The sequence below is a fragment of the Canis lupus genome, chromosome 24, assembly GCF_003254725.2.
Source record: "Canis lupus dingo isolate Sandy chromosome 24, ASM325472v2, whole genome shotgun sequence".
Lineage (NCBI taxonomy): Eukaryota > Metazoa > Chordata > Mammalia > Carnivora > Canidae > Canis > Canis lupus.
Genome location: NC_064266.1, coordinates 35,942,713 through 36,075,949, shown reverse-complemented (window position 1 = coordinate 36,075,949; position 133,237 = coordinate 35,942,713). Strand labels below are relative to the sequence as shown.

Sequence of the window (133,237 nt, the reverse complement as noted above, 5' to 3'; positions counted from 1 at the left end):
AATGCATAGGTTTACAAAAGAAAGCTATTCTACTGAAATGCAATTATCAAAATGTTCTATGTGATATAGTAATACATGTGCTTCTTTATTAATAAATAACAAGATCTCGCAGTGGGTCTAGTAATTACCAAAACACTGAGGAAGGGAAGGGCATAAATGCTGTATTTGAGGAATACAAAATAATCTATGACCTGTATTAGTGAGAATGTCACAAGAACTGCTAATACTACCATGATTTGTTGCCTGTATTTGTAACGGAAGGAAATGTTACATGTCAGCTGGAGGTCAGTGCAAATAAAGATACAGAGTTTTGTCTCATGCAAGTTCACAGACCCAGATCAGGAACCTGTATTCAAGGGGACTTTGGACTATTTCATGGGTCATGACTAGTACTTTTTTTAATGAAAGAACAATTTGACTGGAATAGAATAGAATGCATTGCTCACAATGTGAGTCCAGATTCATGAAATTTCCATTTCAATTGTATGTGTTACAGGTCATGATGCAAAATGTACTTCTTCCTCCAATTCAGAAATAGCTGAGCAGCAATGACATGGGAGAAAGCAGGCCCAGCACAGCCACTACCACATTGCAGGTGCAAACATCCTTGTCCCTCCCTCCAGACCCCATCTGCCCTCCTGCCCACACACAAGTACACACACAGGCTCCGAAAAAGGCTGTTGTCAGGGGTTACACAATTGTTTCCTCCACCCTCCTCGGGGAGAGGAGCAGGTGTGGCGATGCCCATGTCCTGAGCTCATCGCCTGTCTGGGGACATGCCCCTCCTGATGGCCACATGTCCCCATAGCAAATATTAGGCGAGCTTTTGTGAGGAGCCAGCTGGCGGCATGTCTGGAGGTGCCAGGCTGCAAAGGTTCAGGGCTAAATAAACTGTCCCAGAGGAGACACCACAGGAGAGGAAGGCTGGGCAGGTAGTTTCGTGCTTTTCTGGATGTGTGTGTTCTTCTTATTCCCAGTCCTGGATATGGAAGGAAAGAGTTTGAGAGAAGACATGGCAATTAGAAAAAGAAAAATTTCTAAGGGAAGCTACTCTCTGGTCTCCCAAGCAGAAGGGAGTCTGACACTCGCAGAAGTGCGATGAAGGAAGAAATTATTTGTTTGTCAGATGTGTTGGCAATTTCCCCGCCCCCACCCCCGTGCTAATAAGCAGGAACTGGCCAAAGGAGAAAAATGGGCTTGTGGTGGGGAGTACATCAAGCTGCAGCTCAGTCTTGTGGTGCTGAAGAGAAAACTTGGATCTGAAGTATCTGAGTTCAAATTCTAGCAACAGCACTTCGTTGCTGTGTGACCTAGGGCCAGTCCTTTTCCATCTCTGGGCCTAGGTTTTCAGATCCGTAAAATGGGAAAATTATAGCCACCACTTCAAGGGCTTCAAGGAAAAGACATAAATTGCTTGGCCCAAAGCTCAGCATACAGTGGGCACTCAATAATGGTAGCTGTTACTATTACTGTAAGTTATATTGCTACTGCAACCTGCAGCCTACATCCATTCCTTAATGGAAATCTATTGTCTAGCTGAGCTCCTACCAATGCCAGAAATCACAGAGAACATGAAATCATACTACTTAACCCTTACTGAGCATTTACTGCACGTCAGGCACTCTTCCCATCCCTTTACATGATTTGCTAATTAATTCTTAGCAACAACCCTATAAAATACAACCTATGAAATTATCATTATGGATATCATCATAAAATTATCATCACCAACAACTCTGTGAAATGATCATCATCCCTATTTTATAGATGAGGAAATATGTTGGTTATCTACTGCTAAGTAACAAATTATCCCAACGCTCAGTGGCTTAAAACAACCATAATATTTATTATCTCACACAGTTTCTGTGGCTCAGGAATTTGGAAGTGGCTTAGCTGTATGGCTCTGGAACAGACTCTCTGATGAGGTTGCAGTGAAGATGTTAGCCAGGACAACCATCATCTGAAGGCTTGACTGGGCTGGAGGGCCAACTTCCAAGATGGCGCCCTCACATGGTTGGCAAGTTGATGCAGAGCTGTTGGCAGGAAGCCTCAGCAATTCACTGCCTGAATTTGTCCATAGGGTTCCTTGAGTGTCCTCACATACCACTGAGGGCTTCCCCAGAGTGAATGATCCAACAGAAAGACAGAAGCTACAATGTTTCTCCCCACTTATGTTATTGTGACAAAATACACATCAAATAAATTTTACCCTCCCCAGACATTTTTTTGGAAAGATTTTATTTTTATTTTTATTTTTTATTTTTGGAAATATTTTATTTTTAAATGATCCCTACACCCAACATGAGGCTGGAACTCATGACCCCGAGCTCATGAGCCATATGGTCCTCCAACTGAGCCAACCAGGCAGGCACCCTCCTAACCATTCTTAAGTGCATAGTTCAGTTGCATTAATTATACTCACACTGTTGTGCAACCATCACTATATCCATCCCCAGAACTCTTTCATCTTGCAAAACTGAAACCCTTGCAAAACTCCAAACCCTTTAGACAACAAATCCCCACTCTCTTTCCCCCAGCTCCTGGCAACCACCATTGTACTTCCTGTCTCTATGAGTTTGATGACTCTAGGGACCTCATATAAGTAGAATCATACAGCATTTGTTTTCTTGTGGCTGACTTATTTCACTCACCATCACGTCCTCAAGTTTCATCTACGTTGTTGCCCGTGTCAGAATTCCCTTCATTTTTAAGGCTAAATAATACTCCACCATCATGTCTTTTTTTTTTATCCAGATGTGGAAGTCATGCACACTGGCACTTCTGCAATATCTCCTAGGCCACACAGGTCAGCCCTATTCACTGTGGAAGGGGATGACCTGAATGAGTGACCACGAGGCCATGAGAATCACTGGAGGCCATCGTGCAGGCTAGCCACTGTAGAACTAAGGCCCCAGGGGTTTTGAGATTTACCTAAGGTCACAGAACAGGCAAGTGACAGACCCTGGATTTGAACCCTGATCCCATGAGACACACTGATGTATAATTATGTATTAGCACTCCCCAATCTACACCTCAAAGTGGCTTCCACTGGGGAAGGAAAGAAAGGTCCTTGGTGGGGTAAAGACTGCCCTAGCTGAAGGTCAGAAGGCCTGGCCTGGAGTCTCAGTTCTGGCACTAATTCACCAAGTGACCCCAGGTGAGGCCCTGCCCCTCTCGAGGGCTCAGTTTTCTGGGGTGTCAGGCAGGGGCATAATAACTACTTCCCAGGTTGCTGAGGTGAATAAAGAAAATGAGTATACTCTATAAAGCTTAATCCACAGAGATATGTGAAAATAATACTTTCCCTTCTTTTTAAGTTTTTTTTTTTAATGTTTACTTATTTACTAGGTAATAATTTCACATGGTGTCAATTGGAAAGGTATGAAAGGATATGCAAGGAAAATCTCTCTCTCACCCCATCTGGTCACCACCCAGGTTCCCTTTCCAGAGACAGCTACTCTTACTAGTTTCTTGTTGAAATGTCACATTGCTTTATTTTCTTAAACCAACCTAATTTCCAAGGACCTGCTAAGCAGGGGAGAAGGTTGTCTGGGCGCCCCTGAGTCTCACCTGGAACCAAGGCCTAGATGGTGGATTGGTGCAGCGCCTTCTAGTTATCGATGATCTAACCACCTCAGTGACTTTGGAGATGTCCCTGTCCCAGGCATGCGGAGCTGGGATTTGAACCCAAGTCTGGAGCCCAAGCTCTTTTTTTTTTTTTTTGACTGAGAGAGAGAAAGAGTAATACAAGCAGGGGAAGTTATAGAAGGAGAAGCAGACTCCCCACTGAGCAGGGAGCCTGATGTGGGACTTGATTCCAGGACCCAGAAATCATGACCTGAGCCAAAGGCAGACGCTTAACCAACTGAGCCACCCAGGCACCCCTGGAGCCCAACTCTTAAGCCCTTCATTACCTCACTAAATTCAGGGAGTTGGTCCTTTGTAGCATTTGGGAAAATATCAAAATTGCGAGCACATAACTGCCCAAAAATGACGAATAGCACTGTCTGTCCCTGGAATAATATGCATTACTTAAAAATTTAACTGTGGACAGTGTGGAGACATTAAAAATTCTTCGGCTATAAGGTAAAGTTAAAACTAAACAAATTCTAGACACGGCTATGGCACTACATCTTTTAGGAAGTTTTGTTGATCCTTCAAAGGCAGGATGGGCAGGAGGGGGAGTGGTTTCCTGGCTTCCCACAGCCTCCTGAACCTACACCATTGCAGCCCTTGTGGCAGTTAAGCTCTAACTTCCTGTGACTTCAGTGCTGGTGAACCCAGAAAATTGGGAGCAAGTTGGCCTGGGTTCAAATCCTGATTCCCCTACTTCTGGCTGTGTAACCTACAGCATGAACTGATACTAGCAACAGCTAGTTCCAAGGGCTGTGGTGTGGATTAAATGTGTTGTATCTTTGTAAAGTCCTTGTCATAGTCAATCATGTGTGTTTGTTACTGCAGCTTGTCCCTTGCCCAGATTGCAAGCTATAAGATACAGGATGACTGAGGAATACTACTCTAGATGGGCAATCAGGGAAGGCCTCCCAGAGATGGTGATCATGAGACAAGATCTGATTGACAGGAAAAAGCCAACCACACAAAAAGCTGGGAGAACAACGTTTTAGGCAGAGGGCGGAGCAAGTGCAAAGGCCCTGAGGCAAGAATATTCTCCAGAGACCAGCTTCACTGGAGAGGGATGTATGAGAAGAGGGGTAGGCAAGAGGTGGGAGAGGTCAGCTGGGACCCATCACGCAGCACCTTGTCAAGCAGGGTTACTTTGAGCAGTGGGCAGCCACTGAGGGGTGATCAAACCAGGCATAACACAGTCCTTGCATCCAGGAGCCTCCCACATAATAGGAGTGGTCCCAGCCTAAATCTATAGGCATCTGCTTATCCAAGGTTCAACCTGGAGCAGCTCGGCCTGGGAGCCCTACCATCCATCCTTGTCTCGGCCTCCCTGCAAGCTAGACTCAAGGCTCCATTAATATAAATGAGGTCCTCTGCAGACTCGATTTCCGAATGAATCCAGCCATTCAAGATCTCTATTCCAGGAAATGTGAAATTTATGTAACGAAAATTAAAAGAGAAACTGGGGAAGTGACTCCTTAAGTGCCTACTTCCCGGCTAAGTGAGCCGGGTCTGCGCATCTGGCTGGAGGTGGGTGAAGGCACCACCTGAGGGCTGCTGGGAGCCTGTGACCAAGCGGAAGGCAGGGAACATGTTGGCTACGGGCAAGGGGTGAAGCCCCAAGACCCACTTCCTTCCATCAAAAAAAAAAAAAAAAAAAAAAGAGCCACAGTAATAATAGCTCATGTTCACTGCTTCATGCCCAGCCCTGTTCTAAGAGCTTTACTCACATCGGTTATCACATTTAACCCTCATGACAACCTAATGGGATGGGCACTACTATTCTCCCCATCTTACAGATGGAAAGACTGAGGCTTATATTGGAGAAAGACCTCATCGAGGTCACACAGAGAAATGGTAGCTAATTTGGGACTCAGGCCTTTTGTCTATTACCCCCACAGACCCTCTTGTCTGGAGCTTAGACAATGTGCAATGGAAGAAAAGTTCAGGAGTCAGAAAGGCCTGGGTTCAAGTCCAAGCTCCACCTACTAAATTGCTGTGTGACCCTGGACAAGCCACTTATCTCCCTGAGGCTGTTTCTTTATGATCATAACCCTTTTCCCACAGAGTTCATCTCTGAATTAAAGGAGATAATAAATGAAGATGCCAAGCACAGCATTTCAGGTGCCATCTCAAATCGGCTTAATTAAGAATTTTTAAAAAGTAAACTTTTAGGAACCCCTGGGTGGCTCAGCGGTTGGGCATCTGCCTTGGCTCAGGGCATGATCCTGGAGTCCCGGGATCGAGTCCCACATCGGGCTCCCTGCATGGAGCCTGCTTCTCCCTCTGCCTGTGTCTCTGCCTCTCTGTGTCTCTCATGAATAAATAAATAAAATCTTTTTTTTTTTTAAAGTAAACTTTTAGAACTGGAAAGTCTTAAGGTAATGGCTTCAGGTATGGCTGGATTTAGGGGCTCTAAAAATGTCATAAGCCTCAGTTTTGTTTTGTTTTTTTCACCTCTCTGCATGCAGTGGATCCTCACCAGGAGCTCCAGGGTTATATCATTCTTACATCTAAATATTTTTCTTGGAAGAGAGCTCTTTCTTCCCCCCAAAAAGCAGCAAACGAGCCAGAATTCACTCAGGAACAATGTGGATCATACACGTATCCCATAATCAATCTCTATAGCCAGATGGATAGACTGTGCTGATTGGGTCACCCGAGTCACACGCCCAACCCTGAGATGAGGGAGGGGCACAGAAAGCCCAGGTTGAACCGTGCGGGGGAGAGACCAGGTACCCTAGAGAAAAACTGGGAAAGACAAGGAATAGATGCTGGACCAGAAGGAATACCAGATGGTACTCCTGGCACATAGTAGGCCCTAAATAAAAATATATTCCATCAAATGAACAAATATCTACACCAGAGGACAGTTGTAAGGATAAAACTAAATAACATATACAAGCCCCTCACATGCAGTCAGCACTTAGCAGATCTTATCTCCAAGGAACAAGAAGTGCTGGGACTGGGTTTGGATTCTGGTTACGTGCTGATGAGCACAGACACTGGAAGAAACTGGAAGGAAAGGCTTCCTTTGCCTCAGCCAGGCCTCCCTCACATTCATTTTCCGTCCCGGGGCAGAGGAGGGCCAGGACCAGGGTGAGGAGAGTGAGGCACTCACTGTGGCATAAAATGGGAGGAGGGGAGCACCAGATAAATAAATCATATTTTTTTATTAGTTTCAGAGGTAGAATTTAGTGATTCATCAGTTGCATATAACTCCCAGGGCTCCTGACGTCAAGTGCCTTCCTTAATGCCCATCACCCAATTATCTCATCCCCTCACCCCCCATCCCTCCAGCAACCCCGTTTGTTTCCTGGAGTTCAGTGTCTCTTATGGTTTGCCTTGCACTCAATTAAGATAAATCATATTTTTAAAAAATCAATATTAAAGCAAAAATCCATGATAAAATATTAGCATTTCGGATAAGGATATATTCACATACACACATTTACATATCACTTATATCCAAATGTCCAGACACAGGCACATATAGACATTTTCACAGACACGTTTTTATAACATTTACTTATAAGCATGCACAGGGCCACTACACATCACACCTCTAGGATGTCCCATTCCATTGCAATCTGCATGGACGGCGTCCCCTGAATTACACAGGCACAGCCTCTGTGGCTGAACACAGTGGCCCAGTGCATGAACAAACACGTACAAACATCTCCATCCATAACCACCCATATACCACTAAATGTGTGCCACATAACACCACACATGCAGACTTGCCAAGAGATACAACCACATGATACGGTCTTATACATGCTCACTTTCCTGCCTCAGGGCCTTTGCATTTTCTATATTCTGCACACCTAGGATGCCCTTGCCCCAGTTAACTATGTCGCTCCCTCTTTTGCCTCCTCCAACTAGTGCCCAAAGGCCACTTTCTCAGTGAGGCTCTGATACCCTCACTTCATACTGCTGTCTGACATTGCAACCTCTACTTCACAGTCCACATCCCTCAACCTTGCTTTATTTTTCTCCTGAATATTTACAATCATCTAACCTAGGATGTTTCCTTTTTATCGTACTTAATGTCTATCTACCCTGCTAAAGTGTCAGCTCTGCTCAAGCAGAGATTTTTGTCTGCTTTGTTCCCTGCTGTGTTCCCAGCCTTTAGAACATTGCCTGACACATAGTAGATGCTCAATAAATATTTGCTAAATGAATGAAAAAATCCAGGAAAGTGGAGATCCCTGAGAGTGACTGAAGCCAAATCCCCTACCAGCATGGGAAGAAGGCCACCTAAAGTCACATGTAAGTTGATTTCGAGAACTACATAACAATGCCAGGCACATTCTTTTTTTTTTTTTTTTTTTTTAAGATTTTATTTATTTGTTCACGAGAGACCCTGAGACAGGCAGAGACACAGGCAGAGGGAGAAGCAGGCTCCCTGCGGGCAATCTGATGCAGGATTCAATCCCAGGAGCCCCAGATCACAACCTGAGCCAAAGGCTCAACCACTGCACCATCCAGGCATCCCTGCCAGGTACATTCTAAGAGTATTCTCTCATTTTAAAAAGAAATTTTTATTTACGTAATCTCTACACCCTATGTGGGGCTCAGACTCACGACCCCGAGATCAAGAGTCACACGCTCTTCTGACTCAGCCAACCAGGCGCCTCTTCTCTCATTTAATCATCCCAAGGACCCTATAAGACACTACCTATAAGACACTACTACTGTCTATGCTCACTTTACACTGGGTGGGATTGAGATACCAAAAGGCTAATTTACTTGTACAAAACGTCATAGTACAGAAGTGGCAAAGCCAGGGTTCAAATCCAGGCACCTTGGCTGCACACAGCCCAGACTCTCCCCTACACACACACACACACACACACACACACACGCACACACACAGACACACACACATGCACATACACAAACTTATGTATCACCAGGCTCTTCCAGCCTTTAGGTAACTCTCAGAAACAAGACCTCCTTCCCACATACTGAGTGTTTTGGGTCCCCCCCTCCTCTGCCAGTCCCTGTCCCCATTGTCCTCACTGGATCCCAACCAAGCTACACCTCCGCCCTAGTGAAGCAGGAAGCTGTAGGCTGTCCAGTTGTCATGGAGATGGCCCCAGCTCCTGTAAACAGTCTTGCCTCCTGGCTGCCTGGCTGGCTCACTCTTACCACTCTCAGAGGCTGCTCCCTGGGCTTACTCCTTCCTTGAATGCTTCTGGATGGCAGGGGGGCCCAAAGGTCCACACGTCTATCTTGTTCCCACCTGGGGGCCACAGGAAGCTTGGAAGCAGGGCACCTGGGTCCTCACCTCCCTTCTTATCCTTTCCTGGCAATACGACCCTGAGCAGACACTTCTCCCCACCCCCCGCCCCTGCTTTACAGGATGGTCATGAAGGGTTAACGAGTTTAGTCATTCATTCAACAAATAATTATTGAGCACCTACCATGTGCCAGGCAATAGTCTAGGTGCTGAGGATACAGCGGCGACCGAGAAAGACCAGGTCCTCTGGGAGACAGACTGACAAACAAGTTCTGGGGGGGCAGCCCTGGTGGCGCAGCGGTTTGGCGCTGCCTGCAGCCTGGGGTGTGATCCTGGGGACCCGGGATCGAGTCCCACATCGGGCTCTCTGCATGGAGCCTGCTTTTCCCTCTGCCTGTGTCTCTGCCTCTTTCTCTCTGTGTCTATGAATCAATAAATAAAATCTTTAAAAAAAAAAAAAAAACAAGTTCTGGGAAGAAAGTAATAGAGATGAATGTGTATGACTGGAGGAAACAGGTCAGGCAGTACTTTACTTAAGGTGGTTGGGGAAGGCCTCTCTGAGGAAGTGACATCGGAGCTGGACCAGAATAAGAAGACAGCCATGCAAAGATATAAGGAAAGAGTATGCCAGGAAAAGCCGCATGTGCAAAGGCCCTGAGGCAGAGCTGAGCTGGCCTATTGAAGGAACAGAAGACTTTTTCCTCAAAATGATGTTCATAACTCTAAGAGGGTAGGCCCAAGGTGTGAACCTGGACGTACTAATGCATTTACACTGCACAGCAACACTATATTATCATCCTCATTTTCCAGATGAGGAAATTGGGGCTCAGGGAAGTGAAATCATTTGGTTATTGCTAATATGTGGTGGAACTGATCTGAGCTGGCAGGTGAGAGAGAACAAATGGGAGAAAGGGAAGCATAAGAGAGAAACGGAAAGAAAAGAACAGAAGCCATCTCTGGCCTGTCCCCCAAGCTGGGCTGCACTCGGGTCTCTGACGGAACCAAAGTGGAATCTGGGGAGGCCGCCCCACCCTGGAGAAGGGCCTGTGGCATTTCTGAATCACGGTGCCATCCGCCCCAGCTTGGCTCCTCTCCGGCAATCCAATTACTAAATGCAGCCGCATTCTTTAAAAATGTCTTTCCTCTTATGTAATGCAATAGTGACAAACGCCAAACAGATGGTGCTGTGACAAGCTTTTTCAGAGTTGATTAGGAGCCCATCTTTCAAAATTAATGTATGGGCATTTAAACAAGTTTCAGCTGGCCACAAAACCCCATCAAAAACCCATACAAGATAAATCACTTGATGGACTGGCCACGCTCACCTCCTCCCAAACCAGTGGCTGATGTGACAGGTGGTCGAGTTGACTTGTGAGCAACAGTCAAAAGATACCTGGTTTAGGTGGAGTGGAGAAATGCCTCGAGCTTCTCAGAAGCACCAAAAGCTGGAGGCTCCTCAATGGATTACCAAGACATGTTTTTTCCAAACTTTTACGTCTTCTTCAAGTGAGCAGATCATCTCTCTTTCCGGAGGGAAACGGGTTAGTCACAAATTATGTCAGATGCTGCCAGCGAGCTGTTCCTCCACCACCACCACCACCCTTCTTCCTCAGTGTTCAAGGATGAGATCATTTCATTCGGAGCCAATTATAGATGGAGAACACTGGAGATGTGCAAAGAAACCTCCTTGGAGCCCTTCCCTCCCACCATCACAGGCTGTACCCTGCCGGGATGGGCAGGAACAGGAGGCTGGGTGTCCTGTCCCAAGTTCAATCTCAGGGTTTGTGAAGGCCATGCATTCCTAAGCCACGGCTTGCATCTGTGAAGCTCGGATGCAGGGCCTTTGGCTAAATGAAGTGTTTTGGCCTCAGGAGTTCAGAGCTGGGTTAATCTGTGAAGATAATCACTATATAGATGGGGGAACTGAGACTCAGGAAGGAGAAAGGGCCACACGGAAAGTTGGTGGCAAAGCCAGATAACCAGATAGTAGCCCCTCCACTTCCCATGAGGATGGCTTCTGTTGTCTTGGGATTTGCCCATATCCCATTCCTGCTGCTTCTGATACCAGCACCTTGCACATCCCTTGAGGGAACTATCCATCCTTTCCCCATTCTTGATCTAAATGATTCAGGAAGGACTGATCCGTCTCCTATCTCCAGGGTTGTGACCCTGGCGCAGACCCAGTCGATGAGAGCAATCCATTTCCCACTGCCTGATGGGCAGGTGAGATGAGCCAGGCAAATAAGTAGCAACCCCAGGACTTTAGCTAAGGATAAAGCCATTGGAAGGAGAAGCGCTCTTCCTCTTGGTGATGCTGAACCAGGAAGAAAGTCTAGAGCTCCCGGAAGCCATCTCTGCCACCACAAGACAACTGCCTAAGAATAAAACCAACACAGGAGAGCAGAGCCAAAAGAAAATAATACAAGAGCTTCAGCCTTTGAAACCCCAGATCCAGCCAAAGCTGAAGGCCGACCTATTCTAGATATTTTAATTGCACAAGTCAATAATTTTCCTTTTTTTGCTAAAGTTGGTTGAGTTGAGTTTTGGTCACTCATCCTCCAAAGGCCCTTGACTTGAATTCCTTAGGTGTGGGCCAAGGTTCCAGGAATACTCCCCCACCTCCCTCCTCAACACATTTCTGATCTTTTTTAAGTATTGGCTGGATGGAGATACCTCTCCCTTCCCAGCAGATTCCCCAACACTGCACAAGCTCCAGCAACACTCTCCAGAGGGAGATGTAGGTAAATGTCCCATTTTATGAAACCCAAGAGACGGCTCTGCCTTCTGGGCACCTGTAACCAAGCTGCTCACCACCACAGCTTCTGCTTTCCTGTTCGGTCAAAAGCATGGGCTCGGAGTTCCAGCTCCAGCATCTCCTAACCAGGAGACCTTGTTCTGATGAGACCTTGCCACTTGACTCTCCTGAGCCTCGGTTTCCTCTTCTGAAAAAGGGGGGAAAGAGCACCTAACTTACATGGCCTTTGAGGGTTGAGTAAAACAGGCATCGCTCTTTGGGGGCTGCAAAAATGGTACCTATGAGGGACTCCAAAGTGTATATACTTTTCTGGAGCTTGGGCAATTCAGACACTTACATCTGGCTTGGGAAGACAGCAACTAAACTCACAGAAGGATTTCCACACACTCAAAAATGGCCTCCTGCAGTCAAAGCAAGTGTAGGGGCAGAGGCAGGGAAAGCCTGCTTCTGGGGAGCCCGGCCTGGTTGTAAGTCAAGCCGCGCCGGCTCTCGCCCGCTGGCTAGTCTGTACCTCTCTGGGCTCTGCTGCCCCAGGCTCGCATGCACAGGTGTCACTCAAATATTTGCCCAGTGACTCATTCGCACTCCTGGACAGGGGAACAGACAGTGATTCCCAGGAGTGCCCAGAGTCCTGATTTAGGAACGAGGACATAGCAGTATCAACATGTGGGCCAGTCCCTGGCAGGCCCCAAGGACAGCTGAAAGATATACCCCTCCCCCAACTCCATCCTTGGAGCCTCGGGACCCCAAGGCAGGGAAAGCTGGACCAGCACCACCCCAGCAGGGAGCAAGCAGCAGGAGCAAGCCACAACTCCCACAAATTCACTATCCATTGCAGGAGTGCTTCCCAAAGTGGGACCATCGTTGAGATGATCTTACAGGAACCCCGGATGGGGCATTACATAATTGGCTCTCGTGTGGATACACGCTTCGAGATGGATGAACCTGGAAAACATAATCCTAGGTGAAAGAAATCAGACACAAAAGACTGTTTGTATGACTCTGTTCATATGAAATATCCAGAATAGGCAAATTTGTAGAGACCAAAAGTAGATTAGTAGTTGCTTAGGGCTGGAGGGGTCTGATGAGTGAAGAGTAACTGCTCCTGGTAGGAGATCCGTTGTAAGGAGGGGACCAAAAAATGTTCTAAAATTAGACCGTTGGATGCTTATAGAATCCTTATGAATATACTGAAAAGAGCCGAATAGTACACTTTAAATGAGGGACGGGTATGGCATGTGAGTTTTATCTCAATAAAGATGTTTAAAAATATATTAATATCTGACGACTCCCAAATGGAGAAAATCAGTCCTCTTTCAAGTCCCTTATAATTCTTCCAATTTGTCAAGAATAAATCCCCGTTAGACACGAGTGCGCCTTACCATCTCTCAGAAACATGCTAATTCCTTGTTTGAAGGAGATGAGAACAGGCCTCATGCTCAGCTTCTTGGGCAGGAAGTATCTACCCAGACTTGCTTGGTTTCCATTATATTTATTTTTCTGATTGCCTTTGTGAAATGGCAACTGATCATTCATCTATTCATTCATTCATTTTTTTTATTCAACAAATATGTACTGAGTATTATTCCATGTTCTAAACAACAGGGGTTAAAAAAATAAATAATAAATAAAATAAACAATAGGGGTCACAGCAGGAAGCAAGGAAATACCCTGCCCTCACGTTGTTGATGTATTATTACTCATGCAGGGAATCTTAGCAGGAGATGTTGCTCTTGGGTTCAAATCCCCCTCGCTGCCACTGACTGTGTGACCTTGGACAAGTGACTTAACCTCTCTGTGCCTCAACGTCCTCACATGTAAGGATACTAATTGCACCTAACTCAGGATCCAATGAGTCAATACCTATAAAGGGTCAGGGCAGCGCTTGGCACGTGATAAGTACTTCATAAAAGTTAGCTACTATTATTTATTTTTATTTCTAGCTGTGATAAAACATTTCCTCTTTAAACACATGTATTTAAGAATAAGCTTCCTTTGAAAGCAAATGTATTTCAGCAAAAAGATAGGGATGGGGGCACCTGGCTGACTCAGTCAAAGGAGCACGCATGCAGCTCTTGATCTTGGGGTTGTGAGTTCGAATTCCATGTTGAGGGTAGAGATTGCTTAGAAATAAAAATCTTCTTTTAAAAAAATCTTCTTTAAAAAAGAAAGAAGTAGGGATGGAGAGTAAAAAAAAAAAAAAAAGTAAGATAAAATAAAAAGGAAGCCTGCAGGTAAGGAAAACAGGGGAAAAGCCACGTGAGTATGTTTAGGAGATGAACTTTGGGAAGCCCTGAACTAGTGGGAGATGTCAGTAAGGCTATGACTCAGCTGGCATGGAGGGGAAGCATAAAGCTATTTTCAGTATCAACATAAGGACAAAGCTTGTTCCCCCAGTGTCACATTTGCAGACTTCTCCCCTACTCCCTCATCCCATGGGATCCCAAGCCCTGGGGGTTTCCCTGCCAGCCAGGGAGTCTTTGGAAATAGGGGATCTGGACAGTTAGGGGGTCACAGGTGCTAGATGAAGACGAGGCTGTGGACCGCAGAGCAGGAACAGTCTCGGAGCTGCCTGAGCCTCTCCCAGATCCCTCGGCAACAGGGGTGGCCGGCCGCTTGCCACTGCAACAGCTGGTTCCTGCAAGACATGGGGCAGGCTCAGTGGCATCGGGACTCTCCTGGGCTCCAGGGACATTTGCCTTGTCCCCTCCTTCCACTGTGCAAAAAAAGTTTTAAATTCATAGTTTATGGCTGTATTGTATAAAGGCAAATAGAATCCAAGCTAGATTTATAATTAGATCTTCATCGTCATTATTATTGCTAATCTTTTTTCTTCTGATTTTAAAAGAAATTAAAATTAAATCATTTTCGGGGCACCTGGGGGTGCTCAGTCAGTTGAACATCTGCCTTTGGCTCAGGTCATAATCTCAGGGTCCTGGGATCGAGCCCCACATCAGGCTCCCTGCTCAATAAGGAGTCTGCTTGTCCCTCTCCCTCTCCCCCTCCCCCGTTCATGTGCACACTCTCTCTCAAATAAATAAATAAAATCTTTTAAAAATATAAAATAAAAGAAAAATAAAGAAAAAAGAGAAAACCATAGAATGGATTACCATAAAAGTCAGCACAGTGGTTTCCTTTATGGGAAAGGGAAGGCTTGTGGTTAGGAGGGGCATGAGAGTCGTAGGGGGCTGCCCAGGGTCTGTTCCTTGCCTGGGTGGTGACTATCTCAGGATGTCTCTTCTCCAAACATTTGTTAACCTATTCATATATGTTTAAGCCAAATTCTTTGTAGGTGTAATTCAAATCTTAAAAAAAATGCAACATAATAACTAACAATAATATCAAACACTGATGGAGCGCCTATTACATGCCAGGCACTGTTCTACTGGCCTAAGCACAGTGCTTGGCACATAACAGGTACTTTACAAATGATAGTAGTTGAAGTTACCGTTCTTTTTGCTATTCTCATTACATAAAATGGAGTTCATACCCCTTGTCTCACAAGGCCTCATGAGGTCTGAATGAGTATTCACATGTAAAGCACCTATTTGGCACCCAGCACACAGTAGGTGCATGACTATGGCAGATGTTCCTTCTGCTTGTCCCAAACTCACAGACACTTCTCAGGCTAAATAAACACTCCTGAAATCCCCAACTGACAGGCTAATCCCTCCCCAGGCCCATGCCCTTTGCATGCCCGCCCTCGCCAGCTGCCCATGGAAAGAATCCGGCTGACAGCTTCTCTCCATCCTCGCTTTGATCCCCCCCTGCCCAGTCCTGCCTGGTGAGCTCATGCCCCAATCAGACCTTCCATCACCTGTTCTGTGAGCCTGGCCCTGGGTGGGGTGGGGGCAGGGAGAGATGCCTCTCTCTGGCACAGCCCTGGCTCTGCTTTCCATGCCGCCTGTCCCTGGTGGGGGCAGGAGTTCCTGTGACCTCCATCTCAGCCTCACCAAAACACCATGCTCTTCATCCTGGAGTATTTGCATCCAAAAGAGAAATTGGAGTGTCATCAGAGTTTTAGGGCTAAAAAGGCTTATCCAAGGATGGATGGATGAACTGAGGCTCTAATTAGTGAGCATCTAAGCCAAAGAACAAATATATAATGGGAAAATTGGGGGTCTAAGACAAGAAAGTGGGAGAGAAGCTACAGGAGGGTGAACAGAGAGGGCCTCCCTGGAGTGTAATAATATTGGCTGCCATTTATTTATTGTGTACCTACTGTGTGTCAGGGTCATCATACACATTACACCTAATTTTCACAAAGTACATATTATTATACCCATGTTATAGATTAGATGTGATGATAGCAGCTTCCACTACTAACCATCTACGAGGGGCCAGGTGCTGTACAAAGGGCTTGGGATCCTTCCAACAGTCTCAGCGGGTGGTGGTCAGGAGGAGGGTTTGCCCAGAACCACACTGCTAGTAAGGGCCAAATGCGGAGTTTGAACTCAGATCGTGCAGGCCCAATGCCTCTTGTTCAGATACATCTGTCCCTAACACCCCATCTGGCATCGACATTCCCTACTCTAGGTTTGCAGTGAGCAGGGCCACTCACTTTTAAAACGAAGGAAATTAATGTACCCTTGTAAATGTGAGAACAACTCCCTGGACAGCTCTCATATAATAATTCCCGCACTGGGAAAACACTGTTAGTGGGAAACAGTCTAGTCTCTTGAGCTTGGCTCGCAACAGGTCTAATGAGTTCAGGGTCAAATCCCCTTTCTGCTGCTTGCTGGGTGTGTGACCCTGGGCACCTCTTTGTATCTCCATCTCCCCATCTGGAAAGAGGGGATCCTAAAAGTATTCCAAGTAAAATTAACATTTACTTGGAATGTTTCAATGGTATCATGTGTGTTAATGATGCCACCACTCCACTTCCTTCCACACTCCTCCTTGTTCACTCCCCTCGGGACATGATGGTGAACACTCCCACTTCGGGGCCTTTGCACCTGCGTTCCTTCTGCCTGGGATGCCTGCCCCCAGTTATCCCCACAGCTACCTTCCTCATTTCCTTCAGATTCCTTTTCAAATGTAACCTCCTTAGTGTCACTTTCCTTGAAAAATAACAAAATCCCTCCCCCAATTTTGCTTTCTTTCCCTAAGACTTATCTCACCTCTGACAGATTATAGATTAATTTGCCTAACATCTGTCTCTCCACATAGAAGAATGTTGTTTCCGTAAGAGAAGGAATCACACTGGCTTTGTTGGTTGTATCTCCTCAGTGCTCAGAACTTTGCCTGGCATGTGCTCAATATTAAGTGCTCAACAAATATTTATTGAATGAATGAATTTTTTAAGGATTTTATTTATTTATTCATGAGAGACACACAGAGAGGCAGAGACATAGGCAGAGGGAGAAGCAGGCTCCCCACAGGGAGCCCGATGCAGGACTCGATCCCGGGACCCCGGGATCACACCCTGAGCCAAAGGCAGACGCTCAACCACTGAGTCACCCAGGTCCCCCAAATGAATGAATTTTTAAAAAGGAGCTTAGAATCATGCTCAGCACATAGTAAGCACTCAATAAATATTAGCTATCGTTAAAATTAGCATATTAAGTATTTTGTAAGACACCTGACCTTGAGGGAGGCAGTCTAAGAAGCTTATATAATCCAAACCTGCTGTGTGATCTTGACTAAGTCACACTGCCTCTCTGAACCTTGATTTCTCCATCTGTAAAATAAGGGCAGCCAAAGCTGGCTTTTAAGGGAATTGTAAGGATTCAGTAATAATACCAGCTCCCTTTTCTGTGAGTGCCTTCTGGGTCCCAGCAACTATGCTATCTCTTCAGTTTGCACAATTTCGCTTAACTTTCACCAACACCCCATGGGGAGGCCCTCTTATTAGCTGCATTTTCAGATGAAGAAATGGGAGTTCAGAGAGGCTATGAGATTGCCCAAGGTCACACAGCTGGAAGAGGCAGGAGCTGCTCCTCCCAGGACCCTCGTGGACCCCACCCCAGATAGGAGTCAACATCTCACTCCTACAGCCCCTTTGTCTCTCAGGTAGCAGAGACACCCCAGAGTTTACAATCACATTTCCCCAAGCCCAAGTTCTACTGCTTACCTTCTGGCCCCGCCGCCATCCCCATAGCAGCACCGGCTCCTGGCATTCTGGGCCAGCCACTCACACCTCACACAAACCGTGTGGCCCTGGGTCAGATACCTTGTCCACTGGGCATGGGGTGCCCTCACCTGCCAGCAGCTCCCGGGAATGGGTCCCAGCTGGAACTGAACACAGTACCTGCAGCCACACAGGGAGACATCACCCCAGACACCTGTGAGCATTTATGGCACACCTACTGGGAACCTAGTCTTATGAGAGCCCAGCTTGGTACAACTTCTCCCCAAGAACAGAAACCTTTCGGGCAGCCCACTCTTCATCAACAGGTCACAGAGGACAAGAGACTTAGTTCTACTCCTTGAAACTAACATCATTGAGGACTTCCACGTGTCAAGCCTCTTCTAAGCATCACATCCAAAAGACTATGTGGTTTATTTTTCAATCTGTGTCCCACACTCATGCTTGCCCCAGAAGGGCAGGAACTCCTGTTTGTTCTGGTCACGGTTGTGTCCAGCTCCTAGAATAGTATCCGGTTCCATAAAAATTCCCTGAATGAACCATTTAATACAGAAAGCCGGAGAGGTAGGTGTTGCCCCACTTTACAGATTAGGAAACTAAGCATCAGAGAGAGAACTTGCCTAGAGTCACACAGCTACTAAGTGGCAGTGCCTAAAATGGAACCACCTAAACCCAAAAAAGCCCAAAGTGACACTCTGAAACGCGCCACTGCATTTCACAAAAGATCCTATTTTATAGAAAAGATGTGTCGTGAGAAGTATTTAAAAGGGCAGTTCCCCATTCTGGAGTATCTGAAATAAGAGCCAATTACAATTTTACTTCTACCCAACTTTTTCTACAATTAGCAGTCAATGCCACCCCCGCCCCCATCCTGCCGCAAGAGACGCAGACTGTCAAGGACTCTGGGGAGACTTGGTGTGGGGCTGCTGCCCTCTGGTGGCTGCAGCCTCGGGGAGGCCTGAGGAGCCAGAGCTGCCCCCAACCCCTTCCTCTCTGAGCTGCCCCAGAACCCCCCAGGAATCTGTCCCTTACCAGAAGTCTGTAGAAACTGGAATGTTTGTCTTCCCAACACACTCTCTCTTCACCATTTGGTGGTTTATTTGGAGAATTCTTGACCTCACCCTATGAATACCCTATAAGCATCTATGTCCTTTTTTGCTTTTTGCTGTAGCCCCAAAGCCTAGCCCAGTACCTATCATAAAATGGGCATCTAATAAACATTGAATGAAGCAATGAGTGAATGAATGAATGAAGTTGAATGGAAACCAATTTTTTTGAGATCAATTATTAAAGACTTCAAAATCCATGTTATAGATATAACAGGACAAGAAATGGGGACATGCTGTAAAGTAAAAGAGAGACATGATGGCAGTTTAATCCAAGGAAAAGTGTTCACAAATTTTAGCTTGACTTTGGGTTCATTTGCATTAACTTACCCTTCTGTCTCCTGCTTTATGGGGACACCTCGCTTTTTCCTCTCCTTTCCATAGCTGCCTGTGGTTATCAGAGCAGGGACTGTGGGCCAAGGAGAAAAGAGTTAGGTGGCTCAGCACTCCCCAGACTATGACACCACATGAAGCAGGGTTTTGGTTTTTGAGCTATTTGAGCTGGTGTTTGAGCTGTTTAGATGGCAGCCCAAAGGAGACTGTAGGATCTTGCCCCTGGGTAGGTGGTCCCCACTACTACCCTTATACAATGCTAGAGACAGGGTCAGATTGATTTTTGCCACTCAGGGCTTAGCACAGTGGGTTATATAGTGGGTCTCAATAGAAGTTTTTCAAATGAATTATTTTTTTTTAAGATTTTATTTAGGGATCCCTGGGTGGCGCAGCGGTTTAGCGCCTGCCTTTGGCCCAGGGCACGATCCTGGAGACCTGGGATCGAATCCCACGTTGGGCTCCCAGTGCATGGAGCCTGCTTCTCCCTCTGCCTGTGTCTCTGCCTCTCTCTCTGTGTGTGTGTGTGTGACTATCATAAATAAATAAAAATTTAAAAAAATAAATAAAAAATAAAAAATATTTATTTATTTATTTATTTATTTGGGAGAAAGAAAGTGCATGTGAATGGGGGAGGGGCAGAGGAAGGGAGAGAGGATTTCAAGCAGACTCCCTGCTGAGTGCAGAGTCCAACTTGGGTTTCGATCTCACGACCCTGAGATCATGACCTGAGCTGTAATCAAGTGGTGGATGTTCAATTGACTGAGCCTCCCAGATACCCCTCAAATGAATAATTTTTATGAATGAGTAAGTGAGTAAAAAAGAGGAGATGAAAGTTCATAGCTGAGTGCATGGATGGATGGATGGATGAATGGAAGAAAGAAAGGAAGGAAGAATGGATGGATGGTGGATAAGTAGACAGGGAGGTGGGAGGATGGAGAAAAGAAGAGACAGAAACTATTGGTAGAAGAGCCGATGAATGGAAAGAAGGGTGGATGGAGAGATAATGACATGTGGATGGATAGACAAATGGAAAAAAAGAAATAGATGGACTGAAAGGTGGACAGATGAGTGGATGAATGAATGGATAGGACGTTGGAAGGATAGAAGAAAGGAGGCATAGTGGGATGAAAGGATAAATGAATTAATAAAAGTATTTTGTTGAGCCAACTTCCAATTCTTTTCCTTCCTGGAGCAGACAGGGAACGAAGAGGAGAACAAGGAGTCGCTCCATAACAGAGTAGAGATTCCTCAGGAATATAAAGAAGCCAGAGGACATCCCTTTTGTGTCTTGGTTTCCCCTTCTGTAAAATCAGAATAGTAACATTGGCCTCACAGGGCCAAGTATTGTGGCAAAGTGCCTGGCACCCAGTAGTAAGAGCAGACAGGAAGGTCTTCCCGGAAAACTAATGTCTATGCAGGAAATGAGTCCGGCAAGGTCAGATGTGGTGGCAGGAGAGAGGGAGAAGGACTTCGGTCACTCTCTCCTTCCATCACCCTGTTGCCACCACCTTAGTCCAGCCACCATCCTCCTTTGCCTGCACCTGTGCAGGTACCTCATCCCTGGGCTCCTTGCTGTCCTCTGACCCTTTTCAGCTGTCAGAAGGATCCTTTAAAACTCAGGCAGAGGGAAGGAGATGAGGCCGCAGGAGACTGGAGCTTAGAGACCTGATGAGGAGTCTGGGCTTCACCCCTCTGGTGCTGGGTGGCTATTGGAAAATTTAAAGCAGGAAGGTGGCACCATGGTAAGATTTGTTATAGAACAGCCTCCCCGGGATCCCTGGGTGGCGCAGCGGTTTAGCGCCTGCCTTTGGCCCAGGGCGTGATCCTGGAGACCCGGGATCGAATCCCACATCGGGCTCCCGGTGCATGGAGCCGGCTTCTCCCTCTGCTTGTGCCTCTGCCTCTCTCTCTCTGTGACTATCATAAATAAAAAAAAAAAAAAAAAAAAAAAAAAAAAAAAAAAAAAAAGAACAGCCTCCCCTCCCACCAGGCTGTAATCTGGGGAGAGACTGGAAGGAGGCAATGTGCCCCCCCCCGCCCCCCGCCTGCTCGGCTATCCTCTCAGGAAAACCACTCTCACTTGCCTTGGTCAACTTCTTATGTAAATGGGCATTGCCTAGTCTTTATGCTGCTTCTAAAAACTGTGTGTTAGACAGCCTGGGTGGCTCAGTGGTTTAGCGCTGCCTTCAGCCCAGCGCGTGATCCTGGAGACCCAGGATTGAGTCCCATTTTGGGCTCCCTCCGTGGAGGGAGGGAACAACAAACACCTCTCCCTATTAGCATTCAGGTGGGGCTGACTACACACACCCAGTTTCAAAAGGAGCCCACGTCCTGGGTTGGCCAATCAGAAGAGTCCATCGCTCTGGCCTTACTGATTGGGTCAGCAGTGGATATGTGACCCAGGTCAAGCTAATGAGACTTCATCCTAGGACATTTGCTGAAACTACGGGCAAGGACCTTTTCTGTCAGCTGCTAGGCTAATCGGAGGGAAGCCTAGAGCTATCAAAGGACCATTGGGGGGTGCGGTGCAGGAGCCTGCCTGACAATGAGGCCAACTGGAGGAAAACAGAGCTGAGAGATGAAGAGAGATTTCTGGCACTGGTCCTTGAGTTCCTGGATCCAGCCATGCCTGAAGGCAGGCCCTAGAATTTTAGTTGCTACAAGCCACACCTTTTTGCTCAGGTCAGTTTAAGATGGGTTTCCTACCACTGCATACAAACCAAGGCCTGACTGCTTCACACTGGGAGACGAGGAGAAAAAAAGACATGAGATGCCCAGAGGAAATCAGAGCTTCTGACCTCACTCCTCCGGTGAGGAGGGCGAATGAGGGTAAAGGAAGACAAAATCCTACCCTAAACTCACACCCCATACAGGAACTCGCAGAAGGCTCTCAAGTCCATTCCCCCCTGACACCTGCCCCACCCCGGGGGGCCACTCCAACTCTCTTAAAGACTGTTGGCACTCCACTCCCTGGCGGCTCCGGTAATCCACACAGCCTGCCTGCTCTTCCAGCGGGGGTCAGGGAGCACCCCCGTTCCTCGGCTCCTGTAGGACGTGTCTCCAGCGGACGCGGTAGGAGATCCGACAGGGTTTGACACAGCGACTCCAGCCACTCCACTGGCCACAACGCAGGAGAGCGCTGGAAGAGAAGGCAGGCAATGTCTATGGAATTTGACCAGCAGCCAGGTCTTCACCTTCCCCACAAGTCAAACTCCCCAAAATACCACATAAGCGCTTTAGATCTCTTGCAAACCTGAGTCCGTGCCTTGCTTGAAAGTTTCTCCATGACAATTGTTTATACATCTAAGTAAACTTAGAATTCCATGTTTTATTTACCCATCATCCTGCTGGTGATCATTTGGACTGTTTCCATCACTCATTCCTCCAATAAACATTTCCCAAGCTCTCAACAGCAACTGATGTCACCTCTCCGTGCCTCAGTTTCTTCCTTCATCAAACAGGAAGAAGGACAATATTCATCTGGGAGCGGCCTTGAGGATTCAGTCAGATACGAATATCGAGTGTTTGCTCCCAGCACATAACGAGTGCTCCGTAAACACTAGCTCTTCTATAGCAGTAAATGAACCACAGCACTACCAACAACATGGAGTGGAAAGAAGCCCCTTGCAGAAGCTATTCCTGGTGTGTAGGATTTACACACAGTTTTAGAACCTGCAAAACAGTGCTGTACAGTGTTCAAGAATTCATACAGGGATCATATATATGAGAATATATATGGCCGATCCTCATTAGTCAGAGTCTGCGTTTGCCCACTTGCCTTTTGCTAAAATTTATTTGTAACCCCCCAAATCAATACTTGGGGTGCTTTTGCAGGCATTCGCAGATATGCGCAGAGCAGTAAAAAATTTAAGTCACCCGATGTGCACATTCTCAGCTGAGTTCAAACAAGCCAGGTCTGCCTTCTTGGACAGAGGCTTGCAGGTGATGGTGGGAAGCTCACAGAGCTCCAGCTCCGGGGCCAGTTGCACAAGTTGCAACGGGTTTGAATCCCAACTCTGGCACCTGGTAGTGGGGCGGCTTCAGGCCAGCCACTTAGCACTTCTGAACCTCATTTTTCTCTTTTGTAAAACAAAGAAAATAAAATCTACCAAAATGAGTTGTTTTAGGTTCAGATTACAGTCTATGGTGAGATATGTATGTATTTATTTCCCCTAAGAGTAATGATTCAGTATTCATTAATTCAGTGTTTGCTATGATTTCATAGAACAAAACTACTCTAGGGACACCTATGTGGCTCAGTGGTTGAGTGTCTGCCTTTGGCTCAGGTCCTGATCCTGGGGTCCCGGGATCGAGTCCCACATTGGGCTCCCTGCAGGGAGACTGCTTCTCCCTCTGCCTGTGTGTCTGCCTCTCTCGTGTCTTTCATGAATAAATAAAATCTTTTTTAAAAAAACATAACTACTGTGAATCATGAATAGGCACGCATGCTCTCTCTTTGTATGTGTATGTGTATGTGTATATTTGTACATATATATCAATTGTATATATTTATGTATATAAGCGCATGCATACATATGCATGGGAATTGTAAATACCAAATTCAGCATAGCAGTTACCTCTGAGGAGAGAAGGAAGGAGGGCTACTGAGGTGAGAGGAAAGGAATATAGAAATGCTAGTGGCATTCATCAAGGTTTACTTCTTAGCTTTTCATGAGGGTTTATTATATTATTCTCTCTATATTGGAGTATGTCTGAAATAGCTCATCACAATAAAAGAAGGATGCTGCTGGGTGTCCATGTCCTTGAGATGCTCGATGTGCCTACCACAGTTGGGGGCCTAGTGGGGAGGTATTTTCTGATGATGGAGCCCCCGGGACCTTCAGCATCTTCATCCAAGTCCACGGTCCCGGATCAGGACTGGACCAAGCCAGACAGAGAAGGCCATCAAGCTGAAACACAGGATCTGAGGACTTCACCAAGAAGATCATTTCTACAGATGTGCCAGCAAGCCAACAGCTACACACACACACACACACACACACACACACACAGAGCTGCTACTACTGTCAGAATTCATTCACTCACTCCACAAATATTTACCAAGAGTCTGTTGTGAGACAGGCACTGTCCTGGGTGCTGGAAATACAGGGTGAACAAGAAAGATGAAGTCTGTCCTCATGAAAAGCACTCGTCAGTTATGAGACAGGGCCCAGTTCAGCAACATGAAAATGTAAAAGAAAAAAAAAAGTGTGCATCCTTGAATTGATGGAATGAGGTTATTGTGTTATAAAAACAGACAACGTTGCTTCTGGCACCTCAGGAAGCCACATACTCCTTGCATAGATCTCAACTCTTAGCAGAGTTGAAAAGCTCAGAGGAAGGAAGGAGGGAGTGAGGGAGGGAGGAATAAAGTATGACAACCTAACAATCATTGATTGCGTTCTCCACCCACCTAATAATGACGTCAATTATGTCACCGGTGCTGGACCAGGCAAGTCACATACTGACTTCACGTGTTCCTCACCACAATCTTATGCTCTCCTGGATCCTCTTCTGTCCTGTGCCCTCAAGAAACCTGTGCATCACGGAGGCTCCCTGGCCAGCTGGCTGCCAGTTAAGTTCAGGCAATGGGGGCCCACTGACAGGGAGGAAAGTGTAGCCCAGGTGTTTATTGTGTACCCCCGGTCCCCCCACTCCTTCCTCAGCCTTGCCCCTGGGTGGGGGGAGCCTCAGCCATGGATCCTGCTTTCACCAGGCTCCCGAACACTGTTTCCTCCCACACCCCGACCTCACCTTTGTGAATAGAGCCCTCATCAAATTCTCTTCTATTCAACTGTTCTGGGCATACCATCTGTCACTTGCCAGGACCCGGGCTCCAAATGTATTTGCACTATTGTCAAATCCATATCACAGGGGAGGCAAGTGGGGCTTAAGGGGGTGGAATATCGGAGTCGTGGCAAGGCGTTGGCGTCAGACACACTTGGATTCAGACTGCAATCTCCCAGGATTGGCATAAATGACAAATGAGAAGCCCTGAGCAGATTGTAAATGCTCAATACAACAAGGGTCTTGATGCATTTATTTAACATCTATTGAAGGCCTACTATGCGCTAAGCATTGGCCTGGGTGCTGGGAACACAGATGAGCAAAGCGGAAACAGCCCTGCCCTCAAATAGCTGACACTCTGTGGGGGAAACGGTCAGTAAACAGTAAATCATTAAATTTCAATGACTGATGCTCTGACAACAAAGCAGAATAAGAGCAGCCGTGGTGAGGTGATAAGACACTTTTAGATGGAGGAGTCACAGATGGCCTCCATGACAAAGGACATCGGAGGAGGTGAGGAAAGGGGCTGGGTAGACATCTGGGAGAAAAGCATTCCAGGCAGAGGGAACAGGCAGTGCAAAGACCCTGAGGCAGGGTCAAGGTTGGATGCTGAAGGGACAGTGAGGAATACAATGTGACTGGAGCAGAACAAGCCAAAGGAAAGTGGTAGGAGGTGATGTCACAGAGGGAGGAGCAGTGAGAGCTCATGGAGCTCTGATGACTACTGTAAGGAATTTGGATTTTATTCTAAGTGTGAAGAAGAGCCATTGCCAGTTTTTGAGCAGAGGAGTGACGACATGATCACACGTCAGGTTTTTTTTTCTTTAAGATTTTATTTATGTATTCATGAGAGACACAGAGAGAAAGGCAGAGACACAGGCAGAGGGAGAAGCAGGCTCCATGCAGGGAGCCCGACATGGGACTCGATCCCGAGGCTCCAGGATCACACCCTGGGCTGCATGTGGCGCTAAATCGCTGCCCACATGTCAGGTTTTGACTGGATGTCTCTGGCTGCTGGGGGGGCAGGGGCGGTGAGAGCAGAAACAAGGAGACAAGCAAGACCACTAATGCAATTGTCCAGACAAGAGACTGCTAGAAGAGATGAGTTCTTGTCACCGGGACTGCTCACAGGGTGGCTGGACAACCTGGCAGGGAGACTGCAGATCCCATTCAGGCGCTGGCTTGGCAGCTGGACCAAGGAGAAGCACAAATCCCACCATGATCCCTGGCCCTGCCCTGCCCCGACCCGCCGAGCCAGCCAAGCAGGGGAGCGATTTTGCAGAAAATTAGGCAGATGACACCTTACAAATAATCTTTCCGTGTTGCCAGCGTCTGTGAAGTCACCAAGGAGCATGCACACATGACACTCCCAGGGAAATGTCATCACACTTCACCTAGCTCTAGGGTCATGACCTTGATACATTCATGGGATTATTCAAAACTCTTGCCCCCTCCAGTAGAATGTCAGCTCCATGGAAGCAAGGTCCTTGTTCCCTGCTGAATCCCAGCACCAAGCACAATTCCTGGCACAGAGGGACTCAGTGAGTAGTGAATGAGCGGAGCAAATCTTGCCTTAGTAACAATGAAAGAAATAGGACCACACTGGGACACCTGGGTGGATCAGTGGTTGAGCATCTGCCTTTGGCTCAGTGATCCCCAGATCCTGGGATCAAGTCCCACATCGGGTTCCCCACAGGGAGCCTGCTTCTCTCTCTGCCTGTGTCCCTGCCTCTCTCTCTCTCTCTCTCTCTCCTGAATAAATAAAATCTTAAAAAAAAAAAAAAAAAAAGAAAAAGAAATAGGATCACAGGTTGGCATTGCAAAAGAGACCACCAGATGGCAGTATTTCTCAAAACAAAGGCCATCCCAGTCTTGGGAGTAGAGGAGAAATCCTAGCTTATCGGTGTAGCTTAAAAAGAGGGGTGGGGAGTGGTTTAAGGTTGCTCACCTAGCCCCGGAGACCCCGATAACATCGTGCCATCTGAGCCTGCTGAAGCCGGGCCAAACGTCCCACAGTCCCCTTGGTCCCCCCTTGGACTTCTAAAGACCCAAGCTCCTGGTGAAATGCCTTTCTGCACCATACAAACCCCGCCTTCTTTGCTGAACCTCTGCCCAACCCCCTTCACTGTCCATCCTTCTCACTGCCCATTAAGATTTTTCTGGAATGCAGTTCTGGCTCTAGCCTGTTGCCTGAAATCCTTTGGTGTTTCTTGTCTCCAACTGAGATGGTTCACAAAAGGTCTTTTTTGCTAGTGGATCAGAGAGATCCTCAAGCCTAGTAGCTAAAAGTCTTAAGTGTTTCCCACAACACATCCGCAGTCACTCCCTCTCTCCTCCTCCCATTTCGGATCTCAGCACGCTTTCTCCTTGAATTCCCTGAAATGCACGGTCTCCCACAGCTCAGTTTGGGCTAGCTGTCTGCCCTCCCAGCCTCCCTACCCTCAACTTCTGGTAGAACTATCTCAAGTTTTCTTTTGAGGAACCAACCCTCCCCCACTCTCTGTCTACATGGTCCGAATAGGGCTGTATTCCTACGATGGAGTATGTGACCTAGACACAGTCAATTGCATATTCCTTCTCCCTAAGCTCAGTGATTGATGGGGATGAGCCTGACTGATGGGGATCATCAGGGATGAGCCTGTGACCTGATGGGGCCTAACAGAACCATCCCTAGGGTTTTGGGAAAAGGATGCTCTTGTTTCACTAGGGACATCAGTTTGGAGCTACTGGCTACTGTCTTTGCCACTACTTGGTGACAGTATGCCTGAAAATGAAGCTAACACAAGCAGAGCTGAAGAGTGGAAAGAGAGAATCCTGATGACATCCTTGGAGTCCTTGGATCCAGCCATGCCTGAAGCCAAAATCCATAGATTGTATTTTCAGTTACCTGAGCCAATAAACCCCCTTGTTCATTTATATCAGTATGAACTGTGCTACAACCCTAAAAGCATTGACTGGTACAATGAAGACACAAGTGCATAAACAAGGACATTGATCCTTACAGGATTGAAGTGAGAATGAAAGAGTATAAAATACATGAACACATTTGGTAAACTTGGAAAATGAAAATGGCTTCTATCCTTCACAGCCTTACTAATAGCTCCAGCCCCACCCTCTCCCTGTCTTCACCCCATCTTCACTAATCATTGCTGAGGCTCGTCTTTCTCTGACTGAAATTCTTTATTTCTTTCATAACTACTCTGCCTCCCAAAAATAGACTGTAAGCCTGAGGGGAGCCAGAGCTCCATCTTCCTAGACCCAACTGCTTCTAGCTGGGCGGGGCACACAACAGGTGACCATCTATTATAGTGAACTAGATATAGGAAGCCTCAAGGTCTCTCTTTTTTTTTTTTTAAGATTTTATTTATTTATTCAGCAAAGAAACAGAGAGAGAGGCAGAGACACAGGCAGAGGGAGAACAGGCTCCCTGCGGGGAGCCCAATGAGGGACTCGATCCCAGGACCCAGGGATCACTACCTGAGCCGAAGGCAGAGGCTCAACCACTGAGCCACCCAAGCATCCCAAGGGTTCCTCTTTCACCTACAGGGCCAAGGCTCCCTCTGCCAACATGCCAAAGTCCCTCCCGCCCTTGAGCAGCCGTATAATACTGTGATCTGGAGCCAGACTGCTGGAGTTCAAATCCCAGATCTGCTGCTTAATAGTCGTGCCACTCAGAGCAGGGCACTACCTCTCTGTGCCTCAGTTCTTCATCTGTAAAATAGACACAACAATCCTGTCTATCCTGTCAGATTGTTATGAAGCTTAAAGGAGACAGTTTATTTAAAGCACTTAAAACAGTACTTGCAGGGCACCTGAGTGGCTCAGTCCATTGAGCGTCTGCTTTTGACTCAGGTCATGATCCCGGGGTCCTGGCGCTGGTGGCCGAGGCGTCCCGGGCCCGCGGGTCCCCGCGCTGCTCCTGCGACCAGGTGTCTACGCGCAGGGTTGCCCAGGTGCGCCCCGGGGCAGGAGGAGCGGCCGAGCGCGGGGCGCCCGGGAAGCAGGAAGGGAGCCGCCCACCCGGGGGTCTTGGGGTGCAAGGGCGCGCGAGCAAGGGGGCCTCCTGCGCGCACGGAGAGGGCGCCGGCTGGCACAGGTGCGCGGGGCACGGTCAGGGGCGCGCGTCTGGGGGCAGATTGGAGCAGTAAGCGTGCAGAGTTGAAGTGTGTTTGGGAGGAGAGGGCTCAAGGCTCTCACTCGGGCCCAGGAGGGCGGGCACGAGGGAGGGGGACTTGTGCAAGAAGAACCAGTGCGGGGCGCAGGCACCGAATAGCCATGGGCACCTGGGGGCACAGAGGGGTGTGGGAGGGGACAGGGCGCAGGTGCTCAGAAGGGCAGGGGAAGCATCCAGGGGTGCGAGGGAGGAGAGGGCTTGGGTTGGGGTAGGGTGGCCGGATTTAGAGAATAAAAATACAGAAAGCCCAGATTTGAGATAAATATATTTCAGATAAATAACATATATATTTTTTAGTCTAAGTATATCCTAAATATTGCATGGGTCGTACTTAGGTTAAAAATTGATTACTTTTCTGAAATTCTAATCTATCTGGGTGTCTTGTATTTTATCTGGCAATGCTGGCTAGGGCAGGGATAGGGGCACGGAGGGGTGTGACAGGGGATACCACACTTGTTGCATCACGGGCAGGGAGCTCACAAGGTGCAGGGAGAAGGTGATGAGAATGGAGGGAACTGTTGAAGCCTAGAGTGGCTTGGAGTGGAGGGATGCCCAGAGTGGAGAGGGGATCGGGTGCTGGGTGCTCTGAGAAGGGCAGAGGAACTGGGGGTGTGGGGTGTGGCAGGGCACAGGTTAAAATTTGGGTGCGTGAGTGGAGGCAGAGGGTCCTGATCCAGCCAACTGACCAGGGTCTAAGCAGGCCCCATATTAAAAACCCTGCCAGAGTGGTATCTGCCAGGCTTTAAAATCAGGGCTGTTTTTTCTTTGCTTGCTTTTCTTTCTTTCTTTCTTTCTTTCTTTCTTTCTTTCTTTCTTTCTTTCTTTCCTTTCTTTCTTTCTTTCTTTCTAGTACACTCTATGCCCAGAATGGGGCTTGAACTCACGATCAAGAGTCGCATGCTCCAGTGACTGAGCCAGCCAGGCACCCCACGGGCTGCTTTTGAGTCTGGAAGTGGGAGGACACTGCCCTTTTTATATTCCAGAAGTAAATTTTTCACATTCACTGGAGACAAAAATCTAAATTGTGGCACCCTGTAAAGTGGATGTGATCCAACTTTCCTTTGTCAGGGTGAAAAATGAATGGACTCTTCTACCCCGAGACATCAGTGGGGCTTCCTTCAGGAATTTACATTTAAAAGAGAGGATAATATTTAAAAATTCAAAATTGAAGGGACCTAATATTTATTGATCACCTAGCTACTCTGTGCCCTTGGGCTGCCCTGGGTGTCTCATCAAATCTGACTACTTTCTCCCAGCACACTGGGGTTCAGCAGGGGGGGAAAGCATAGCTCAGAGGAGAGGGTTTTGGCCAGCCAAGGCGATCCAGCAGGTTTTAGATCTGGATCTGAGCCTACCTCTTCTAGCTCCTAGGGCTAGTTCCTACAAGTGTGAGTGGCTAACAGTGGACCTTCAGGTAATAGCGAGAGGAAAAAGTCATTTTGGGTGTAGTGTATTCCTAAATCATAGCAAATGAGATCCTACCCCTCAGATTAAACTTGCTGAAGAACTGTTTTTAGGACATCTTTTGTACTCACCTGCTTTCTATGCAGAGAGCGCATGCAGCCATGGGGTCATTCGGAATTTGGGTCTGACATCACTGGTTTCCCTGCACCCACAGGGGCTCCCCTGCCACAGCCCAGGAGTGAGGGGCCCAGGAAGAGGACCAGGCAGAGGGATCAGTGGCACTTTCCCACAATCTGATCCACACCCACAGAATCACGTGAAGTTATCAGCTCTCCAGCATTTTCCTTTGCATAAAGAGCTTGGGCTCCTGGGCCCTGGAGCCTCAAAACTGCACCTTCCTCTTTGTTGTGCTCCTTTGGGAAGGTGGCAAAAAGACAGCAGGCCTAGGCTCTGCCCTTGCATCTGGGGGCAGAATGACCAAGGGTTGGTGAATGGATCAGGGAGAGGATCATTTTCTTACCGCCCAGGGGAGCAGGGCAGGAGGGGACATGAGGAGTAGTCAGGAGGCAAGAGATGGGAAGGAGAGAAAAGTGTATGTTTTTTCTTTTTAAAAAAGATCTTTTGCAAAAGACACATCTGATAAAGAAATAGTATCTGAAACTGACATTCTTAAAACTCAACACCAGGGGAGAAAGAAAAAAAAAAAAACAACTTGATTTAAAAATGGGCAAAGGGGGATCCCTGGGTGGCGCAGCGGTTTGGCGCCTGCCTTTGGCCCGGGGCGCGATCCTGGAGACCCGGGATCGAATCCCACCCACATCGGGCTCCCGGTGCATGGAGCCTGCTTCTCCCTCTGCCTATGTCTCTGCCTCTCTCTCTCTGTGTGTGACTATCATAAATAAATAAAAAAATTTAAAAAAAAAATGGGCAAAGGGCCCCTGGCTGGCTCAGTGGGTAGAACATGAGACTCTTGAGCTCAGGGTGGTGAGTTCGAGCCTTAAGCTGGGTGTAGAGAATATTTAAATAAACTTAAAAAAAAAAGTATAAAGATGCTCAAAAGATTGAAATAGACACCCACAAAAGAAGATACATGGATTGCAAATAAGCATATGAAAAGATGCTCAATATTTTGTGAGTAAATTGGAAATCGCATTAAGAAATTGCAAATTAGGGATCCCTGGGTGGCGCAGCGGTTTAGCGCCTGCCTTTGGCCCAGCGCGCGATCCTGGAGACCCAGGATCGAATCCCACATCGGGCTCCCAGTGCATTGAGCCTGCTTCTCCCTCTGCCTGTGTCTCTGCCTCTCTCTCTCTGTAACTATCATAAATAAATAAATAAATAAATAAAAAATTAAAAAAAAAAAAAAAAAAAGAAATTGCAAATTAAAACAAGATACCATTATGCTTCTACTAGGATGGCTTAAATTCAAAACACTTGGGATCCCTGGGTGGCGCAGCGGTTTGGCGCCTGCCTTTGGCCCAGGGCGCGATCCTGGAGACCCGGGATCGAATCCCACGTCAGGCTCCCGGTGCATGGAGCCTGCTTCTCCCTCTGCCTGTGTCTCTGCCTCTCTCTCTCTGTGTGTGTGTGACTATCATAAATATGTCATATGACATATCATAAAAAATTTTTTTAAAAATTCAAAACACTGACAACATCAAAGGTGGACAAGGATGTGGAACCATAGGAACTCTCAAACATTTATGATGGAAGCGCAAAATGGCACAGCTACTTTGGAAAACAGGTTAGCAGTTTCTTACAAAACTAAATATAGTCTTAGCACATAATCCAGTAATTGCATTCCCTGGTATTTACCCAAATGAACTGAAAGCTTATGTCCATCCAAAAATCTTCACACAGATGTTTATAGCAGCTTTATTCGTAACTGCTCAAACGGGAAGCAATCAAGATGTCCTTCAGTAGGTGAAGGGTTAAATAATCCAGATAATGGCATATTATTCAGCACTAAAAAGAAATGAGCTATCAGACCATGAACGGACATGGAGGAAACTTAAATGTTGTGCCCAAGATTGCGAATCCGAGAAACCACCAAGGAGCCGACACCGATGCAAACACACGAGGGTTTATTTACAAGCTCGAGCTTGGGTCCAAGTGTACCCGACACAGCGGAGCAGGGACTTGGACCCCGAGACTAAGAAGCGTAGCAGCTTTATAGGGGCCAGTGGCCCATGGGATACGCAGAAAGTTGCACAGTCATGTCGGTCCACACGCAGGTGGCCAATTGAATTACATCTTACCCTATAGTATCCATTTGAGCTGCCCTATTACTTTGGTCAGAATCGGCGCAGTTTTGGCGGGCACAAAGCAGGGTTACATTGTTATGAGCCGATTTCCGATTAGGGTGTGCCCAGCGGCTTGACTAGGGTGGGGCAGCGCCTTAAGCAATAAGCAGGTTATGTGGGGGTCATACAGGAGGTGGCGGGTGTAGCACAAAATGGAATCAGTCCTGCTCTGCTTGTCCAGGGGTAGGGGATTTCTGTTAAATTTCCTGGGTCCCACATTAAAGACATATTACTAAATAAAAGAAGCCAATCTGAAAAGACTACATACTGGGTGGTTCCAACCATATGACATTCTAGAAAAGTCAAAACCGTGGAAACAGTAAAAATATCCGTGGTTCCCAGGGTTGGGGTAAAGGAAGGATGAAGGATCATTAGAACAATAAAACTATTCTGTATGATACTCTAACAGCAGACACATGTCATTATTCACTCTCAAAACCCATAGAATGTACTGTTAACACCAAGAGTGAACCATTATATAAATTATGGACTTGGGGTGATAATGATGTGTCCATGTAGGTTCATGATTGTAACAAATGTACCATTTTGGTGGGCGATGTTGATAGTGGGAGATGCTGAGTATCCTGATGCAGATGGAAGGCTCCATCTCACAACCCTGAGATCATGACCTGAGCCAAAACCAAGAATTGGTCACTTACTTGACTGAGCCATCCAGGCACCTCATTAATAAAGTCTATTTTAAAAGAAAAGATATCACTGCTCTAAGTGGGAAGTCAGGAATATTTTTCATAAATAAAAAGGAAGGAAGGAAGGACACAAAGACAGAGGATATACAGGGATACTATAAGTAAACTAAATCCTCATATACTAGGGCAAAAATCAGTAATGTCCAAAGCTAATAAATCAACAAATGTCCACATAAGTGCATTATTTAGCTTGATAGAAATAAGAACTACTAGAAGAAATAGCTACAAAGTTTAGAAGTGGTTGCCATGCCAACTAAGCATTTGAAGACACCCTCCTAATAAGACATTGCAAATGTCAAAGTACAGAGACACCATTCCTTAACACTTAGCAAAGATCAAAAGGTTTGTTTTTATTTAAGTGGAATTGGGTAGGGCGAGAAGAAATGGACACTTGAGTGTGAAGGTGGTGGACAAATACATCAGTATAATCTCTTTGGAAGGCAATCTGTCAATATCTACAAAAATTATAAAAGCACATCCCTTCTGACTCAGGAATCCTTGCAGGTAGAGGCACACATGTGCAGGAAAACATGAGAACAAGGTTCTTTGCTACTTCACTGTAACATCAAAAAGTTGGCATCAATCTCAATGTCCCTTGGTAGGGGCTGGTTAAATCTATTATGATCCGTCCCCTCAGTGAGATATAGTGCAGTGGGATATTGTACCCCAACCACTGCTTTAAAATAATAAAGCAGTGTTTGAGGTACTTACCTGGAAGATCTTCAAGACACGTTGTTAGGTGAAAAAGCAACGTGCGTAACAGTGTTTGTAGCATGTCACCATTTTGTTTTTTAAGCATATTTATATGCTGACACATGCAAGACATACCTCTGGGAAGAGATGTAATAACTTTTTTTAAAAAGATTTTATATATTTATTCATGAGAGACACAGAGAGAAGGGCAGAGACACAGGCAGGGGGAGAAGCAGACTCTTCGCAGGGAGCCCAGTGAGGGACTCAATTCCAGGACCCTGGGATCACGCCCTGAGCCTACAGTAGACACTCAACCACTGAGCCACCCAGGCGTCCTGAGATGTAATAACTTGGTAAGAGTGGTTGCCTTTAGAGAGAGGACCAAAGTGGTGCCTTTGGAAATTTTTAGCTGTGCCTATATTACCTATTCAAATAAATGTGAAAAAAAAAAAAAAAGTGAAGTGATTGCCTCTAGACAACTGAATGGGAGTGGGAAGGGGTGGTGGATTTTAATTACACATATAATAAAAGAATAATTATACATGAAACATATATATGTAAAGTATTGATTTACAAATGTTTTAACTACCAAGAAAGAAGAAAGGCAGAGAACAGAAACGGAGAAAAAGAAAGGCAGTCTTTATTGATAAGGGTCAAGTGGGGGCAGGCAGCCATTCCCAACCATGGCATGCCCCTGAGCCTGCCCCATGACAAGGACCAGCATAGTTTTCAGACCCCTTTATGTGGCCTCTCTCTGTCCTGCCAGGTTTGAAGCATCCAAGTAACTGGTGACCCAGTTCCCAGGAAATCTCCCTTGCTGTCCTTTTGTGAGGGTCCTGGGGGCTGCGGGGCTCTTGGCAGATGCCACATCTGTGTGCACAAAGAGAAGCTTATTCTCCTTTTAGCAGGGAGAAGGGGACCCATCCGAATGCAGTGAGCTGGCCAGCTGAGGTCTAACACCCCTGTTCCCATGGGTCAGGGCTGCAGGACACTGTGCTCCAGGTGGGGGCAGGAACGATGCCCCCTCTCTCTTCACTCCCACCTGGGTTATCTACTGCTGCATAATGAACCACCCCAGAACTTGCAGGTTTAAAGTAACAATTTATTAATATCCCTCATAGTCCTGCTGGTGGACTGGGCTCCACCGGGTGTTTCTTGCTTGTCTTTCATGCAGTTGCAGCCAGAAAACAGTTGCTACTGACATCATCTCAAGGCCAGATTGGGCTGGACAGCCAAAGTGGCTTCTTTGCTCATCCACTGCCTCAATTGCAGTGGCTGGGAGAGCAGGAACTGGCCATCTTTTTCTCTCCATTAGAGCAGTCATGGCAGTCCCCAGAGTGGTCAAACTTCTTCAGTGGCAACTGGCTTATCCCAGAGCACTATTCCAAAATAGAAGGTGGCCGCTGCAGGGTTTCTTATGAGGTCCTAAGCCTTAGAGGTCAGGCACGTCACTTCTGTTCTATTGGTTGCACAGAATCCACCAGGAACGGAAATGGGTGGAGCCACACAAAAGTGTGAGTAGCAGAGGGTGTGGTTCTCGATGGGCCAGAGTTGGAGGCCAGCCACTGCAATGTCGCATGCCATCGGGCACTTTGTCCTCTTAGCCCATAAGTGGTTCTTACTCATCTTCTGGCTTCAAAGTAATTGAGTGCCCCCAAACTCAGACCTGGGCCACTTCTCCATGCTCTTCCTTTAGTGATCTCATCCCATCCCATGGCTCTAAATACTTACAAGCTGACAATTTCTGAATTAATATCTCCAGCCTCGACCTGTCCTCTGAAGTCGAGACTCCACTCCCCAGGTGCCTGCTGATATCTCTGCTCGGGTGTCTCACAGCAAAGTCAACATTAGCAGCTCTAAAACCACCTTCCACTCCTTGCTCCCAGACACTTCGCTAGTCATGACATGGGACTAGCCAATAATTGCACGTAACACGTTGCTTGATATCATCAATCATTAGGCAAATGCAAGTTAAAATCATAACGAGATACCACTACCAGTTCATGAGAATGTCTAAAACGAGAAAGACTAGTCGTAACATGTGTTGGCCAAGATATGGAGCACTTGGAAGTCTCATATACAGCTGGGGGAATGTAAAATGCGGTAAACCACTTTAGAAAATGTTTGGTAATTTCCAAGAAGTTAAACATGCACCTGCCATGTGATCAACCCAGCCATTCCATTCCTAGGCATTTACCCAAGAGAAACGGAAACATTTGTCCACACAAAAACTTGTACGCAAATGTTCAGGGTAGCTTTATTTGTAATGACTACAAACTGAAAACAATCTACAAAGTCCATCAACAGACAAATGGAGAAACAAATTGTGGTACATCCATACTACTAGGCAGAAAAAAGGAACAAATGGATGGACCTCAAAATCACTATGCTGAATAAAAAGGGCCAGCCCTCTTCCCCCCAAAATGATGATGCGATAATATGATTCCATTTGCATAAATTCTAGAAAATGCAAACTAATTTCTAGTGATAGAAGTAGGTCAGTGGTAGGGGAAGAAGGGAGTGGGGATGGTGGAAGGGCACAAGGGTAGCTGATAGATATGAAGAGTGATGGGTATGTCCACCATCTTAATTGTGGTGATGATCTCATGGGTGTATTCATAGATCAAAACTAATCAAATTATATTGTGATGTGATGAGCACTGGATGTTACTATTTGTTGGCAAATTGAACTTATATTTTAAAAAAATCATTAAAAGTGTAAAAAATAAATATGTGCCATATAGTGTACTTCAAGTATATCTCAAGCAAGTTGAGAAAAAATTGACTCAAAAGAAAAATGAACAAAAGACATCTTTGAAAGAATACCAACCAATTTAACCCTAGTTACTTTCAGGGAGTGGGAAAGAGGGCAAGAAACATCACTTGTTACATTATATAAAGCTTTCTAGTTTTTTTTTTTAAGCTTTCTAGTTTTGTTTACAACAAGCATGCATTACTTCTGATTACTTCTGAGTTTAAGAAAAAGAAATACATCTTTTGACCTCAAGCCTCAGCCCAGGGTTCAGGAGGCCTGCCACTTGTTCCCAAATGGACCAGGTCCTTCTGCCAAACAAAGTCACCTCCTGGATTTGAGCCAAAGGTTTTCAGGGGCAAATTCCCAACCAGAGATAATGAAAAATGTGCTTCTCGGAACAGGGACTTTATTTACACTTTATATCTATATTCCGGACTGGGGCCTGGATAGGATGATTGCCCAGGAAGATAATGGAGTCATTAATCTCTGCCCAAGACTGGGCTCCCCCTGCCAACTTCCCATCTGGATAATTAAACTAACTGGCAGCCCTGTATCAGTCTCTGAGGCGTCTATGGGGCAGAGGGACAGGGCACCTCTGGCTGCTGCACCTGGCTTCTCCAAAGGGATAGGTTCCTGGGTGACTTCAGGACAAGCAAGCTGAGCCCATGCTCAGGGCTCTCAGCCCTGACTTGGCTAGGTCCAGAACTCAGGCAAACATGGACTTCTTGCGGGGCTGGGAACAGCTTTTTGGGTTTCTGTGTTTATGTGGTTGCCCATGTGTGCCCTTCTATTCTTCCTAACTTTACCCTAAACATTGGTTCCCTTAATACCACAAGAGTTCCCTATCCCAGAGCTAGTCTGTCTCTCCCCCTAACCTTCTTCCCTTCTCCATAACTAGCACCAAGATGTTTCAGGGTAATCTCCTCCTTCTATGCCCCCAAATCAAGAAGCTAAATATATTTTTTTAAGTTTTTACTTATTTTTAGTAATCTCTATGCCCAATGTGGGGCTTGAACTCATGACTCCGAGGTCAAGAGTCACATGCTTTTCTGACTCAGCCAGCCAGGCTCCGCAAAAAGGTAAATTTTGATTCAGCTTGGCTTTCATTATCCAGAGCAAGGTCCAGCATCAGCATCACCTGGGAGCTTGTTGGAAATGTAGAGACTCAGGCCCGATCCCAGATTTACGGAGTTGGATTCTTCTTTGTAACAAAATCTCTGGTGATTTGAAAACATTAGCTCTCAACCATAGCTGAACATTAGAAGCACCTGAAGAGTTTTTTCATAACTCCAATACCTAGGATCTTTTTTTAAAAAAGATTATTTATTTATTCATGAGAGACAAACAGAGAGAGGCAGAGACACAGGCAGAGGGAGAAGTAGGCTCCACGCAGGGAGCCCGATGTGGGACTCGATCCCTGGTCTCCAGGATCACACCCTGAGCCGAAGGCAGATGCTCAACCACTGAGCCACCCAGGGATCCCAATACCTAGTATCTTTTGCCGAGATTTTGATTCAGTTGATCTGGAATATGACTTGGATGTCTGTATTTTTTTTTACAGTATAACATACATTTAGTAAACTGCAGTGACTTTAAATGAATAGCTTAGCACTTTTTTACACACACATACACCCATGTAGCCACCACTCAGATAATGGCATAGAACATTTCCAAAAGCACCCCCACAAAGTTCCATTTTTTCCCTTCAGGTAGGGTGATGAACTGTGCCCATTGTCCAGAAGTGAGGGTTTTTTCAGGACATGGGACTCTCAGTACTAAAACCTAGAGTTGTAGAGGGGAGGTGGAAACAGGACAAATTGCTTACACTACTTCCAAGTCTATACCCCAGCCCACCTCCAGAGGGAACCATTCTCCTGATTTCTATCAAGTAGATCATTTTAAGTGTGCCCCCAGATGACTTTACTGTGTAGCCAGGGCTGACCCAGTGTCCATCAGAATCACCTGGAGGCCCTGTGAAACCATTGCTGCGCCTCACCCCTACCCTTGCTAATTCAGGAGGTCTGGAGTGGAGCCAAGAATTTGCATTTCTAACAAGTTCCCCAAGTGTTCCTGATGCTACTGCTCCAGGTACCTTCCTCGGAGGAAGACAGGTCTAAGCCAATCATAGGAATCCTCCCTTTGCCAATGGCAGGTTTAGGCTTGGACACGTGATGTGCCTCTGGGAATGGGTCTGAGGAGATGACTTCCCAGCATTTCCTGGAGAGCAGAGCGATCAATCAGATAGTCTATTAAAATGGTTTCCCTGGGGGGCCTGGCTGACTCTGTTGGTTAAGCGTCTGTTTGGCTCCTGAGATAGAGCCCTGTGGCCTGCCTGCTTAGCAGGGAGTCTGCTTCTTTTTCTGCTCTGGGGTCGAGCTCTCTCTCACTGTCTCTGTTACTATCTCTGTCTCTCTCAAATAAATAAATAAAATATTAAAAAAAAAAAAAAGGCATCCCTGCTTGTGCAAATAAGCAACACTGGGGTAGGGTTGGGGAGACTCGTAGGACAGATTTTCTCACTCATAGAGAGATGCATGGGAGGGGATGCTGTCTTCTTCCTTTGTAAGTCCACTAGTATCTGGGCATTGCCCCTGGAGCTGTCTCAAGACCTTGAGGCGACAAGCCTGAGGACTAAACAGCAAACCACCCAGAGTAACAGAAAGGAAAATAGGAGAAAGCCAGAGTCCTTGAAAGTTGCTGAACTGCTGGATCAACCAACCCTGAACTACCTTCTCAGGAGTGTCTTTCCTTTTGGTTTAAATCATTTAGAATTGGGTTTTCTCCTATTTGTGTTCAAAAGTGTGGAATACCCTGCTATTCAAATTGTGGTCCAAGAACCAGCAGCATTGGAATCCCCTGAAAATTTGCTAGTGTCAAATGATAAACTAAAACAATTAGTCACAGGTCCGATGTCCTTTATTCAAGAGGAAACAATGCAAGGAGTGGAGGAGCACTGCTCCTGAGGGACTTGGGGCAAGAGTATTCTAGAGCTTAAAAGAGGCAAGGGCAACTTGAAACAACATGATGGGCTAAGAGGTCCTATTTCCAGGGTGTGGTAAGCCAGCTAAAGTGGAGTTGGAGGATTGTGGCTGGTGTAGGTTACGCTTCCTTGACAGATGTTTCCTGTAAGGGTTAGACTTGTGACCTGGGCTGGCCCACGAGGGCAGCCTCCGTTTTTGAGGGGAAGGGGGTCCTGATTTACAAATTAACTTTATCCCAAGAAATGTAGAATGTTGGGAGAGATTTGTGCCTGAGTGGCTCAGTTAAGCATCCAACTCTTGATTTCGGTTCTCAGGGTAAGAAGATTGAGCCCTGTGTGGGGCTCCGTGCTTGGTGTCTGCTTCTCCTTCTGCTCCTCCTCCTCCTCTCTCTCTCATAACTAAATAAATCTTTTTAAAAAACAGAGGGGTGCTTGGGTGGCTCAGTCCATTAAGTGTCTGCCTTCTGCTCAGGTCATGATCCCAAGGTCTTGGGATTAAGTCCCACATCAGGGCTCTCTGCTTGAGGAGGAACCTGCTTCTCCCTTTCCCTCTGCTTGCCCCTCTGCCAGCTTGTTGTCTCTCTCTCTCTCTCTCCCTCTCTCTCTCACTCTCTCAATCTCTGTCTCTCTCTCCCCCTCTCAAATAAATAAATAACATCTTTAAAATACATACATACATACATACATACATAAATACTTTCATTTTAGAAAAAGAAAGAAATGCAGAATATCAGGCCCTATCACAGACCTATTGAACCAGAATCTGCATTTTTCTTTTTATTTTATTTATTTATTCATGAGAGACACACACAGAGAGGCAGAGACACAGGCAGAGGGAGAAGCAGGCTCCATGCAGGGAGCCTGATGCAGGACTCGATCCCGGATCCCGGGATCACACTCTGAGCCAAAGGCAGACGCTCAACCCCTGAGCCACCCAGATGTCCCAATATATCATCAACCCTTGAACAATGCAGAGGTTAGGGGCACTGACCCCCTTCACAGTTATAAACTTGTGTATAACTCTTGAGTCCTCCAAAACTTAATTACTAATAGCTTACGTTACCAGAAGCCTTACCAAAGAAAACCAGTTGATTGACACCTATTTTTGTATATGTATTATATGCTGTATTCTTAAAAAAAAGTAAGGTAGAGAAAAGATGTTATTAAGAAAATCATAAAAGGGCACCTGGCTGGTTCAGTTGGTGGAATGTGTGACTCTTGATCTCGGGGTTGTAAGTTTGAGCCCTATGTTGGGTGTAGAGATCACTTTATTTTTTAATTTCTTAAAGATTTTATTTGTTTGACAGAGAGAGAGCACAAGCAGGGGGAGCAGCAGGTAGAGGGCAAGGAAGAAGCAGACTCCCCACTGGGCAGGGAGCCCGATGCAGGGCTCAATCCCAGGACCCTGGGATGATGCCCTGAGCCAAAGGCAGACACTTCACTGACTGAGCCAGCCAGGGGCCCCTAAAATATTTTTTTAAAAGAAGAAAACCAAAAAAAAAAAAAAAAAAGAAGAAGAAAACCATAGGGAAGAGAAAAAAAAATGTACAGTTCCCTACTGTAAAAAATTCATGTATAAGAGGATTCACATAGTTCAAACACATGTTGTTCAGGGGTCAATTGTACGTCATTATACTTTTGTCTAAACCCACAGAATGTACAACACCAAAGAGAACTCTAAGGCAGAAAATAGACTTTGGACGATTATGATGTGTCAATGTAGGTTCATCCTTGGTAAAAAAAAAAAAATAATAATAATAATAAATAAATAAAATATATAGAATATATATTTGTAGCATTCTGATAAGTGAAGGTGATAATGGGAGAAGCTGTGCATGAGAGGGGAAGAGGTATTTTCCTTTCAATTTTGTTATAAACCTAAAACTGCTCTAAAATATCATCTTTTTAAAAATAGCTCCCCCAGAGGTGCCTGGGTGGCTCAATCAGTTAAACAGCTACCTTAGGCTCAGGTCATGATCTCAGGATCCTGGAATCGAGTCCTGCATTGGACTCCCTGCTCAGTCTGCTTCTCCATCTGCCCCTCCTCCTGCTTGTGCTCTCTCGCGCTCTCTCAAATAAATAAATAAAATCTTTTTTAAAAATAGCCCCCTCCAAAATACATATAGTATATACAAGCATACAAAAGATCTAGAAAGATACACTATAAGGTTTGACAGTGTGGTTTCTGAGTTATGTAGTAGGGTCTTATTTAATTTTGTTCTATATTTCTGACTTCCTACAATATACATATTCTGCTTTGGAAATAATGAAAGGTTTTTTAAAACTTTTTATTTTGAAATAATTATAGATTCACAGGAAGCAGCAAAATAGTACACAGAATATCATGCGCCCTTCCTTCACCTAACTTCCCCCAGGAGTGCCATCCTATTTAACTATAGTACAATATAAAAACCAGGGAATAGATTTTGGTACAATATATTTAACTAGACTACAGATCTCATTCTGTTGTTACCATTATTTTCACACATTTATTTGTGTGTGAGCACACACACATATAATTCTATGCATTTTTATTCCATAATAAATAGATTCATATAGTCACCACAAACAAGATACAAAGGAATTCCCTTGTGGTATCCACTTAGGATTATGCTCCTCTTCCCAGTCCCTATACCCAGGCAACCACTAATCTGTTCTCCACCTCTATAGTTTGCTCATATCAAGAATGTAATATAAATGATCACACATACACAACTTTTTGAAATTGGCTTTTATCAATAAACATAAAGCCCTTGAGATCGATCTAGGTTGTTGCATGTTATTATAGTTCATTCTCTATAATAAAAAGCTATTTTTCATAATAATATATTTCAGTATATATCCTACCTGAATTGTAATATATATTCTTACGAGTTTTTAAATTCCAGTTAGTTAATGTACAGTGTTATATTAGATACATGTGTACAATATAGTGATTCAACAATTCTTTTTTTCTTTAAGTAACCTCCACGCGCAACATGGGGCTTGAACTCATGACCCTGAGATCAAGAGTCACACACTCTATTGACTGAGCCAGCCAAATACCCCAATTATTATTATTATGATTGTTATTTTTAAGTAATCTCCATACCTAGGGTGAGGTTTCAGCGTGCAAACCTGAAATCAAGAGGCTGCATTCTCCAATGACTGAGCCAGCCAGGAGCCCCTGATTCAACAATTCTATACAATACTTAGTGCTCACCATGATAAGTACACTCTGTCATCCTCATCACCTATTTCACCCATCCCCCCACCCACCTCCCCTCTGGTAACCATCACTTTGTTTGCTACAATTGAGTCTGTCTCTTGGTTTGTCTCTCTCTTTTCTTTTCCTTTGCCCACTTATTTATTTTGTTTTTAAACTCCACATATAAGTGAAATCATATGGTATTTGTCTTTCTCTGACTTATTTCACTTAGCATTATACTCTAGCTCCATCTATGCTCTTGCAAATGGCAAGGTTGCATTCTTTTTTTATGGCGGAATAATATTCCTTTGCGTATATATACCACATCTTCATCCATTCATCTATCAATGGACACTTGGGCTGCTTCCATAATTTGGGTATTTTTTTGTTTGTTTTGTTTTTTAGAAATCAAATCTTTATTGAATTAATTTCACTGATATTTTTCCTTTTTTTTTTTAAGATTTTATTTATTTATTCATGAGAGACACAGACAGAGAGGCAGAGACACAGGCAGAGGGAGTAGCAGGCTCCATGCAGGGAGCCTGATGTGGGACTTGATCCTGGGACTCCAGGATCATTCCCTAGGCTGAAGGCAGGTGCTAAACCACTGAGCCACCCAGGGATCCCCCATAATTTGGGTATTGTAAATAATGTTGCAATAAAATATAGGGGTGCATGTATCTCTTTGATTTAGTGTTTTTGCATTTCAGGGTAAATACCCAGTAGTGTGATTACTGGATTATAGGATAGTTCTGTTTTTAACTTCTTGAGGAACCTCCATACTGTTTTCCAGAGTGGCTGTACTAGTTTGCATTCCCACCAACAGTGCAAGAGGGTTCCCCTTTCTCCACACCCTCGCCAACACCTGTTGTTTCTTGGGTTGTTGATTTTAGCCATTCTGATACGTATGAGGTGATAACTCATTGTAGTTTTGATTTGCATTTCCCTGACGCTGAGTCATGTTGAATATCTTTACATGTATCTATTGACCTTCCGTATGTCTTCTTTGGAGAGATATCTGTTCATGTCTTCTGCCTATTTTTTAATTGGATTATTTGCTTTCTGAGTGCTGATTAACATATAGATATAGATAGATAGATATAGATATAGATATAGACATAGATATAGATATAGATATCCAAATGTGAGGATAGAGTTTGGAAACCACATGTAGATAAGCTTAGTCTCATCCCCCATGATATTCTAGCCTGAAAAATTAATCAGGGAGTTGGCAACTTGGCTGTGAACTATTTTAGGGCAGAGACTGAGGGATAATTATCCTTCTCATTGCCTCTTTGGCTCAGCTCAATGATTTGCCTCTGAAATGATTCTAATTAAGCACTTGGGGTGGGGGTGCAAGCATTCACAAGGAGCTTGTTTCCTAAGAACAAGTTATGTAAAACTAGCATCAGTTTGCGTGTGTGTGTTTTTTTTAATAGGGTCATTATACTGGCAGGCACAGAAAATACATTTAACAACATTTCCTGCAGTTGTGGGAAAATGCTAGAGAGGAGAGCAGATCATGGTCTGTGTCGGAAGGCAGACACAGTGCCTGGCAGAAGCAATCTGAGCACAGCTCTGGAAGGCCACTTGCAAAGAGGTTATTTTGGAGTCCCTGTGTTCAAATCCCAGCTCTGCCTCTGTACCAGTCACAGCTACTGGAAATAGAACAATTCCAGCAGACTATAATCAGAGAATACCATGAGCTTGTGCACAGAATATAAAGAAACCACAGGGCTAACAAGGAACACTGGAGCTAGAAATAGAAGGGGGCACCCCTTACACTGGAAGATACCGGGGAAGAATCTGCTACCATTGCCTGGAAGGAGGGTCAAGTGGAGGAGCTCCTGGAGAAGCACCCTGCAAGGTAAAGCCAGAGGAATGGTTAGCTCAGCCTCAATTGACATTCCCTCTTACAAACTGCTGCTAAAGCTCCCAGCACAGGGTTTGAGTTGTCTATGCTCCAGGAGCACTGAACAAGGTAGCCTAGGGTGAAGAGCAAGTGAAGACTTTGGCAGAGCCATTTACTCACTTTCCTCATTTGTAAAGTTGGGATAATAATACCACCTCTCTTGTAGAGTAAGGAGTAAATTATAACATGTCAAGTATCTAGCATGGAACCTGGTAGGATATTTCAATAAATGGCAATTACAGATGATGATCATGACAAGGATAACTTGAGTAGAGAGTTAGAGAGAGGGGGCTTAGAGAGAGGTACGCTTGGACTTGACAATGGTGGGACAGGTGAAACGTTTGCGGTAGCCTAGCAAGTACCACTACACTCTGTAGATAGCTGCTCTAGCTGTAAAAACATCAGGTCAACCTGGGCAGATCCAAAAGTGATGTCAGATTTCCAGACTGCCTCTACTGCCACTTTAACATTCAAGAAAAAAAAAGATCTGACCTGCTAGGACCGCCCCCACACAAGCCTTCCCACCTGCAAACTGTGGCCCTGTGGCATAGGTCTGTTTTAGCAAAAGGACCATTTGTTTAAATGAGTCTGCCAAGTGAGAGGATCTAGATTTCTCTTTCTCTCTTTTTTAAAAAAGCCACAGTTATAAATAAGCCCAAGATGGTCTGTTTCTGCCATGACTAACAGATAAAAGAAAAGACAGTTGCTTTCTAAATAGACCTGCAATTAGTGAACATTGGACCTTGGGAGGAATTGATCAGGGGATGAGCCCAAAGGGTGGGCCATACGGCCTGCCAATTCCACCAACCAAGAGTTTGAAGCCTGTTTAGAAACTGTTGGGAAAACCCATAAATTGCAATTCCCCCCCAGATAATCTTAGAGGAAAAAAATCAAAGTTGACAGAGAATATGAAAGTTATTCAGAACAGACAAGGTCCATCAAGGCTTCCTCTCAAAGAGCAGATGCCATTGTCCCAAGCCAAGTCCTTGCAGGAATGAGGCTGCCAGATTTAGCAAATAGAAATAGAGAATGCCCAGTTAAATGAATTTCAGATAAACAACAAATAATTTTAATTGTGTCCTGAATATTGCAGAGGATATACATATGCTAAAAAATTATTTGTGATTTATCTGCAATTCATATTTGCCTGGATGTCATGTGTTTTATCCGGCTCAGGAATGATAAGAAGAGTGGTGCTGAAAAGGATACAGCTCAAATTGCAGAGGTCTCAAACTGGCAGCCTCCAGACCATCTGAGGCCTGCACATGTGCATTTTCTAAGTCTTCACAGTTTATAAAATTGGAATCCGTTGTTAGCAGTGTAAGGATTTCTGGCTTCCTTTAAAAATGGGAAGCTCCAACCATGCTGATAGTAGCCACCCTACTATGATAACATAATGGGGACAGAAGGCAATGTGGGAAAGTGAAATCACCTACGCGTTAGATTGAAAGGATCATGGGTAAATTTGTTTCTGGTTGATTTGTTGCATGAGTCTAGTTAGTGGAGGCACCATTAGCAGCCCATGTTTCAGGCCTGGGGAATTTGCCCTTTCTCAGGCTTCACTGCTGCACTCAACCCCAGAAGTGCTAGCTGCAAGATCTGAAAGCTCACCCATCTGCAAGGCCACTACCAGGCCATCTTCCCCTTTCCCAGCCCAACGGTGGAGGCTTTGCGCCCACCAGTTGGAGAAATGTGTGCGCATAGCGCCCCCTGCAGACACAGACTGGAGCTGCAAGTCCTGGAAGGGATCCCATGTTCCATCTTCCCTGGCAATTGTGCCATCATGAGGATTGAGGCAGCCAAAATCTAGAAGGAAGAAAAAGAAAAAGAAGATTAAAAGAAACTAATAATAATAATAATAATAATAATAAGCATTTGAGAAGCTCTTTCCATGTTCCAAGCAGAGTTATATGAGTTCTTTTACTCCTCAAAATATCCCCAAAGGGCGGATCCATTAAGGTCCTGATTTTTCAGATGATGAAACTGAGGCTCAGAGATGTGAATCACTTTTTGTTTTATTTAAATTTTAGTTAGTTAACATACAGTGCAAGTAGTTATAACCATCCAAGTGCCATTAGTTACAACCTGCCAAATACTACACTAAGCATTTTGACATATCTCATTTGGTCTTCACAGATTCCCAAGAGGAAGGTTAATGTTATACCCGTTCTATAGGTGGGAGATCTGCAGCTAAGAGCTGGCTGTATGCTAGGAGCCAGGGACTAATCCCAGACTCAGAGCCATTTATAAAATGGCTCTGTTCCCAGCTGACAAAAAGTGAGATACTGGGGAAACAATACCACCCCCTGGCTGGAATTCTGGAAGATGATCTGTGGATCCCTTATCTTTCTCCATAGCTTCCCAGAAACACTTGCAATTCTATTCATGCAGCTGGTGTGGGTCTGGAGCAAAGATTCTTGGAGGACAGTAGAGTATAGAAATTAGGGGCCCAGGATGGAGTTCAAACCCCAGCTGTCAGTTCCAAGATGCACGACCTCAAGTAATTTGCTAACCTTGAATTTTAGTTTACCTGCCTTTAAAATGAGATATTAAGGAGGCACCTGTGCCAGTTAAGCATCTGCCTTTGGCTCAGGTCACGATCCCAAGATCCTGGGATTGGGCCTCACATTGTGGGCACCCCCTGAAGCACCTCTGAAGCACCCCCTGCTTGTGCTCTCTCTTTTTCTCTCAAATAAACAAACAAAATCTTTATAAATAAGTAAATAAATAAATAAATAAATAAATAAATAAATAAATAGCAGGATTGGGGTATAGATTAAATGAGATAATAAACCAATAGAATATTACATGCGATAAGCACTCAATGAGCACATGTATTCTGCTCCTAGTTCCCCAACTCAGACCTCCTCCCACCTCACTGTGGCAGAAAGATTTATTTATTACCTCAATAATGAATTGTGTTCCTTCTGTTTTCCAGGCCTTGGGCTGAACGCTTTGCAGACACAAGTTTGTTAAACCTTACAGTTCTCGGAAGTAGATAATGTTATGAACACCATTTCACAAATCACGAATCGGAGGCTTATAGAGCTCAAGTTATTTGCCACATCCCTCAGCTAGGAGGACAAAGAAGTAAAATGAGAGTGAAGCATCAATTGTTTGGTGGGACTGAAGCTAGGGAGACAAGATGCAGAGTTTGGGCATCCGAGACCTGGAGCTCAGGCAATCCGTGACAGCAAAGCCAAGAAACAAGGTGGATGGGAGCCTTCTCAGGAGCTTCTTTGGCCTTCAGCTAGCAGGTATTTGGGGACACTTCTGAGTTCAGAAGTGTCTTACCAACAAAGAACTCCAGCAAAAGCATGTGAACTTTTTTTTTCCATTTGAACTTTAAAAAAAAATTATTTGAGAGAGAGAGAGAGAGAGAACACAAGCCGTGGAGAGAAGCAGAGGTAGAGGGAGAAGCAGACCCTCTGCTAAGCCGGAAACCTGATGTGGGGCTTGATCCGAGGACTCTGGGATCATGACCTGAACTGAAGGCAGATGCATAACTGACTGAGCCACCCAGACACCCCTTTCATTTGAAATTTTAAGAGCCAGAAATTGACTCCTTCCTATGTCTGTTAGATGGCAAAAAAGTGATTGGCTATAATTAAGCCAAAGGTTACAAACTCAAGAGCCAGACTGACAGGGTTCAAGTCCTGGCTCTGCCACTCTTACCAGCTGTATTGACTGTAGGCAAGTTGTTTTACCTCTCTGAGACTGCTGCTTCAATTGTCAAATGAGATTAATAATACAACCTACCTTATATGGCTGTTGGAAGAATGTCTTTTTACATGCTAAGAACTGCAGTTAACACATAGTAAGGGCTCAATATATGTTAGCCATTGTTACTATGATTACTTCCACAGGCACAAGTACATAGAAGAGAGCAGCAGACCAGAGTGGGAACTGGAAAGCCCATCATGCCCTGCCCAAAGGGATGGATGTTATCAGCCATAGTCATTATTACCAGACAGGAAAATAAATCCACTTATGACCAGACCTTTCAATTTTCCACTCAAAGACACACTAGCTTCTTTTCTACTCTAAACACAGCAGCCAACAGGCATGTTTTCACCTCAGAGCCTTTGCACTGGCTTGGAAGGTACTATGCCCCGATACTCACACCACTCACTCCCGGATCTATTTCAGCTCTGTGCTCAACTGTTCACCTTTACCATTTCCAATTCTATTCCCATTCCCCCAGTGTAATGAGTTTTCTCCATAGCATTTAACATTAAATAACATACTATTGTTTTGCTGTTCCTAGCGCTCCACTGGCAAGTTAATCTTCCACACTGACAAAAAAACTTCCCATTATATTCTCAGCACCTAGAACAGAGTCTGGCATACGGTAGGTCCTCAATAAATATTTATGGAATGGATTGTGTCTGCATGCTGCCAGTTTGTGAGTGATAGTTCAAGGAATCATTTGGTCATTTTTGCCTTATTGAACACCTACTGTATGCAAGGAATAGCTCTGGAAACTGCAGAGGATGCAGAGACTCCAGAGAATACTCCTTGTTCTAGTAGAAGGCAGTACGTTGGGAAGGGAAAAGGAGGAGCTTTGGAGTCAAACAGGCCAGAGTTTGTGACCCAATTCATCACATAGAGCTGGGGAACCATGCCTCTCTGAGTGCCACTCCCTCATCTGTGCAACTGGGATAAGAATCATGTTGGTTGGGATGCCTGGGTGACTCAGTGGTTAAGTGTCTACCTTTGGCTCAGGGCGTGATCCTGGGGTCCTCGGGTGGAGTCCCACATCGGGCTCCCTGCATGGAGCCTGCTTCTCCCTCTGCCTAAGTCTCTGCCTCTCTCTCTGTGTCTCTTATGAATAAGTAAATAAAATCTTGGAAAAAAAAAAAAGAATCATGCTGGTTTTCTCCTCATAGGGTGGTTGTGATGAGTAACAAAGTGTGCATGTCAAGTGCCTTAGCTCAGTCCAGCCACAAGGCAAGTGTGTGATTCATTCTTTCATTTAACAAATATTGAGTGGCTTACCACAAGCCAGTGGCCATACTGTGCCACTTGCTGTGGAGGAGCCACAGACAAAGAAGGGAAAGTTGCTATGTACACGGAGTCCTGGTTTAATGAGGGTGGGGGGTAGTGAGAGGGCTTCAACAAATATACTATATACATACAATGTGCGTATATATCTATATCTGTATCTATATCTATATATCACTTAAGCAGTGATAAATAATATGAAAAAAATACAAAGTAAGGGAATAGAAAGTGGTAGGGAAGATTATTTTAGATAGGTTCCCCAGAGAAGGTGACATTTGAATAAACACCTGACTGGGACAAGTGAAGGAAACATGAAAAGATCTGAAGAGGCTAGAATCTGTCACTCCTGGAAGAGGGAACAGCAGGTGCAAAGATTCTGAGGTAGGAGTGATCCTCAAGTGATGGAGGAACAGTTTGGTGAATGAGAGAGATCGAAGGAGACAGAGATAGGTCAGAGATTAAGGGGAAATAATGCAGGCCAGACTCTGGTTTTTACTCCAAATGACGTGGACACACGCTGGGGGGTTTTGAGGATAGTGGCATGATCTTTGATTTTCATGATCATTCCAGCTGCGTAATAGATCATAGAAGGGAGTGGTAGTAGAAAGACCAGTAATCAAAGATTGGATGATGCTTTGGACGGGCAAAGTGGTAGCAATGGAGTGGCAAATTTCAGATGTATTTCGAAGGCAGAACCAATAGGATTTGCTAATCGTTTCATACGTGGCACAAGACCAAAATGTGAAGGATAATTTTTTTTTAAGATTTTGTTTATTTATTCATGAGACAGAGAAAGAGGCAGAGACATAGGCAGAGGGAGAAGCAGGCTCCCTGCAAGGAGCCTGATGTAGGACTTCATCCCAGGACCCCAGGATCGCGACCTGAGCTGAAAGCAGATGCTCAATCACTGAGTCACCCAGGCACCCCTAGTTTTTTTTTTTTTGTTTTTTAGTAGTTAAGAGTTTATTGTGTGCACACTGAAAAGATAGTTTGTAAACAGGAGCCCTCAAACCAAAACATGGAATGACGCTAAGGGGCATGTTGTTATAAAGCAGCTTATGTAGTGAGAAAGCAGTGACTGCTTACTCTTCACATTGACTGGTTGTATTAGGTATTGGTATACATGTAGATATTGGTTATACTAGAGTTTTCTTAAATGATAGGCAGTTGGGCAGTGGTTATTTCATATTAGCCTTGGGCGAAAGTTTGTTTTGCTTATGACTTCAGAGATGTAAGAAATGACCCAGGTCAAGTTAGTCTTACAAAATAAGCACAATTAAGCTTTGTTTATAGGATTACACTGGTTTTGTACACTCGGAGTTTTCAAGGTTTTCATTTGTTTTTTACTTTACCAATCCCCTCCACCCCCGCCCTTTGGTTATTCTTTCAGTAGGCTGAGAGTGTGACCAGCCAGTATAGCCTTTTTCTCATTTACCACCATTGATGTCATCAGGCTAAACAATCACACATTTCGTCTTTCCATTAGTGGAGTCTCTGGCTAAAGGGCCATGTAGTCACCATATTCATCATTTATGTGGTTACTACTGATTGATCCAGTTGTGGGATCCTGATGGATACTATCTGGCATGTGAGTGGCTATGGCAGTCATTTAAATCCCTCAAGAGCAGACAATGCACTAGAGAAGTTACTATAATGACTGTCCGGAGAATAACCAAGGACTGACAAATTCCCTGGAACAAAGATTACCAGGAGTTAAGATTTACCAGTTAAATAACTCAAATGGGTTTTAATTTTTTAATTATTTACATATGCACAGCATGATGTATTAGCAATCATATATTGGCAGGACTACTTAGGACAGGATGAATATGAGGATGTTTTGAGAGGAGAGGCTGCGAGTCAGCTCCATATGATGTGAAAAATCTGGTAATTTAATCAGAGCCATTTCTATGGAAGCAAAAAAAAAAAAAAATCCAAAAGTTGATAGTTCAAGCAAATTATAAATTGTTTCTGGGGATCCCTGGGTGGTTCAGCAGTTTAGCGCCTGCCTTCAGCCCAGGGCGTGATCCGGGAGTCCTGGGATGGAGTCCCAGATCAGGCTCTGCATGAAGCCTTTCTCCCTCTGCCTCTCTCATGAATAAATAAAATCTTAAAAATAATTCAGTTTCTGAGCTTGGGGAAAAGCCAGTTGAGGTTTCTCAACATTGGGTTCAAAATATCTGCAGAGGGACTGGGGTCAGGCAGTGGCAATCTGAGACATCCCTGAGTTGCAGTTTGAAGGTCTCTGATGAGTTGTTTTTTAAATTCAATTAACAAATAACATAGTTTCAGAGATAGAGGTCAATGATTCATCAGTCTTATATAATACCCAGCGCTCCTTACATCACATGTCCTCCTTATATGTCTATCACCCAGTTACCCAACCCCCTCCAGTGACCATTTGTTTCCTGATAAAAGTGTCATGGTTTGTCTCAGATTTCACCTTTTCTGTTCACTTCCCCTCATTTCTTAAAATTCTACAGAAGATAGTTTTTGAAGTTTAAATTGAATGCATGAAGGGGAATACAAGACAAGTCTGGAAATATAGGCTAGGGGCCAGTTTTTGAATGTTCTGACAAATTCAGGAAGGTCACTTGGCTGATGCAGTTAATGGTATTTATGTCAAGACCATTATAGAGCTTTTGACTCGAGCTCTAGATTTATTGCTGCATAAATTACCAAAACTTTTATTTTTTAAATACATTTAACTTTAAATACATGGTCTTATTTTGAAATGCATTTATCTTACTGTTCATCAGTAATCTAGGCAGTTTGAGTGGGTCCTGTTCAGTCTCTTGTACGCATGAAGGTGTCAGCAGGGATTCATCACCAAGGACTCGATTAGGGAAGGATCTGCTTCCAAGTTCAGTCGTTGGCAGGGTTCAGTTCCATACATTGTTCACTGGAGTCTGTCCACCTTGCAATGTGGACATTTCACATCAACTCCTTGCTTCATCAAAGCAAGCACGCCAAGCAACTAGCCAGAAAATAGACCAGTGGTTTCATCTCCCAATAACCTACCCTTTTGTGGTTTTCTATTCACTGGAGGCACTAGGTTCAGCACTGAAGGAGATAGAAGTCAATACCAAAGCTTAGAAAGCATAATGTAACTAGAACAGTGTGAAATCCCAGCTTTCTCAAGTTAAGATGATCTTTAAGCATGTATTAACATTGTTGTGACAGGGGAAAAGAAGTTCAATTAGACCAGACAGGCATTTGTCATTAGACCAGTGTACAATATTCTATGATTAAACATTAATAATATTTAAATATAGCCTTAACCATAATTGCTAATCTCATAAATGACCTACAAAGCACAGAACCTGTGCTTTAGTAGCACTACTGTTTAGAAATGCCTGCAGAGGGCACCTGGGTATTTCAGTTGGTTAAGCTTCTGCCTTTGGTTCAGGTAATGGATTCTGGGGTCCTGGGATTCACTGTTCAGTGGGGAGCCTGCTTGTGCATAGTCTTAAAAAAAAAAAAACAAACCTGCAGAAGGTACAAGAGTGGAGCCTGCCCCCCATTTGCTCTGTCCCAAGAGTTTGACCCCTGCAGATACTTGGTTGTTACTTATTATCGATGGTCCAAATGTTTATCTCCATTAACCAAACACAAGAACATTTTTATTTAAACAATTTTATTTTCTTCAGATAGGAAAGATACAAATTAAAAATTTTACCAAGTTTAACCATAATCCTTAATTCTTCAAAATGGTCAGAGAAATCTAGAGGATTTCAGATTACAAAAAAGCTTTGGGAGACAGATTCAGCAAGATCACCCTTTCTCAGGTAAGCATACAGTCAATCTTTTCCAAGAAGCCTTGTATTCCAAACTCCACAAAGTTGAGAAACTCCTGAAAAAGATTACATTCAGTATTTAATTCTGATGTAAAAAGTTCCTTGTTTGGGATGTGGGAGATTTCCCACTAATTAAGACTTCAGGAACTGGGGGGGGGGGGGGGGAGGGGGGAAATACTATCAACTACCAAAGCAAGGTAAATTCTACAAGCATGCTGCCATTTTAAAGAGTCCCATGTAGCCAAGAAGGCGGACTTTGAACAGTTTGAGGAACTCAATCTTTCAAAAAGAATCCCAACTGTGGAATGCCTGGGTGGCTCAGTGGTTGAGTGTCTGTCTTAGGCTCGGGGCGTGATCCCAGTTCCCGGACCGAATCCCACATCCTTGTGTGGAGCCTGCTGCTTCTCCCTCTGCCTGGGTCTCTGCCTCTCTCTCATTAACAAATAAAATCTTTTTAAAAAACAAAAAAACACAAAAAGAATCCCAGCCAAAATGTGACCTGAAGCTTATTTCTAAGGCAGAATTAACTGTTCATTTTTACCTTTCTTCCAAGACCTAGTAGTACCAATAGGTCAACAATCCTACTGTTCATTCTCCTGTTTTACATACCTATTTGGGAAATGGTTTCCCAGGTTACTCCTGAACAGGTAAACTCAACTCTATGGGGGGGGGGGGGAGGGTGATTTAATCATCTTACATCTACAGGGGCTGACTTAAGATAATGCCACTTGCAAAAACCTCACCTGTAACAGGACAGACTGAACCAAGCACATCAGGCTGCCATCTATTTACTGCCCTGTGGCTTCACAGGGCTCCAGGCCTGTAGGAAGTGAGCAGATAAAAACCAAGATAAGTGACCTGATTCCTGGGGGAGGGTCCCCACAAACCAAGCCCAAATTCCACATAGAAGGTAGCCTTAGTGGTAAGCAGAATACAGTGACAGGGATAAAAGTTCTCTGGGGCCAATGCATCAGACAAAACACTGGCTAATGGTTCAGTTAGATCAACAGGGTCGATCTGATGGGGAAAAAAGTTACGTCATCAGTTGCAATGGCCAAATTTGAGTTACGGCAGAACACAAGCTGTTTAAATCTGTCAGTCCCATATTTAAAAAATAGGGGCACATGGCTGGCTCAGTTGGAAAAGTACGACTTGATCTTGGGAAAATGAATACGAGCCCTACGATGGATATGGATTACTTTTTTAAAAGGATTTACAATCTCATCCATTCTCCAGATCCTGTGTCTATTCAGCCACGTGGACATCACTTACCAACTCCTTCCCACTCCTGGTCCACTCCAAGTCTCTTGCCAACATTAAATCTGGGATAAAAAAACAAACATGAGTTCTGAACAGCTAGATGCCCACAAGAGAGGGACAAAGGAGCTGTACAAGCTGGCATATCAGACAGAAACTGGCTTAGAAAAGTTGGATCAACATGGTCGATCTGTCGGGGAAAAAAGTTCAGTCATCATATATGCCAGTAGGAAGCTAATTCTTAGAGCTGAACGAGTGAGATTTGGTTAGTCTGCTTCTATGCCCACCAACTCCATGCTTGAGCCCATCCTGTTATTGGCAGTAACAGTTAAGATAAATTCTTGCCTTCTGAACTTGTATTTGGGGCCAATGTGGCTGGAAGAGTTCTGGGAAAATGGTTGGCTTATGGAGGCAAGTGTCCACAGGATTTTGACCACCTGTCACCATCTGGTTTTTTTTGGACCTTATATTTTAATGCAAAATGCCATCACCAAAAACCTGACTCACAGGAACACGCTGGCACAGATAGATCTGTTCCCCAGTAAGTCCTGCCCTCAAGGGGCCATCATCCCTGGACTGAAATGAATTTCAAGTGCACACAGTTGGAAATTAATCTGAGTGCCCAAGTCAACCTAAAATACAAATTTAGCTTTCCTTTAGGAAAAAAAAATCCTCAGATGGGGTGCCTGGATGGCTGGGTTGCTAGAGCATGTGACTCTTGATCTCTAGGTTCGGCGTCTGAGTCCCACATTGTGCATAGAGATTAAAAATATATAATGTCCTCACTTGTAGAGGCCACTTTTAGCCAACAGGCTTGAGCAATGGGAACCTGAATAACATAAAAGGGCCCACAACTACCACTGGGCTAAATGCTAACAAACCCATTAGACCACCCACCTTAAAATCTCCATAATCCATAGATCACCAGTGAACTATATAAACATTTCCATACGTCCTGATCTTCCCCTTTAACTACAGCTCCCCACCACTGCTTCCTCAGTCTCTCCCACCTGCAGCTCCTCTGCAGTGTATTCAAACATCTCGTCTCAAGTGAATTCTTTCACCTACCCTCCTGCGCTGCCATCCTCTACCCTACCAAGTCTCCCATCCACTTGGAAAAATGCTCTGAAGAATCGTTTATCAAAAAATACATCACATACCAGGAAATGGGATCCAAAAATGTGATTTAAGAACTAACTAACATCTAGGCATGCCTGGGTGGCTCAGTGCGTGATCCTGGATTCCCGGGTTCGAGTCCCACCTCAAGCTCCTTGCATGGAGCCCACTTCTCCCTCTGCGGGGGTCTCTACTTCTCTCAAGAATAAAATCTTCAAAAAAAAAATTCACATCTGTTTGCTTTAAAGAGATTTTTCCACTTCGGGGAATTTTTTTCCTTAAACTAATTTTTCACTAATGTCTAACGGATACTTTTAAATAACCGATAAGAAGTATCCAGGGCAGCCCCAGTGGCCCAGCGGTTTAGCGCCGCCTTCAGCCCAGGGCGTGATCCTGGGGACCCGGGATCGAGTCCCGCAAAGGGCTCCCTGCATGGAGCCTGCTTCTCCCTCTGCCTGTCTCTGCCTCATAAATAAATAAAATATTAAAGAAATAAAAAGAAGTATCCACCGCACTTTACTTGTTAAGTACAATTAGCTACAGTTACACCTTCACCCCTCCCCCTCCAGGTTTGCCTAGCAAACGAAGAGGCTCCCGGAACACGCGGTTCCTACAATGGGCCAGGTGACAAATGCTTACGCCGGGGATCAGGAGACCGATGGCTCTAGGGATCTACCGCGGGCTCTCTTGAAGGCCCAGCAGCGACGCCCTCCTCCGAGATCCATTCCGTACCCCGTGATCGCGCAGACCTGCGAACCAACAGAGCAAAGGGCATCAGTCGCCATCTTCCCACGGTCGGAAGAACGTGGCCGGGCCTCTTGAGGCCGGTGCATCAGAACTAACTGGCAAGTGTTCAAAGACCTCAGCATTGTCGATCTGATGGGGAAAAAAGCTCAGTCATCATTTACACCAGCCAAGGACTCGGGTCCACACACAGGCACGGGTTTTTCCACTTTTAACCGGCCTCCCCGACGCCTTAAGGCGCCTTTTAGAGTAAATGGAGCTACGGCCAAGGGTGACGGCAAAGAAGGAAAAGACGGTACAGAGACCTCGAAGGGAAAACAGCGGTTATCTCCACTCACCGCACAGAGCAGCAAACCCGGGCTCCCGTGCCCGCACAACATCGAACGCAGCAGAAGGCCACAGAACACCAACAGGAAAGCGCCGAGGACGGAAAAGACCGAAAAGGGATCCAGACCGCTCTTATATAACCAGAGGAAGCTCTCGCGTCTGCGCACTGCACCCGAGGCGCTTCCCCTTCCGTCCCGCGGCACGCGAGGCCCTCTGGGAAATGTAGTTTGCAAGCCGCCCAGCCCGAGGCGATCTAATGGTTGCCAAGGCCGCTCTAGCCCCGCCCCCTTCGCCGTACGTCGGGGCCCCCGGGGCTCGTCGGCCTCGCCGCCATGTCGCGCTTCACACGCACCGAGCCGCCCGCCGGGTTGCCCCTTCTGCGGGGCGGGCTGAGGCCTGCGACGGCTTTGGGCGCTGCTCACCCGCCTCCCGCGGCCGCGTCCCCTCAGCCGCGCGCGCCCGAGCCCGCCGGCCCCGCCGCCGGGGGAAGCTGAGGCGGCGCCAACCGGTCGGCCCGCTCCTGCCGGGCCTGAGGGCGGGGCGGCCGGCGGGGCCACAGGGCCCGGCCCCTCCTCCTCCTCCTCCTCCTCCTCCTCCTCCTCCTCCTCCTCCTCCTCCTCCTCCTCCTCCTCCCGGCCGCCCGCCCGGCCCTTCGCTCCGCCCAGTGTCTGCAGGGAAAGGAAACTGAAACTACGCGGCTCCGGGCGGGGCCACGGACCTGCCAGGGCCCGAGCCCGAGCCCGAGCCCGAGCCCCAGTGTCGGCGGCGGCGGCGGCGGGAGGACGCGCCGGAGCCGGTGAGCGACCCCCGCCGCGCCCCCGCCCCGCGCCCCCGCCCCGCGCCCGCGCCCGCTTCTGTCGGTCGCGACCCCGGCCCCCGCGCCGCCCGCCGCCCGCCGCCCGCCGCCGCCGCCTCTGCTTCTCCCCGTCGCCGTCTTCAGCCCGCGCCGCCCGGTACCCGCCTAGCATCCCCGCCGCCCCCTGGCGCCCCCATCTCCGCGGGTCCCAGGTGCCCCCCGCGGCGCCCTCCTCGCCCTCCTCAGCCAGCTCTGCCCTCACTTTCTGCCCCCGCCGCCGCCTTCCTCTTCCCCAGTCCCCACCTGCCGTTGCCTCCTTCACGCCCAGCCCCAGGAGGCAGCCCCCATCCCTCCTCGCCTGCCATTCCCGCCCCCGCCCTGCACCGCACGGCCCCGACTCCCCCGCGACCCCCTGACGTTTCCGTCGGGACCCCTGGGCTCCTGGGTGCCAGTGGCCCCCATTCTTCACTACCCCCTGGGGGCTCTGGGGGCCAATCTCCCTCACATCCGCCTCTGGCCGCTCAGCCTCCCCCCCCCCCCCCCCCCCCAATGACCATTCTCCTCTGGTTCGACCTCTTTATTAGCTTGGCCATCACTGATTTTCTTCTTCCTGCCCTTTTAGGCCTTGATTCCCAGAGACCCGCTTTAGTCTGCCGCTTTTTTATTTTCATGGCATTTCCTGTTCTCTCTGCCCCTCCCTTTGCTTTCTTTCTTCCCCGTTTCTTTTATCCTAGAAAATTTCTGAGTTTCTATTTTAGTATTTTTCAACAACAGAAAGAAGGCATTCCCCCCCCCCCAGAACTTTTTTTTTTTTAATAGAAAAGAAAAACAAGCCGTGAAATACTGAATGTGCATTTGAGAGCTGGGTTTGATATGATGAGGGAAGAGATTCACCCAAAATATTCCCAGCAGGAAGGAAAAGGACTCCTTTTTTCTGATGAGGATAAAAGCTACTCCTCCTATAATGCCAAATCTATTCAGAGTTTCCAAGTATGAATATTTAAAAACTCAGTGAGACGGACAGTCTCAAAAATCCCTTTGCTGAGGACTCTGAGTCACTCACTGTCCCTAGCCCCAGCTCATAGACGGACGGATGTGTATGAGTTGTACTGAGAAGTTCCCTTAAAGGGACTTCCTCTCGCTCTTAAGAGGATGACTGTTAAAAACCTTCAAGGTAGAAAGAGGAAGCAAGAACTGCGGGTTTCTAACTGGTCCCGGGGAAACAGCGTCCTGTAGAGTCTAAACCTCTGGTTAATGAAACATGTGATTTCTTTCTCTTGATTCAGTAGATCAGAGGGCTTAATCAGTTTGGCTGCATTCCAAGGAATGGGATAAGGGGTAACTGCTCACTATTTATAAACTCTAGAACACCGCATACCGTAAGCTACAGAGTACTGTATAATATAAATGCTGGGTGGGGTGGTGGATACATGGTTTTTGGATAAACAAAAATGTGCTACTTCCTACCCTGGCAGCAACATGTGTCCGCTTTATGAGAGAGGGAAATGAAACCTAGCAACTGATTAACTAACTTGGCTAAAGGCATAAAACCAAACAGTAGTTTTGAATGGGAATTGATGAACTCCCTCTACCCCAGTGAAGTGCAGGGATAAAAGGAATGGGGAATTTGAAAACACCTAAATTGTGAAATTTAACATTTTATATCATATTGGGCATTCACAGAGTTGAACACCTGTGCCCATGATTAAATCTGTTTAACTCTTAAATCACTAAGGTATAGAGACAGAAGGGTTGGCTTGATGCTGTTATAGTTTTTTTTTTTTTCTGTTAAATGCTGTGTTTCAAGGGCCCTCATCTTTCTCAATCTGTGCAGATTTCCAGGTAACTGAAAGTCACGTGAACGTGGAGGAATTTGGGTAACTCACACATGGAGGACAGAAGACCTTGCGTGGAGGCTAGGCCAAGGAATCCCTATACTAACCACAGAGGTGAGCAAGATTTTCTATGAAGTGGGAAAGAAATTGAGTTCTGTATGAATGAGCAGGCCCACCGGAGATTGACAGCATCTCTCAAGTGAAGAATTACTTACTCCTTAGCCTTGGCATGAATGACTCTGAAAAATAAACAGCGCTCTCCTTTCCCTAAGAGGGCTGATTAATGGGTACAGTTCACTTTAACAAAGATAGTCATGAGATGTTTGAATTGGAAATAACACTGGTTTAGAGCAGCACCACCCAATAGACATACGAGCCAAAACTAGAATTTTTGATTTTCGAATAGCATCATTTTAAAAAGCAAAAAGATACAGGTGAAATCTATTTTTGAAATTTAATACTAATCTAATAAATTTTAAAGCATACTTAAATGACTATCCAAGTAATGTTATTTTATTGTAATATTTGAATATCTATCTATATCTGTATTCTATTATCATAGTACTTTAATAATTCTAGTATTTTTACTTATTCCCCCAAATACTTAAAATTATCATTTTAAGGTGTTATCAGTATAAAGAAATTTTAATGAGATATGCACTCTATTTTTGGTATTAAGTCTTCAGAGTTACATGTGTTGTTTTACACATCTTAATCAGACTAGCTACATTTAAGATTCCTAATACCCATACATGGCTAATGGAAATGTGTGTGATAGCGTGTGTCTAGAACCGGATTCACTAAAGCACAGTTAGTTCCAAAAGCATCACTACTGCTATGATGATTGTTTGTTGTTTTAGAAACAAAATCAAATGCATTCTTGCTTTTCCCTAAGTGTGCAACATGTCGTATTTTAGTTTAGCTGTGGAATGAACGAGGAAGAACTGTAGAATTTTATTTTATGGGCTGCATCAACGTTGGAAGAATGAGAAACAGTACGATTTTTCATTCTTTAAAACATTGAGTGTTTCAGTCTGATGAAAATATGAGGACTTTCTTCTGATACTTTGAGAGTTTGGAAAGTAAGAAAATACAAAATTTAGACTTTAGTAATACAGTATTTTTATATTGTGTCAAATGTTCTTTTATGTAGTCACATTAAAATTTTCTCTGCAAAGTGCAACACAAAATATGTACAAAAATGGACTTAGCATCTGATGTCATGAAATGATACAATCACTTTTAATATGATGTGCATTCATAACATTTTTAACTTCGCATCATTGTGTACAATCATATTTTGTTGTTTTTAAAAATCTCAATTCTGGGGCAGCCCTGGTGGCGCAGCGGTTTAGCGCCGCCTGCAGCCCGGGGTGTGATCCTGGAGACCCAGGATTGAGTCCCGCATCGGGCTTCCTGCATGGAGCCTGCTTCTCCCTCTGCCTGTGTCTCTGCCTCTTCGCTCTCTCTGAATAAATAAATAAATAAATATTTAAAAAAAAAAATCTCAATTCTGCTAAGTTGGGTCAGTTCCATCAATTTTATAGGAAAGGAAACTGAAAAACACTGGGCTGGGTACGTTGGCCAAATTCACTTAGGAAGTGTGTGGCAGATTAAGGAAGACAAATATAGCTTCATCTATAGGTGATGTTAACTTTCATGTGTGGACTGGGTATATTTTCCTTCCTCCCCCAACAACTTCTTATGTGAGGGTTGGTAGTAGATAATACTGTATGGGTGAACTTGTGCTTCAGAAGGGAGAAAAACTTAAGTTTCACTTTTGAGTTTCCTAAAATAGAAGTTCAGTTTCATTTCTCAGTTTCTTTTTCAATATATTATTTAGCTCAAAAACTTCTTGGTAAAGGAAACCCCTCTGTCCCCTTTGCCATCTGATGCTGGACAAATTTCAAGAAGCATTTCTCTTGTAATATATCCCATTCTTGATGTCTCTGTCCCTGTGACATAATTGTTTAGTGGTAGAACTAGTGACCAATAGGGTATTCCCAATAGAAAAGTATTATTAGTGCTGCTAGTAATAACATTAATGAGAACTTTTTATGTGTCAGGTATTCTACTAAGCATCTTACAAATATTTAATCTTTTTTTTTTTTAAGATTTTATTTATTTATTCATGAGAGACACAGAGAGAGAAGCAGAGACACTGGCACAGGGAGAAGCAGGCTTCATGCAGGGAGCCTGACGTGGGACTCGATCTGGGGTCTCCAGGATCACACCCTGGGCTGAAGGCGGCGCTAAACCACTGAGCCACCTGGGCTGCCCATATTTAATCTTTGTACCCACAAAAATACTTAGGCTTAGAGAAATTATGCAACTTGGCCAAGGTTATACAGTGAGGAAGTGTTCAGGACAAGATTTGAACCGGATCTGTTTGGCTTTGGAACTCCTGCTTTGGCTGTTACTTGGTACTGGCAAAAAACGAGAAGCAATGAGCTAATCTTTTTTACCCTCTGAAACAATCCCAGCTTATGAGAACTAAAGCATTTTATTCTCTAGCATGTATTAGGCACTCAACAAATGTTTGTTCTCGTTTTTTTTAAGTTTTACTTATTTAAGTAATCTCTATATCCAGTGTGAGATCAAGAGTTGCTTGCTTTTCTAACTGAGCCAGCCATGTGCTCCAACAAATGTTTATTCATTTTCCCTTTAGCACCCTCTGAAAAAAGCAATGTTTTCATAATATATACAGCAACATATAGTAATCTATTTTACATTTATTACATGACTTGATAGGAAACTTTCTCTCCAAAGAAAATATAAGTTCTTTAGTTGGTTTTGAAAATGAGAGTCTTTCTATTGTTGTCCTGTTAGATCTCCTTGCACCTTCATTTTTGCGCTTACCCAATATTCCCATTGTGTTTAGGGTCTGTGGATGGAGAATTACCACCAAGAGCTAGAAATCAGGCCAATAACCCACCAGCCAATGCTCTCAGAGGAGGACCCAACCAGCCTGGAAGGCAGCCTAGAGCTACCAACCGTGCTGTTCCTGTACGGCAAAGAGAAGAGAGGTTTGGGGCTATGGGCCGGAACCCACATCAGGGAAGGAGAAACCATGAGGGTCACACCAGTGATGAACCTAGAGGCCAAAGACGTAGTCAGGAAAATGATGCTAGGCGGAGAAATGGCAACCAGGAGGGAAGGAATCACAGACCACCATGGTCTGATGAAAACTTCCAGCAGTGGCGGACCCCCCACCAGAAGCCTGCAGAACAGCCACAGCCGGTAAAGAAACTGGGCTACAAATTCCTAGAAAGTCTTCTGCAGAAAGACCCTTCTGAAGTGGTCATCACTCTTGCCACAAGTGTAGGGCTGAAAGAGCTCCTGTCTCATTCTTTTATGAAATCCAACTTCCTTGAGCTCATCTGCCAGGTTCTTCGGAAGGCTTGCAGTTCCAAAATGGACCGCCAGAGTGTTCTCCATGTCCTGGGCATATTGAAGAACTCCAAATTCCTCAAAGTCTGCCTGCCGAATTATGTGGTAGGGATGATCACTGAACCCATCCCTGATATTCGAAACCAATATCCAGAACACATTAGCAACATCATCTCCCTCCTCCAGGATCTTGTAAGTGTCTTCCCCGCCAGCTCTGTGCAGGAAACTTCCATGCTCATTTCCCTCCTGCCAGCTTCTCTTAATGCTTTGAGAGCCTCTGGGGTTGACATAGAAGAAGAGACAGAGAAGAACCTGGAAAAGGTGCAGACCATCATCGAGCATCTGCAGGAAAAGAGGCGAGAGGGCACTTTAAGAGTGGACACCTACACTTTAGTGCAGCCTGAGACGGAAGACCATGTAGAGAGCTACAGGACCATGCCCATTTACCCTACTTACAATGAAGTGCACTTGGATGAGAGGCCATTCCTTCGTCCCAACATCATTACTGGAAAATATGACAGCACTGCTGTCTATCTGGATACCCACTTCCGACTCTTGCGAGAAGATTTTGTTAGACCCCTACGAGAAGGCATTTTGGAACTTCTCCAAAGCTTTGAAGACCAAGGCCTGAGAAAGAGAAAATTTGATGACATCCGAATCTACTTTGATACCAGGATTATCACACCCGTGTGTTCATCATCAGGCATTGTCTACAAGGTACAGTTTGATACAAAACCACTAAAGTTTGTTCGCTGGCAGAATTCCAAGAGATTGCTCTATGGATCTTTGGTGTGCATGTCCAAGGACAACTTTGAAACATTTCTTTTTGCCACTGTGTCTAACCGAGAGCAGGAAGATCTCTGCAGAGGAATTGTCCAGCTCTCTTTCAATGAGCAGAGCCAACAGCTGCTCGCAGAGGTCCAGCCCTCTGACTCTTTCCTCATGGTGGAGACAACTGCATACTTTGAGGCTTATAGACATGTCTTGGAAGGACTCCAGGAGGTCCAGGAGGAAGATGTCCCCTTCCAGAGGAACATCGTGGATTGTGACTCTTATGTGAAGGAGCCAAGGTACTTGCTAATGGGGGGCAGATATGATTTTACTCCTTTAATAAAGAGTCCCTCAGCTACTGGGGAATCCCTGAGGAGTGCTGAGAGCTTGAGACATTCCAGAGTGAACGTCTTAGACCCTAGCCAGTGGCCCTCAAAAGAAGCCTTGAAGCTGGATGACTCTCAGATGGAAGCCTTGCAGTTTGCTCTCACAAGGGAACTGGCTATTATTCAAGGACCTCCGGGAACAGGTAAGAGAATATTTCAGAGCGTATGACATCTGCCCTATGAGATAGGCAAGGGAGGCTTGACTTTAGGTTTCTAGAGTATCTTGATTAGAGATATTCTCCTGAAATGGGCATTAAACTTATCTATAAAGTAGCTGTTCATGGTGATTTTCTAGTGGGCATCCATTGGTATGCATAGTTATCAAAATCACGAGGTTAGAGAAAACTGCTAAGGGGTCAGACTTAAGAAGATGCATAACCTTTGCTTCATCAAAGGTGATCTTAAATTTTATTTGATTTTATATTACTTTATTCTTTTTAAAGATTCTGTTTACTTATTTATTGAGAGAGAGCAAGCAAGCAAGCAAGCTGATTTCATGCCAAGCACAGAGCCCAACACAGGGCTCAGTCCCACAATCCTAAGATGAGGACCCAGGCTGAAACCAAGAGTCGAATGCCCAATAACTGAGCCACCCAGGAGCCCCTTGATTTTATATTACTTTAAATTAAATAATATCAAATACATAATAGGGCTATATGCCAAGTAGTATTTTGTATGCTTTCCATGTATTAGCTCTTTGCATCCTCAAACAACTCTGAAGTAGATAGTTCCATTTTACAGATAAAAAACTAAGGCAAAGAGTATGTTGACATTCATACAATGGTAAGTGACAGACCTAGGACTTGAACTCAGACAGTCTGGCTCTAAAGTCTTGGGTCTCCTATCTACCACACTCTACATCTCTTGGCTCCATCTCAGGGTCCTGAGATCGTGACCTGAGCCGAAACCGGGGGGCAGATGTTTAACTGACTGAGCCACTGAGCCAAAAAATAGGATATATCTAAAAAACAAAAAGAAGAGGATGTACCAGTTTATACTCCCACCAAGCGTGAACTAGCATTCCCATTTCCTTTTATCCTTTCGAATATTGTATGTTACCAGTATGTTTTGCTAATTAGTTTTTGCTCATCTTCAAAGTTAAAAATTTTGGCCCATTAGTTTTTATGGTTTTGGTTTGTTTATTTTAAGATGTTTATTTAGAGAGAGAGGGAGAGAGCAAGCACAGCTGAGGGTGGGAGGGGCAGAGGAAGAGGGACAGAGAAAATCCTCAAGCAAGACTGCCTGCTGAGTGTGGAGCCGAACATGGGGCCCAATGGGGCCCAGTGGTAGGACTCTGAGATCATTACCTGAGTTGAAATCAAGAACCAGCTGCTCAATCAACTGAGCCACACCGGTGCCCCTGTTTTTTATGTTTTTTTGTTTGTTTGTTTGTTTTTTAATGTTTTAATAAATAATGGTTCAAAAAATTTTTTTTCAAGATATTTATCTGAGAGAGAGCATGCAAGCATGGGGCGGGGGAGCAGACTCCCCACTGAGCAAAGAGCTTGACATTGGGTTTGATCCTATGACTCCAGAATCTTGACCTGAGCTGCAGGCAGACACTTAATTGCCACCCAGGCTCCCTGGTTCAAAATTTTTAAAAAGTTTCCCTCTTCCCGCCATTTCACTCAGTTCTCTTCCCTAAAGCAAACAGTGTTGTTTTCTTGTTTATCCTTCCAAAGATATTCTGTGACTATTCAAGCAAATGCGTGAATTGAATATACTTATTACTGTTTACTATTTTCTTTTTATTTTTTTAAAGTTTTTATTATTTATTCACGAGAGACACAGAGAGAGGCATAGGCAAAGAGAGAAGCAGGCTCCCTGTGGGCAGCCTGATGAGGGATTCAGTCCCAGGACCCCAGCATCATGACCTGAGTCTAAAGGCAGATGCTCGACCACTGAGCCACCCAGGTGCCCCTACTAACGAGCCCATAACTCTAACTTCAATGTTGATTTATGTGAGTTTTCCCCTTCTATCACAAAGGCAAGTAAGTCTACTGTGGTATATAGAAAGCATTTCTAAATAATTTGTTGCATGAGAGTACTGGCTAAAAAATACTGTACAGTTGTGAAAAAATATCTTATAGCTGTGAAAAAAGAGAAGGGAGGGAGCATTCTTTTTATGTGATGATAGAGAACTATCTCTAAAGGTATTTTAAGTGAAAAAAGTAACATGTAGGATAGTGAAGATAGTCTACTGCAACTATTTGCATCTAAAAAGTGGTGGGATGCCTGAGTGACTCAGTCAGTTAGGTGTCTGCCTTCCACTCAGGTCATGATCCCAGGGTCCTGGGATTGAGCACACACACACACACACACACACACACACACACACACCTCCCACCAAGTCAGGCTCCTTACTCAGTGGAGGATCTGGTTTTCTTTCTCTCTGTTCCTCCCCCCCACTCATGCTCTTTCTCTACCTCAAATTTAAAGAATCTTTTTTTAAAAAAAGGAAGAAATCTAGAGAAATACATTCTTATTTGTTTGCATTTGCATAGAATGACTAACTCTGGAAAGTGATATAAGAAACTGGTAATATCGGTTCCTTCCAAGAGAGGAAGTAGGTGGCTGGGGGCAAAAGACCAAGAGCGCTTTTCAGAATTTACCCATTTGTGCTTCTTGGATTTTAAACTATCCTCAGTATTTGACTTTATTATTTTTTTTAAATAATAATTTGTTCTAAGTAGTTGATTATTCCTTCTAGGAAATCTGATTTTTTTTTTTAACTCTCATTTTTCCTTGTTTTCTAGGCAAAACCTACGTGGGTCTAAAAATTGTTCAGGCGCTTCTAACCAATGAGCCTGTCTGGCAAATTAGCGTTCAGAAATTCCCCATCTTGGTTGTGTGTTATACTAATCATGCTTTGGACCAGTTTCTGGAAGGTAATTCTAGACAAAATTATTCTCCCATCAAGACATTTATAGTTGAACTATCAGCAACACAATAGCTCTTGTATTGTCTTTGAACTAAGTCTAAGTCCATAGTCTTTTCCATGACCTGCAAGGCTGCGTGTGGTCTGCTCCAGCCTAACTCTAAACTGTATCTCCTACCTCTTCCTTTGTCCTCCCTAACTCCAGCAACACTGTCTTCAGTTCCTTCAGCTTCTCTCTTGGACCATGCTGTTTCCCCCTCCCTAGAAGATACTTTTTTCTCTCCCTCTCTCTCCATCTTGACCTCATCTAACCTGGTTGGCTCCAACTCCTTCTTCAGGTGTCACCTTAATTCTCTCTTCAGGTAAATTTTCCCAATTGCCCCCAGATAAGGTTAAGTCTCCTTTTCTATTTTTTTCTTCAGAAACTTAATTCATATCTAACAATTTATTATATGTATTTCAGTCCTAGGCTCTTGACACTAAAAGTTGGTCACGTTTTGTGCTATATATTCACAGATTCTGGCATTAACTGAGCACTCAAAAAAATATTAATTGCATTAATGAATGAATAAGTATATATTTTTCATTTTGCTTGGAATATTATTTCCCATTCTGTATTTTCCTTTAATGTAGATTAAATCTTTTTTATTCTTGCAATCTCAGTTTAAATATTAGGTCTTCAAGAATTAGATCCCTACCCCCATGCAAACTAGGTAAGGTCCCCTGTTACATACTTTGAGCATCATGGGCTTATCATCCTTACTGTACTTATTGCTCTTACAATAAATTGTTTAATGTGTATCTTCTCTGCCAGGCTATGAGACATGAGAACAAATTAGGAACTAAGTCTGTATTTTACCTGCTCTTTTTTTTTAATATTTTATTTATTTATTCATGAGAGACATAGAGGGAGAGAGAGAGGCAGGGACACAGGGAGAGTGAGAAGCAGGCTCCATGCGGGGAGCCCTACGTGAGACGCGATCCTGGGACTCCAGGATCACACCCTGGGCCAAAGGCAAGCACTCAACCACTGAGCCACCCAGGCGTCCCTTACCTGCTCTATCTTAACAACCTACCATATGCCTGGTACATAGTGACCAATCAGCATATACCTGTAGAGTGAATGATAGAACATTTACTAAGTGTTTACCTTGTGCCAGGACTTGCCTGGGAGCTATACAGATGCTCTCTGATTTATCCAGATCATAGCCCTAAAAGGAAAGTATTTCTGTATTCAAATCACAGGTGAAGAACTGAAGCTCTGGTTAAATAACTTGTTGCAGTTTATATAGCAATAGTGGTGAAGTCAAGATTTGGGTGCCCAGTTGTCTGATTCCAAACCCTGTGTTCTTAAGCACCACACTATTGTTGCATAGGGCATTTCATCTCTAGGGTAGATTCCTGTAAGCACCAGTGTGTTCTCTAAGGGAGCACCTGAGACAGCATTCCAAACATGTAGAGCTCCCACCTGAGAGAGTCTAGCATAGCTCTTCTTACCTGCTATGCTCTGCCTTACAGGCATATACAAGTGTCAGAAGACTAGCATCGTGCGGGTAGGTGGAAGGAGCAACAGTGAAATCCTGAAGCAGTTCACCTTGAGGGAACTGAGGAATAAACGAGAGTTCCGCCGCAGCCTCCCCATGCACCTCCGGAGAGCCTACATGAGTGTGAGTCCTGGTGTGGAGTAGCTGAGATAGCTCCAGGTGGAGATAGGCTGGAGAGTAATGGCCCTCTGGGTACACAGTCCAGGGGCCATAGGGAGAAGCACTACACAGAGAGGTGAAGGACCCAGCTTCCTTCCAACAGTCCACTCTGCTGGGCCCATGTGCTGACCTGGCCCCTCATAATTCAGATGGAGAAAGGACAGAAAGGGCATACCACCCTTTCCAGTCTTCTAGGTGGGCAGCAGTGTACCCAGACAAAAGTCAGTTATTATTACCAAGGAAAACCAAGGAAAAGAGAGAAGTCTCTGCAACAATATCCTTGGCCTGTTTTCCTGTTGGATTAATTGTTTTCTTATTGGTAAGTAGGAGTCTTTTTTTTTTTTTTTCTTTAAAGATTTATTTATTCATGGGAGACACAGAGAGAAAGAGAAGCAGAGACACAGGCTGAGGGAGAAGCAAGCTGCATGCAGGGAGCCCGATGTGGGACTTGATCCCGGGTCTCCAGGGTCACGCTCTGGGCCAAAGGCAGCACTAAACCACTGAGCTACCCAGGGATCCCCTTAGATATTTTAGATAATAATCCTATGGTTTTGAGACCACAGTAATGTGCTTGGAAATTGGTTTGTTGACTAGTTTTTTTTTTTTTTTTTTTTAAAGATTTATTTATTTATTTATGATAGAGAGAGAGAGAGAGGCAGAGACACAGGCAGAGGGAGAAGCAGGCTCCATGCCTGGAGCCTGATGCAGGACTCGATCCCGGGACTCCAGGATCACGCCCTGGGCCAAAGGCAGGCGCCAAACCGCTGAGCCACCCAGGGATTCCCCTGTTGACTAGTTTGTTATCTCTTCTTGCTGTTCCTGTGTCTTCGTTTTGTTTTCTTTCATGGCAGGAATTGAGGTTAGGGGATGATGGTACTTCAATTTTCTTTCCCTCTGTTCTTGGCAGATTGTGACACAAATGAAAGAGTCAGAGCAAGAGCTGCATGAAGGGGCCCAGACCCTGGAGTGCACTATGCGTGGTGTACTACGGGAACAGCACCTGGAGAAATATATATCCCCCCAGCATTGGAAAAGCTTAATGAATGGACCTGTACAAGTAAGGGTCATCCTGGGGGCTCTAAGCATCTCTCTTACCTTAGTACTTGGAGGGAGTCTCCAGCAGAAGCAATAATCCAAAGCATTAGCTGTTTTGATAATCTGATGCTACCATAATGTGAGAAGTACCTTTTCATGAGGAGAGGTGGCTTCTTAGTATACTAGTTAGGCGCAAGACTGGAGCTAGCTTGCTGGATATGAATTCTGGTTTTGCTGTAGGGCAGGTTACTTAATTCTTCTTGTACCTCCTTCCTCTTTTATATAGAGTGGGGATGATAATAACATTAAGTTGAACTATATGAAATTGCTAATATTTATAAATTTGACTTGCAAAAATGGCAATTTCTTACAGATCAATGTAATTTTTATGGGATTGTTATTTAGATAAGCAAGTTAATATTCGTAAACTACGTAATTAGTGTGCTTTAAGTGATTGTTAGTAAAATCATAACAAGGCAACCTAGCACTATACAGAGAGCCTTGAAGTCAGCAGACCTAAGTCTTACAGACTGTGTGCCTTGGCCACTATGATCCTTAGGTCTCTCAATAGTCAAACGGGGTAATAATAATGCTTTCAAAGGATATTCTAAGAAGTAACATGATTTCTCTAAAGTGGCTGGCCAGGAACCCAGCGAAATGGTAGCTCTTATCAATGAGTTGGTGATTTCTAGGGTTACAAACCCAGAATCCTGAAGGGGTCAATCATGATTTGTAAATGAATAAAGCAGGCTAGATGTGAGACACTTGAAGGTAGAGAGAGCACTTGGCAGACCAGAAAAAGAAGTGGTAAGCAACCCACTTCCAGTCATTTGTTGCCATTTTCGAATGTAGGCTTGTTGCTGCCATAGATCTTGATTTTATTGTGAGAGGAAGTTTTTATTTTTTTTAAATTCTGTGCAAGTCATATTTAATGATCCAGTTGCCCGAGGGTTGCCAACTTACAGCCTCTAAATTTTTAGAGAACTACTTTCAGTCCTTCATGGAAACCTTTCCTTTACACTGGTTATCATAGAACTCTTGTGACTGATAATTTATTCCTTCCTCAGGATAGTGAATGGATTTGCTTCCAGGGCTGGAAGCATTCCATGATGCTGGAGTGGCTGGGTCTGGGTGTCAGTTCATTCACCCAAAATGTTGCACCAGCAGGACCTGAAAATACAAGTAAGAGTGCATGTCTACCTCAAATCACATCTTAAGGTGCAATATGGTATAAACCAGAGAGTAAAACTTAAAAGTAATACTTAGAATATATAAAGAACTATAATCAATCGAGAGACAAGTAATAGTTTGATAGGAAAATAGATAAAAGACATTTTACAAGGACATCACAAAATAAATTCTAATGGTCACTAAACATGAAGAAGGCTCACTAGAAATTAGAGGAGCTAAAACCACAATGAGATATTATACGCTATATTGGCAAAAATTTGCAAGTTTGCTATAACGCTACACTTAGAATGTGGAGCAGTAGGAACCATGCTAGTGGTTAATTGGCACAACCACTTTATAGTAATAGAAAAACAGAACTCATGTTCATCAACACGTGTACAATGGATGAGTCATTTACCCTCCATTCAGATCATAAAATACTGTACAACAGTAAAAAGGAATGAATCATAGCGTATATGGCAACATATGAATCTCAAAAACAGGCTGAATGAAAAAAGCAAGCTGTAGGAAAATGTATACAATATTATTCTGTTTGTAGAGAGCTCAAAAAAAAACTAGACGATGTGTTATTTAGAGATGTGTATACATTATATATGTGGTAAAGTTCTCTTAAAGGCAGAGGAAGAACGAGCAATATAAAACTTATGCTAGACGAGTCCATAAGGTCTTCAAGAAATATGGGTGATTTTCTCCTTAAATTGGGTGGGAGGTACCTAGATGTTCTTTTTATGAATTTATTATCTCTTAAATTGCTTATTTGTATACTCTCTTTTGTGTATTTAACATTAAGAAAGTAAGACCTTTCTTACACAGGGATATATTTCTATGGCTTTTAAAAAACAATGAAAAAGTATTTAAGTCTCCCTCCCCTAACTCCCATTTCTCCCAATTTCCCTCATAAAATAACCATTTAAAGCCCTTGAGACCATCTTCATGCATGTGAGCTCTTGTATAAGTGCCATCTTGCTTTGGTTTCAAGAGTTTCACTGCTGTCCTGCCTGCTTTCTTCCTAGCCCAGGCAGAAGTGGAGGAGGAGGAGGAAGAAGGGGAAGAGGAGGGTGCACTGATTGAGATCCCAGAGGAGGCTGACCTAATTCAAGCAGACCGGGTGATTGAGGAGGAAGAGGTGGTGAGGCCCCGGCGGCGGAAGAAGGAAGAGAATGGGGCAGTCCACGAGTTGGCTAAAGTGCTTCTGGCCATGAGACTAGACAACTATGGCCCCGGGACAGCAGCTGGGCAGGAGCAAACCACAGGAGAGTGGGAGGTAAACTCATTTGCTCATGGCCTCTGGAAGCCCTAACAGAATGGGAAATGAGAGTTCAGTTACTACTGCCCAGGTGGGTGGGGGCTGAGCTCTTCCGAAACAGGCCTGAGAACATCTGTTCTGACTAGAACTGCAGCCCCTTGTTATCACCCACTTCTCGTACAACAGCATGTTCAGATTGTCCTCACAGTTAACTTATTTTACCCATTTTTACAACCTGTGGTATAAGAAGGGTCCAGTTCCCAAGAGTATAAAAATTATGGCCCTTCAGAGGGGACCTAGCAAGAAATTCCAACTTAGAGAAACAGGAAGCAGGTAACCAAATGCTTTTCTTGAACTTTTAGAAAAATGCACCACATGTGGATTAGATCAAACACTTCATGATCTCAATGCTTAGTACTTTCATGGATATTATTTTCTCAAATACAAATGAGCTTTATGAACAGTGCATTAAAACTTGAGAGAATTCAAATAAAACAGAACGAAGCAAGCTGTACAGGCTGGGTGGAATACTCATCCTTCATTCACCCCGGAATCTGATGTTTCTCTTAAAGCCAGAAAAGTATGGACACCCAGAGTTTCTCTCTTTTCGTTCCTTTGGTAGAAGCAATTGATCCTCAGAATCTGCCATGCATTGCTATGACAGTAGAGGACTGGATACTCAACATTTTCTGACCTCCACTGATGATTTAAGGGACTTTTAAAGGCAACTTTGAATGCCTTTAAAAAGGCATTCAAAGTCTGCTGGCTTTGAACTGGCCTTTAAAAAGGCATTCAAAGTCTGCTGGCTTTGAACTGATCTTCTAGTCCAGTTCAGCATCACTGTGCATGATGGATAGAATCTGATCCCACTGTGTGGAATTATGGATTAAGTATTTATCTGCCACATGGCCGTAGGAGGAATTGATTTGTTTGATTTTTAAAGTTGGCAGAGGTCCATAATATTGTGACATTCATCTTCCACTGTGACATTCATCTTCCATGCCAATCCTCCTAAAGGCTCATGGCTTCAGGCTTAGTAACAGAGCCAGAGGAGAGCATTTCCCTCTAAATGGTGCCTTTCACCAATTTGTTGAAGGTACTATGATGACGTGAAGACCAGTTTAGCAGGTCTTGTACGGCATTCAGCAAGAAAGACACATTTACTACTTTCATGACCTATGTTTTAGGAATGAGAAATAGAATGTGGTCAAAAGATGTTGAGTGGTAACTGATGTCAGCAGTATTCCAGATGCTTTCCATGTATGTATTCCTTCAGTTCAGCAACCCTGTGAACATGTACCCTTGTTATTATTTTATTGAAGGGGATGCTGAAGCATGCAGAGGTTGAATAACTTACTCAAGGTCCCACAACTTAATAAGAGGTTGATGGGGCTTTGAACCCAGGCAGACTGGTCCAGAGCCCTCATTTAGCCATTCTGCAGTGGAGTATGTGTGAGGAGAGTGTGATACATTCAAGGAAGTTCTTCAAGGTGGCAGCTCCTTTTTTAATGTGTTCTGGCCATCTTGGTCTTAGAACTGGGCCCACCTCTGTCGGATGGTAACCCTGGCTGGTATTGATGTCCACAGACCCAGCGTAACCAGAAAAAGAAAATGAAGAAGAAAGTAAAGGTTGAACTTCGCAAACTGAACACCATGACTGAGGCTGAGGCCAGTGAAATCCAAGATGTTTGGCAGCTGGACCTGAATTCTCGCTGGCAGCTGTATAGGTATTATGTGCACTCCCCACTCTTGCCCCCCCCCCCAACCAGCCCATGTAATTTCCCCAAGGGATTCCTTTTTTGTTCTGAAACATAACCCCGGTCATTCCATCTCAACCTTCAACAATGTTAACTAATGATTGGTTGCATACCCCCATTGAGCTGATTGCTAGGAGTGCAGCCTTCAGATGAAACAAACACTAGGCTCTACCCTTACTGAGCTTAAAGTCTGTCCAGGGAGATAGATTAATTAATGGCACAAATAAAAAGTTACAAATGGATATAAACACAAAGGAGCAAGGGGTGCTAAGAATATTAACATGGGATCTGAGCTGGTCTGAGGTATCCCGGAAAGTGACATTGGAGGGAAAATCTGAAGGATTAGTAGACATGAGCAAGACCAGCCGGGAATGGGGAGCAGATGAAATTATGGGGACCACATGCATAAAGACATGACTTGGGAAGGAGTATGGCTGTTTGAGAAATGGAAAGGAGGCAGCCAAGCATGCCTATGGCTCAGAGAGAGAAATGGAAAGTCATAGTGGTGGGGCAGGGGCCTGACTGCAGAGTCTTATGGGGCAAAGCTTAGGAGCTTGAATTATCAAAAGCCACTTTTTGAAGTGTATTGAAAAGCTTTTGAAATGTTTTACAGCAGAGTAGTGACCTGATGTTTTACTTGTAATATAAGACTGGAGAATTAGGGGAGAGGACTCAGGTAGGGATGGGGCAGGGAGAATTTGTGAGAAATTCTTGAAGCTTTTTTTTTTTTTTTTTTTTAAGATTTTATTTATTCATGAGAGACACAGAGAGAGGCAGAGACATAGGCAGAAGGAGAAGCAGGCTCCTCGCAGGGAGCCCGATGTGGGACTCGATCCTGGGATTCCAGGATCATGCCCTGGGCCAAAGACAGACAGTCAACCACCGAGTCACCCAGGCCTCCCATACTTGAAGCTTTTGAAGTCCCTTGCTCTCTTCTCAATAATTAACCTCTCATTCTTTATCCTCCGTTCCTTAGCTCTTGGCCACCTATGTGTATGTCTCTGCACATCTTTTTGTTGGGCATTTTGGACTCTTGGGTCCCTGTAAACCTAAGTCTCTCCTTCCTCTCTCTCTGTGGTCCGTGCGCCCCTCAGGGGTCTAGGTTCCACTTCATAAACACTGAAGGGGGTTCCTCTGCCGCCTTAAAGAGCATACATCTTCCTCTATCTGGTTCTTCACTTTCTCCAGGCTGTGGCTACAGATGTATCAGGCTGACACCCGCCGAAAAATCCTCAACTATGAGCGCCAGTACCGCACATCAGCAGAGAGAATGGCTGAGCTGAGGCTCCAGGAAGACCTGCACATCCTGAAAGATGCCCAGGTTGTAGGAATGACAACGACAGGTAAGAAATCATGGGGAATGTACCTGTTCCAGCTGTTCACCACTGGTTCCAAGCTCCTGTCACATCATCTAGGACTGGTAAAGAGGAGCTTTGTTAATAGGCTAGGGAGAAGAGGCCATGAAAAGCTACTGAAAGCAAGCTGTGTTTAGGGAACTGATGATGAAATATACTCACTTGTTCCTGCTGCATTCAGAACCCCAGCAGTGGCCAACAAGTGTGTCATGTTCTGGAGACCACTCAGCAGCACTTGCTCTCTCATTCAATGGTGGTCACAGCCTTGGGTGAATGTGGGGGCTCAGTTGTCACAGGGCCCAGTGTGTCAACTCAGGGAGCCTCTTTTTTTCTTGACTCCAGGTGCTGCCAAATACCGTCAGATCCTGCAGAAGGTGGAGCCTCGGATTGTCATTGTAGAAGAGGCTGCTGAAGTCCTAGAGGCCCACACCATTGCCACACTGAGCAAAGCTTGCCAGCACCTCATTCTGATTGGGGACCATCAGCAGGTAGGGCAGGAGCCCCTATAAGATGAAGAGAGATGGCTGAGGGGTGCGATTGGACAGAAGATCCTGGCCTCTCTGCTTCATCCATCTTTAAGCTTATTAGTGGTTTTCTGTGATTCTTCTTTCCCTCACCTTCTACATTCAACCTAAGAGCAAGTGTTCTTGGATTTGGGGTATATTTCAGAGGAAGTGTCATTCGTTCAATCTGTTCCTCGACTACTATTATAATCTACAATGATCTTTTAAGTGAACTGTTTGAGTAGTTGCTCCCTGTTTCTGTACTTCCGTTTTTGCTGTCCTCTCATCCCAATTTCTTTATAAAGGAGCCAGTGAATTTAAATTTAAAAAGCAGATATGTCACTCTGCAGCTTAAGACCCTCCAGTGATTTCCCATTTTCCTAATATAAAAATCAAGCTTATTTATTTATTCATTCATTCATTCATTCATTCATGAGAGACACAGAGAGAGAAGCAGAGACACAGGCAGAGGGAGAAGCAGGCTCCATGCAGGGAGCCCAACACGGGACTCGATCCTTGGTCTCCAGGATTACACCCTGGGCTGAAGGCGGCGCCAAACCACTAAGCCACCGAGGCTGCCCTAAAAATCAAGCTTCTTAAAGTGGACTACAAAGGCAAATATTCTTAGGTCCAGCCTGTTTCTCTGACTTCTCCTATCACCATCTCATTTGCTCACTCTGTTCGCAGCCCCTACTCTCCTTCTGCTCCCTCTTATGGCCTACTTTTCAAATGATAGGCATCATCCTCCATGCTGGCATCAACTCAGATATCACTCTTCGGCCTTTATTTAAGGAGCTCCTACCCCTAGGCACTCTGTCACATCACCTTTAATTCTTGCCTTCATGACCCTTGTGGCCCTTTATCCTTAGCCTGTCAGTACTTAGAACAGTGCCTGGCACATACAAGACACTTAAAAAACATCTGATGGGTGGGTGGGTGGATGGATGGATAAAATATGTCAATAGAGAGTTATCACACATGTTTCTTTTCTCAGCTGCGCCCCAGTGCCAACGTGTATGATCTAGCCAAGAATTTCAACCTTGAGGTATCCCTCTTTGAACGGCTGGTGAAAGTAAACATTCCCTTTGTCCGTCTGAATTACCAGGTAAGAAGCGGAACCTCTCTTATTACCTACCAAATGTCCAGAAGTCTCCTGGGAGCTTGCCAACTGCCAGCAAGAAAGGTCTCATAAAAATAAAACTGGTTTAGTAATGCAGTGACTGCCAGACTTCTTTTCTGTTTTAAAATACCACAAGATCAGCCTGTGTTGAGTTTGTGTTGGACGAAGGAGCTGTTTACATTCTGCTCTTTCCTCCCTGTTCTTTTCACAATACTTCCAGATTTTTCACTAGCAACCTAGTCTCTAGAAATGGTCCGTTTATTCTCCGCTCATGTTTCTAATGACAAATATGTCGTTTCAGCACCGCATGCGCCCTGAAATTGCCCGTCTCTTGACCCCCTATATTTACCAGGATCTGGAGAATCATCCCTCTGTTCTCAAATATGAAAAGATAAAGGTAAGTCTGCCTTTCCTTATCTTTCTGTGATGCAATCAACAACCTAGGAGGCTGTATTTCCTTAGGATGAAAAAGGGTTTTCAAAAGGGACTAGAGTCAGCTTTTTTAAAAGCTGGTTATTAAGGGGAAAAATAATATAGAAGTTGAGAGAAAGAGACATGGAATGGTTTGATTTTGTTGTTGTTTTATTATTCATGAGAGACAGAGACACAGGCAGAGGGAGAAGCAGGCTCCATGCAGGAAGCCTGATGCAGGACTCGATCCCGGGAGTCCAGGATCATGCCTTGGGCCAAAGGCAGGCACTTAACCGCTGAGCCACCCAGGGATCCCCTGGAATGGTTTTTTGTTTTGTTTGTTTGTTTGTTTGTTTGTTTGTTTGTTTTCCCCCCCTGGAATTGTTTTTGAAGCCCATCTCTGCCACTTAGTAGTAGCTTTGTAACTTTTTAGCAAGTTATATACCAATACCAATTCTGAGTGTCAGGGTCTTCTGTACAGTGAGAATAATGGGTGCTGCCTCATTATTGTTTTGAGGAAGATAATGTGTGTCAAGCGGTCAGCACAGTTGAGTGCTTATAAGTTAGCTGCTCCCTCAACATCTTCATCATAGGTGCTGCCTATTTCCTGGACTATAATAGTTGGATTGTGGAGGTTATTTTAATATTTATATCAAATATATTAAAAACTAAAACAAATTCTTTATCCCTTTCCCTACTTGTCATGGTCCCAAAAGAAAGCACATGGTGACTGACTCTAAATTTAAAGTGTTGTACAAAGTATACAAAAAACCTTGCAAGGTCTCTCCCTGGAGTAGAGTCCGTGGTCCATACATGCGAAGATAGAAAAAAATCGCATGAGTGAACCTAATGTTATCACTTTTTTTCTTTTCTAGGGAGTCTCTTCCAACCTTTTCTTTGTAGAACACAACTTTCCTGAACAGGAAATCCAAGAAGGCAAAAGCCACCAGAACCAGCATGAGGCTCGCTTTGTGGTAGAGCTGTGCAAGTACTTCCTGTGCCAGGAGTACCTGCCCTCCCAGATCACCATCCTCACCACCTATACCGGGCAGCTCTTCTGCCTGCGCAAGCTCATGCCAGCCAAGACGTTTGCTGGGGTCAAGGTCCATGTGGTTGACAAATACCAAGGAGAAGAGAATGACATTGTTCTTCTCTCATTAGTGCGGAGCAACCAGGAAGGCAAGGTGGGTTTTCTCCAGATATCCAACCGCATCTGTGTGGCCTTGTCCCGTGCCAAGAAGGGGATGTACTGCATTGGAAACATGCAGATGCTGGCCAAGGTGCCCTTGTGGAGCAAGATCATCCATACCCTTCGAGAGAACAATCAAATAGGTCGCACACTCCAGCTGTGCTGCCAGAACCATCCTGATACCCACACCTTCGTATCCAAAGCTTCTGATTTCCAAAAAGTGCCCGAAGGAGGCTGCAGCCTACCCTGTGAGTTCCGGTTGGGCTGTGGACACGTCTGCACCCGTGCCTGCCACCCCTATGATTCCTCACACAAGGAGTTCCAGTGCATGAAGCCATGCCAGAAGGTCATCTGCCAAGATGGGCACCGGTGCCCTCTTGTTTGCTTCCAGGAGTGTCAGCCTTGTCAGGTGAAGGTGCGCAAAATCATTGTTCGGTGCGGCCACGAACAAATGGTTCCGTGTTCCATGCCTGAGTCAGATTTTTGCTGCCAAGAGCCTTGCCCCAAGGTTCTGAAATGCGGGCACAGATGCAGCCACCCCTGTGGGGAAGACTGTGTGCGGTTGTGTTCAGAAATGGTCACCGTGAAACTTAAGTGTGGGCACAGCCAGCAGGTGAAGTGTGGTAATGTGGAAGACCTCATGTATGACCTGCCAGTCAAGTGCACCACCAAGTGTGGTACCATCTTGGACTGCGGGCATCCTTGTCCTGGCACCTGCCACAGCTGCTCCGAAGGGCGCTTCCATGAGCGTTGTCAGCAGCCCTGCAAACGCCTGCTCATCTGCTCACACAAGTGCCAGGAGCCATGCATTCGTGAGTGCCCACCCTGCCAGCGGACCTGCCAGAACCGCTGTGTTCACAGCCAGTGCAAGAAAAAGTGTGGGGAACTCTGTAGCCCCTGCGTGGAACCCTGTGTCTGGCGCTGCCAGCACTACCAGTGCACCAAACTCTGCTCTGAACCCTGCGACCGACCCCCATGCTATGTGCCTTGTACTAAGCTGCTGGCTTGCGGCCACCCCTGCATCGGTTTGTGTGGGGAACCATGTCCCAAGAAGTGCCGTGTCTGCCACCAGGAAGAAGTCACCCAAATATTATTTGGCTTTGAGGATGAGCCTGATGCCCGCTTTGTGCAGCTAGAAGATTGCAGCCACATCTTTGAGGTGCAAGCCCTGGATCGCTACATGAATGAGCAGAAGGATGATGAAGTTGCCATCAAGTTGAAGGTTTGCCCTATCTGCCAGGTACCCATCCGTAAAAACCTGCGGTATGGAACCAGCATCAAACAGCGGCTGGAAGAGATTGAAATTGTCAAGGAAAAGATTCAGGGCTCCGCAGGGGAAATAGCAACCAGCCAGGAACGGCTTAAGGTCTTGCTGGAGAGCAAGAGCCTCCTCCACCAGCTGCTTCCTGAAGACTTTCTGATGTTGAAGGAGAAGCTGGCCCAGAAAAATCTGTCCGTGAGGGACCTGGGCCTTGTTGAGAATTATATCAGCTTCTATGACTACTTGGCTGGCCTGTGGAATTCTCTGAAAAAGGTGCATGTATTAGAGCAGGAGAGACTGGGGACTCGACTAGAACAGGTCCATGAATGGCTTACCAAGAAGCGTTTGAGCTTTACCAGCCAGGAATTGGATGACTTCCAAAGTGAAATCCAGAGGCTCACATACTTGGTAAACCTCCTGTCCCGTTGTAAGATAGCAGAGGGGAAGATGAGCAGTAGCACAGCAGAGGAGGTCCACAGTGTCCGGAAGATCCTTGAGAGAACATGTAAGTTCACCCGGGAGGATGAACAACTTGTGCAGAAAAAGATGGAAGCTCTGAAAACCACCCTTCCCTGCTCCGGCCTGGGCATCTCAGAGGAAGAAAGAGTGCAGATAGTCAGTGCTATGGGTTTTCCTCGTGGCCACTGGTTCAAGTGCCCCAATGGCCACATATATGTGATTAGCGATTGTGGGGGAGCCATGCAGAGAGGAACATGTCCCGACTGTAAGGAGGTGATTGGGGGCATCAATCATACTCTGGAAAGGAGCAATCAGCTTGCTTCTGAGATGGATGGAGCCCAGCACGCTGCCTGGTCAGATACAGCCAACAACCTGCTGAACTTTGAGGAGCTCCAGAGGATGATGTAGGAAGACCACGCGCCGCTACCTTGTGTCTAGCCAGCTCCTGGCTGGGGCTGGCTCCCTTGTGAGGGAACCCGAGTTTGGTTTTTATTATCGTCCTTTAGTTTTAGCACCTATTTAAGGATCCACTGTAAGGGATTGCCCACATTTGTTTCTAGATTTCCCCTGCGCTAGATTAAGCACTTTATCTCAAGAACTGAGAGCAAAGTTAACAGATTTCTTCTCTTTTCTCCTGCAAGTTAGTGGACAGGCTCCCTGGAGCATGTTTGGGGCTTCCACCTTGGGTTACCACTGGTATCTCCGGGTCCTGACTCAGTCAGATGTGTTTTTCTGCAGTGCTTCGGGGGCACAGATGCATTCTAATTGCCAGGCCCTAACTTGTAGACTAATTCTAATAAACAGAGGCCCAGAGGAGTTATGAATTGCTTATCCTTTCAAGGAGCACAAAAGTCCCTCCCACCCTTCTCCATGGGCCCCCTCACTTCCCGAGATGGAGGCATGTGATAAAGACAAAAGACTTCAGTGACTAACCCTGACCCAGGTACATAATCACTGAGTGGGAAAAGTGTGACTATCCACAGCTGGGGGCTTAGGCAGCAGGCCCAGGCTAACAAAGGAGTGATTCCCCCATATCCTCTCCTGTGACCAGCACTTTGGGATGGTGGAGGTTTGTCTGCAGGAGTTCAGTAGTAGTGCTGGTTCCCTAGGGCCCTGAATGGAACTAAACTTAGATTTGGTACCAGCAGCACCTATCCAAAGTGTGACCCTTTGTCCCAGCACTATTACAGCTTTTGCCTGGGCAGGGTTAGCATGCCAACAGCTTCTGCAGGCCCCAGACCGAAGCCAGAAGCCAGCCCCCAGGCCTGCTGCCTGCATACATTTTTCCCTCAGTCCAGTGTTCCTAGAACAGACACTTAGGCATCTCAGGTCTTTCTACCGTTGGTGAGAAAAATGTCCTTTTCCTATGTATGCATTTCCTTTTTTGTCTTTACTATGCACTTTAGCCTATAAAGCCAATTAATAAAAACGATGATTGAGAAAATCAGTGGTGCACGTTTGTCATCAGCTGTTAGAAGCAGCTCTGGCGGTTTGAGATAGGATGAGAATGGAGGCACTGTCTACAGGCAGGCCGGTCTTGTCTCTGTGGTATGGGGTTTTCAGCTGGTGAAGTTATTTTTACTCAAGGTAAAAAAAAAAAAAAAATTCTTTTTTTTTTGTATAAACTCATAACTTGAAGTTTCCTTCTCCAGAAGCAACCCTGTAAACCTCTTCATGAGCCTTACCAAAGGTAAGCTATGCATGTACAACATATAACCCTTAAGACTTAAAAAACAATACACTGTTCTGCACTTGGCTTTTTTAAGCTAAGGATCTTAGCTTGGGGATCTTTCTGTAAGTAAGCACATGCATACATATGAGGAGTTTGAACCATACTCCATCATGCAGGTGTGCCATTATTTAACTGGAATGTAACCCTTTGTTGGTGACTGGTAGGTGCAGCCTAAATGAATAGCTTTGAATACATTCTTTTAATGTCAAGGGTATGTGTTACTGGATAACTATTATAATTTTTGAGCTGGTGGGGGGAGGTATATGTTCTTGAAATTATATAGGAATACAAACATACAATTTTTTCAAGGGATATCCCCTAGCTTTCATCTGATTTTCAAAGGAACCTATGATTCAGAAAGGATGAGAACCACCACTCTACAGGGTAAAAGCTGTTTTTTGTAACAAGGAGCTAATTTATCTGGGATCCCTCTGTCCCGTTTTGAGCTTCCATCTTCAGTAGCACCTCCACAGCACAGTTGGTCAGAGTACAGGTTTAGACCCTGGTTTCGAAAACTTGAACTCCCAACAGTGTAACCTTGGAAAGTTAACACCATCTTTCTCCAAGCCTCTGTTTCTTTATCTGCAAAATGGGAATGACTACCTCTCCCACAGGGGGTAGTGAATTTAATGAGACAGCACACAGTACACAGTACCAGAATGTCTGGTCCATGGCTGATGCTGTGGAGGATACCTTTCAGTTCTAGGACGGGCATTAAAAGAACTTCTAGCAAGAACTTCCTCCATATCCAAGCATAAAGATGCACTGGTAGTAGATGGGGTAGACTGCTGTTGAGGGAAGAGAGGAATAAAATACACAATTCAGATTGGTCTATTCTCCCTCCCAAAATATACTTCCATTTGGTTGGGGGTTTTTTTTGTTTGTTTTAGTTTCATTTATATAATCCCTATACCCAACATGGGGCTCAAACACTCAACCCCAAGATCAGATGCCTCTCTGAGCCTGCCAGGCACTCCCCATTTGTTATCTTCTTCATATGAAAGTTAATCAGCAAGAAGTGAGCCTTGGCTGACTCACAGGGATGCTTAGGGATTAATTCCGCATACCACCACCACTCCCTAACCAATGCTAAGTGCGGAGCCTGATGCTCTTTTTTTTTTAATGCACAAATGACATAGACTTTACATTAAATTTTTTTTTTTTTTTTTTTTTTACAAATGGAAGAGACCAAGCCAGGATGACTTCCCACAAGGAAGGGATCTAAGGGCTGCCCCACAAACTTCAGGCCACCACAGCTACTTCTTTCTCTTGTACCTATGAAGAGAATACACAGAGTAAAGACCAACTCCTGAAGCCAGGAAGAGGAAGGAGGAACTTTCCCATGAAAGATCCAATCCCAAACAGGCACAATCTTAGGTCCTGCAAAATGGCAAACATTACCTGGATTTAGACTTAAAGTTTCCTCCTCGTCTCTGGTGGGGCAGGCCCAACTGTTTCCTTTCTTCAAAAGAGGGGCTGCAGGTGAAAAGATGAGACACTGAAATGACAGCTAGATGGACAATGTCCCCCTGCCACCCCCACCCAGCTCCCATATGAAGCAGGAGCATCACTGAGGTACCCTCTTCAGGGCCATAAGTTCTAAGTCTGGTGTTTCCACCTGATAATAGGAGATTGTGGAAGTCAGGGCCCAGCCCTAAAAAAAGACTAGAAGCATTGTCTAGCCCCACCCTAACCCCAGCCCAGATGTTGCGGGCAGTAGGAGGTGTAACACATTCAAGAGTAACTCAGGATCTTTTGCCATTCTAGCTTTCCTGAGGGAAAGGTCTATTTCTGAATCAAAATGTACCATTTCACCTCCAAGGCAGGAGGGCCTGAACACTCTCCTCGTATTCTCACCCTGGGATCCAGAGATGGGCTTAGCTGGGGGTAAGGGGTCAGACAGGAACCCTTAAAATTATAAAGCTACAAGTATATGAGAATTGAAAGTGCAGAAGGAGGAAGAAGGTATACAGCTTTGATCAAAATACAAAGAGCCCCATGATGACTTAAAATCCTACCCAGCTCGATACTGTTTCAGGGCCTTCCTGCTTGTGTTGGTAAGTTCTTCATCAAATACAGATTTATTCACCTGCTTTTGTTTCTTGGCTGTGCACAAAAAGAAAGAGTTAGATAGGTCCTCTTTGGGCCAAGCTCCTAAATCCTATCTGTAAGCTCAGGGTAATGGTTTCGGGTTCAGTGGATGCTCTGGCCTGATAATTTACTGACATGGAAACAAGACATTGGATCCTAGCAGAAAAGGGATGAATTCAGAAGTGGCAGGTGTGATGAACCACTCCAAAGGATGACTGCAGAGTCCCAAAGCGAAAACAACTGAAACGTGAAACGGGCTGAAGACCAACTTGACTTCTTTCTACCCTGACCCACTCTTCCAAAGAGCAGTTTGTAAGACTAGGCTCCACAGTCAGAAAGGCCTAGGTTCCAGATCCTAGCTTTCCCCACTAACCGTGGGGTCACTTCACCACTTGAGAACCCCAAAACAGCTGTCTGTACTGGTACACACTCATTACTCAATATGGGCTCTTACTATTGAGTTTTCTCTCTAACCACAAGCAAACAAGAAGTTTCAGGGAGAACCTTCCTACCAGCTCCCATTGGCTCCCCATCTGCCTACCGGGGCCTCTTGCTGGCTCCTCCTCAGGCATTGCTCGGGCCCTCTTGGCTCTGCGATTCCTCTTGGCCAGCCGCTCAGCAAACATCTGTGCCTTGAGGATTTCAAACTGGGACCTTTCCTCTGCCTGGAAAAAAGGATGATGTGAGTATTCAACAGACCAAGAAGACCTGACCCAAGCCACTGGACAGGTACCCAGCTCCAGAGGGAAAGCCACTCACTGTCATCTCCCCCTTTTTCTTGGCATCCTTCATAAACTTCTTTCTCTTCTTCTTTCCTCTTAAGGCCAAGTCAAACTCCTGCAGAGCTTTGGCAACTAGGATGAGGAGAGAGTAAAAGATTTCAGGTACCATTTTATACCTTTTTTTTAAATGAAGTAGACCATATTTGAAATTAGTACATGAGATCTCCACAAATGAGAAGCAACAAATCACATCCTCTGCTGGTGGTTACCTCCATCTTACTGACATTTCTATTTCTCAATTTCACTATTTCTTGATTAATCCATTTGAAATATTTGTTATCTACCTCCTGCTGTGAAAGATGATTTGGTTCACTTACACTCCCAGACCTTCCTGCCATAGAGTTATAACTATGTTTAATACAGAAATTTCACGTATGCACCCTTTTTGTTCCATCAGATACAGGCAGTATTTTTTTTTTTTTTTTTTAAGATTTTAGTTTTTTAATCATGACAGAGAGAGGGAGAGGCAGACACAGGCAGAGGAAGAAGCAGGCTCCATGCAGAGAGCCTCACGTGGGACTTGATCCCGGGACTCCAGGATCACACCCTGGGCTGAAGGCGGCACCAAACTGCTGGACCATCGGGGCTGCCCACAGGCAGTATTTCTTAAATGGCTGGTACAACCTTATTGGAGGGTAATTTTGCACTCCCTAACAAAATAATAAATCCACATATCCTCTGACCTATAATTTCACTTTCAAGGATTTTCCTGCAAATCAAATACATTTGCTTAATTGTGAAAGGACATTTGTACAGTTACTCACTACATGTTTAAAATAGCAAAAGAGGGATCCCTGAGTAGCGCAGCGGTTTAGCGCCTGCCTTTGGCCCAGGGCGCGATCCTGGAGACCCGGGATCGAATCCCACGTCGGGCTCCCGGTGCATGGAGCCTGCTTCTCCCTCTGCCCCTCTCTCTCTCTTTCTCTCTCTATCATAAATAAATAAAAAATAAAATAAAATAAAATAGCAAAAGATTACAAACAATTTCAATGTCCCTCAACAGGGAATTAATTAAATATATTATAATCTATCCACATGATGGAAAACCATGCAGCCATTTAAAAAAAAAAAGGCAGCTACTGTATGTGCCTGTATAAAATCTAAACTACAAAATTAACTGGGAAAAAAAGTGTAGAAAAATGTGAATTTGTGTGATAAGAGGGAGGTGGGGAAGGCAAAGAATACACATATATTTTCCTGACCTACTTCTTTTTAAATTGTGGCAAAATAGAACATAAAATTTGCCATTTTATCAATTCTTTTTTATATTTATTTATTTGAGAGAGGAAATGTGGGCACACACAGGGGTGGGGCAGAGGCAGGGACAGTCTAAAGCATGCTCAATGCTAAGTGTGGAACCTGATGCTGGGCTCAATCCCATGACCTTGAGATCATGTCTTTTTTTTTTTTTTAAGATTTTATTTATTTATTTATTTATGATAGAGAGAGAGAGAGAGAGAGAGAGAGAGGCAGAGACACAGGAGGAGGGAGAAGCAGGCTCATGCAGGAGCCTGATGTGGGACTCGATCCCAGGTCTCCAGGATCAGGCCAAGGGCTGCAGGGCGGCGCTAAACCGCTACGCCACTGGGGCTGCCCTTGAGATCATGTCCTGAGCCTAAAACGAGATTTGGGCATTTACCTGACCACACCACCCAGGAGCCCCATACCCATTCTTAAGTACACAATTCAAGAGCATTAATTACATGCACAATATTGCACAACCATCACCGTGACCAGTTTCTGTAACAACTTCATCATCCCCAAACAGCAGCTCTGTAACCATTCCTAACTCTCTCCCCACAACCCCTGGTAATCTCTATTCTAATTTCTGCATCAATAGATTTGCCTCATTTAAATAGAATCATAGGGATCCCTGGGTGGCCCAGGAGTTTGGCACCTGCCTTTGGCCCAGGGCGCGATCCTGGAGACCCAGGATCGAGTCCCACATCGGGCTCCCGGTGCATGGAGCCTGCTTCTCCCTCTGCCTGTGTCTCTGCCTCTCTCTCTCTCTGTGACTATCATAAAAAAAAAAAAATAAATAAATAAATAAATAGAATCATAAATACTTGTCTGCTTGTGTCTGGATCACTTCATTTTGGTTCAGGCTTGCAGCACGTATCAACTTCATCATGGCTAAACCATATTCTATAATATGTGCATGCCACATTTTGTTGATCCATTCATCTACTGACAGGGGTCACTTCCATCCCTTGGCTACTATGAATAATGCTTCAGTGGTCACTGGCATACAAGTGCGCATCTGAGTCCCTATTCTGTTTTTTTCTGGGAACAGACCTAGCGTGCCCTTACTGGGTTCTATGAGAATTGTGTGTTCAGTTTTTTGAGGGACCTCTCCAACATACTTTTTTCCTTCTTCCTCTCTTCCTTGGTCTGGAACCAGCTTCTCTCAGGCTCATGGTTTGAGGCCTCCTTCCCCTTCTCTCTCTCAAGGAGCCGTTTTGCTGTGTTGATCTGTGGAGACAGCAAAAGATCAGCTCCATCTGATAATATGTAACCTGACAGCTGCAGGAAGGCACTGCCTACAAAGGTCTGGGGCTCTGAGGACATGCCTGGTGTGGACACCACACTTTGGCAGGGCAGAACTGGCAGGCACTGTGCGGCCTGCTTCCAGACCAGCCCGGTGGGCCCTAGCCCTCCGTGCAGCCCCACCTGGGCTTCTGACTGCTGCAGCTCTTTTTCCTCGGCCTCTAGCTGCAGAACTGCATACACATCCTTCTCCATCTTCTCAATCTTGTCCCGGAATTTAAGGATGACATCTCAAGGGAAGAGAACAATTTTTTTAAATTAGGATAAACTTTGTGTGACTGATAAGAATAATATAGATGTATATTTAGTGACAACAGAAAATTTGGGGTTTTTTGTGGATGACTTATCTGCTTCACAACACCTCCCACCCTATCCCACCCAAAGAGCCTGCTGCTCTTGGAATAAATTCTAAACTCCTAAGTGTGGCCCCTGCCTACCTTTCTGAGCCTCTATCTCTGCCTTGCTCACCATGCCCTGAGCCCTCCCTGGCTCTTCCTTCACTTTGACTCACACACCACGTCTGCTCCTGCCTCAGAGGCCTTGCCCTGGTTTTCTCTGCTTGGCACACTCTGTCTGCAGACCACTCACGGCTGCCTCATTCTTATCCAGGACTCAGCTCAAGTGCCATCTGTTCAGAGGCCTTTCCTATACAGCTTTTGAAAGCAGCGTCTCTCCTCCTGTCATTCTGGATCACATCTACTACCTTTATTGTCTTTTTTCCACCAGAGTCTCAGTTGTTTTGCTTCCTGCTATATCCCTAATACCTAGGATAGAATAAACAGTACTGGGCACTTGGTAGTCAGCTGATGGAATGAATTAAGTAAAAATGAAAAAAAAAAAAAGAAAAAAGATATTTATGAACAGAATAAAGATCTCAAAGGATATATGTGCATAAATGCTAACAGTGGTGAGCTCTCCCACATGCAATTATATTTTGGCTTTCATTTACTAATCACTAATACTGGATATATATTATTTTTATAATTATAAAAAACAATTTTTAAAAAAGATGTGCTTTAAAGGACCCCTACAGATGAGAGGAAAATGAATGAAAGATTCTAAAACAAGTAAACACTGACTTCTGCCCTCTACTGAAAGGAAGGGGGTGGTGATTAATAGGGATTTTGCCTCAGAAGAAGCCTTCTCTTCCCAAAGGTTGGAAAATAATCTGTGAGTGAAGCACTTGAGACACAAGTCTGTCACCGTTCCCTCTCACACAGAGAGAGACTGAAGACCATAGGGGCATGGTGAGACCGACCCAGGGACACTAAGCAAGGAAGTGGCAAGACTGGAGTTCAAATCCAGCTCCTGACTACTCCAACCTATCACCCTCTGCTCCTGGCTCTGTCCCACCCCAACCACTCAGAGCTGCTGCAATGTGCCTGCTCACCCTGGGGAAGTATCCGGGCCTTAACAGGGGCTTTGGCGGCTTTTACGATCTCCTTCAGCATCTTCCGCTCCTCTTCTCCCACCAGAGACACCGAGCGCCCAGCCCTACCAGCCCGAGCTGTTCGCCCCACCCGGTGGACATAATGCTTGATGGTGTTGGGCATCGTGAAGTTAATTACCTAGAAGGTCAAAGTCAGACCTGGGAGTTGCAGGGACATGGACACAAGAAGGCAAAAAGACTCCCACCAAAAGTTCAAGGAAGATGGGCTGCTCACCGTTTTGACCCCTTCAATGTCAAGTCCACGGGCTGCCACATCTGTGGCCACAAGGATGTCAATCTGTTCGTCCTTAAAGCGCCTGGAAATAGCCACAAACAGATGTTCACCTGGGTACTCAACCCCAAAAATGCTCCGTAGGAGCCTGAGCCAGCAGAGAAAACACAAATCCTTGTGGAGTCAAGCAGGAGCATACAGATTGTCATAGTGATAATCTAAATGAGATCCTAAACATCAGACCATCTAATAGCTACACAACACCTTAAACATCCTGTAATGTTTGTAGGACAAACATAGTTTGGTTTATACTACTTCAGCCTCAACTCCTACAAATATGAAAGTTCAGGAACCACAGAGCTAGATGGAAGGGAGTAGTCTATGCAAATGTCTCAGCATTCAAAGCAGCCTTTCCTTAAAAAAACAAAAAACAAAAATCTTTCAGCTGCCTATGATGAATGCAGATAGATGGAGAATTCTAAAAGGTCCCTCCTGGTCTACCAGCAGGACTCTATTCCATGAGAATTAAACAAGAAAACATGGAAAACACAGGACTCTGCCAAGTAAATGCTCAGGAAATAGTAGCTGGCTTTGATTTCTAATCTCGTTCCATCACCCTAGGTATGTCCCTTGCTCTGGAAAAGCTACAGAGAACAGAACATGTGCTGTGTCTTCCCAAGTCAGAATTTCTTGCTACGGCCCCACTCAGTGGCTCCAATACTCGAGCCCTGGGGCATGAGTGTCATCTTCTGCAAGACTACGAGGAATTCTGAAGGTACCTAAGACATAAACTTATAGCAGCTGGGACTAAAATCTTTAAAGTGGGGAACCACCATCTGCATCCCCTGCAATTGCTCTAACATAACCTCTGAGTGGTATCTTCCCTCCCAATGAGGGGAGCCCTCTCTGAAGGATGGGTGGGAGCCTCAGCCCCCTGAAGTTTACCGGAGGGCCTCTAGCCGCTGCGTCTGGGACAGGTTGCCATGGAGCTCGCCAACCTGCAGCCCCATGAGCCCCAGAAGGATGTGCATGCGGTGGGCCTGCTTCTTGGTCTGGGTGAACAGCATCACATGGTCAGTGAAGGTTCTTGTCAGAAGAGCTAGAGGGGAGAGAAGAGTGAGCTGGAAGTCACCTCCAGTACATATTCCCTCCCCACCTGTGAAGTGGCTGCTATGCCTGGCACTGGGGGAGATAGGCAAGGTCCCTGCCTTTTAAGGCTCACATTCCAGGGCAGAGAAGACAAGCCAATTCCCAATTCCCAAGGGTGATAAATGCTGTGAGACAGTGAAGGGAAGATGGGGAGGCAGCTTTAGAGATGGCCTCTCTAAAGACATGTTAGGCTGAATGACAGAGCAGGCTCACTCACAAGATTTGGGGGAAGATTTCAGGCAGAGGAAGGAGCAAATGTGAAGGCCCCGAGGCAGGACAAGCTTGGTAGGTCTGAGACAATATAAACAGGAGAGTATGGCAGGGCACCAAAGCTGAAGACTCCAGGCAGGCAGGGGCCAGGTCCCAGAGGGCTGTACAGGACTCACTGGGGAGTGTGGACTGTGGTCTGAGAACAATGGGAGACACTCGACAGTAAATGGAAAGGTAACATGAGTGAATGTTCACTTGTAAATGATCGTTTTCAATGATCTGTAGTGTGAACAACTGGTTACCAAGGACAAGAGTGGGAGAAGAGCCAAGTACAAGGCCACTGCAGTATTCAGGCAGGAAAGGCAGCAGCTTGAACCAAATGCAAGAGGGGGGAAGTGGCTGGGCATTCAGCAGGACCTAAGGAGGACTGGACAATGGTAGGGAGATAAGCAGACAGAAGAAATGGCCAAAGTGGCAGAGTACATTAACGGCAGTACCACGCAACACGTCAGGGGAGCCTGACAGAAGAGGTACCAGGCAACACCCAGCCACTTGAGTGGGCCATCCATGAGGCCAAGGGAGTCCAGCAGGCCCCTGCCCAGTCCCTCCCTGGGCTTTCACCTGCCACAATGGCTTCCCGGTCCCCTTCCCGATTCGGCCGGATCCGGACAAACTCCTGCCGCAGGAACGGGGCCACATCTGTGTTGCTATTCACAAATATTCGGACAGGATTCTTCAAGGAAACAGAAGCCAGATCTTTTACCTGCCCAGCACAAACACAGGATGCTGCTCACTGGCCTGCCAGGAGACGGTACGGAGTGGGGGTGGAGGCAAGCCATACTTGCCCTAGATCACCCCCTGCAGCCCAGCCTGGGTCCTCTGCATCCCTCCATTCATTCACCCCACCAAGCAGAATTCCTGTGGCCCACCTCATCTGTCATGGTGGCTGAGAAGAGCATGGTCTGGCGGTGGTGGGAACACATCCGGATGATCTCCTTCATCTGTTCTTCAAAGTACTCATCCAGCATCCTGACGAGCAGGGAGAGGGAATCAAGAGAAATGGACTGAGCTTGCATCTGTCACAATCATAGGCAGAAAACATGAGACAAGCCGAAGTTCTGATGTTGTAACTGGTTATGTCTCAGGCTCATTTATTTATTTATGTGTTAATATTGTAGTTTACCCTTCCACCAAGATTCATCAGAAACTAGCATTTGGCCACATTTCCTGTATCTTTTTTTTTTTTTCTTTTGCTAAACTATATACAAATAAGTTGCAAACATCACAACACCTTACCCCTATTTCAGCACACCTTGTAAACTTTTTTTTTTTTTTAAGATTTTATTTATTTATTCATGAAAGACCACAGAGAGAGAGAGAGAGAGAGGCAGAGACACAGGCAGAGGGAGAATCAGGCTCCATGCAGGGAGCCCAAAGTGCAATTCGATCCGGGGTCTCCAGGATCATGCCCTGGGCTGAAGGCGGTGCTAAACCGCTGAGCCACCTGGGCTGCCCTCAGCACACCTTCTACATAACCACATCATCACACTCAAAACATTTAAGTGTCTGAGTAATACTTGAAGTACAAGTCCAAATTCAAATATCCCTAACTATCCCCAAAATGTCATCTTATAGCTAAATTTTGTTTTAATCCAAGAAACCAAAATTCCTATGCTTTAGTCCCCCTTGAGCTAGAGAAGTCTCCTCAATCTTTTCCACATCCTGTCTGCTTATTTTCCAGGGAAAGGATTCATAAGAACGTGCAGAGGTGCAGTTGTATCAGGAGATGGAGACCATCCGTTTGGCCCAGTTCCACTGAACTGAGTTTGAGCACATGGTAAGGTGGTATCTACCAATTCTCTTCACTATAAAGGAATCTTTTTCTCCTTGTAGGTAATATTACTCAGTAGGTTTACTTTGACTGCAATTTGTTCAGCTGACCAACCGCATTTCGTTATCATGTTCCTTGATCTCCTTTTTTTTTTTAATTTTTTTTTTAATTTATTTATGATAGTCAGAGAGAGAGAGAGAGGCAGAGACACAGGCAGAGGGAGAAGCAGGCCCCATGCACCGGGAGCCCGACGTGGGATTCGATCCCGGGTCTCCAGGATCGCGCCCTGGGCCAAAGGCAGGCGCCAAACCGCTGCGCCACCCAGGGATCCCTGTTCCTTGATCTCCTTAATAGGAAACGTCCACAACCTTTCTTGGTCGTCTGTGATATTAACATTTTTTAAAGAATATAATTCCTTTCCCCTTAAAACCTAAATCAGACCATGTTCCCTTTGCTCAAAATATCTCCTTTACCTCCGTCAGGACTCAAGAATGGTTCATTTGCTCTGGGGGAATCAGTTAATTCCACACTTACTGAGCATGTGCTAGACACTAGACACAACCCTGGGCACAGAGCAGCAAGCAACAAAGCTAGCCCTTCACAAATATGTTCCAGGGGAGAGGAGGGACACAAACACCACAGAAGCATTCAAGTGACAATGAAGGAGGTTGGAGAGGCATAGTACCTCAGAGAAAGGAAAGGAGGAAGTGTTATAGACAGTGAGGGTAGGGATTACTTAAAAAATTTTTTAATCTTAAAAAAAAAAAAGAATCTAAATAATATTTCCAAATCTCAGGAGGTGGCAGAGCCAGAATTGGATCTACCCTCCCTCTTAACCATCACATTACAGAGACAGAAAAAAAGCAGGATAATCCAGACCAATGATAAACAGAGGTCCAAGTGTGAGCTGCTGAACTGGCATCATACAAATGGCTATGGCAAGATTGATGTAGAATAATGCAGTGGCAGGTTCTCTTCTACGGTGTGGCCCACAGGACCCCAGAGCACTGGGGGCCCTGCCACTTCAGGTATACCTGTCAGCCTCATCCAGGATGAGCACCTCAATACTGCTCAGGTGGAAGGAAGGACAGTTGTGGAGATGATCGATGAGCCGGCCTGGGGTGGCAATGAGGATGTCAGGCGCTGCTCTAAGAGCTGCTTCCTGAGACTTCACATCCAGGCCTCCTGCAGAGAAAAGCCCCGCCAGGTGGCTGATTCAGTCAGCTGTTCAACAGCACGGACTGGGCCCTGCCACCTGCCACATCCCATGCCAGATGCAGGGGAAACAGCAGAGAACAAGACTCACAGAGGCCCTGCTTAGGAAGATTTTACACGATATTGGGATAGACAGATTATTTCATCACAACTGTTCTAAGTGTAAAAAAAGATTACACGAAGGCACTTCAGAACAGAAGGATTCAGACACACAGGACCAACAGAAGCAGCTGTGAAAGCAAATCACTTCTCCATCACCTTTGCCTTCCCACTGCATGGGGAGGTTCCATGAAGGTTAAAGAATAGTATCGTGGAACATCATTAGAAAAATTCTGCCCCGGATGATACCTGATTCTTTATTTATACAAAACACAAGCGACATTCTAAATTTGTTCAGTACCAAGAAAATATTTTTGCTCTGAATTTTGAAGTTTCATTTTTTTTACGGCTGGTTAAATCACTGTTAAACCTCTCCTCTCCCCCAACTCTCTACTCTGAAAACACCTCATCTGGTTTTTCAGTAAGTTTAATCACAGGAAGGCTTTCCTGGCACTGTTATCCTCAGATGGTGGAGCACACCCACCCTCCACCACTTCAGTCTCCCAGGGGCTGCCAGACACTCACCCACGGCCAGGCAGGTGGTGATGTTGCAGAACTGAGCCAGCTGCTTGGTGACAGAGTGCACCTGGATGCCCAGTTCTCGGGTGGGAACCAGCACGAGCACACGGGTGACAGGAGACTGGCGGGGTTTGTAGATCAGACGCTCCAGGACAGGCAGGGCAAAAGCAGCAGTTTTACCTGGAGGGAAAGGCAGTAGGAAACAGTGACAGGGGCTTCAGTCCCTTCAAGGTTTGAGTTTTCACTTGAAGCCAAAAAACATACATATCTGCTCAGGGGGAAATGAAGCAATGTTTTTTTTTCCATTAAAGCTTTTCTTATGCTTTTAAAACCACAGGGTCAATGTAAAAACTCTGAGAAGTACAAAGAAATATGAAAATAATAAAAATCATCCACAATGCAGCCAACCAGAAATAAACATGAACATAATGGTATCTGTATTACCAATATTTTTCTTAATAGATAGAAATATACAAATGAAAGATGTAATACAATAACACTATATATTCTGTTCAGTAATCTCCCTTCAGAAAAACCATAACGGAGGCACATGGCTGGCTTAGTTGACAGAGCATGCAGTTCTTGATCTTAGGGTTGTGAGTTTGAGCTTAGTTTTGAGTTAAGCATTGGGTGTAGAGATTACTTAAAAAAAAAAATTCCTGCTTCTTTAAATATTCTTTAATTTTTAATAGTTTATAATATTCTATCATGTGACTTTCTACTCCATAATTAACTGTACTCATATACAACACCATGATGAACATCTGTTTCACAAAATCTATTCCTACTGTGGCACCTGGGTGATGGTTGGTTGGTTGGGTGTCTGACTTGATTTTGGATCAGGTCATGATCTCAAAGTCATGGAATCAAGCCCCACATTAGGCTGTCTACTCTCATCAGGGAGTCTGATAAGGATTCTTTCTTTCCTGCTCCCTCTCTGCCCCCTCCTTAAATTAAAAAAAAAAAAAAAAAAAAAAAAGACACTTTACTCCTATTATGGCAGGAAGAGGACATGGTCATAGAGACATCCAATTCAGATAGTTTCAGGTCACAGATTTCAGGGGGGTCTCATGAAGTTCATCTTTATTTATACATAAACCCCAGTCATAGGAGTAAAGATTTTATGAAAGGAATATTCACAACATTGTATATTAGTACAATTAATTATAGAATAGAAATAGTTACATAATAAAATACTATACAACCATTTTTAAAAAGCGAAGAGCATTTAAAGAAATATGAAAATAGGGATCCCTGGATGGCGCAGCGGTTTGGTGCCTGCCTTTGGCCCAGGGCGCGATCCTGGAGATCCGGGATCGAATCCCACGTCAGGCTCCCGGTGCATGGAGCCTGCTTCTCCCTCTGCCTGTGTCTCTGCCTCTCTCTCTCTCACTGTGTGCCTATCATGAATAAATAAAAATTTAAAAAAAATAAAAATAAAAATAAATATGAAAATATATGTTGAGATTTTTTTTTAAGATTTTGTATTTATTTATTCACGAGAGATACAGAGACAGAGGCAAAGATACAGGCAGAGGGAGAAGCAGGCTCCATGCAGGCAGCCTGATGTGGGACTCAATCCCAGGTCTCCAGGATCATGTCCTGAGCCAAAGGCAGATGCTCAACCATTGAGCCACCCAGGCGTCCCTATGTTGAGGTTTTTTAAAAAAGAAATTAATAGGGACGCCTGGGTGGCTCAGCAGTTGGGTGCCTGCCTTCGGCCCAGGGCATGATACTGGAGTCCTGGGATCGAGTCCCACTTTGGGCTCCCTGCATGGAGCCTGCTTCTCTCTCTGCCTGTGTCTGTGCTTCTCTCTCTGCCTGTGTCTCTGCCTCTCTCTCTCTCTGTGTCTCTCATGAATAAATAAAAATATTTTTAAAAAATAAATTAACAGAATATATAATGTTATTGCATTATAATTTATACTTGCATATTTAACAAAGTGGGCCTTGGGTAAATCAACACCCTCCTCCTGCCTCCTCCTCTCCCCTTCTCCCAAGTCACTATCCTTTTTACCTGTCCCAGTGGCTGCACAGGCACAGATATCCTTCCCCAACAGACCCACAGGTATGCATGCCTTCTGGATTGGGGTGGGCTGTTTGAAGCCCATGGCTGTAATGGCCTGAAGAGAAAAAAGACAGGGTTAGACAGGAAGGGGAGGAGTTGTCTCAGCATGAAACAAACACATCAGGTTTCCAAACTATGTGGTAGACCTGTTCTAGGCATTGAGATACAGCAGTGAACCAAAAAAATAAAAACCCTGCTCTTGACAATCTTACAATCTGGGAAGAAAAAAGACCAAAAACCATCATGTGCTGTATGGAGAAAACCACAGCAGTCAAGGGTGCCAGAGATGAGTACAGTTTACAGTAGGGTCAGCGAAAGTCTCACTGAACAGAGGATACTTAGTAGATCCCTGAAAGAGGTGAGGAACACCCCAACCATATTACTGGAAAAACATTCCAGGCAGAGGGGACAATAAATGCGAAGGCCCTGAAGAAGAAAATGCCTCACCTGTTTAAGGGCCAGGGAGGAGGCCAATGTGGCCAGAACAGAATGAGTGCTAGGAGACACCACCAGAGTAGATCAGAACTTTTTAAGAGGGTTCTCTGGCAGCTGTGTGGACAACAGAATTTAGGGAGGCAAAGAGCCCAGTTTGGGGCAGGGAGCCTAGTTAAGGGGTGACTGCAATAATCCCATGGTTGCCAAAAGAAGCCACTACCTTCAGAAGAGGGCGGGAAAGGTTCATGTCCTGGAATGAGAGGTTTTCATCATACTGAGATGCATCTTCAAAAAATCCTCCTGTTTCCTACACGAGGAAATCAAAGACAGAATGCGAATTCAGCAAAACAGGACCCAGGAAAATAACTGGCCTTAAAATCCTGTCAGGTTGCAAAAACACGTCGCATGCTGCTTTCCATGCTCATGCTCACCTGTCCTTTCTTCTTCTTCTTCCGCTCCTTTACTTTGAGTGTATCTGTGGAGAAAAACAGGGCTTGTACTTACTGGGTATTTATAATCTGCGAGACGCTGTCCTAAGTGCTTTCTGTGGATACCTCACCAAAACCACACAACAGCTTGAGGGAGCTACTGTCAGTATTCTCATTTGACAGTGAAGACACTGTGCAGCAAGCTCGGAAAGTTCCAGAAACCAGGCTCTCAACCACTGTACATATCATCATGCATGTGCCCTCATTTCTGCAAGAAATATTTATGGAGCACCTGCTACATGGCTGGGCCCATCTGAGGTGGGATGTGGGGGACCTATCATCCCAAATAAGTCTGAATCTTAGAGATGCCAGCAGCTACATGGGGCAGGACGATATGGGTACAGTCTGCCTGCAAAGAAGAACAACCCTAACACAAGCCCAAGAGAAAGAGAAGCTAGGAGTTCCATATGGAGATCTTAAATGTGACCATGTAGCAGAACATAGGAAATCCTACAAAGGAAAGGAGGACTCTTTCCAATCTCCTGCCTCTGTTTCTAATAGCACCTCTGTAGCACCCACCTGCTTTGGTGAGGATGTTCTCATCAGCTGACGAGTAATCAGTCTCTGAGTCTTCATCTTCTGGACCTTCCTCATCTTTCCCTTCATGGTCTTCCTGCTCCTCCAGTTCAGAGCCTTCCTTTGCTTCTTTCTCCTCGGACTTCCCAGACTTGGCTTCTTTATCCTGGAGAAAATATATAATAAAGCAAGGCAACTACAGACTTCAAGAAATCCAGAACCTCTGAAGAGCAACACTATGCTCTCCAGCTGGGGAAGAATGCTATGTGGACTCTCAGTGATTATTAACAACAGATACAGAGAAGCCCGTCTGCACCGCCGCACTCCAATTCAGACTGAAAGAAAAATGGTGGGGCCACTTGGAGGGCAAAGCTTGGGGCTTTCTGCAGGGCAGTACCTGCTTTGCTTTCTCACCTCTGTTTTCCTTTTCTTGCGAACTTTCTCAATCTTCTCATCTAATGTGGTGGCTGCCCTCTGCAGATTAAAATAGATGAATAAGAAACATATATGGGAAAGAGACAAGGGTTTCTGTGAGGGTTGGTTCTCTAGTGTTAATATAGAAGAGGCTTGTCTATCCTTGGACAGATTAACCAAACAATAGATCATTCACTACAACGATAAAACAACATAACAAACAGGTGTGAAAAATCTTTACCTGGAACCTGGAACATCCACATTTCAGTTCAGAAAGTGTTTACTATTTAGAAGAATATAATTAGCAAGAGATGTCACATTTATATCTGAATGCTACTTCCCCTTATCAATCAGACAAAATGGAGCCTATCGGTTAAATTCTAAAATCAAAGCAGATTCAGGTAGCAATGCTGGATACCGCTAAAACTTTAGAAAGAGAAAGTAATGGCAGGCCTCCTTTACATATGCTCAAAGCATCCTGAACTGCCACGGTATTTCCACAATTATAATTAACTGTGTCATTACTTATCTTCTACCCTGCTGGACTGTAAGTGTTATAAGACCACGTCTTTAATTACAGGGGGTCTATATGCCAGGACCTGGGAACAAATGTAACATTCATTCAGTGTACCTGGAGTGAACTTTCATCAAAACATGGCACAGGAAAACAAACACTTCATAATTAACTTGAAAAAGGAAAATTCCTCTGGCATCCTCTGAAAAAATACTGAAAGGGGGGAAAAAATCACAAAGAAATCCTGTCCAGGGATGTCTGGGTGGCTCAGTGGTTAAACATCTGCCTACGGCTCAGATTATGATCCCAAGGTCCTGGGATAGAGGCCCACAATGGGTTCCCTGCAGGGAGCCTGCATATCCCTCTGCCTGTGTCTCTGCCTCAATCTCTGTGTCTCTCATGAATAAATAAAATCTTTTTTTTTTTTTTTTTAATAAATAAAATCCTAAAAAAAAAAGAAAGAAATCCTGTCCAGGTGACCGTGAAGAGGCAATGCTGGTTTATTTTCATCAGAACCACCCACAGAGTCTGGAGTAAATAGCTCTAAGCAGGCAGTATTTCTCTTTGAGGCCCATAGAATAGAAAATAATGTTGATGCATCTCCTAGATCGCTCACCAGATTCAAAGGAAAACATGGGATCTTGGCAAATAAGTAGGCGACAGTGACATTTGTGGCAGCTTTTGCTATGCTGGGTGGGAACCAGGGACTCTAAACAGTGAGGCCACATGAGATCACCTGGCAAGTGACAGAATAACAGTATCCATGGGGCAAATCAAAAACACTACTACCAAGGGTACATGCTAGACTGTTTTGTTACAAACTAACGTAACCAAGGTTCCTCTCTAGTGTTTGTTTTTTTTTTTTTGTAAGATTTATTTTTATTTATTTATGATAGACATAGAAAGAGGCAGAGACAGAGGCAGAGGGAGAAGCAGGCTCCATGCCAGGAGCCCGACGCGGGACTTGATCCTGGGACTCCAGGATCGCGCCCTGGGCCAAAGGCAGGCGCGAAACCGCTGAGCCACCCAGGGATCCCCCCTCTCTAGTTTTTGAAACAGGAAGGAACACCTAAAAAAAAAAGACCATTTTAACATAGCTATGCCCATTATTTTTAAGTCAAACAATTTATATGTAATGTTTGGTATTCTAAAACTATCAGACCAGTATTATCTGATTTCCTCTAAAACTTTTTTTCCCACATTTTAGTGTGTATAATATCAGGAAAGGTCTCCCTTAATATATATATTGAAGTCCCCTCCTCCAGGAAAAGCTGTCATGGACATCTTCCAATGAAGGAAATAAGATATTTTTATTATTTCAAAATATCATCTGTAGGGGCACCTGGGTGGCTCAGTGGGTTAAGTGTCTGTCTTTGGCTTGGGTCATGATCCCAAGGCCCTGGCCCTGCTTTTCCCTCTCTCTTTGCCCCTCCCCTCACCCCACCCTCGTGCTTTTTCACTCTCTCTCAAATAAATATTTAAAAAAATATATCTGGAGATCAATTAACGTGTTTGTTTTTTTTGTTTTTTGTTTTTTTTTTTTAATTTTTATTTATTTATGATAGTCACAGAGAAAGAGAGAGAGAGGCGGAGACATAGGCAGAGGGAGAAGCAGGCTCCATGCACCAGGAGCCCGATATGGGATTCGATCCCGGGTCTCCAGGATCGCGCCCTGGGCCAAAGGCAGGCGCTAAACCATTGCGCCACCCAGGGATCCCAATTAACGTGTTTGTAACTAGTCTGTAATAAATCTATGTTGTAACATTTTACACTTTGGTTTTCATCAAGACTGGGGTTATTTGTGACTGCTTTTCCCCACTCCATCAAAACTACACCATATATTTCCAAGAATTCCAGCATTTGCTGCATGTAGGCAGATGGCAAAAAGCAGTGAGGTGAAATCCTGAAACCTACTGTCCAACCTCTTCAACAGCCCACGGCCTAGAACTGCCTATCACACTGTCTGTTCTCACCTTCTTCTTGAGCTGGCTCATGACATCAGCCATGGCCCAGCTGCCATCATATGCCCCCTCCTTCTCAGTGAAAACGAAGTCAGGGTTGAAATCGGCACTGCGGTTCTTCTGCAAGGCTTTCTGCTTTCTGCCCAGGACAACGGGCCCCTGGGAAGAGGAAGAAACAGGATGACTATGGTGTTGAAGTCAGAAAGAAACAGAACAGGAACCTCCAATTGTTGTGGGAGACTTAAATATGGATCTCTCAGTAAGTGACCGATTAAGCAAACAAAAAAATAAGCGTCTGCAGAAAATCTGAAAAGCACAATCAACAAGCTTCATTCCCATGAATATATAGGCAACCCTATACAGACCACTAGAAAGCATGAATTCTGAACAAACACGGAATAGGTACAAAAACTTATCACACAGGAGGCCTTTAAGCAAATCTTCAAAAGGTTTCAAAGAATATCATACAGACTCTTCTCTTTCGGCAATTCAACTACGTTAGGAAACAATGGCAAAAACGCATACAACTAAAAACAGGAAAGGAAGGAAGGCTAGTTGAATGAGACCTTCTGAGACTAGAAAGTGCTACACTGACTTTTTTTCCCCTCACTCAAGTTAAACAATCTGGTAAGAACTCTCACCCTAAAGTTTATTATTAGTAATGATCACATATCGTTTCTCAGGTACTAGCTGAACTATTGATAACTGTACAGCACTTCATATTTTGATTTTTCATCATTTGCCGTATTTTTGCTCCAGTCCTTTTTTACGATAGTTTTCCATTTGAGAAAGGAAAAGATCATTCTAGTTGCCAGATAGAGAATACACTGGGGTGAGGGCAAGAGAAAGGGCTGGAGCCCAGGTACCTTAGGATGCTGGGTGGCAGTGGCCTGGGCTAGGGTGGGCTAGGGGAAAGGGGGAGAAGTTAAAGAGAGATTCCCCAGCTAGCCTGCACAAAACTGGAGGAGAGTGAGAAGGAAAAAGCTGCCAAGGATGCCGCTTAGGTTTCTGGCTTCAGATGGAGCACTCTGGGAAGGTGAGAGAGACCCGGGTCCAGCTTTGGTGAAGCTGGATTCGTGGAGGCCATGGGACGCCGGGGTGGAGGTGTCTGTAGGCAGATGAGGCCACAGTGGGGCAAACACCTAGGCTGGATTTTTGTAGGGTGAGCATATTTTTCATGATACTGTTCCTTTTAATTGCCACACTGCTGAATGTCTGTAACGCTCCCACCGAGGATAAGCTTCAGGGGAGTGCTGTCCTTGCCCACCCTGCTCACTGCTGTGTCCCAGACGCTGAACAGTAGGTGCAGCCTACAGACACCTCCACCTGCATACCCGATGGCCTCCACGTCAGTAAATACTGGCTTAAGGAACGAACCCCTGATCAGGATCCACGACTGGCTTCGCCCCCCGGATCTCTATTCAACACCAGTTCAGTGAATCGGTACTGACTTCGCCAAGACGACACAGCATGTTACCGGCACAGGCGCGGAGGGGAAGAAAAGCTAGCGGCGAACAAGCTGAGGAAGACCTTGGGGTCACCTTCGCGGGACACTCGCCGGGCTGGCAGCAGGATGCTGCGGAGTTGGGGGCTGGGGCCCGAGGAATCACGGGGAAGGGGGGCAGTCACGGATATCCGACGGCACGCCGCCGCGCCCCCAACCCCGAGCGGCTCATACCTCCTCCTCCTCGTCCCCGGAGTCAGACTCAGGATGCCCCGGCACGTCGTCATCTTCGCCTATGGTCCCGATCAACCCCAGCTCCTCGAGCATGCTGCCGCAGCGCCACTTCCGGGAAGCAGCTCGCGCGCAGCCCGGCCCTTACTTTCCGACGGCCTCCTCGTCGTCACTGCGCATGTGCCAGCGACATCACTTCCGCTTGGGGCGGAACCTGCGGCTCTCCCTCCCCTCGCTCCCCCCCCCGCTGCCCCCCCCCCGCCCCCCCAGCGCCGAGTGCGCATGCGGCAAGTTGGGAGGCGGTTTCGAGTGATGGAGTAAATTTCTTTGTCTCGGTTCGGCGGCCGCGTGCGGAGGAGGTTTGCCGCCGGGACTCTGCGGCTGTGTTTACCGACCGAAAGTCGTGGAGGAAACTGGCAAAAAACGGTTAGCAGGGGTCGTCGCCACTGGGTGATTTTTATTTTCTTCTTAGATTTTTTTTTTCCACCGTCAACATTTATTTTCATAAAAAGAGAAAAAAAGTAAAAAATAAGAGCAGCTGACACTTTTATAGAAGTTTTTGCGTGCCGAGAACTGATTAAGGTACTTTTACATGCGTTAAGTAACTGAGTAAGGTATTTTTACATGCATTAAGTAATTTCATCCCCATAGCAACCTTAGCGGAAGGCACCTTACTGTCTACATTTTATATATGGGGCGACCGAGGCACAGGGAGGTTTCCCCAGGTCACGGAGCCGCGACGACAACCCAGGCAGTGGTTCCAGAGTCTGGAAAGTAGGTCCCAGCGCTTACCAGGAACTTTTCGTCTCCTTTCTGAGTGTGGAAATCGTGCTGGTAAATGCAGCTCGTGATTCCTTCCTCTAAGAGGAACTTCAGGAAACGTTTTCCCTAAACCTCAAGATGAAGTTCTCCCAGACAACCCAATCTTGGTAGCTGTCTGCTCCTGTGTGCATGTGATTTTTACCATTTTCAAGTGTACAGTTCAGTGGCATTAAATACACTCACACTGTTGTGTAACCATCACTGCAGTATGCTTCCAGAACTTTTTCATGAATGCCAATGAACTCTATAACCATTAACCAATAGGTCCCCATTATCCTCTCTCCCCAGTCCTGATAACCTCTCAGCTAGCATCTGCCTCTATGAATTTGCCTATCCTCAATATTTCATAAACCTTGAACTCTACAATATTTATCCTTTTGTACCTGGCTTATTTCCCTTGACAGTGTTTTCCAGGGTCATCCATGTCACGGCCTGTGTCACGACTTTACAGTGGCTGAATGATGTGCTATTGCATGTACTCAACACTTTTTGTTTATCCATTCTTCCCTGGAGGGCGCTTGGGTTGCTTCCTCCTCATGTCTATTGTGAATACTGCTGCAAGGAACAGTGAGGTATAAGGATATATTTGAGTGTCTGTTTTCAGCTCTTTGGGGTATATACTTAACAGTGAAATTGCTGGGTAAAATGGTAATTCTAATGTTCAGCTTTTTGAGGAACACCAAACTATTTTCCACAACGGCGACACCATTTAACATTCCCACTAGAAATGTATAAGGCTTCCAGTTTCTCCACATCCTTGCCAACACTTGCTGTTTTCCTTTTTTTTTTTTTTTTTTAAGATTTTATTTATCTGGGATCCCTGGGTGGCGCAGCGGTTTGGTGCCTGCCTTTGGCCCAGGGCACGATCCTGGAGACCCAGGATCGAATCCCATGTCGGGCTCCCGGTGCATGGAGCCTGCTTCTCCCTCTGCTTGTGTCTCTGCGCCTCTCTCTCTCTCTCTCTCTGTGACTATCATAAATAAATAAAAATTAAAAAAAAAAAGATTTTATTTATCTATTCATGAAAGATACAGAGAGAGGCAGAGACATAGGCAGAGGGAGAAGCAGGCTCCCTGCGGGGAGCCCGATGTGGGACTCTATCCTGGGGCCCTGGGATCAAGTCCTGAGCCAAAGACAGACACTCAACTGCTGAGCTACCCAGACATCCCTTTTTTTAAGATTTTATGTATTTATTCATGAGAGATACACAAAGAGGCAGAGACATAGGCAGAGGGAGAAGCAGGCTCCCTGTGTGGGATCACGCCCTGAGCCGAAGGCAAACACTGAACCACCAAGCCACCCAGGAGGCTCCCCCCCTCTTTTTTTTTTTTTTTTTTTTTAGTTGTAGCTTCTTTTAATGGTGGTTCTGATGAGGGTGAACTTCATACCCTGGCTTCAGGCACTGAGTCTTATAAATGAAGAACACCTGCCACTTTTTTTTTTAAGATTTTATATATTCATGAGAGACAGAGACATAGGCAGAGGGATAAGCAGGCTCCCCTTTGGGGGTCCGATGCGGGACTCAATCCCAGGACGTGGGATCATACCCTGAGCCAAAGGCAAATGCTCAACTGCTGAGCCACCCAGGCATCCCCACTTACCACTTTATTGACTGGATTTCTGCAGTGGCAGACTGGTCTTCCTGATTCTACTCTTGGCTCTCTTCAGTCCATTCTTCACACAATTGAGAGATCTTTTACCAACCCAAATCATACTGCCTTGCTCCCCTGCATGAACACTGCAATACACTTAGAATGAAACCCCGACTCTGAGCAGCATGATCTAGCTCTTCCCTACCCCATCAGCTTCTGCTACTACTACTCTCCCCTTGTTCCCTCTACTCCAGTCATATTGGCCTCCGTGTTACCCACACAAACCAATCTTATTCCCACCTAAGGACCTTTGTGCCAGCTGTTCCCTTCCCACTACCCAAAATGCTCTCCCTTCAATCAGTTTGTGACTGGCTCGTGCCCATCCTCAGATTTCAGCTCAAAAAGAGAGTGCCCTGACCACCCCATAAACCAATAGCACCCACCTTGCAGTCAGGCCCTACCCCATCCCTCTTATCTGCCCCCTAGCATTTAGCACTCTTTGAGATCATTTTATTAGTTAATTTGGTGAACTTGTATATAGTCTGTCTTACTAGATGTGAGCTCCAGAAGGGTGAGGGCTTTGTTTTTATCTTGTTCACTGCTGTATCTCAGGTTCTTAGTATAGTGCGTGACACATAGCGCTCGGTAAATGCCAGGTGAATAAACAAGTGAATAAATGTCCTTATGTGATTATTTAAAAAGATTTTACTTATTTGACAGAGAGAGAACACAAGCAGGGGGAGTGGCAGGCAGAGGGAGAAGCAGGCTCCTCGCCAAGCAAGGAGCCCAATGCAGGGCTCCATCCTAGGACCCTGAGATCATGACCTGAGCTGAAGGCAGACACCTAACCAACTGAGCCACCCAAGCACTCCTCCTTCTGTGTGTTTTTGAATCATTTTCAGATGTATATCAAGTCTGGATACCCATGTTTGCTCAACTCAAATAGCTCTTATGTCAGCTTTCTCTCCACCCCATCATTGCCTGAGCTCTGGAGGGTAGGAATCATGTCCAACTCTTGTGCCATAGAGTAGTGCTGCAATTTCACCATCTATAATGAAGGACTAACATTTTAAATTTCTAATCCAGGGGCACCTGGCTGGCTCAGTTGGTAAAGCATGTGACTCTTAATCTCAGGGTTGTGAATTTGAGCCCCAGTTGGTTATAAAGATTACTTAAAAATCTTTTTAAAAATAAATTAAAAATAAATTTCCAATCCACTGCAAACGGTACTTATGTGAAATATGATGAAATATTGTAGCAATGCCAGTTTGCTAGAAAAGTTTCTAAAATCTTATTCTCAACTTCCATATCTTATTGGGAATAAATGGTTTACAAACGGTTACTAGGTACGTCCATATTTTGAATCAAATTGTCTTAGAGGGGAGCCCGGGTGGCTCAGCGGTTTAGCGCGGCCTTCAGCCCTGGGCAGGATCCTGGAGACCCAGGATTAAGTCCCATGTCAGGCTCCCTGCATGGAACCTGCTTCTTTCTCTGCCTGTGTCTCTGCCTCTTTCTGTGTTTCTCATGAATAAATAAATAAAATCTTAAAAAACAAAAACAAAAACAAAAAAAAACACTAAGAGCTCAGCACAACACCTGGTAGATGTCAGTGTTTAGAGCACTGACTTGAAATCTTAGAAAACCAAGACAAAACAACATCGCACTGGATTAAAGGCAAAGATGGACATGAACAGACTTTGTTTACTACAAAACATCAAATAATGCCAATTGTTAGAGCAGCGCGCTGTCCATTGGAATTTTCTGCAACAATTAAAATGTCATATCTGTCCTGTCCAGTATGGTAGCCACAAGCCATGTGTGTACTGAATTTTCCATTTTAAATTTTAATTAAGTTAAATAGCTGCCTGTGGCTAGTGGCAAACACTTTTGATAGCACAGCTATACCAAATTATATCTTGGAAAACTCAGTTCTCTATCTCCTTTAGAACCTGATATCCTATCAATATCCAAGATCTATCTTATTCTACTGCCTAAATATTGGTCTAGTCAGATCTCTTCCCATTCCCCAATTTAATGGATGACAACACCATTCAAGGAGCCATGCATACTTGATTTCTCCATCTCCTTCAATACCCACTCTCCAGGGATCCCTGGGTGGTGCAGCGGTTTGGCGCCTGCCTTTGGCCCAAGGCACGATCCTGGAGACCGAGGATCGAATCCCACGTTGGGCTCCCGGTGCATGGAGCCTGCTTCTCCCTCTGCCTGTGTCTCTGCCCCTCTCTCTCTCTCTCTCTCTCTCTCTCTCTCTGTGTGACTATCATAAATAAATTTAAAAAATTAAAAAAAAAAAAAACAATACCCACTCTCCAGCCTCCCATTCTTCATATCCTCTCAGTATTACCTCCAACTCAAAGGTCCTTCTAATTCTCCCCATCTCCACCATCATCATATCTCACCTAAAGAGTAGCCTCATGGGATCCCTGGGTGGCGCAGCGGTTCGGCGCCTGCCTTTGGCCCAGGGCGCGATCCTGGAGACCCGGGATCGAATCCCACGTCGGGCTCCCGGTGCATGGAGCCTGCTTCTCCCTCTGCCTGTGTCTCTGCCTCTCTCTCTCTCTCTGTGACTATCATAAAAAAAAAAAAAAAAAAAAAAAGAGTAGCCTCATGGGCAACCCAGATGGCTCAGCGGTTTAGTGTCGCCTTTGGCCCAGGGTGTGATCCTGGAGACCCGGGATCGAGTCCCATGTCGGGCTCCCTGCATGGAGCCTGCTTTTCTCTCTGCCTGTGTCTCTGCCTCTCTCTGTGTGTCTCTCATGAATAAATAAATTTTTAAAAATTAAAAAAAAAAAAGAGTAGCCTTATAACCAGCTTTTCAGGGTCCAGCCTAGTTCACCATTCCTGTCCCCACTGCCCCATTGAAAATCTTTGAGTAACTTCCATTGTTTTTGTTTTTAATTTTTATTATTATTTTTTAACTTCCGTTGTTTTTTAGGAAAAAGACAAACCTCCTCTTCCTTGGCCTCTAATCAGCCCCTCCTTGGTCTGGCCCTGTTTCTACTCCCAACCCTTAAGTAGGTCAAATTCCTTCTTTTTTTCTTTTTTTTAATAGAAATCTATCATGATCAGTGCAAATCTTTGGAGCACTAGACAGTTTCAACTTTACATTCATTTGTTGTGACTTGATTAGTGGTCTTTTCCACTAGATCATCAGCTCCATGAGGACCAAGACTGGGTCCATTTTTATTCAACGTTTTATTCTACTACCTGGCAAGATGATAGTATTTGTTATCGAGGCAGGTTAGCAGAATGGTTGAGTTCACAGCTTGTGGAACTAGCTCCCTAGGTTCAAATCCTGGCTCTACCTCTTGCTAGGTGTGACTTTGGCTAATTACCTTCTCTGTGCATCAGTTTTCTCACCTGTAAAGGGGCAATAGAATAACACCCACCTCTTAGAGTTTTAGATTACATGATTTAAAACAGCAGTTGGCATATAGTAAGGACTGGATAATATCAGTTATTATTAATTGAGTATGTATCCCTGTGACTTAAACAAATACAGGTATCCCTACTTTTTGAAAGTTTGTGTTACACCACTTTGTTTTTATGAAAGACCTGCATTAGTTACCTGTTTGCACTAACCGAAAGAAATCAGAGGAGGATGTTTGCTTTTGAAAAAAAAAAAGGCAAGAAGCAAAGGAGCTCTCAGTATTTGATTTGCAGCCAGAGGCAGCGCACCCCAGCAGCGAGAGTAGCGCCACCAGGCTCCTTCCCTGGGAACTACGTTCAGCATTTCTGCATCAAACCACCATAGCTTTGAATTTTATCTCTGAGTATCTATACTTTATCCCAGTTTATTTTGTGCATCCATTATGATGATGCGTCATAAAGATCAGAAAAACTTAAAAGGTTATTTTGGGGGGTTCTGGAACACTTAAAAATTTTTCATATAAATTAACAGTAATTGGGATCCCTGGGTGGCACAGCGGTTTAGCGCCTGCCTTTTGCCCAGGGCGCAATCCTGGAGACCCAGGATCGAATCCCATGTCAGGCTCCCGGTGCATGGAGCCTGCTTCTCCCTCTGCCTGTGTCTCTGCCTCTCTCTCTCTCTCTCTGTGACTATCATAAATAAATAAAAAAAATTTTTTTTAAGTTAAAAAAAAATTAACAGTAATTGCTCCTTCATGTTAAGACATTTCAGTTTACAGTAGGAATGCTCTGCTTTTGAAGACAGGGAAACCTGCATGTGGGCTTTGCCTCCCAGTTAGGATCCAGCAGTTGTGAGGCTTATGGGAGAGACTAAAGGGCTGGAGGAGGTACAAGGGATCTGCTCCTGTTTCCTGCACATTCTCCTGCGGGTGTCACTCCAACAGCAATTCTTCTTCTTAGAAATGACCATTCCAGTTTCCAGCTGGTTCTAGTTTGCAGTTTTTCATCATTCTTTTTTTTTTTTTTAAGATTTTATTTATTTATTCATGAGAGACACACACAGAGAGAGGCAGAGACATAGGCAGAGGGAGAAGCAGGCTCTCTGCAGGGAGCCCCATGTGGGAATCAATCCCAGGACCCTGGAATCAGAACCTGAGCTGAAGGCAGACCCTCACCACTGAGCCACCCATGTGCTCCCTTATTATTCTTTTTAACACTCACAGTACCTGCTCAGAGCACCAGCAACAGCTGAGTGGTGCTGCCTCCTCCACCACAGCTGGAGTCCCACCCCCATGAGAACTTCCTCTGGATTCAGAGACACCAGTGGGTTAGTGCCTCTCTGCTGCATTGACCCTCTTTTCAAACTCATTAGCTTTGGTGTTTTCCAGCCTCTTCCCATCGTCCCCCCAGCTCATGGTTGCTCCATGCAATTACTACTTAGTGTCCCTTCTTGCCTTTTATGTTATTAACACCTGGAATATTACTTTTTTTTTTAAAGATTTTATTTATTCATGAAACACACACAGAGAGAGGCAAGTAGAGACCCCAGGCAGAGGGAGAAGCAGGCTCCATGCAGGGATTGGACGTGGGATTCCATCCCAGGTCCCCAGGATCAGGCCCTGGGCTGAAGGCGGTGCTAAACCACGTAGCCACCCGGGCTGTCCTGGTATGTAACTTTTTATTTTTATTTATTTTATTTTTTGGGGGTATGTTACTTTTTAAATAAGTTCACAAAATCTTTGACTTCCTCCATTCAAGAGGTAGAGCTGAATTCCTGTCTTGAGTATAGGCTGTACTTAGTGACTTGCTTAACAATAGAATGTGGGGGGCAGCCCTGGTGGCACAGCGGTTTGGTGCCGCCTGCAGCCCAGGGCGTGATCCTGGAGACCCTGGATCGAGTCCCACGTCAGGCCCCGAGATCGAGTCCCACGTCGGGCTCTCTGCATGGAGCCTGCTTCTACCTCTGCCTGTGTCTCTGCCTCTCATTCTCTCTGTGTCTCTATGAATAAATAAATTAAAAAAAAAAATCTTTAAAAAAAAAAACAAAACAATAGAATGTGGGGACATTGTTGAAGTTCATAAAATACTTAGTGGCTACACTTAGTACTTTCTTAAATCATATGTTCTGGGAGAAGTTAGCTGCCCTGTGTTGAGGACACTCCAGCAGCCTATCCAAAGGCCCGTGTAATGAGGAATGTCTTCTGGCAATAGCCAGTAAGAAACTGAGGCCTCTGTCATGTGAGGAAGAGACCTTGAAAGTAGATTATCAAGGCCCAGTGAGGCCTTCAGATGATGGTGGCCATTGTAACCCCAATTTCATGGGAGACCCTAAGCCACAACCCTGTAGCCTACACCACTTCTGAAATCCTCACCCGTACCAACTGCAAGGTTCCAGGTGCTTATTTTAAGCCACTGAGTTTTTTTTTTTTTTTTTGGGGGGGGGGGCGTAATTTATTACTTAGAAATAAGTAGCTAATTCACCTGGTTTACAATTCTATTTTTTTTTTTTTAAGATTTCATTATTCATGAGAGACAGACAGAGAGACAGACAGAGACACAGGCAGAGGGAGAAACAGGCTCCATGCAGGAAGCCCAATGCGGAAACAGGCTCCATGCAGAAGCCCTATCCCAGGACCCCAGGATCACACCCTTGACTGAAAGCAGTGCTAAACTGCTGAGCCGCCAGGGCTGCCCTACAATTCTTTTTTTATTGAGACATAATTGACATATAACATTAAATTAGTTTCATGTGTACAACATAATGATTTTGTGTTTGTATACATTGTGAAATGATCACTACTGTAAATCCAGTTAACATCAATCACTACACATAGTTACATGTTTTTCTTTTAAGAACATTTAAGGTTTATTTTCTTAGGAACTTTCTGCTTTTTTTAAAGATTTTTATTTATTTATTCATGAGAGACAGAGAGAGAGGCAGACATAGGCAGAGGGAGAAGCAGGCTTCCTGTGGAGAGCCCAATGCAGGACTCAATCACAGGACCCTAGGATCGTGACCTGAGCCAAAGGCAGACACTCAACCACTGAGCCACCCAGGTACCCCTTTCTTGTCTTTTCTATTAAAGCCATTCTAGGGATGCCTGGGTGGCTCAGCGGTTGAGCATCTGCCTTTGGCTCAGGGTATGGTCCTTGGGTCCAGGGATCGAGTCCCACATCGGGCTACCTATGGGGAGCCTGCTTCTCCCTCTGCCTATGTCTCTGCCTTTCTCTCTCTGTCTCTCCTGAATAAATAAACAAAATCTTTAAAAAAAAAAAAGAATATTTCTTTTTAAAAAATTAAAAATCCATTCTAACACGTGTGAGGTGATATCTCATTGTGGTTTTTATTTGCATTTTCCTGATGATTAGTGATGTTGACCACCCTTTCATGTATCTCTGTTGGCCATCTGTGTGTCTTCTTTGGAAAAAATATCTCTTCAGATCCTCTGCCCATTTTTAAATCAGACTGTTTGTGGGGGTTTTTTTTCCATTGAGTTTTATGAATTCTTTATGTATTTTGGATACTAACCTCTTATCAGATATATAATTTGCAAATATTTTCTCCCATTCGGTAGGTTGCTTTTTCATTTTATCAATGGTTTCCTTTGCTGCTCAGAAGCTTTTTAGATTGGTATGGTCTCACTTGCTTATCTTTGCCTTTGTCTCCTTTGCTTTTAGTATCAAATCCAAAAAATCATCACCAAGACCAATGTGAAGGAGCTTACTGCCTGGGTTTCCTTTTAGGAGTTTATGGTTTCAGGTCTTAAACATTCAATTCCTAATTCATTGTGAGTAAATTTATGTGTGTGGCATGAGATAGTAGTCCAATTTCATTCTTTTGCATGTCGTTGTCCTCTTTTCCTGACATTATTTATTGAAGAGACTGTTGATTCCCCCATTGTATATCCTTAGCTCTTTTGTCATACATTAATTGATCAAATATGCCTGGATTTATTTCTAGGCTCTCTATTCTGTTCCATCCATCTAGCTGTCTGTTTTTATGTCACACCATACTTTGTAACATAGTTTAAAATCAGGATGCATGATGCCTCCAACTTTGTTCTTTCTCAAGATTGCTCTATTTGGTGTCTCTAATAATTCTTTACATTACATTTTCTGTTAAAATAACTTGTATAGTGGGGTGCCTGGGTGGCTCAGTCAGTTGAGCATCTGGCACTTGATTTTGGCTCAGGTCATGATCTCAGGGTTGTGAGTCTGCGATCACACTCAGTGAAGAGTCTGCTAGAGATTCTCTCTCTTCCTCTGCCCCTCACCCTGCTTGCCCTCTTTAAATTGAAAAAAAAAATCTTTTTTTTTTTTTTTTTAAAGGCAGATTATAGGGCTGCTTGGGTGGCTCAGTCAGTGAAGTGTCTGACTCTTGATCTCAGTTCAGATCTTGGTCTTGGAGTCATGAGTTCAAGCCCTTACTTTAAAAAAAAAGAAAGAAAGAAAGCAGATTATAAAGCATGTACAGTGGGATGCCTGGGTGGCTCGGCGGTTGAGCATTTGCTTTCAGCTCAGGACCTGATGCAGGGCCCGAGGATCGAGTCCTACATTAGGCTCCCTGCAAAGAGCCTGCTTCTCCTTCTGCCTGTGTCCCTGCCTCTCTTTGTGTTTCTCATGAGTAAATAAATAGAATCTAAAATAAATAAATAAAATTTAAAAAACATGTATGATATGGTGAAATCTTATGGGTGAGTTATTAAGAAAATAATTGGATTTTGTACTTTTTTGCTGCTGTGGACTCACCAGCTAAAAGAAGGGGAAACTAAATCTCAGGCCCATTGAGATGACCCAGAGGCAAAAGAGGTATTTGTCATCAAAATTATGAGAAGAATGTGGCCTGATGTCTCTGTGGGGATACAGATTCTCTAACATGAGAAAGGGGTGGAAGCTATTTAAGTTGCATACAGACAACTAAATCAATCCCAAAGAGAGTTCTTTATTGGTCAATGTGATGGTGAAGTTTAACATCAACTTGACTGGGCCACAAGATGCCCAGATATTTGGTCAAACATTATCTTGTGTGTTTCTCTGAGAGGGTTTTTGGATGAGAGTAACACTTAGGAGCACTTGGCTGACTCAGTTGATGAAACATGTGACTCACTATCTTGGGGTTGTGAGTTTGAGCCCCATGTTGGATATAGAGATTACTTAAAAATAAAATCTTTTTAAAAAGAGAGAGATGGGGCACTGGGGTGGTTCAGTTGGTTAAATGTCTGCCTTCAGCTCAGGTCATGATCTCAGGGTTCTGGGATCAAACCTCAGATCAGGGTCCCTGCTTAGCAGGGAGTGTGCTTCTCCCTTTCCCTCTGCCCCTCCCCCCCAACGCCACTCATGCTCTCTCACTCTGCCTCAAATAAATAAATAAAATATTTTTTTAAAAAAAGAGAGAGAGGGAGATTAACATTTAAGTCAATAAATTGAGTAAAGCAGATTGACCTCTGTACAGTGAGGGAGCCTTATCCAAGCAGTTGAAGGCTTGAATAAAATAAAAGACTAACTCTTCACTGAGTAAGAAAGTTATTCTTCTTATCTAATGGGCTTCATTGAGCTGGAACATCAGCTCTTCTTGATTCTACAGCAACTCCCAGCCTTCAGACTCAAAGTGTGGGACGTTGGCTCTACAGATTTTGGATTTACTGGCTCCATAATTGTGTGAGTCAATTCCTTATAATCTCTCTCTCTATCTCTCCCTCTCTGGTTCTCCCTCTGTCTCCATGTCTATATATAGTTACCTCTAAATGGATTAAATAGAAAGATAATCTCCAGACCTGAAGGCTATATCCAGAAACAACGGCCAAATCACTCTACAGATCTCCCTTGGTTGAGACACCATTGATGCCACTGCTACTTCCAGATACTGTGATTTATCTTCTGACCACAAGACCAGAGGCCATTACTGCCTCTGAACCTGAGAGTTTCTCTTTTTTTTTTTTTCTCAAGATTTTATCTATGTATTCATGAGAGACACAGAGAGAGAGAGAGAGGCAGAGACACAGGCCACAGGCAGAGGGAGAAGCAGGCTCCCCAAAGGGAGCCTGTTGAGGTTGAGGGACTCGATCCCAGGACATGAGCCAAAGGCAGATGCTCAACCACTGAACCACCCAGGTGCCCAGATGGAGAGTTTCTGCTGCCATGCTGCTAAGGGTGGCTCTCTGCTTCCTATGGGAGACTGGCACTGAAGTTTCTGATTGGCAGAGTCTAGGTCTGGCTGCAGTGCCTCTGAGAAACTGATTATCTAGTCTCAGTCTTAGGCATTAATTGATGAGATAGGATGCTCCCAAACAGTGGAAAAGGAAGGAGCCCAAGAATGTTGAGCAGTCATAGAGTAACATATTCATTGCAACAAGGCTGGAAGGACAGAAGATGTCGAGTTTCTGTAGTCAAGACCTACACCTCTCACTTGTGTCACACCCTGGGAAGCAGCAGGTCTCATGGACAGACTTGACACAAAGGAATTAGTTGCTAAGAGTAGAGCCATCTAACTGAGATGGGACATGATTTTGGACTTGGTCTCTGAGCAAATCAGCAATGATCCTTGAACAGAATGCTAAAGGACCTTTTCCAGTTTTTTTGTATTTAGGAAGCTGAGTTGTTGTTTTTATCTTGTTTCGTTTGCATGATTCTGAGATGGGAAAGAGCCCCTCCCCCCCCAAGAGTTGACATTTGATTTACTGCCAAACTTGGTGAATGTAGACTGAATCAAAGGGATTCAGAGTTGATTTCTCTTTTGATAAAAAGGCAGATAGGGTGTCCAGACTCCTTTCATCCTTTTGCTCCACATCCCCATTACATAGCTTCCACTGCACTGTTCAGAATGGCTGCTGAGGGACGCCTGGGTGGCTCAGTGGCTAAGCGTTTGCCTTCGGCTCAGGGCAAGATCCCGGAGTCCTGGGATTGATTCCTTCATCGGGCTCCTTAAGTAAAGCCTGCTTTTCTCTCTGCCTATGTCGCTGCCCACCCCCCACCCCCCATCATGAATAAATAAATAAAATCTTTAAAAAACACAATGGCTGCTGAAGCTCCAGCCATTAGGCCTCATTCCAGCAAGCATGAAGGAAGGGGGAGGGAAAGAAAAACTCATATTCTCCCCTTAATCATACTTCCAGGAAGTCATATAGATGACTTCTGCTTCCATCTCATTGGCCAGGACTTAGTTTGTGGATACTCCTACCTGCAAAGAGGCTGGCAAATGTAGATTTTATTCTGAGCAGCCATATGCCCAACTAAAAATGTAGAATTTACTGCTAAGGAAAAAGTGGATAATGGCAGTTGAGGGTAACAGGAAATTTTTGTCACAGTCAAGAGGCACATACACTAAAATGTTTGCCACAAGTATGTCTGGAAGGTGAAAATATAGATGATTTTTAGTTGCCTCTTTATAGTTTTCCCCAATACTTTATTTAAAAAACAAAAAAACAACCTAACCATATATTTATAATCAGAGGGGAAGAAAGCATTGCCACTCTTTCCAATCTGAAGGAAAAAACACAATATGAATAAAACAAATAGTACAATTATGTACCAGAGCAAGGCAATTTTTAAAGAAATATCTACTCTCAGGAGGGCTTGTGCAATGTTTCCAAGGAAATAAAACTTCCCTGGAAAAGCAGCTCCCTTTAGCAACCTGAACATGATTCTCACCACCTACAGATAAGATCTTGTCCTCCCCAGAATGCCACAAGGATCTGTTTGGACTTGTTATGGCACAAGGCATATTTGGCATTGACTTAAATATACTTGCCTTAGTCCTGGTACCACCTGACTACATTCCATGGGTGCTGTGCATCTCCCTGCACTGTGAATGTTGCTGTATGGGCTGAAACTTCGTTAAATATTTATTAGATGGTACCAAATCCAGGCTGTCTTCACACTTTAATTCCCCTATGTGATTTGCAATTGATAAGATCTGGATGGATCTGGAAACCTTGACAAACTTGCCAAAGAATAAGCAAGTCTTGTGAGATCCTTGGCGATCAAAGATGTCGGGAGTTTTGGAGATTTGCTGCACTTGTATAAAATCCATCTTGACTTTCATTTCCACCCTCCTCCTCACCGTCTCCACCCGGTTTCTGCTCTCCTCTCCAAACCAAAGTCTAAAAAGATCAGATTGGAAAGAAGACTTCCAGGTGGTTGAGGGTCTGTCTTTGGCTCAGGGTGTGATCCTGGGGTTCCGGGATTGAGTCCCACATCAGGCTCCCTGTGAGGAGCCTGCTTCTCCCTCTGCCTGTGTCTCTGCCTCTCTCTCTGTCTCTCATGAATAAATAAATAAAATCTTTAGAAAAAAAAAAAAAAACTGAATTCTAGGATGACTGGGTGGCCTAGTGGTTTAGCGCCTGCCTTTAGCTCAGGGTGTAATCCTGGAGTCCTGAGACCAAGTCCTGCATTGGGCTCCCTGCATGGAGCCTGATTCTCCCTCTGCCTGTGTCTCTGCCTCTCTCTCTTTCTGTCTCTCTCATGAATAAATAAATAAAATCTTAAAAAAAAAAAAAAAACAAACAGAAAGAAGACTTCTTTTCCTCCTTGGGGATCTGATATCAACCCCACGATTTTAGCTGTGTTTAGGAGAACCAAGTCTCCCCGCCCAACTCAAAGGTAGGATTTCCAACTGATTTTATTCTCAGAGAGTCAAAGTGGATGTTAGTAATTAATATGGAACAATATTCTACTACTCAATGGTGGCACCAACTCAAGATCAGTTTGCTAACATAGTATTTTCCTATGTTCTGGAACAAAGACTGGAGATATTGCCATTTCTTTCCCTTCTCTCTCCCCAGAGGTAACCATTCTCATGACTTTGAAGTGTAACCTTCCTGTTGGTGCTATTATATCCCCCATTTTACAGGTAAAGAAAATGAGGCATAGGGAGATAAAGGAATTTGCCCAAGGTCACACCCTTAATAGGTGGTGGAACCAGCACAGACAGGTGATAAGTCAGATGAAGGAAAGACTGCAGGTTGATAAGAGGGACTGAGGCATGTGTTCAGGGAAGTCAGTTCTGTCCCAAAGCTGAGAACTGAAGATGGAGAAAGAGACACTAAGCAAGATTTCTGGGAAGAAAGAACAAGTGCAAAGATTCAAAGTGGGAAGGAATTTGGGCAAAGTGGCTTGCCACTGTAGCTGCTATCTAGCTGCTACATTATTCTTATGGATCATAGAGGTCATATAGGTCTTGAACTACTGGCCTAGATTACATTTATGAATGAAGCCTAATTATTTTCTGGTTATTCAAGCCCTATTGAGGGATACCTGGGTGGCTCATTGGTAAGGTCTGCCTTTGGCTCAGGGTGTGATCCTGGAGTTCCAGGATCGAGTGCCACATCGGGCTCTCCACGAGGAGCCTGCTTCTCCCTCTGCCTGTGTCTCTGCCTCTCTCTGTGTGTCTCTCATGAAATAAAAAAAAATCTTTTAAAAGAAAAAAAAAGCCCTATTGTTTGGTTTGGTTGTCACATGTAACTGCATCTAATCCTAATTGATCCATTGTCCCGTCCTTCTGTGAATTCAAATAAGATGTATGCATGTGTACAAATCCATTGTATTGACCCTGTATCTGTCTCATTTTGGTTTCTACTCCTTGATTTCTTCGTCTTTTTTTTTTTTTAAAGATTTTATTTATGTATTCATAGACACAGAGAGAGAGAGGCAGAGACACAGGCAGAGGGAGAAGCAGGCTCCATGCAGGGAGCCCAATGTGGGACCCGATCCCGAGTCTCCAGGATCACACCCCAGGCTGCAGGCGGCACCAAACCGCTGCGCCACCAGGGCTGCCCTTTCTTTGTCTTTTTTAAAGCAAGTTTTAGTTGTGGCATAGTTTTGCTTTTGGTGGTGGTCTTAGTTAGAAATCATTTTATTGCAAGAAACAAATACCTATTGAAGTTACATTATAGAAAGACATTGAAAGGGGGTGCCTTGGGTGGCTAAGTGGGTTGGGTATCCATCTCTTGATTTCAGCTCTGGTCATGATCTCAGGGTCGTGGGATCAAGCCCCACATCCAGCTCTGAGCTGAGTGTGGAGCCTACTTGGGATTCTTTCTCTCTCTGTCCCTCTGCCCCTCCTCCTGCTTGCTTACTAAATAAAAAATAAAGAAAGAAAATAATAAAATAAATAAAATAAAAAATAAAATATTAAATATAATATAAAATATAAAATAAAATAGTAAAATGGTGCCTGAATGGCTCAGTCGCTTAAGTGTCTGCCTTTGAAAAAAAAAAAAAAAAGTGTCTGCCTTTGGCTTAAGGTCATGATCCCAGGGCAGCCCTGGTGGACAAGAGGTTTAGCGCCACCTTTGGCCCAGGGCGTGATCCTGGAGACCCTGGATCAAGTCCCACGTCGGGCTCCCTGCATGGAGCCTGCTTCTCTCTCTGCCTGTGTCTCTGTCTCTCTCGGTGTCTCTTATGAATAGGTAAATAAAATCTTTTAAAATAAATAAATAGGGATCCCTGGGTGGCGCAGCGGTTTGGCGCCTGCCTTTGGCCCAGGGCGCGATCCTGGAGACCCGGGATCGGGTCCCACATCGGGCTCCCGGTGCATGGAGCCTGCTTCTCCCTCTGCCTGTGTCTCTGCCTCTCTCTCTCTCTGTGACTATCATAAATAAATAAAAATTTAAAAAAAAAATTTTAAAAAAAATAAATAAAATAAAATAAATAAATAAATAGGTTTTTTTAAAAAAGCACTTTAAAAAAAAAAAAGGTCATGATCCCAGAGTCCTGGGATGGACCGCTGCATCAGGCTCCCTGCTTAGCATTGGGATCCCTGTTGGCTTTTCTCTCTCCCTCTGCCCTTCCCCTCTACTCATGCTCTCTCTCTCTCTCTCTCTCTCTCTCTCTCTCTAATAAATAAAATATTAAATAAAGATTTTGAAAAAGGAAAGATTTAGTAAAAGGCATCAGATGTCTCAAAGAAATAATAACAAAAAATAAAACTTATTAACCACTTATATTTTAAAGATTATTCTATGATTTTTACACATTAATATATTTCTCACAATAGCCTTATGAAGTAGATCAATACCCCAATATTTGTAACAGCTTTATTGAGATGTAATTCATATACCACCTTTTTCACCCATATAAAACAACATCACCAAAATCAATTTTAGAACATTTTCATCAAGTGAAAGCCCAAGAGAAACCCCATGGTCTTTAGCTATCATCCTTAATCTTCACACACACACTCCAGCCGTAGGCAACCACTAATCTACTTTTTGTCTCTCCGGATTTCCTTATTCTGGACAATTCACATCATGGAATTATATAATATGTGACTAGATCCTTTCTCTTAGCATGTTTTAGCATGTACAGTACTCCATCCTTTTATATAAGGCTGAATAATACTACATTGTATGGATATGTTACATTTTGTTCATCAGTTGATGGACATTTGGGTTGTTTCCCCCTTTTTTGGCTGTTATGAATAATGTTGCTGTGAACATACATGAACAAATTTTCAGGTGGACATAATTTTCTTGGGTACTATGAGTGGAATTGTTGGATATGTTAACTCTGTATTTATATTTTTGAGGAACTGCCAAATTCATCAAAACAACATCAGGATCATCAGGTTGGGAGGGCTGCTTATTGTAATTACTCACTGAAGCACTGAGAAGGAGATATGGCAACAAACGAATGGCTTCTTAGATGGTTTGCCCAGAAATGACACGTCACCTCTGTTGACCTTTTATTGGTCAAATTAGGTCATACAGCCACACCCAAAGTCAAGGGGGCAGGAAAATACATTCTTACCTAACATGCAGAAAGGGGAAAGAACTAGATACATTTACAGAAGGATGCTAAGGGCTGATTCAGTGAATGTTGTGTAGAAAAACAAGAAAGGCTCCTATGAGGGGATGACGTTTACTCTGAGACTTGAAAGATCAAAAAGAGCCTCTTTGAGATGATCAGGGAAAAGAGATACTCACCATCACTAGTCATTAAGGAAATATCAATAAAACCACAAGGAACTACTTCACACCCACTAAAATGGCTATATATTTGACCCTTGAACGACACAGGTTTGAACTGCATGAGCCCACTTATACATGGATTTTTTTCTCTTTTCTTTTTTTTTAATTTTAAAGATTATTTATTTGTGAGAGAGAGAGAGAAAGAGAGAGAGAGAGAGAGGATGAGCAGGGAGCAGAGGGAGAGGGAGAAGCAGACTCCCCACTGAGCAGGAAACCTGAAGCAAGGCTCAATCCCAGGACCCTGAGATCAGAACCTGAGCCAATGCTTAACTGACTGAGCCACCCAGGTGCCCCATGTGGAATTTTTCCCCCACAAATACAGTAGAATACCATAAATGTATTTTCTCTTTCTTCTTTTTTCAATTTAAGCTCTACACCCAATGTGGCCTGGAACTCATAACCCTGAGATAATGATGAGTCACATGCTTTACCAACTGAGCCAGTCAGACACCCCTATTTTCTCTTTATGATTTTCTAAATTTTTTTTTCTCTAGCTTACTTCATTGTAAGAATGGAGTGTATAATACATATAACCTACAGAATATGTGTTAATTGGCTCTTTATGTTATCAATAAGGCTTCCAATCAACAGTAGGCTATAAGTAGTTAAGAGGAGTCAAAAGCTATATGTAGATTTTTGACTGCACGGCAGGAGGTCAATGCCCCTAACCCTTCAATTGTTCAAGGATCAACTGTAATAATAACAATAAAAAAAAATATATATATATATATATATATACACACAAACAGTAAAAACTGTTGGCAAGAGTGTGGAAAAACTGAAACCTCATTCACTATTGGTGGGCATATAAAATGGCACAGCCACTTTTGAAAACAGTTTGACAGTTCCTCAAAAAAATTAAAAACAGAGTTATCAGAGGCACCTGAGTGGCTCAGTCAGTTAAGCATCTGCCTTCAGCTTAAGTTATGGCCCGGGTTTCCTAGAGTCCAGCCCCACATCAGGCTCCCTGCCCAGCGGGGACTCTGATTGTCCCTCTCCCTCTCCCCCATGCCCTCTCATGTTTGCTTCCTCTTTCTCACTCTCTTTCTTAAATAAGTAAATTAAATCTTAAAAAAAAAAAAATACAATTACCAGATGACCCAGCAATTCCTCTTTTAGGTATACGCCCAAGAGAACTAAAAACCTACATCCACACAAAATTTGTACATGAATGTTCATAGCAGCTTTATTCACAATAGCCCCAAATAGAAACAACCCAAATGTCTATCACCTTATAAATGAGTAAACAAAATGTGGTGTATACACATATGATATACTATATCATATATATATGTGTGTTACATATACTGGAATATCAGTCACCAAATAAAAACAAATGAAGTATTGACACACGCTATAATATGGAGGAACCTGGAAAACATTATGCTAAGTGAAAGAAACTGGCCATTTATTTTATTCTATTTGTATAAAAGGTCCAGGACGGGCGAATGCATAGAGACAGAAGTCAGATTAGTGGTTGCCAGTGGCTGAGGAGAGGAAAGAGTGGAATGTTAATGGATTTGTTTTGGGGATGGCATAATTGTTCTGGAATTAGATAGGGGTGATGGTTGTACAACTGTAGGAGTATACTAAAAACTGCTGAATTATACACTTTAAAAGAGTGAATTTTTTAAAGATTTTATTTATTTATTCATGGGAGACAGAGAGGTAGAGACATAGGCAGAGGAAGAAATAGGCTCCCTGAGGGCAGCTGGGTGTGGAACTTGATCCCAGGACCCTAGGATCACAGCCTGAGCCAAAGGCAGACACTCCACCACTGAGCCACCCAGGCATCCCAAAGAGTGAATTTTTAAAAAGATTTTATTATTTATTTTAGAGAGAGAAAACACAAGCCAGCATAGGGGCAGAAGGAAGAGGGAGAAACAGATTCCTTACTGAGCAGGGAACCCAATGCAGGGCTCAATCCCAGGAACCCAGGATCATGACCTGAGCTGAATGCAGAAAACTTAACTGACTGAGCCACCCAGGCACCCCCCAAAAAGGGTGAGTTTTTTAAAAAGATTTTATTTATTTATTCATGAGAGACACAGCGAGGCAGAGTCATAGGCAGAGGAAGAAGCAAACTCCTTGCAGGGAGCCGAATAGGGGACTCGATTCCCAGACCAGAATCACGCCCTGAGCCGAAGACAGATGCTCAACTGCTGAGCCACTCAGGCGTCCCTAAAGGAGTGATTTTATGGTATGTAAAATGCATCTCAATTAAAGATAGATAAGCAGACCCATTAAGTGAAAGAGAAAAATAAAGAAATTGAAAATCTGATGGGGAATGGAATATTTTCCTAGTTTCACAATACCTTTTAATAAAATACTAATAAGGAAAAAAGAATAACTGTACAAATGGGGAAACTGGCATTTGAATGACCAAAGTGAACACCATTAACAATGAGACAAATCACAATCATGTGCCAACTGATTGGATGTAATGAGAACTCAGCATTGCTGGTGTTTGATTTTCCTGGCAAAGATTCATAAGCTGAAACTAATCATAAAGAAACCTCAGTTAAACTCAAACGGAAGAACATGCCAGCAACATGCCAAATAATTGGCCAGCAACCTTCAAAAATATCAAAGACAAGGAAGTTGAGGAAAGAGTGAAGAACTGTCCCAAACTGAGAGAGACTAATGAGACAGAGCAATATAAATGCAAAGATCATTTTTTTTTTCTCCCAAGTAGGCTCCACATCCAAATAGGGTTCAAACTCATGAGATCAAGCCAGTCAGGCACCCCTAAATGCAAAGATCTTTTCACCCCAAAGGACATTATTGGACAAATTGGTGAAACTTGACAGGTTGTCTGAGGATTCAACAATAGTATCCTATCATTGGGCAGCCCGGGTGGTTCAGTGGTTTAGCGCCGCCTTCAGCCCAGGGTGTGATCCTGGAGACCTAGGATCGAGTCCCACATTGGGGACTGTGTGGAGCCTGTTTCTCCCTCTGCCTGTGTCTCTGCCTCTCTCTTTCTCTGTGTCTCTCATGAATGAATAAATAAAATCTTAAAAAAAAAAAAAAGAAAAGAAATAGGATGGAAACTAGAAGACAGTAGTGTCCATATGCTAATATAGTATCCTATCATATTAATATTCTTATTTGGATGGTTGTATTACTAAGAAATCCCTTGTAGGAAATACACACTAAAGTATTTGAAGCTGAACAAGTCAGCATTCATCCTCAAAAGATTCAAGACAAAAAAAAAAAAAAAACCTGTCAGAACCATATTTATAATTTTTTTTGTAAGTTTGAAATTGTTTAAAAAAATTCATAATCCAGGGACACCTGGCTGGCTCAGTCAGTGAAGCATGTGACTCTTGCTTTCGGAGTTCAAGGTCAAGCCCCAGATTGGGTGTAGAGATTACTTTTTTTTTTTTGAGATTACTTTTAAAAAAAGTTCATATACCAATTTCCAGTGAGGTTTCATACTTTCTCAGTTAACCATCTTCTCTTCATTTCACAATCTTCCTTATATTCATTGAATATGAATGATATCTACCACTTATTGGCACAAAATTCTTAATGCACATGTGACAATATGCATGAAAAACATTGTCTTGTATCACTTAGAGCTCAGAAACCAGTACTGCTTAACTTAAGCAGGAAAAAGTATGGACTAGAAGGACATGAGTTATATGGCTGGCTCTGTTGGAAACAGCTCCCTCATTTAATAAATCTGTGTTGATCTTGTGCAATGGATTTAACCATTCAGTGCATCGGTTTATGCATCCATATAATGGAAAATATAGTACCTATTGCATAAGATAGTTGTGGGGATTAAACTAATTAATACATATAAGACACAACAGTGCCCAACAACACATCATTAATGCTTCATAGATGTTATTTATTATCATTAACTAACTTGTTCAAAGAAGCCAATGAGTGGCCGGTGCAGGATTCTAATCCAAGTCCATTTGAAACCAAAACCTGAGCTCCCTAACATCACAACCTTTTTTCACAATGTTAACTGAGCATGATTCTCCCCCTTTTCTCCTAAAGGCTGGTGAAACACAGGGATGTTCCTTCTCCCACCCCACTAGCAATTACTTCCTTTTGCATTCTCCAGGGGTTTATAAACAAAAACTTGTCAAGCCGGCTGGTCCCTCTGAGAAGCAGTTTATATCCACACCCTACAAAAGCTTTTGCCTCACTGGCTTTGGGTAATGCTATCCCTTTAAATATGGAGGACATTTAATCTAAGTAATACTGTCCATGGTCTTTAATCTAGGAATGAACTTTGAGGTGCAGCTTTGAGGTGACATGCTTGCATCAATAACTTCAATGCAGTATCTTCCTACCTTGTATCTAAACATTATCCTTCCTTCCGATATTTGGTTTGAAAATATTGGGTCAACATCTGAAAAGGTAATGCAGTTCCCTGGAAGGTGTTGTATTAATCATTTAAAAAAATTTTTTTCTGTATTTTATAATGTTTTAAATAGGCTTAAAAAGATTGGCAGTAGGCAAGAGCCTGCTTCTCCCAGGGCTACTCTGTTCTTAGAGACAGACAGCAGAGAGCTCAGCAGGGAGCATGTCTTTCAAATGCCAGCCAGCAAGTCTCTAGTTTATATCTCCAATGGTCCTCTAACTGGAACACACCAAGCCAGTGTTTATCCTGCCTGAAATCATCCCAGGGGCCAGGTACCAGGCAACTAGAGAGCATCCCTATAGCCCAAAGCCCATTGGCATTATTCAAACTAGCTAGGCCTAAATCCAAGCATTCCTCTCTCCCCTGTCTTCTGCTACCAGATGACATCAATACCTGGTGCTTCCTGGGATCCCTGGGTGGCGCAGTGGTTTGGCGCCTGCCTTTGGCCCAGGGCGTGATCCTGGAGACCTGGGATCGAATCCCACGTCGGGCTCCCGGTGCATGGAGCCTGCTTCTCCCTCTGCCTATGTCTCTGCCTCTCTCTCTCTCTCTCTGTGACTATCATAAAAAAAAAAAAAAAAAAAAATACCTGGTGCTTCCTTTGTGGCTCTGCATGGCACATAGTTATCCCCCCTCTAGGACCTGTGAGAAGAATAAACTTACTTGGAACGCCTGGTGGCTCAGCGGTTGAGTGCCTGCCTTCAGCCCAGGGCATGATCCTGGAGTCCCAGGATCGAGTCCTGCATCGGCCTCCCTGCATGGAGCCTGCTTCTTCCTCTGCCTATGTCTCTGTCTCTCTTTGTGTGTGTCTCTGATGAATAAATAAAATCTTTAAAAAAAATAATAAATAAACTTCTTTCTTGAAGAACAAGAGCCTCATTCTCACTTCTTTCTGTGGCTACATCAACTTTACCATACTGTTTCCAACACCTACATTCTCAGAACAGGTAATATAAATTGATTTTTTTTTCCTAAAAATTACACTTGATTTATATTTATTGTTAAAGCACTATTAATGTATGTTAATTATACCTAAATAAAAATATGTAGTAGAGAACACTGTTAGACCCTAAAGAAAGTTTGAAAAAAAACAGAAGATAACATCTATATCATACCATTTCAATTAAACCATTGCTTTCCTTTTCCAGTCTGTTTTCTAACTTTGTTCATATACATTCCTCCTTATATGATTAATAAGAAAATATTAATGATCTATACTAATTATAGTGCTCATATTTATAAAAATAGTCTTTTCTATCTCATTTTGAGACCTTAAAAAGAAAAGGAGTGATCATAGAAATAGGATGGAAACTTGGGATGCCTGGGTGGTTCAGTGGTTGAGCCTTTGGCTCAGGTCATGATCCTGGGGTCCTGGATCAAGTCCCGCATTGGGCTCTCTGCATGGAGCCTGCTTCTCCCTCTGCCTGTGTCTCTGCCTTTCTCTCTGTGCCTCTCATTAATAAATAAATAAAATCTTAAAAAAAAGAAAAGAAATAGGATGGAAACTAGAAGACAGTAGTGTCATATGCCCAGGAAGGAGAATATTTCTAGAAGGGAGTGGTGGGCCATGTCAAATGCTAATGAAAGATTCAGCAACAAGAGATCTGAACATGCTCATCAGATTTAGCAACATGTTTTAATAAAGTATTGGCAAACCTTTCAATAAACTTGGCTCTGTGATGGAACTGGAGACACAATGAGACTAAGAGATTTGTTTGGGTTTTGTTTTTTAGATAAGAAAGACATAAGAATGTTTAAATAAAGATTGGGAGAATCTAGTTGTGAGCTAATACTTACCAAAAGAGAAAATGAGTTATTGGTAGCATAAGGTTTATATGAAGGAGAGGAGATAAGGATTGGTTTTGATAGGAGAGCCACCAGCCAATCCTATGGCAACAGGAAGAAGATTGGCTCAGATGTAGGTGGGTTATTGTTTTTGTTTTTGGGAAGATGGGTGAATTTTTCAGTATAGACACTGACAAACTAATAGTTGGAATTTTGATCAACAAGTACAACCAGAATACAAGTGGTCATCGCAGTTTATGGTATTAGAAAGAGTGTTCTTAAAAAAAATTAAAATTAAAATTAAAAAAAAGAAAGAGTGTTCTTGAAATGATGGACCATAACATTTTGCTGAATATAGAAAGACATGAAAGATGGAGAAAGCTGATGGGGAGAAACTAGATGGGTAAATAGATTGGAGTCCTGATTAGCTAGAAGAATAGTCTTAGTCACAAAATACAGAGGTTAGAAGGGTTATAGCCATAATGTAGAATGATGTTTTGCATATGTTTATTTTTTATGTCAAGACCTAGTATATGGGGATCCCTGGGTGGCTCAGCGGTTTAGCGCCTGCCTTTGGCCCAGGGTGTGATCCTGGAGTCCCGGGATCGAGTCCCACGTCGGGCTCCCGGCATGGAGCCTGCTTCTCCCTCTGCCTGTGTCTCTGCCTCTCTCTCTCTCTCTCTCTCTCTCTCTCTCTCTCTCATGAATAAATAAATAAAATCTTAAAAAAAAAAGACCTAGTATATGGTCATAAGGAGGGATGACTAGGGTATGATGGAGGAGAAAATCACTGGAAATGAGAATGTCCGACTAGGATCTTGGATTTGCTTTTTGTATTAATGTTGAGGTCAATAGGATGATGACTGGAGGAGCATATGTGATCCAGGTCCTCAAATGTGGTGGATAAAGGCAGTGGAGAGCGAATAACAGGATCATAACTGAATGGCCTCTCTTCTGAACTCTATTCTTGAATTTCCAGATATCTAACCTAATATCTCCACTTAGATATCTACTAGCTATCTTCAAGTTAACAATATAGTCAAGCCTAGAAATGAGGGGACTAGAGAAGTCATTTTTATGGGTACCTAATTACCCTAAAAATAAGATTGGGGTTCTTCTGCAGTAAAAAATTGGAAAGTGGATTGTCAGTATACAACAAATGGTCTCCCCTACATTGTGTAACAGTCACATTACCAGATTTTTACAACAGTGAAAATTCAGGTAGCCTCAAAAGTTAAGGGGAGCATCCAGAAAATACAAAGAACTCTTACTGTTCAAAACTAAAAGACAACCCAATTTTATTATTTTTATTTATTTATTTTAAAGATTTCATTAATTCATGAGAGACACAGAGAGAGAGAGGCAGAGACACAAGCAGAGGAAGAAGCAGGCTCCATGCAGGGAGCCCAACGTGGGACTCGATCCCGGGTCTCCAGGATCACACCCTGGGCTGAAGGCAGCGCTAAATCACTGAGCCACCCGGGCTGCCCAACAACCCAATTTTAAAGTGAGGAAAGGACTTGAATAGACATTTCTACAAAGAAGATATACAAATGACCAAAAAGTACATGAAAAGATACTTGATATCATTAGTTATTAGGGAAATGCAAATCAAAATCATGAGATACCACATTACACTCACTAGGATAGCTATAATTTAAAAAAAAAAAAAAAACCATCATTGGCAAAGATGTGGAGAAATTAGAACTCTTGTATATCACCAGTGGGAATATAAAATGGTCCAGCTATAGAAGATAGCTTGGCATTTCCTAAAAGAAGTAAACATAGAGTAACCATGTGACTCAGCAGTTTAACCCCTAAATATATACCCAAAAGAGCTGTAAAAATAGTTTTTTGAGAGAATTTGAAAACAAATTCTTGTATGTGAATGTTCATAGCAGCACTGTTCACAGTAACCAAAGGTGGAAACAACCATAAACAGATAAGTGGATAAAGAAATTGTGATATAGCCATACAATGGAATATTATTTGGCTGTAAAAAGGAATGAAGTACTAATACATGCTAGAATGTGGGTGAACTTGAAAACATTATGTTAAGTGGATGAAGTCAAACATCAAACATCACATATTGTATGATTCCATTTAAATGAAATATGCAGAATAGGTAAATTCTAGAAACAGAAAACAAATTAATGATTGCCAGAATTTTGGGAGAGAGGAGGGAATGGGGAGCAACTGCTTAATGGATACAAAGTTTCCTTTTGGAGTGATGAAAATGTTTTGGAATGAGATGGAGGTGGTGGTAGCTCAACACTGTGAAAGTACTAAATGCCACTGAATTTTTTACTGTAAAATGGTTGATTTTATGTGAATTTCACCTAAATTTTAATAAAAAAATTAAGTGGAAGAGTTTTAGTATTAAGAATGATAGAAAAGTTATTTATCAAGATGCAGCAAATTCTTTAGCTGAGGAAAGTGATACATGATTATGCAAGTATGTTCTCACTATATAGAGTAATTCAAATAAAGCACAAAGTATAAGTGCCAAATTTCTTTTCTGCTACATAAAGAGAAGCCTATGTTAGGAAAATAGTTTTGTGCTTTCTAACAGTTGTGGAGTTTGAAAACCCAGTGATTAAGAATTTTTCTCTACCACCATCAAGAAGAAAAAGAAGATGAAGAAGGAGGTAGGGGCACCTGACTGGCTCAGTTGGAAGAGAATTCAATTCTTCATCTTGGGGTCATTAGTTAGAGCCCCACATTAGACGTAGAGATTACTTATATAAATAAACTTAAAAAAAAAAAAAGGAGGAGAAGAGATAGACAACAGAGGAAGTGAGGGAATAATAATAATAAAAAGTTGGTTTCCCATTTAAACATAAAGTACTGAAAAACAAAATTTCCCCTCGTATGAGAAAAAGAACACCTCTGTGTTCTGAAAGACAATGATTTCTAACCTAGAATTCTATACCCAGCCAAATTATCCATGAAGCATGAAGATAGAATAAAGATATTTCCAGATATGAAATGTTTCAAAAATTTCTCTCCTAGGCCACTTTCTCAGAAAGCGAGTGGAACTTGAGGGAGGAAACCATGGAAAAAGGGACTCATGGAATCCAATAAACAGGAGATCCAGCCCAAGAAAGAGGCAAGAGAAAATACCACTGCCACAGCTGCCCAACAGGCCTGGAGAGGAATCCATCCTAAAAAGAGCAGGAGAACAGAGAACTGCAAGGTCGGGGAATGTCTCCAAGAAAAAAAGAAAAGAAATGGATTGATTACCAATATGTTTGAATCTCTTGAGAGAAAATTTCAGTTTCTGTCAGAGATTTTGTGGATCAATTGGTGATAAATACACAGATAACTAAGTGTAGCCAATTTGTTGAACAGATGGGAACTCTGGGGTGTAGGAAGAAAATAAGTTTATTCTTGGATGCAAAGTTTATTCTTTGCATATTCAAATTGTTCTTCCCCCCACACCCTTGAATGAAGTCTAGGGCAAATCTCGGCCTATTTAGTCACTCAGGTAATAAAATTCTCTTGATCACTTAAAACTTCCAAATAGCCTCGGCTCAGTAATTCAAAAGTCCACTCTCATGCATTAAGCCCAACCATATGGAATTGCTATTTTTGCGAGTCAAATTGTTGAATATTGGCAGTTTCACTTGGTTTGCTTTAAGAAGACTCAAAATTTCCAAATTTATTTAAAATAAAATAATCTCTCCTTCTACCAGATAGGCCTGCTTTGGACTGGCCATCTGAGGTAAGAAAGGGAGGGCTTCTTTACTTCCCCACGAGGCCTTCCAACATCCTTCTCCACCAGGAGACTGTCTCTGGTTTCTCCTGGATAGAAGGGATTTGTGTAGACAGGAGAGAAGAGGCAGTATGGCACTCTCTGACTTTGGCAGGGGTTCACAATGGACTCTTCCTCTCTCAGGGTACTTTTGGCTTGTATGATTCTTCCAAGACACTCTTCCATCCCCAATCCCTGAGCTCCAATCTGCTCCCATGGGTGGGGTCTCGCTCAATCAGAAGACCCCTTGATTTTTATGACCATTTATAATTCTGCCCTCAGCCCCCAGACATGTAGCCTCTTTTGACTGAGGTCACCTCACTCCTTGGGGCAAATATCTTCAACCAGATTCAAGCTAGTGTTCCCCAGCACGGCCCAGTCTGATATTCAGGATACTGTCCAGCCCCCTGAAACAGTACATGCACTTCTTTCTGCCATTATCAGAGCAGGTAGACAGCCATGGTTCATTTCATATACTTCTCAGGTATGAGTCAAGCACTACCTCCTGTGTCACTTGAGCTTCTAGAGATGTATCAAGCTCATCAGGAGGTCTGACTGAAGTGCCTTCCTTCTTTCATTCCCACAAATGGGTGGAAGTGTACTCATGGCTCATCAGTGCTTTCCAAACATTTTTTTTTTGATATTCAGAAATTCCAACAGGCCTTTCATACTCTTGCAAAACCAATTTTTATTTTTTTAATTTAATAGACTTTATCTTTTAGGACAGTTTTAAGTTCATACCAAAATTAGAATAGGGTGGAAGGTACAGAGTATTCTCATATCTTCCCTACCCCCACACATGCACTGCCTACTCCACTATCAACATCCTCCACCAGAGGGTACATTTGTTACAGTCCATGAACCTACATTGTCACATCATTATCACCCAAAGCCCATAGTTTACATTAGGTCTCACTGTCGGTGTTGTACATTCTGTGGGTTTGGACAAAGGTATAATGACATCTATCCACCATTATAGTATCATGTAGAGTTGTTGCATTGCCCTAAAAGTCCTCTATGCTATGCTCATTCATCCCTCCACCTAAACCCCTGGAGACCACTTATCTTTTTTTTTTTTTTTTTTTTTTGAGACCACTTATCTTTAATTGTCCCCATAGTTTTGCCTTTTCTAGAATGTCATATAGCTTGAGTCACACCATATATAACCTTTTCAGATTGGCTTTTTCCACTTAGTAATGTGCATTTTAGTGTCCTCCATGTGTTTTCATGGCTTGACAGCTCATTTCTTTTAGTGCTGAATAATATTCCATTGTCTGGATGTAGTACAGCTTATTTATCCATTCACCTAGAGAAGGATATCTTGGTTGCTTCCAGGTTTTGGCAATTATGAATAAAGCTGCTATAACCAGTTTTTAGTCACCTCTTTTACAAGTCCCGCCTAGGCAGACATACTTTGGAATGGGGAAGCATCACCTGAACCTGAGACTGAAATAGTTCCCTATCTATATCCTGTTACACAAGAAAATGAAACACCAAGGCAACTTATAACTTCAGGAGGGGAAAGTTATAAAATACATAAAATGTAATCATTATACTATACATGGCTTAGTGGTAAATACTACTTATATATGCTTAATAATGTAAATATTAAATATTGATTGATTCAATAATTATGGTAGAAAGATAATTGGAACAACTGACAAGGGGAAATTGTTTTGTCAGAGTGGATGGGAACAGGACTAAGAGAATGAATTCTCATTTTCTATGGTAAACAGTCAACAGATCTAAATGGAAGAATCAAGAAATATCAGTATAGGCATGCCCTTCAGAAATATGAAGGAAGGATCCCTAGGTGGCTCCAGCGGTTTAGCACCTGCTTTCGGCCCAGGGCGTGATTCTGGAGTCCCGGGATCGAGTCCCATGTCGGGCTCCCTGCCTAGAGCCTGCTTCTCCCTCTACCTGTGTCTCTGCCTCTCTGTTTGTCGTGAATGAATAAATAAAATATTTTTAAAAAATAAAGAAATATGAAGGAAGAAGGGTGCCTTGCTGGCTCAATCAGAAGAACATGAGACTCTTGATCTCGGGGTTGTGAGTTCAAGCCTCATGTTGGGCATAGAGATTACTAAAAAATAATAAATAAACTATTTTAAAGAAGGAATATAAAGAAAGATACCTGAAAAGTTGAAAGTGAGTGAATTGGGGTAATGTTTTCCATGACAAGCTTCTTAAAATTGTCTTTTTAAACTATGGGTGCATATTAAGTTTCTTAAAAACTTAATTTTTAAGAAAGTTATTTATTTATGAGAGAGCACATGCAAGAAGGCAAAGGAAGAGGAAGAGGGGAGAAGAATCTCAAGGACACTCCCTGCAGAGCATGGAGCTTGATGTGGGGCTGGATCCCACCATCCTGAGGTCATGACTTAAGACAAAACCAAGAGTCTGATGCTTAACTGACTATGTCACCCAGGCATCCCAAGAAACTTAATTTTTTAAACTATGTAATAAAACATAGAAATTATCTAGAAAGTAGATGATAACTTGACTACAAGAATACTTTTGCCCTTAATGAGAAGTAATTTGCATGAAGCTAAAAGCTATTTTGTATAGCCAAAAAGCTAACATTCCAGGGAAAATGATTCCCTGTAGCCTTCTGCCTCCAATATGATATGAAAGTATACCCTCCTATTTCCAAATAATCTTGAGATAACCAATGGATTTTCCTATAGGATCGATTTAGGCTTATATCATGGGGAATTTGTTTTCCCCACTGCCTTACCTGGTATTATATATGAGAGATAACCAGGTTACCTAAGCCAGTAAGAGCTACTTTGTTGACCTAGAACTAACTCATGATCACTACTTTTCACTTCACCATGGAGCCCATAGCATCGCTGTACAATATCCTATCAAGACTTTTTAGGACGGGGTGAGAGAAAAAGATCAGTAGAGAAAAGCAGAGATATGTTCTTTATGTAACCTCCATGAGGGCAGGGGCCTGTCTGTCTTGTTCATCTCAGTATTCTCAGTGTGTGACATATAATTAATGTTCAGCAGATATCTAAGTATCTATTGAATAAATAAATTGAATGATTCTA

The 133,237-nt window shown here is 44.2% G+C and overlaps 2 protein-coding genes, 1 long non-coding RNA gene and 3 other non-coding genes across 8 annotated transcripts; 2 read left to right on the top strand and 4 right to left on the bottom strand.

The window, feature by feature from the left end:
- Window positions 1-54,818: 54,818 nt before the first annotated feature.
- LOC112674343 (small nucleolar SNORD12/SNORD106) lies at window positions 54,819-54,912 on the bottom strand. The gene has a single exon (XR_003145391.1). It is a non-coding gene; the product is annotated as a small nucleolar SNORD12/SNORD106 (small nucleolar RNA).
- Window positions 54,913-55,251: 339 nt separating this feature from the next.
- On the bottom strand, window positions 55,252-55,342 carry LOC112674342 (small nucleolar SNORD12/SNORD106). Its single transcript, XR_003145390.1, has one exon. It is a non-coding gene; the product is annotated as a small nucleolar SNORD12/SNORD106 (small nucleolar RNA).
- Window positions 55,343-57,053: 1,711 nt separating this feature from the next.
- LOC112674341 (small nucleolar SNORD12/SNORD106) lies at window positions 57,054-57,144 on the bottom strand. Its single transcript, XR_003145389.1, has one exon. It is a non-coding gene; the product is annotated as a small nucleolar SNORD12/SNORD106 (small nucleolar RNA).
- Window positions 57,145-57,954: 810 nt separating this feature from the next.
- On the top strand, window positions 57,955-82,031 carry ZNFX1 (zinc finger NFX1-type containing 1). Of its 2 annotated transcripts, none has more exons than XM_025470372.3 (14): window positions 57,955-58,097; window positions 59,932-60,046; window positions 62,814-64,622; window positions 67,236-67,367; window positions 68,876-69,024; window positions 69,968-70,117; window positions 71,163-71,277; window positions 72,300-72,550; window positions 74,120-74,259; window positions 75,478-75,632; window positions 75,987-76,132; window positions 77,142-77,252; window positions 77,569-77,664; window positions 78,554-82,031. In XM_025470372.3, exons 2-14 carry the CDS (start codon window positions 59,986-59,988, stop codon window positions 80,993-80,995), a joined length of 5,757 nt encoding a protein of 1,918 aa, XP_025326157.1. In that variant the 5' UTR covers window positions 57,955-58,097; window positions 59,932-59,985; the 3' UTR covers window positions 80,996-82,031. The 2 variants fall into 2 exon arrangements, with proteins under 2 accessions (XP_025326157.1, XP_048956627.1); XM_049100670.1 differs by lacking the exon at window positions 57,955-58,097 and adding an exon at window positions 58,232-58,254.
- Window positions 82,032-83,409: 1,378 nt separating this feature from the next.
- On the bottom strand, window positions 83,410-102,684 carry DDX27 (DEAD-box helicase 27). Of its 2 annotated transcripts, XM_025470373.3 has the most exons (22): window positions 102,498-102,684; window positions 100,832-100,978; window positions 98,345-98,404; window positions 97,934-98,096; window positions 97,358-97,401; window positions 97,147-97,233; window positions 96,441-96,546; window positions 94,430-94,603; window positions 93,625-93,775; window positions 91,689-91,788; window positions 91,381-91,522; window positions 90,767-90,955; window positions 90,346-90,499; window positions 89,404-89,485; window positions 89,130-89,307; window positions 87,863-87,969; window positions 87,556-87,664; window positions 85,170-85,264; window positions 84,952-85,075; window positions 84,338-84,425; window positions 83,721-83,795; window positions 83,410-83,594 (listed from the first exon to the last, which is right to left on the bottom strand). In XM_025470373.3, the coding sequence occupies exons 1-22, from the start codon at window positions 102,588-102,590 to the stop codon at window positions 83,576-83,578; spliced, it is 2,487 nt and encodes an 828-aa protein (XP_025326158.1). In that variant the 5' UTR covers window positions 102,591-102,684; the 3' UTR covers window positions 83,410-83,575. The 2 variants fall into 2 exon arrangements, with proteins under 2 accessions (XP_025326158.1, XP_025326159.1); XM_025470374.3 differs by lacking the exon at window positions 90,767-90,955.
- A 71-nt stretch (window positions 102,685-102,755) lies between these two features.
- LOC125753477 (uncharacterized) lies at window positions 102,756-129,950 on the top strand. Its single transcript, XR_007405426.1, has 2 exons — window positions 102,756-102,920; window positions 129,440-129,950. It is a non-coding gene; the product is annotated as an uncharacterized LOC125753477 (long non-coding RNA).
- The last annotated feature ends 3,287 nt before the right edge of the window (window positions 129,951-133,237 follow it).

Coding starts and splice junctions, on each gene's coding strand:
- ZNFX1 (XM_025470372.3), top strand. CDS start 59,986: ATGGAGGACAGAAGACCTTGCGTGGAGGCTAGGCCAAGGAATCCCTAT. Junction 74,260..75,477: donor TCTCGCTGGCAGCTGTATAG/GTATTATGTGCA, acceptor CACTTTCTCCAG/GCTGTGGCTACAGATGTATC. Junction 77,253..77,568: donor TTGTCCGTCTGAATTACCAG/GTAAGAAGCGGA, acceptor ATGTCGTTTCAG/CACCGCATGCGCCCTGAAAT.
- DDX27 (XM_025470373.3), bottom strand. CDS start 102,590: ATGCTCGAGGAGCTGGGGTTGATCGGGACCATAGGCGAAGATGACGAC. Junction 89,308..89,403: donor ACATTGAAGGGGTCAAAACG/GTGAGCAGCCCA, acceptor TTGACCTTCTAG/GTAATTAACTTCACGATGCC. Junction 84,426..84,951: donor GGAGCCAGCAAGAGGCCCCG/GTAGGCAGATGG, acceptor TTTTGTGCACAG/CCAAGAAACAAAAGCAGGTG.